The sequence below is a fragment of the Atractosteus spatula genome, chromosome 20 (genome assembly GCF_055471065.1).
Source record: "Atractosteus spatula isolate fAtrSpa1 chromosome 20, fAtrSpa1.hap1, whole genome shotgun sequence".
In the NCBI taxonomy this organism is placed as follows: Eukaryota; Metazoa; Chordata; class Actinopteri; order Semionotiformes; family Lepisosteidae; genus Atractosteus; species Atractosteus spatula.
Genome location: NC_142725.1, coordinates 6,085,142 through 6,205,831, shown reverse-complemented (window position 1 = coordinate 6,205,831; position 120,690 = coordinate 6,085,142). Strand labels below are relative to the sequence as shown.

Below are 120,690 nucleotides of genomic sequence, written 5' to 3'. Positions count from 1 at the left end.
ATATCATAAGAATATCATGACATACCATGGCAATGTTCCTGGGAATCATTACTATCCTACAGAAAATTTAGTTTAGTAAATGTCTGATACTGCTGTACACCATAATATTCCCAAGGGCAAGTGTTGTACATTACTGTTACCAATCCTATGTATGGTGCTACTGCATCTTGCTTGACTAAATAATAATCACATGTACACTGTACATGTATCAAAGGTGAAAGTAACCCTTACTTAGATTGAGTAGTCATTCATTGTTTACATTAGATAATACACATTTTTGGATATTTTCACTTTTCGACTACGTATAAAGACATACAAACATATTTTAATGTCAGATGTGGAATAAGAATCCCAAAAGCCATCAAACAATAAGAACAATACATTTCAACAGTAAGACAATATTGAATTTTTATCTTCCATAAAAATTCAGCACCCAATAGCAACTTTTAGCCAGCAGCCACATCACCCTGCAACTCACAACTGGCAGCCCACTGAAGCTCAGCAGGCATGAGCCTGGTAAGGACCTGAATGGGAGACCTCCAAGGAAAAACTAAGGTTGCTGCTGGAAGAGGTGTTAGTGGGGCCAGCAGGGGATGCTCACCCTGCGGTCTGTGTGGGTCCTAATGCCCCAGTATAGTGATGGGGACACTATACTATAAAAAGTTGCCGTCCTTTGAATGAGATGTAAAACTGAGGTGCTGACTCTCTTTGGTCATTAAAAAAGAGTAGGGGTGTTACCCTGGTGTCCTGGCCAAATATCCCATTGACCTTTACCCATCATGACCTCCTAATAATCCCCATCTATGAATTGGCTTCATCACTCTGTTCTCCTCCCCACTGATAGCTGATGTGTGGGGAGCATACTGGTGTACTATGGCTGCCATCGCATCATCCAGGTGGAGAGGAGTCCCCATTACCTGTAAAGTGCTTTGAGTGGAGTGTCCAGAAAAGCGCTATATAAGTGTAAGGAGTTATTATTATTAGGAATTATTCCATAACACTTTTTATTAAAGCACTTTTGCTTTTGAAAATTCTCATCTAATAACATATCATACTTTCATACTATTTAATATACCTGATAAATAATGCATCAGAATTAAAAAATGAAATTAACATAATATTTCCTAGGGGTCTTGAGTTCTCTTTTGGACTGGGGTGATATCTGTGGTTCTACAGTACGTTCTCATCGTGTTTACATTGGCTTCCTGCAGGTGCTCTGTTTTCCTTCCACAATTCCAAGACATACTTGTAGGTTAATTGGCGTGTGGAAACATTGGCCCTGTATGTTTGTGTCTGTGTGTGCTCTGTGATGTACTGGCGTCCCATCCAGGGCTTACCCTGCCTTGTGCAGGTTGTTTGCTGGGATAATATCTGCAACCCTGTATTTAATAAAAAGGTTAGTGTCACGCCCTCCACATCTAGAGAGCGCTTCTGCTCTGTCCTGTTCCTTGTTTCTCTGTGCTTTATTTGTTCTTCTGGTTTGTCTTGTTGTCTGCGGCTATATATTTCCGGGTCTCCCTTTCCTCCTCGCTCGGTATTGGGATTGGTTGTAGAGAGGCTTGCCTCACCAGGTCGCCCCACGTCCACTACCTGAGATCTTATGTCTCGTTCCGACTCCGCCCGATACCTTCAGCACGGAGCAAACCCCCTTATTTGCTCCATTCCTGTCTCTACACATAGGGTCCTCCCTTCTCGCCAGTCTCTCTCCACAGCTAGCCCCCGGCTTCCGTGACACTTAGAAAATGGATGGGCGGATAATTTATATTTAATTATTTGATTTGCATTATAAAACTTTAAGCAGTATTCCATCTTTTTCATAAACATTTTCTGCATCAGAGTCTTTAACTTAGTCACTTGCTATGGTTATTTTGGAAAAGTTCTGGTACGCTCGTTTGAACTATCTAACGTTTATGATCATTATAAAATGATATAAAGTTATAATGTTTTCCATGAACACTTGGTGTCATTATTGCTGTAATGGATAACGAAAAGCTTGTAGCTTCATTGAACCTTTTGTAGAAAATGTAAAAGTAACAGTAAAGTAGTAGTTTTTAATTTAGCTCATCCAATTAGAGTGACATACTGTACTGTAAGTCATTCTTTGAAAGTCAGTCAAATCACTTAAAACCTCTTTTTTGTTTTAAATAAGATATATTTTCTTATTGTTTCAAATAGTATATAAAGCCACTATGTACAATTCTAACAATAAATTGTCCGTTCTCTAATTACTATTAATTTATATTTCATTACGAATAATTCTGTGACTGCATTTAATTAAAAAATGAAAAATGTCAGTTAGTGTTACTGTACAGTATGATTAGTGCAGGAAATCACTAATGGGTTAATAAACATTTATTTTTTATGATTAAAATAGGATTTGTGCGAAAGCCACATTAAGATAGATTCACTGTGCCACCTGGCAATTCTTGAGAGTAGTGTAGCCCTGCATCAGATTATGCGGAAATCTAAAAAAATGTTGTTGAACAGTACTTTTCAGCATACCGCACCAGATGTTCTAGTGGGCCGCATAACACCTTGAGCACTCTGTACGGCTGCGTCTGTAATTTGTTTATTAGGGCTCCTTAAACATTTTGCTTAGTTATTAGTACATAGAAGGGAGGATTCTGAACATTGTCTTTTGTGGTTATTAAAATAGATATCTGGAAAAAACATACAGGCACAGCCATGTTTGATAATCAAGTCACATTATATGGACATACAGTACACAACACATATAGTGCTAATAGGAATTTTACATAGTTACACAATGTTTCCAAACTAAGACATTTTGTGACCTAATAGCCTGAAATCAAGACATATTTAATTAAAATGTATTTAATGTGCATTTACATATTGTAAGTTACAACCTCCAAATGCTCAAACATTTTAAAAAGTAATTATAATTGAAAATCTATAAAAAAAAATTATAAGTGCATACACCCCTTGGTAATACTATAACAGTTGTAAATTAGGAAGGAGTGAACTGTGTATTGTTGCTCATAGTGCACTTGTCTTCACCTCACTGCTTTCTTAAGAAATTATCTATATATGATTGATTTTGCTCATTTCTTCCTTCAAATAAAGCTTCAATCCACACTAGCATAACAATTGCCTCTGACACAACCCGCTTGATGTATCAGAATAAAAGTCTCAAGGGGAAAATTAACACAGAATGCAGTTGGTACATTGGCATACTGTATATTTGTGGTACTGTAGATGTAACATGCATTATTAGAATATTAGGAAACTTCTAAGTAGTAAATACCTGCCAGGTTTAGAAATAACGTTATGTTGTGTATAGAATTCTGTTTCGCAGACAGACAGAAAGTTGACCTCATCTTCAGAAAGAGACCATGTCTGACCAGGTTAAGACTTCAGGAGCAGCAGACAATATGTGTGAGTATGCAGAGAACTGACATTGTTTCACAGATAAACTGTATTTGCAAATCTACAGGAGCTGTCTGAAGGGATAAAATGGGCACTCAGGGCACCATCAACTCCCATGACAGTGAGCTCAAAGGCTGAGACTCCGATATCGATGACTCAGAAATTAATCTTGAATCTGATCTACACAAATTACTCTATAACATCAAAATTGAAGGTTTCAAAGTCCCAGAATTTTTTAACATGTCATGTAAAAAAAACACCTGAAAGAGCTCTACAGCCAGATACCATTTAGATTCTAAACAGTTCACTTAGAATAATAAATACTGTATGTAAAACAATTTCAAGTTTCTCACTGAATGTTTTGATTAATCATTTTCCCACTTTGGGCGGACACCAAATCCTAATAAACCATTACACTCTGTCCTTTTTTCTTATTGCTTTGTTTTCATTAGTCAGTTAGATTTTATATTAAATGTATTACTATTATATAATGGTCTTTTAAAGATTAGAATATTTGAAGTTGGTGAAATTGGTTATTTTGTTCACTATTTGATTATAAAAGTTTTGTTTTTTTTTGGAAAGGTATGGTGCTGTTTGCCATGGAAAGATCAGGGCGTATCAAGATTGGACTTCCCCCAAATAATTACAATGACAACTTCAGTGAGTATTCGAAGTATGTGGGAAATCTGCAAGGCATCTCTCACGTCGCCTTCAGCCCTCAAGGAACAATGTTTGCAGTCCGTGATGCACAGCTGTATTCTGGGTCTCCTCCAGCGAATCCAGATGAGAACTGGCTGAAGCAGAAAGCTCGGTGTGTAGGAAGGTCTGGGTGGGATCAAGTTCATTCCCTCTTTTTCCATCCAAACGGCACACTCTATGTTGTCATGAAGAGTGGTGAACTGTACAGGGGTCCCCCTCCTGAGAATGAGTACGTGTCCTGGATGTACAGGGTTGCTACGAAGATAGGAACTGGAGGATGGTGCTTCCCTTCTCTGTTCTTTGACCCTGCGGGTATCCTGCATACTGTGACCACAGAAGGGAAGCTGCTTAAAGGAAGCCCTCCGAATGATATGAACTACAACTGGTATAAAAACAGTGAAATTATTGGATCTGGAGGCTGGACAGAACTTACCCATTTCATGGCCTTCTCTCCTGATGGCAATCTGTGGTGTGTCTCCAAGAATGGAGGGAAGATCTACACTGCCCCACCACCCAGGTTTGCAAGTGATAACTGGATTGGAAGAGCACAGAATCTTGGATCTGGCTACAATCAATTCCCAATCCTCGCCCTCACGCAAGATAAAACCATAAGTCAAATTTTAAGTTTGGATTTCTCTGTTAAAGATGCAAAGATTCTTTCAAAAGAGCCTCTGACAGTTGGGCAACATGACTGTGACAACTCTACTGGCTCTGTTCCTTACACTGCAACTTTCCAGTAAGTGCTGCATTCTAAGTTGTATTTTCATTGTTCTGTATATCACAAAATACACAATGCTTACAAAAAATACACACAAAATACACTGCCAATAGATCTAAAACTTAAATTGTGGGACTGCTGGTAATCATTTGGCAAACTTAACACAAAGATGTTTAAGCGTAACAAAATTTGAATTTAATGATGTCTGAAAATTTATTTTGAGATATTATGAAATGAAAAATCTACCTTTAGATTCATTTCCACATATATGTTCAACTCTAACCTGTCAGTAAATCACTTGACTCTCAATTTGACTTTAAGAAATTTAAAAAATGTTATAGAAGTGTTATAGAAGAAGAATCACCACACTGCAACACAACTGGCAGCCCAGCAGGTGTGAGCCTGGCCAGTACCTGTATGGGAGACCTCCTGAGAAAGCTAAGGTTGCTGCTGGAAGAGGTGTTAGTGGGACCAGTGGGGGGTGCCCACCCTGCAGTCTGTGTGGGTCCTAATGCCCCAGTATAGTGACAGGGACACTATAATGTGAGATGGAAGAGACATAAAACCGATGCCCTGACTCTCTGTGGTCATTAAAAATAACAGGGTGTTTCTCAAAAAGTGTAGGGGTGTTACCCTGGTGTCCTGGACAAATTTCAGATTGGCATTTAACAATCATGGCCTCCCAGTAATCTCCATCTATGAACTGGCCTCATCTCTCTGTTCTCCTCCCCACTGAGAGCTGCTGTGTGATGAGTGTATTGGTACACTCTGGCAGAGCTACTCATTGGTGGTAGTGGAGGGGAGTCCTTGTTACTTGTAATCATCATCATCGTCATCATCAATGTACTGCAATATATTTGAAAAACTATCAACTTACCTTCCTGTCCATTCTATAAATGCTGAATTTAATGATGATGTCATGAGGGTATTTTCGGGCTTGAGGAGAATTAGAATGTGTGACAGGAAAGATGAAGGAACACCAGCAGAAGATAAAAAAATTACTAACATTGCAAAACAACAGACAGAAACTTGCAAAGCAACTACTTCTAAACTGTTGAATCCTGAGTTTGTCTCTAGCTCAGTCCTCCTTCGTGAGGATTTTGCATGTTCTTCTCATGGTGAATGGCTTTACTTAGATAAATACTTTATTGATCCCGTGAGGGAAATTGCAAATGCACCATCAGCTGTCTGTGACTGGGAGGTTCCACACCTGGAGAGTGTCAGCAGGTTTGGGTAGGCTTTAGTCAGCCACAATTTGAGCAAGTAGTAACAACATGAAAAAACCCTCTCTTGCCATCTTCACTATCTCTGAAGTTCATGAAATTCACCCGGCTGGTATGTCAGGCGAGTACTTGCACAAGTCCTCCTTCTCCCAGTGTGGTGCAGCCAGGTTGATACAGTCTGCATCTTCGAAACAAGAAGTTGTAAAATAGAATGTGATTTTTTTTTCAGGTTTTCTGAAACTGTTACCCTGGAAAGCTCTTTCACCCATTCTCATGGATTTACTGTGGAAGTTGGAGCATCAACAACTTTTCAAGCTGGAATCCCATTGTTGGCTGCGAATGAAACCACAGTCTCTATTAATGCCAGTACTACTCACAACTGGAGTTTTACAGAGACAGAAAGGAAAGAGGTACAGTATGTTGCCAGTACTGGATTAAGCTATTAAAGATTAATGGAGCTTTTAAGCCCCCTTGGGCTGTTACTCAAAGAAATTGAGCAAGACTTCACTTTTTTATGTATGTGGAATGGAAGTAGAAAACAGGGCACTTGACTAACATGGAAACTTTGATACTAGAACACTGTTGTTGTGCATATTTTAACTACAACTTAACTACATACCTTAAATTGCCTTGTTTTTTTTAATTAAGTTCAAGCACATCTGAAAAGGCTCCACAGATGAAACACTGTCTCTTTTCTTTCCCTTTCAGCATGGAATAAACCTTTACCTCTTCCTTTGTTTTTTTATTGCCATAACCAGTGAACTGCTTTAGCTTACTGGTTTTCAATGATGTATTTGCCACTGTTGTCTGAAAGCAGAGACCCCAGCCAATGGCTTTTGCTTCTTTCATTGCAGATTGTTAATACATCCAGCCTGAGTGCTACAGTGCCCCCTGGGGAGGCTGTGAGATTCAAGGCTGTAGTCCAGAAGGGGATCATTGATGTTCCTTACACAGCGAAGGTGCTCACTGTCTTCGGACACCAGGCCACTATCACTGGGACATGGACCGGAGCTTCAGTTTCGAAAGTGGCAATAAAGGAAGAGCCTATCGTTAACTAAAACAGTTTAGTAGTTACATGCAAGCAGATACTTTACCTTACAGAGCATTTATATAGGCAAATGCCAGTAATTTAACATTCAAAGCTATTTAGCTTTTGCTGTTATCTAGTAAAATGGGTATTTCCTTCAACAGCATAAGTATACTAATTTGCTTAATTTCTTCTGATCAAGGAATTTGTTTGAGTAAATTTATCTTTTAGACTACAATTTGATATGATAATTAGAACTAATTGTATGTCAAGCCATTTGTTTTGGATTGTTCAGAGCTATTGCATTTAATCATCTTCAGTATACAGTACTTGTTTTTTTTCCTTAATTTTTGTAATAACTAAAAAATGATTATTAAATAATTTCATTAAATTATTATAATATTAAACTTCATTTCAATAATCATTTTGGTGCCTGGAACATATTTAGTATTTCTGTAATACTAAATATTTTAAAATGATAAGTGCGTCAATAAAATATTTGAAGGGTGTATGTTTTCTGCTTGTCTCTCTTTTGTCTTGTTGACTACCAGTGTCCAATTGCGGTCCTGCAGAGCCTGAGTGCAGTTAGTTTTCTGGGTTACCTCTTTCTAAAGATTGGCGTTTAATAAACCAAGCCCTGGTTCTTGAAGGCTTAAACATGAATTCAACTTTTTTAAAGGAGTTTATGATGAAAGCTCAGCTATCTGTAATTTGTAATTAATCAGGACGTCACTTTCTCACTCAACCATCATAGATACTGTACATTATCTCCCTCTGTCCCTTACACTTGTCTTTCGCATCCCTCTTCCACCCCATCTCCACCTCTGCAGCTACCCCTTGGTCAGAGTTCTCTCTGCATGGCCTCCCAGAAGGACTCTAGCCTCCTTGTCCTATGTCAGGAGGTTATCCCTGAGCCAAGCGGGCTAAGTTAACTTAACTTTCATTACTCGACCTAATAGTTAAATCTCTGCCATGGGAGCCGTTTCTCCCGTGAAATGCGTAGTTATAGACTCTATGCGAGATGGTATCATCCGGAAGTGACTGGAGTAGGACATCAGGTAGGACACAGCAGGATTAGGGCGGGTGGAAACACAGGGGGTGGTGACGGCTGTGATCTGTTGCAGGGGGGGAGTGCAGGTGCACGAGTCCGAAAGGAAGTCCAATAGGGGAAATCAGGGCGCAGTCCAAGGTCCAGGTGCCGGGAGATCCATCCAAGACAGACACAGGGAACAGGGAACGAGGAATACGGATAGTTAAAACATTGACAGGACAAGGCGCTCCGAGCCCCGGGCTCAGAAGGTCAGGACACCGTGGTGAAGCCTGTGCTCTCGGGCCACTCCTGTGCCCATTGGCAGGTGGGGTCCTGGGTGTCCGTCTTCCAAAGCTGAGCCCAGAACTACAGAGATGCCGAGCTTAAATAGGGAAAAGGGGATAAGACACAGCTGGGACATATAAAACTGGCAACACAATGAAAAAGGTAGGAGCACTCTGTAGAGGAGGGATGATGGCCAACACAATCTCTTACAGATGCAGCCATTCAAAATGCGCGGTAAAAACCCGCGGTACAGTAACCTACCCACAAGCCACCGCAGGGCACCGGAGGGCACCGCGGTAAGTGATTGGCTGGCCAAAATGACCGACAGGGGCACTCGTGGTGCATTGGTTGGTAGTGCAAAGATTTAATCATTTAATGTCTTTACTGTGCACATTTTAATCCGCTTAGTTTTGAATATTTATATGGATTTTACCACTAAAGGGAAATTTTAGTAGCTGAGCATAAAAAGAAGAGGAGCATAACGCATCTGAAGGTCATAAACGATATTAATTTAGGAACATAAACATTACTGTATGTATGTAAACTGTACTGTGTATGGCTGGTCTTGGTAGTTTAAAGAAAAAATACACACCAGTCTTCCATTTCTCCCTAAACATTTTAAGCATGAAAGTTTTATGAAACGGTACCCAAATATGCGATTGCTGTATAGAATGAATTTTAATTTAAAAAAATTATTTAACACGAACATTAAGCTGTTTACATCTTCCGCCTGAGAACAGTCACCCGTTGCTACCCAATGCAGAAACACAGCCACTAACTAGCAAAGAGAGGACATTAGCTACCCAATATGATAAAGAAATAAATGATTATTTTGTTTATTTCTTTTGCACATTTATTTGAACATTTCCATCGATTGTACAAGCACTTGGAAACTGTCCAATCCCTAGTTCATCAGGCATTTTACCGGTCTGGCGCCGGTCTGTGTTTTCCAGGATATAATGCCAGCGAACTCTTGTTTTTATGTCCACTATAACAGACAATCTCCTTTGCTTTTAACCGAGCGTTTAATAATTTCCTAAAATGAAAATGATTTACTTTATTTCCCTCACGGGATCAATAAAAGTATCTATCATCTGTCTAAACTATGGGACAGAATTCTGGGGTCTCCCCATACCAGAGATTATGGTAGGGCTTCAGAATGGTGATTGGCTGACACCATCTGACACCCCTCTGATTGGAGAAAAAAGACGTGCCGGTTTGCTATACATACTGTACCAGGAAGAGGATTTCTTTCTATTCAAAACGTGTATTTTAAAAGTTTAAGAAGTAAAAACCTTACAGCGTACACAGATTTCTAAACTGATCAGGATCGTTATCTTTGTCTTATGCATAATAATGTTCACCGCTCTGTCCAGCAAATTAATAATAAACTTTATTTTATATAGCGTTTTAAACGAATAAGTAATTAGATTGCTCATAAACCTAATCACTTGCTTTTTCTTTTTATTTAGGCTCAGTTTTCAACTATAGATCGTATTATTAATAACCATAATGACAACCAACCAACAAAAACAACCATATAAACATAATACCAACCAAAAACATAGATAACAACCACAATACAAAATCAAATATATCAAACCATTTTACTCTCGCAAAGTCCTCCAATTATAATAATCCCGCCCCTTATGCAAAACCAAACCTTCCTCCCATCCCAGTTTATCCTGTTTATCATAAACAAAATCCACCTCAATTTTCAACATAAAGCATTACACAAAATCAATACCTCAACACTCCATACTCAACAACGATAATTCACAAACAGCCAGAACATGTAACTACACATTCCCAAACAGACCTAATTTCCATAGCCCCGCCCCTTATGCAAAACCAACATCCCTCCCCTGTTCTCTCTCTCCCCTGGCGGTTGTAATTGTTTTTATTTTCAAATAAATTTTAGCAAAGTCATGTATTTTAAAAATCTTAAGATTTTTATATTTATGTCTTTATTTAGTGGTTTCATTAGTGACAAAGGCTAAACTTTCTTGGAAAAATGTCTTTTATGTAAACCATGTTTGCTATTAATTCATTCCGGGCTAAAATATGTTCATTGTCTTCTAATGAAAGAAGGGTTCCTTTCGCCGTAGTCGGGTTGAAATTAGAAGCTTGCCACGCCCGGACTGTTACACCAACGCATTAGCATGTTAAAGCGATTTCATTGAGGAGCCTAGCCTTTAACTAGTAAGTACTGTACTTACTGGGTTTTTGAGGGGGGGGGGGGAGGTGTCTTTCGCTGGAAATCTCGCCTCCTACTTTGAAAATACCCGTGAAACCGGTTCAATTCGTCACAGCCAGCACTCCTGCAGAGAGGGGGGTTGTACTTGCAGTGTATACAGTATACGCGTTATGCTCTTCGTTAATGTCTAAGCCGGAACATATCATTATATCTCATTTTGTATTTCTTAAAAAAAAATCGTTTTCCCAGCCTAACAGTATTGTTTTTAACCTGTAAAGCGCTTTGAGGAGCCACCTTTAAAGGCGCCATATACAATAAAGTTCATTATTATTACTATTGTAAATTTGCTGGACAGAGAGGTGAACATTATTACACAGAAGACAAAGATAGCGATTTATGTTGCATTGTGTATCGTGCTGCTTTAATACAGTTTTTAATAATTAAAAGTCTAAACAGTATCAGCTTTATTTATGGGTTTTAAATAAAGGTGATTTAAACGCGATTTAAATCAATATAAATGTTTATATTGTAACGCATAGGTGACTATTCATTGTTATTAAAATGACTTAAATTCGATCATGTTGTGATATTTAGAAATATACTTTTTTTTCTAAAAAAAGTATATTGTAAATTGTAAATTTTATTGTTAAAAAGATCCATGAAAATGTCACTACTAAAGTTAGCTGGTACTGTTGGTATTGTAAGTGGCAAGTAGAGCTCATATTTTAGATTTTGTGTAGTTGCTAGCGTTGAACTGTGTGTTGGATGCACATGAATATATTCATTATATGCCAGCGCACCTCACCGTGCCAGGCCACCACTGCGTCACAACACACAGCTGCCAGTGCACCTCTACATACCCGACCACCACTGCATCACACAGCTGCCAGCGCACCTCACCGTGCCAGGCCACCACTGCGTCACATAGCTGCAAGCGCACCTCACCGTGCCAGGCCACCACTGCATCATACAGCTGCCAGGGCACCTCACCGTGTCAGGCCACCACTGCGTAACACCACATAGCTGCCAGCGCACCTCACCATGCCAGGCCATCACTGCGTCACACCACACAGCTGCCAGCGCATGTAACCATGCCAGGCCACCACAGCGTCACACCACACAGCTGCCAGCGCACCTCACCATACCAGGTCACCACTGCGTCACACCACACAGCTGCCAGCGCACCTCACCGTACCAGGCCACCACTGCATCACACCACACAGCTGCCAGCGCACTTCACCGTGCCAGGCCACCACTGCGTCACACCACACAGCTGCCAGCGCACCTCACCATACCAGGTCACCACTGCGTCACACCACACAGCTGCCAGCGCACCTCACCGTAGCAGGCCACCACTGCATCACACCACACAGCTGCCAGCGCACTTCACCGTGCCAGGCCACCACTGCGTCACACCACACAGCTGCCAGCGCACCTCACCGTACCAGGCCACCACTGCGTCACACCACACAGCTGCCAGTGCACTTCACCGTACCAGGCCACCACTGCGTCACACCACACAGCTGCCAGCGCACTTCACCGTGCCAGGCCACAACTGCGCCACACCACACAGCTGTCAGCGCACCTCACCGTGCCAGGCCACCACTGCATCACACAGCTGCCAGTGCACCTCACCGTGCCAGGCCACCACTGCGTCACACCACACAGCTGCCAGCGCACTTCACCGTGCCAGGCCACCACTGCGCCACACCACACAGCTGTCAGCGCACCTCACCATGCCAGGCCACCACTGCATCACACAGCTGCCAGTGCACCTCACCGTGCCAGGCCACCACTGCGTCACAACACACAGCTGCCAGTGTACCTCTACATACCCGACCACCACTGCATCACACAGCTGCCAGCGCACCTCACCGTGCCAGGCCACCACTGCGTCACATAGCTGCAAGCGCACCTCACCGTGCCAGGCCACCACTGCATCATACAGCTGCCAGGGCACCTCACCGTGTCAGGCCGCCACTGCGTCACACATATTTCAGTGCCATATATTTCATGGATATTATGGAATATAATGGATGGATATCTTAGTTATCTTTCTAGTTCACAGGTTTGCATGCATAATTTAATTTTGAAAGCCACTGAGACATCAGGTACTACTGTTGTATTTATGAAAAAGAAACAAAACAAAAAACATACTAACAACTGTGCCATCCTACTCCTTAGTTAATACATTTTATTATTCATAAACAGTTAACATTGTTAGCAAAATATTTTGAATTATATTTAACCCTATTTTTTCTTTAGTTTTGTATTTAACTTATTATATGATAGTCAGACTTAATGTATATTTGAACAATGAAAATATATTTTTACAAGATTTTACATTAAGCACTTAAAATTAATATGGTTAATAATAGTAAACTGTAACATGCTGTAACAAGATCGGTTAAACTGCGAAGAAAATGCTTTCAGAGAAAATGTTTCAGGTGTGAAGAACATAGATCTCCAATGCAATTTCAACCAAACCTGTTCCCACACACCCTGCCCTCACTACCATTAGAATATACACAAAGCACTCAAATCTTTCGAGCTAATGGTCAGGTGACCCGAGAGAGAGCGAGAGAAACACTAAGGGGTGCGGAACCAGGGAACTATTTACATGGAAAACGGGCGATCTCCCCAGACTGTCCGCCCGTTTCACTGTTACCTGGATACCTCTTTATTTAGAACTCACTAACACTGATTTTTAGTTTAGAAGGATTCAAGTAGGGTTTTAGATGAAAGGCAGCGACCTTAATCAAGCCCAAATCATAATTGAACCCATTCAGAGCCTAAATTACATTTTAGCGTTTCATTCTGAGCAGAAGACCCTCACACCTGAAGAAGGGGGAGGTGTTTTTCGCTGGAAATCTCGCCTGCTTCTACTTTACAACCGGAGTGCTGGCTGTGACGAATTAAACCGGTTTTACAAGTTTCAATCACAGACCATGTGACATGGGAGTCAGGAAACTAACACACAGCGCCACCAGATTTGATAACGCTATAAAAACGCTATAAATAATGTGACTTGGCACAGAACAAGTTTACAGCACAGTACAATAATAAATGCTGACCATGACTTTAGAAGCATAAATTGCCTTACACTCAATTTAAACACAAGCTGTCTTTAGCCCTCTAAGCTGGTTCATACAGAAATGTAGAGATCCAGGCTCAGAACACACAGCTTCATTAGCGAATACATATGCAGGACAACTAGAGAAGACGTTTTACAGAGGATGGATTTTTAGAAACATCCCATCAGTGACATCACTGAAGTCAACTCCTAGGTACTGTAACTGTCGTGTGGATAGTTTCACAAGAATCAGACAAAGGTTTAAGCATCGCTTGTTCTAGATAAAACTGCAAAAAAAAAACAACAACCCATAATGTACTTCTTTGCGGCTCTGTTTGCCCAAATCATATATTCACAACGTGAAATCTAGAAAATAATATTACGTAACCAAAATCCGCAATATGGAAACAGAACCTGTGTAATTGTTGATAGATGATGTACTCGTAACATTTTTTCAAGACGAACTACAACATTTAAAAAATGACTTGTATGTACTTGATATCTCTAATCAATCCACGGGTCCCAGCACGAAACGAAAACTAAAACGCATACCGTTTCGCGCTTCTTATTAGTTGCTCAAAAGTAATTTGACCGTATGAAATGCATAATATAAACCTAGAAACATATACGTGAGCAGTACTTAAGCACTGTAGTATCGGTGTTAAGACATACCTCTCAAATACTGTAAATCAAGTTAAAAATATCTCAAGATCGATTCTGGTCATAATGAAACCATGTTTCGTGTATGTTTTCTTTAAAGTACCGAGACCAGCCATATACTGTATGTTTATGTTCCAAAATTAATATCGTTTATGGCCTTCACACGCGTTGCAGTATGCCCCTATTCTTTTTATGCTCAGCTACTAAGGTTTCCCTTCAGTGGTAAAATTAGATATGAATATTCAATACTTAAACGGGCACAGTTAAGACATTAAATATACATATACATACTGTATACAGTACAGTTTGCATACGGTAATATGTTTATGTTCCTAAATCAATCTCTTTTATGAGCATGTGAAAGGCATGGTGAATCACTGTACTTTGCATGATTGGAAACAAATGCGTGATTGCGAAATGTTGTGGTGTTACTTTTACAAAGATGGTCAATGAAAAAAAGAATGTTGACCAGGGCAATACTTTGAGTTTACACTTACAGCTTGTCCAAGGTCATTCATTATTAATACTATTAGTAATATCTTCGTTAAAGACTTTGATGGCCACAGCTCAAACATGAGAGGTTGAGCTTTATTAGCTCCACCTTGCGGAAATTCCGGATACTATTATTTTGCTTGTCGTATTATAGGAGAATTTACGGTAACTCGCGGTATTTACCGGTAGCTTGCGGTAGACTGCGTACAGCGTACAGCAAAATAATGCGGTATCGCCCGCGCATTTTGAATGGCTGCATCTGTAGATATCAGGATGCTATGAAATGAATGGGAACCTCCCTTTTCTATAAAATCCATTCACTAACCAGTAGATTGTGTTTGTAACCCAGAGATTCTCTATATAGGAAATCCGAGTTTCCTAAAAACAGTAGAATGGCAAGTTCTCATAACAAAGTTCAAATACTGAACTTGAATCTGGTCGTAAAATCTGATTAGAACAAGGAGCTTTAGTCTTCTGTCTTCCTCTCTGTCTTCTCATTCTCTTCTCTCTGCTCCTACTTTCCTCTTCTCTCTGTACCTGACAGTTTTTCTTTTTCCTCTGTTCCTTCGATGATGTTTTGGTTTCCACATTATTAGAGACCACTAAAGAGCTTAGACCCTATCTTCTACAGGAAGATCTACTGTTTTATTGAACAAACGCAATACAGTATCGGCTACCTGGCCTTTTGGATTTCCGCTCTCTTTTCGGCTACAATGTCTGGACTACACTTCTGGCTTTGTGTTTCTCGCCATCTGCAAATTTTCTCACCGATCCAACTCTGCTCAGGATCCAATACTCTTGTCTAGCGGTTCTTCTCTAGAGAAGCCACAGCCTGCGAAATCGTACTCTGCTGCATAAGAAGGCTGGACTGCTGTGGGAGAATTCTCTACTGGCTGAGTTTTCAATGGCAGTGGCATCACTTTATGTAACAAGCTAAATGTTGCCTTAATTTTCCCCCCAGAAATATGGAATTATATTTTATATCTTTCCAAAAAGTATGAGAGGGGGTGTTGCCTGTGCCCTAGCTAAATTCCACTCTGGTTTGGTCCAAACGGGCTTACTTAAAAAAGGTTCCAACTTAAGAGCTTACCCTTTAAAGCGCTTTGAGTTCTTCTGGAATGAAAATCACTATACTGTATTTACGGCTGCAGCTCGTCTCAATCAAGCCCTCATTAACCAATTTCCCGTACACACCCCTTCCTTGACTATTTCAACCCTCAGTTCACCAAGTTACATTGTTTGGTATTAGGATCTTTTCCATCTCCTGAGCTCACCTCACCCTTTCCTCCTCAGTACCTTTTTCTACCTGGTCTGGACTCCCTCAATGTCGCCTCTTTGGTTTTGATTTTGGATTTCTCACTCTTGTCTCGCCCCTATCGGATTTGTTTGCCTCTCCTCTTGCCTACTACCTGGCCATGACCCTGCCTGGAACAGCCGACCACTCTCCCTTGTCGCCTGCCTTGGATACCTCAGCTACCTTGCCTGGAGACCGCACAGGGTTCGCAAATTACATCGTTCTTACAGAATACCGAACCCGCAACATGAATCCCGCGGATCAGGACGATCCTTTCTCCATTCTCTTACACTTTATAAATCTAATGAATTATTATTGTAATTGAGGGCATTAGTAGTTTAGGTCAGTAGAGACACTGGAGACAGCAGAATAGAGTTGATCAACTTTATCACAGTGCTGGGAGACCACCCTCTCCGCTGAGCCTTTGTGCTGCTCTTTAGTGTCATTCCAGCTTTGAAAATCATCAGCAGAACATTACACATACTTAATCTCCTACACAGCTTGGTCTTCCTCATCTTGTCAGCGGTGGAACCATCAGCCTTCCTTAGACAGGAAATTGATGGTTTACAGGCTGATCTGTTGGTGGGGAACTGTGTGATGGAGAGAGTTGGTAGTGGGTGTTTGATTGCTAAGCTAATAAGTAGACACATACTCCAACACTTATTTGAATTATTCCACCAGGTCATCCTGAGAGGTGTCTTTTCCTTTAAGTAAACATTCAGTTTCTGATGAACCCACAAAAATTGTAAGTGCTATTTTACGATGGTGTCAGATTGGGAGTTTCGCTCACCTTGTGTTCTGAAAAGCTGCTTTGAAACATTGTGTTGGAAGACAGCCACCAGCGCTCAAGCTTGACAGCTGTTGTCTCTCAAAGACAAGTACAGTACTTCCTGGAGAGAAGCACTGCTCCCCTGTGTTCCTGCCTCAGGTGCCATCACATACTGTAGGAGCGGCAATCTTAAAGGCCATCGGTTTCTCGGAACTGTGCTGCTGATTGATCTTCTGTCTTGTGCAGATTATTTTAAGCAAATCCCAGACCCTCAGGCAAAGTTGCTCAATCTGAAGTGTGATGATACAGTATGTCTGTTTTTTTATTCACCTGAACACCTTGTATGAAAAACAAAATTCTTTATGGCATTCATTTAATTTTATTTTACAAATGTATGAAATATATGTTTTTACCTGTATGTTTATATATGGAGAATGCAAATTGTTTTATTGAGAAATGTTTATTTCTTCATACTCTTATAGCTAGATAGGGGCATCACTTCATGTAACAAGCTCAATGTTGCCTTTATTTAAAAAAAGATAGATCATGCTTATTGAACTTGGTTTTTGACAACTGTCTCAAACGTCTGCTTTAAACTCCATTTCACTAGGAATAACAAGAACAACCACAAACTAAGCTTATTGAAGAGTTTTTTTGAGTGTTTAAGTTGAGTAAATTTGGTTTAACCTAATTGTCTGAGGGCAAACCTCCCCAACTCTAGGATGAAACTCGGACCCTCAAAAAGATCAAGCTCCAAACCACCATTGCAGAATTGAAAGGAAGCCAAGAGAAGGAGAGAGATGTGTTCTGTGTTTAATGGCTTAACCTGTGGTGCTTCTTCAGCAGTTAGACAAATAGCTGGATGAATGTGTGTTTAAGGGCATCTGTATTACTTTTTTATGTAAGAGAGGTAGGCGTCTGCCAACCAGCAGCAGAGTTGCTAAACGAGATAGTCAGGACTGCCTTGATGAACTGCTGAGGATGCAGCTCTATTTAGGAAAGAATGGCCAGAGAATTCTGCTGCTACAAATGGTGTCTTTGTTAGAGAGACAGAATCTTGAAATGTTGGAGATGATCCTTGAAAAATGTGCAGCTTGAGATAATAGAGTAGATGTGATGTAGGACATCTACACTAAAAGTAGCTAGAATACACCCCAAAGCTCTAGAATAGTATCTCCAAATATCAGCGAGTCACCTACCTGAACACATTCAAATCCACAGTCAAACCCTTCTTCTTTGGAAAGGTTATATACACAATTGATGTCAGTATCTGCTCCTTTCTTTATGCTGATATTGTTATCTTCTATATTTGTTTTTACTTTCTTTTACTTTACTTTGAGAAGATACTCAGATTGTCTCTGATGCTTTTACCTCCCCCCTTGTAAGCTTACGTCCTGCAATTGTTGTTTTATTTGGTTGAGCAGTTTGAAATGTTTTGGAGTTGTGTGGAGCTCTCTGTTGCAGTTTGTGGATATGTTTCCGTTAATGTGACTTTCTGTTTTTTCTGATTGCTTTCGGGGAGAGCGTGATGGGAAAAGAGGGACGATCAAGAAGAGAAAGAACGAGAACACGGCAGGTGTAAATGTTACTGTTCAGCAATAAACTGTTACAGGAATATCTGTCTCCATGCAGTTCCCATCCGTACAGGCAGATTGTTTAACCACCATCACACAAACCCTATAGTTACACACTCGTGATATCCCTCCATTATACCCAACAACCTAGTCTTCTTCAAACCAAGCCACTCTAGAGATCTTCATGGTCATTTTTAAATCATTTCATCTTCTGCTTTCCACTTTCTTCATATCTGTAGCTTCTGCGGTGAAGCCAACTCCTGCTCTGTGTACCCTTTTCCTACTCATTCTGAGTCTCGTCCATCCAAATGTCAGCTGGCTTATCTCTCCACTCTGATTGAGATTCCCAAACTGGCCTCTGAATTACTCCATCTCCCTGACTCCAGATCCACTCATTCTTTACTTTATGGCCTTTCAGCTGTAATATTTGCAATCTGTGACCTCCAACAACAAGACCATAGACGCCGTACCTAGTGTTGAAGTTGACAAGGTTTCATGGCATGCCTCTTTGATTCACTTCCTTTTCCCCTTGACTGTTACCAGCCCAATTGGGATTGCCATTCAAAAATATTCTGGAGAAAAGATCTTGATAATTGATATACTGGCCCTTCCCCCATATGTCCTCTGTACCAAGCATCAACAGCCTCATTGAGAAACCAAGTATTTTATCACAAAAATCCTGCTGTACTCAAATGAAGGGAAATGTTCAAAACTTATAAACTGATTATTATATAAATGAATCTTCAAAATTGAATATTATATAAATAGTATTATACAAAAAGTTAGAAAATAGATGTATGGATTATACACTTAACCCTTTAATTACAAAGGTACCCCTACCATTTTGAATTACAGTTCCTGATTGTGACAAAAGAAATAGTTCTAATATATTACACTCTGTATCATACATACGTTTCCTTGTGAACTCATTGACAAATGGAATTAATGGATATGTTTAAATTAAGGGAGGAATTTACTGTTTGCATTTGTCTTCAGATAATAAATTTGTCATTCATGTTGGGTATGATTTGGTTTAGTTTTTATTCAATATTTTATGTTACATATTAAAAACATTTTGAACACGTTTTTTTTATGAAGACACTGGACTGAAACTGCAGACACATAGGTCATTTTGCAATCTTTACTGCAGTTCAAGAAATACTTCTGGTTTAACAGTTTCGATATACTGTACTTACAGAACTCGTTCTGCCTGCAAATGTGTCTTTGATGTGTTTTCAAGAAAAAGATGATATCTGCATGTGAAAGGGGAGTGTTGAAGGATAATATCCAATCCAAAACGTTTTAAGGTGTTTTCAGTTTTATACTGTATGTATAAATACAAAGCTGAGGACAGGCATTTACAGTCAGCGAGGAAGCACTGAAGGAATCGTTACCTTGATACTCATACCTGCTGGACCAAGTGTGATTCAAAAGCTGCTTTCTTCAGAGTGTAACCAAGGTAAGTTTCATTTCATAGCTGATGTGTTACAGGTCATCATTACAGTGTTTTACAGTATTTTCTCCAATTTACAATCGCATAACCACCGTAAGTGTTGTGATTTGCCTTCAGAATGTTTTACTATACTATATCATAAGAATATCATGACATACCATGGCAATGTTCCTGGGAATCATTACTATCCTACAGAAAATTTACTTTAGTAAATGTCTGATACTGCTGTACACCATAATATTCCCAAGGGCAAGTGTTGTACATTACTGTTACCAATCCTATGTATGGTGCTACTGCATCTTGCTTGACTAAATAATAATCACATGTACTCTGTACATGTATCAAAGGTGAAAGTAATCCTTACTTAGATTGAGTAGTCATTCATTGTTTACATTAGATAATGCACATTTTTGGATATTTTCATTTTTCGACTACGTATAAAGACATACAAACATATTTTAATGTCAGATGTGGAATAAGAATTCCAAAAGCCATCAAACAATAAGAGCAATACATTTCCAAAGTAAGACAATATTGAATTTTTATCTTCCATAAAAATTCAGCACCCAATAGCAACTTTTAGCCAGCAGCCACATCACCCTGCAACTCACAACTGGCAGCCCACTGAAGCTCAGCAGGCGTGAGCCTGGTCAGGACCTGAATGGGAGACCTCCAAGGAAAAACTAAGGTTGCTGCAGGAAGAGGTGTTAGTGGGGCCAGCAGGGGATGCTCACCCTGCGGTCTGTGTGGGTCCTAATGCCCCAGTATAGTGATGGGGACACTATACTATAAAAAGTTGCCATCCTTCGAATGAGATGTAAAACTGAGGTGCTGACTCTCTTTGGTCATTAAAAAAGAGTAGGGGTGTTACCCTGGTGTCCTGGCCAAATTTCCCATTGACCTTTACCCATCATGACCTCCTAATAATCCCCATCTATGAATTGGCTTCATCACTCTGCTCTCCTCCCCACTGATAGCTGATGTGTGGGGAGCATACTGGTGTACTATGGCTGCCATCGCATCATCCAGGTGGAGAGGAGTCCCCATTACCTGTAAAGTGCTTTGAGTGGAGTGTCCAGAAAAGCGCTATATAAGTGTAAGGAGTTATTATTATTAGGAATTATTCCAGAACACTTTTTATTAAAGCACTTTTGCTTTTGAAAATTCTCATCTAATAACATATCATACTTTCATACTATTTAATATACCTGATAAATAATGCATCAGAATAAAAAAATGAAATTAACATAATATTTCCTAGGGGTCTTGAGTTCTCTTTTGGACTGGGGTGATATCTGTGGTTCTACAGTACGTTCTCACCGTGTTTACATTGGCTTCCTGCAGGTGCACTGTTTTCCTCCCACAATTCTAAGACATACTTGTAGGTTAATTGGCTTGTGGAAACATTGGCCCTGTATGTTTGTGTCTGTGTGTGCTCTGTGATGTACTGGCGTCCCATCCAGGGCTTACCCTGCCTTGTGCAGGTTGTTTGCTGGGATAATATCTGCAACCCTGTATTGAATAAAAAGGTTAGTGTCACGCCCTCCACATCTAGAGGGCGCTTCTGCTCTGTCCTGTTCCTTGTTTCTCTGTGCTTTATTTGTTCTTCTGGTTTGTCTTGTTGTTTGGGGCTATATATTTCCGGGTCTCCCTTTCCTCCTCGCTCGGTATGGGGATTGGTGGTAGAGAGGCTTGCCTCACCAGGTCGCCCCACGTCCACTACCTGAGATCTTATGTCTCGTTCCGACTCCGCCCGATACCTTGAGCCCGGAGCAAACCCCCTTATTTGCTCCTTTCCTGCCGCTACACATAGGGTCCTCCCTTCTTGCCGGTCTCTCTCCACAGCTAGCTGTGACAGTTGATAGAAAATGGATGGTTGGATAATATATATTTAATTATTTGATTTGCATTATAAAACTTTAAGCAGTATTCCATCTTTTTCATAAACATTTTCTGCATCAGAGTCTTTAACTTAGTCACTTGCTATGGTTATTTTGGAAAAGTTCTGGTACGCTCGTTTGAACTATCTAACGTTTATGATCATTATAAAATGATATAAAGTTATAATGTTTTCCATGAACACTTGGTGTCATTATTGCTGTAATGGATAACGAAAAGCTTGTAGCTTCATTGAACCTTTTGTAGAAAATGAAAAAAGTAACAGTAAAGTAGTAGTTTTTAATTTAGCTCATCCAATTAGAGTGACATACTGTACTGTAAGTCATTCTTTGAAAGTCAGTCAAATCACTTAAAACCTCTTTTTTGTTTAAAATAAGATATATTTTCTTATTGTTTCAAATAGTATATAAAGCCACTATGTACAATTCTAACAATAAATTGTCCGTTCTCTAATTACTATTAATTTATATTTCATTACGAATAATTCTTTTACTACATTTAATTAAAAAATGAAAAATGTCAGTTAGTGTTACTGTACAGTATGATTAGTGCAGGAAAGCACTAATGGGTTAATAAACATTTATTTTTTATGATTAAAATAGGATTTGTGCGAAAGCCACATTAAGATAGATTCACTGTGCCACCTGGCAATTTTAGAGAGTAATGTAGCCCTGCATCAGATTATGCGGAAATCTAAAAAAATGTTGTTGAACAGTACCTTTCAGCATACCACACCAGATGTTCTAGTAGGCTGCATAACACCTCGAGCACTCTGAACGGCTGCGTCTGTAATTTGTTTATTAGGGCTCCTTAAACGTTTTGCTTAGTTATTAGTACATAGAAGGGAGGATTCTGAACATTGTCTTTTGTGGTTATTAAAATAGATATCTGGAAAAAACATACAGGCACAGCCATGTTTGATAATCAAGTCACATTATATGGACATACAGTACACAACACATACAGTGCTAATAGGAATTTTAAATACAGTTACACAATGTTTCCAAACTAAGACATTTTGTGACCTAATAGCCTGAAATCAAGACACATTTAATTAAAAATGGATGTATTTAATGTGCATTTACATATTGTAAGTTACAACCTCCAAATGCTCAAACATTTTAAAAAGTAATTATAATTGAAAATCTATAAAAAAAAATTATAAGTGCATACACCCCTTGGTAATACTATAACAGTTGTAAATTAGGAAGGAGTGAACTGTGTATTGTTGCTCATAGTGTACTTGTCTTCACCTCACTGCTTTCTTAAGAACTTATCTATATATGATTGATTTTGCTCATTTCTTCCTACAAATAAAGCTTCAATACACACTAGCATAACAATTGCCTCTGACACAACCCGCTTGATGTATCAGAAAAAAAGTCTCAAGGGGAAAATTAACACAGAATGCAGTTGGTAGATTGGCATACTGTATATTTGTGGTACTGCAGATGTAACATGCATTATTAGAATATTAGGAAACTTCTAAGTAGTAAGTACCTGCCAGGTTTAGAAATATATAAAAAATAACGTTATGTTGTGTATGGAATTCTGTTTTGCAGACAGACAGAAAGTTGACCTCATCTTCAGAAAGAGACCATGTCTGACCAGGTTAAGACTTCAGGAGCAGCAGACAATATTTGTGAGTATGTAGAATACTGACTGTATAAATACAGATAAACTGTATTTGCAAATCTACAGGAGCTGTCTGAAGGGATAAAATGGGCACTCAGGGCACCATCAACTCCCATGACAGTGAGCTCAAAGGCTGAGACTCCGATATCAATGACTCAGAAATTAATCTTGAATCTGATCTACACAAATTACTCTATAACGTCAAAATTGAAGGTTTCAAAGTCCCAGAATTTTTTAACATGTCATGTAAAAGAAAACACCTGAAAGAGCTCTACAGCCAGATACCATTTAGATTCTAAACAGTTCACTTAGAATAATAAATACTGTATGTACAGATGCAGCCATTCAAAATGCGCGGGCGATACCGCATTATTTTCCGGTACGCTGTACGCAGTCTACCGCAAGCTACCGGTAAATACCGCGAGTTACCGGTAAATACCGCTAGCAAAATAATAGTATCCGGAATTTCCGCAAGGTGGAGCTAATAAAGCTCAACCTCTCATGTTTGAGCTGTAGCCATCAAAGTCTTTAACGAAGATATTAATAATAGTATTAATAATAAATGACCTTGGACAAGCTGTAAACTCAAAGTATTGCCCTGGTCCACATTCTTTTTTTCATTGACCGTCTTTGTAAAAGTAACGCCACAGCATTTCGCAATCACGCATTTTTTTCCAATCATGCAAAGTACAGTGATTCACCATGCCTTTCACATGCTCATAAAAGAGATTGATTTAGGGACATAAACATATTACCGTATGCAAACTGTACTGTATACAGTATGTATATGTATATTTAATGTCTTAACTGTGCCCGTTTAAGTATTGAATATTCATATCTAATTTTACCACTGAAGGGAAATCTTAGTAGCTGAGCATAAAAACAATAGGAGCATACTGCAACGCGTGTGAAGGCCATAAACGATATTAATTTTGGAACATAAACATACAGTATATGGCTGGTCTCGGTACTTTAAAGAAAACATACACGAAACATGGTTTCATTATGACCAGAATCTTGAGATATTTTTAACTTGATTTACAGTATTTGAGAGGTATGTCTTAACACCGATACTACAGTGCTTAAGTACTACTCACGTATATGTTTCTAGGTTTATATTATGCATTTCATACGGTCAAATTACTTTTGAGCAACTAATAAGAAGCGCGAAACGGTATGCGTTTTACTTTCGTTTCGTGCTGGGACCCGTGGATTGATTAGAGATATCAAGTACATACAAGTCATTTTTTAAATGTTGTAGTTCGTCTTGAAAAAATGTTACGAGTACATCATCTATCAACAATTACACAGGTTCTGTTTCCATATTGCGGATTTTGGTTACGTAATATTATTTTCTAGATTTCACGTTGTGAATATATGATTTGGGCAAACAGAGCCGCAAAGAAGTACATTATGGGTTGTTGTTTTTTTTTGCAGTTTTATCTAGAACAAGCGATGCTTAAACCTTTGTCTGATTCTTGTGAAACTATCCACACGACAGTTACAGTACCTAGGAGTTGACTTCAGTGATGTCACTGATGGGATGTTTCTAAAAATCCATCCTCTGTAAAACGTCTTCTCTAGTTGTCCTGCATATGTATTCGCTAATGAAGCTGTGTGTTCTGAGCCTGGATCTCTACATTTCTGTATGAACCACCTTAGAGGGCTAAAGACAGCTTGTGTTTAAATTGAGTGTAAGGCAATTTATGCTTCTAAAGTCATGGTCAGCATTTTTGTACTGTGCTGTAAACTTGTTCTGTGCCTAGTCACATTATTTTATAGCGTTTTCATAGCGTTATCAAATCTGGTGGCGCTGTGTTAGTTTCCTGACTCCCATGTCACATGGTCTGTGATTGTAACCTGTAATACCGGTTTAATTCGTCACAGCCAGCACTCCGGTTGTAAAGTAGAAGCAGGCGAGATTTCCAGCGAAAAACACCTCCCCCTTCTTCAGGTGTGAGGGTCTTCTGCTCAGAATGAAACGCTAAAATGTAATGTAGGCTCTGAATGGGTTCTGACTTGCTTTAACAAAATATGTTTACAAATCCTTTCACCTGGCATTTTCGTAGTTAGAAATTATGGAACGCTCTGTTAAAAGCAAGGGAGTTTTTATGTCCGTTGCAGTTCTTTTGCAACATGAATATAATTATATCGTTATTAATTTCTTGAGATACGCGATTCCATATTATATTCCCTTTTAATCAAATTCTAAAAGTATGCTTGTTGACTCCGGTATCGCGTTAGTTAAAGACTTCGATGCTTAAAATGTTTAGGAGAAATGGAATACTGGTGTGTATGTTTTCTTTAAAGTACCGAGACCAGCCATATACTGTATGTTTAAGTTCCAAAATTAATATCGTTTATGGACTTCACACGCGTTGCAGTATGCTCCTATTCTTTTTATGCTCAGGCACTAAGTAAAAGGAGATGCTTCATATTGCTTGACTAATTTTAAAAACTAAGTTAGAAATGCAGACGCTCCCTCGGTGCGCTGCTCTGGTGCGCCGGCTCTTACACAGTGCCTGTCTGCCGTAAGCGTTACAATATACATACCCAACACTGCTTGTACCCATCTGTCATGCAAATAAAACACCTTGAATTGAATTGAATTGAGGGGAGAGGGGGGAATACTAAAGGCAATACTGGCTCAATACCCTCGATGGGCTTTGACGTGCTAATGCGTTGGTTTAACAGTCCGGGTGTGGCAGGCTTCCAATGTCAACTCGACTCGATTGGAAGACAATGAACGTATTTTGTGATATTTAGAAATATAAATTTGTTTGGTGCGAGTGAGGTTTTATTTAATCTCTGACCAAGGGAAACGTTTCATTTTTTCAAAGAAATGTTTGTTAAAAAATAAAGTCATAGTTCTATGGGATTCAATCACAGACCATGTGACAAGGGAGTCAGGAAACTACTCTAACACACAGCGCCACCGGATTTAATAACGCAATAAAAACGCTATAAAATAATGTGACTAGGCACAGAAAAAGTTTACAGCACAGTACAATAATAAATGCTGACCATGACTTTAGAAGCATAAATTACCTTACACTCAATTTAAACACAAGCTGTCTTTCTGTATGAACCTCTAAGCTGGTTCATACAGAAAATGTAGAAATGCATTAGCCTGATTATGATTAAAAAACACATAATTAAACACGCGTTTGCGATTTAAATCAGAACACGATTTAAATCAATATAAATGTTTATATTGTAACGCATACTGTCCAGCCTCCATTTCTCTATAAAAATTTACTCTGTTGCACACACACACACAATAGAAGGAGGAACCGCTGTCAGAAGGGAAGATATGTTCAAAATATCGCAAATATCGTTCATGTTGCGATATTTTGAAATATAAAAGTCAATTTATTGTCCATAATATCGCTATTCTATTTTTTCGAAGAAATGTTTGTTAAAAGAAAAGTCCGGCACCAGCTGGATTCGATCACACAACCTCCCAGTTGCTAGTCACGCACCTAGACCAGTCTTTAGATACGCGATTCCATATTATATTCCCTTTTAATCAAATTCTAAAAGTATGCTTGTTGACTCCGGTATCATGTTAGTTAAAGACTTCAAAGCTTAAAATGTTTAGGGAGAAATGGAATACTGGTGTGTATTTTTTTCTTTAAAGTACCAAGACCAGCTACAGTATATACTGTATGTTTATGTTCCAAAATTAATATCGTTTATGGCCTTCACACGCGTTACAGTATGCTCCTATTCTTTTTATGCTCAGCTACTAAGATTTCCCTTCAGTGGTAAAATTCAATATCTACAACGGGCACAGCAAAGACGTTTTTACTGTAAGTCTTTCTACGACAGACCAACGGACCACGAGTGCCCCTGTCGGTCAACCAATCACGTACTGCGGTGCCACGCGTCATCTTGCGTCATACTGAGCGACGTCACCTGCGGTACGTGTCTGTGACGCGCACTTTGAATGGCTGCATCTGTAAAACAATTTCAAGATTCTCACTGAATGTTTTGATTAATCATTTTCCCACTTTGGGAGGACACCAAATCCTAATAAACCATTACACTCTGTCCTTTTTTCTTATTGCTTTGTTTTCATTAGTCAGTTAGATTTTATATTAAATGTCTTACTATTATATAATGGTCTTTTAAAGATTAGGATATTTGAAGTTGGTGAAATTGGTTATTTTGTTTACTATTTAATTATAAAAGTTTTTTTTTTGGAAAGGTATGGTGCTGTTTGCCATGGAAAGATCAGGGCGTATCAAGATTGGACTGCCCCCAAATAATTACAATGACAACTTCAGTGAGTATTCGAAGTATGTGGGAAATCTGCAAGGCATCTCTCACGTCGCCTTCAGCCCTCAAGGAACAATGTTTGCAGTCCGTGATGCACAGCTGTATTCTGGGTCTCCTCCAGCGAATCCAGAAGAGAACTGGCTGAAGCAGAAAGCTCGGTGTGTAGGAAGGTCTGGGTGGGATCAAGTTCATTCCCTCTTCTTCCATCCAAACGGCACACTCTATGTTGTCATGAAGAGTGGTGAACTGTACAGGGGTCCCCCTCCTGAGAATGAGTATGTGTCCTGGATGTACAGGGTTGCTACGAAGATAGGAACTGGAGGATGGTGCTTCCCTTCTCTGTTCTTTGACCCTGCGGGTATCCTGCATACTGTGACCACAGAAGGGAAGCTGCTTAAAGGAAGCCCTCCGAATGATATGAACTACAACTGGTATAAAAACAGTGAAATTATTGGATCTGGAGGCTGGACAGAACTTACCCATTTCATGGCCTTCTCTCCTGATGGCAATCTGTGGTGTGTCTCCAAGAATGGAGGGAAGATCTACACTGCCCCACCACCCAGGTTTGCAAGTGATAACTGGATTGGAAGAGCCCAGAATCTTGGATCTGGCTACAATCAATTCCCAATCCTCACCCTCACGCAAGATAAAACCATAAGTCAAATTTTAAGTTTGGATTTCTCTGTTAAAGATGCAAAGATTCTTTCAAAAGAGCCTCTGACAGTTGGGCAACATGACTGTGACAACTCTACTGGCTCTGTTCCTTACACTGCAACTTTCCAGTAAGTGCTGCATTCTAAGTTGTATTTTCATTGTTCTGTATATCACAAAATACACAATGCTTACAAAAAATACACACAAAATACACTGCCAATAGATCTAAAACTTAAATTGTGGGACTGCTGGTAATCATTTGGCAAACTTAACACAAAGATGTTTAAGCGTAACAAAATTTGAATTTAATGATGTCTGAAAATTTATTTTGAGATATTATGAAATGAAAAATCTACCTTTAGATTCATTTCCACATATATGTTCAACTCTAACCTGTCAGTAAATCACTTGACTCTCAATTTGACTTTAAGAAATTTAAAAAATGTTATAGAAGTGTTATAGAAGAAGAATCACCACACTGCAACACAACTGGCAGCCCAGCAGGTGTGAGCCTGGCCAGTACCTGTATGGGAGACCTCCTGAGAAAGCTAAGGTTGCTGCTGGAAGAGGTGTTAGTGGGACCAGTGGGGGGTGCCCACCCTGCAGTCTGCGTGGGTCCTAATGCCCCAGTATAGTGACAGGGACACTATAATGTGAGATGGAAGAGACATAAAACCGATGCCCTGACTCTCTGTGGTCATTAAAAATAACAGGGTGTTTCTCAAAAAGTGTAGGGGTGTTACCCTGGTGTCCTGGACAAATTTCAGATTGGCATTTAACAATCATGGCCTCCCAGTAATCTCCATCTATGAACTGGCCTCATCTCTCTGTTCTCCTCCCCACTGAGAGCTGCTGTGTGATGAGTGTATTGGTACACTCTGGCAGAGCTACTCATTGGTGGTAGTGGAGGGGAGTCCTTGTTACTTGTAATCATCATCATCGTCATCATCAATGTACTGCAATACATTTGAAAAACTATCAACTTACCTTCCTGTCCATTCTATAAATGCTGAATTTAATGATGATGTCATGAGGGTATTTTCGGGCTTGAGGAGAATTAGAATGTGTGACAGGAAAGATGAAGGAACACCAGCAGAAGATAAAAAAATTACTAACATTGCAAAACAACAGACAAAAACTTGCAAAGCAACTACTTCTAAACTGTTGAATCCTGAGTTTGTCTCTAGCTCAGTCCTCCTTCGTGAGGATTTTGCATGTTCTTCTCATGGTGAATGGCTTTACTTAGATACTTTATTGATCCCGTGAGGGAAATTGCAAATGCACCATCAGCTGTCTGTGACTGGGAGGTTCCACACCTGGAGAGTGTCAGCAGGTTTGGGTAGGCTTTAGTCAGCCACAATTTGAGCAAGTAGTAACAACATGAAAAAACCCTCTCTTGCCATCTTCACTATCTCTGAAGTTCAAGAAATTCACCCGGCTGGTATGTCAGGCGAGTACTTGCACAAGTCCTCCTTCTCCCTGTGTGGTGCAGCCAGGTTGATACAGTCTGCAGCTTTGAAACAAGGAGTTGTAAAATAGAATGTGATTTTTTTTTCAGGTTTTCTGAAACTATTACGTTGGAAAGCTCTTTCGCCCATTCTCATGAATTTACTGTGGCAGTTGGAGCATCAACAACTTTTAAAGCTGGAATCCCATTGTTGGCTGCGAATGAAACCACAGTTTCTATCAATGCCAGTACTACTCACAACTGGAGTTTTACAGAGACAGAAAGGAAAGAGGTACAGTATGTTCCCAGTACTAGAATAAGCTATTGAAGATGAATGGTGCCTTTAAGCCCCCTGGGCTGTTACTCAAAGAAATTGAGCAAGACATCGCTTTTTTCTATATGTGGAATGGAAGAAGAAAACAGGGCACTTGACTAACATGGAGACTTTGATACGAGAACACTGTTGTTATGCACATTTTAACTACAACCTAACTACACTCCTTAAATTGCCTTGTTTTTTTATTAAGTTCAAGCGCATCTAAAAAAGGCTCTACAGATGAAACACTGTCTCTTTTCTTTCCCTTTCAGCATGGAATAAACCTTTACCTCTTCCTTTGTTTTTTTATTGCCATAACCAGTGAACTGGTTTAGCTTACTGGTTTTCAATGATGTATTTGCCACTGTTTTCTGAAAGCAGAGACCCCAGCCAATGGCTTTTGCTTCTTTCATTGCAGGTTGTTAATACATCCAGCCTGAGTGCTACAGTGCCCCCTGGGGAGGCTGTGAGATTCAAGGCTGTAGTCCAGAAGGGGATCATTGATGTTCCTTACACAGCGAAGGTGCTCACTGTCTTCGGACACCAGGCCACTATCACTGGGACATGGACCGGAGCTTCAGTTTCGAAAGTGGCAATAAAGGAAGAGCCTATCGTTAACTAAAACAGTTTAGTAGTTACATGCATGCAGATACTTTACCTTACAGAGCATTTATATAGGCAAATGCCAGTAATTTAACATTCAAAGCTATTTAGCTTTTGCTGTTATCTAGTAAAATGAGTATTTCCTTCAACATCATAAGTATACTAATTTGCTTAATTTCTTCTGATCAAGGAATTTGTTTGAGTAAATTTATCTTTTAGTCTACAATTTGATATGATAATTAGAACTAATTTTATGTCAAGCTATTTGTTTTGGATTGTTCAGAGCTAATGCATTTAATCATCTTCAGTATACGGTACTTGGGTTTTTTCCTTAATTTTTGTAATAATTAAAAAATGATGATTAAATAATTTCATTAAATTATGATAATATTAAACTTCATTTCAATAATCATTTTGGTGCCTGGAACATATTTAGTATTTTTGTAATACTAAATATTTTTAAATGATAAGTGTGTCAATAAAATATTTGAAGGGTGTATGTTTTCTGCTTGTCTCTCTTTTGTCTTGTTGACTACCAGTGTCCAATTCCAGTCCTGCAGAGCCCGAGTGCAGTTAGTTTTCTGGGTTACCTCTTTCTAAAGTTTGGCATTTAATAAACCAAGCCCTGGTTCTTGAAGGCTAAAACGTGAATTCAACTTTTTTAAAGGAGTTTATGATGAAAGCTCAGCTGTCTGTAATTTGTAATTAATCAGGATGTCACTTTCTCACTCAACCATCATAGATACTGTACATTATCTCCCTCTGTCCCTTACATTTGTCTTTCGCATCCCTCTTCCACCCCATCTCCACCTCTGCAGCTACCCCTTGGTCAGTGTTCTCTCTGCATGGCCTCCCAGATGGACTCTAGCCTCCTCGTCCTATGTCAGGAGCCAAGTGGGCGAAGTTATCTTAACTTTCATTACTCGACTTAATAGTTAAATCTCTGTCACGGGAGCCGGTTCTACCGTGAAATACCGTGAAATGTAGTTAAAGACTCTATGCGAGTCGATATAATCCGGAAGTGACTGGAGTAGGACATCAGGTAGGGCACAGCAGGATCAGGGTGTGTGGAAACACAGGGGGTGGTGATGGCAGTGATCTGGTGCAGGGGGGGAGTGCAGGCTCATGAGTCCGAAAGGAAGTCCAGTAAGGGAAATCAGGGCGCAGTCCAAGGTCCAGGTGCAGGGAGATCCATCCAAGACAGACACAGGGAACAGGGAACGAGGAATACAAATAGTTAAAACATTGACAGGACAAGGCGCTCCGAGCCCCAGGCTCAGAAGGTCAGGACACCGTGGTGAAGCCTGTGCTCTCGGGCCACTCCTGTGCCCGGTGGTAGGCGGGCTTCCGGGCGTCCGTCTTCCAAAGCTGAGCCCAGAACTATGGAGACGCCGGGCTTAAGTAGGGAAAACAGGATAAGACACAGCTGGGACAAATAAAACTGGCAACACATTGAAAAACGTAGGAGCGCCCTCTAGACTAGGGATGATGGCCATCACAATCTCTTAGAAATCAGGATGCTATGAAATGAATGGGAACCTCCCTTCAGTGCTGCAAATGGGTGGCTTTCATGGTTCAAGGGTATGAATGTTTCCTTGTTGTATATATGGGTAACCTACTACCTATAATAGAAAGCTTTTCTGTGATGCAACCCATTGATCTTTCAATATTGAATGTATCCCTCTTCTTCCATTCAGGAAGCAGCCTCTAAGATGTGGTAAAAAGTGGTGAATTTTACAAAGGTCCCCCTCCTGAGATTTTTATGCATACAAGCATTGTATCTAATAAGTCACTTTACACTTATTATAATGCAGACCAAGATGGATGTGTAACATACATTTTGTAGTCAGATTCAAGTTTAAAAACTTGTTCCTGTAAAATGAGATGGCTTGAAGTTAGTTCAGTACATTTTCACCTTCCAAATCATATCAATTTTGATGCTTCCCTGACTCTTTGCTTTGCCATAGTATTTCATTACAAAGTCCCGGAGTGCATAAAACAGCTTGCAGTTTTGTATTTCAGTAGGATATGTAAGAAACAATGTTCATTATACCACCCCACAAATTGCACAATGTCCCATTCTTTTTATTTAGTTAATTTTTGTTGTGTTATTTCAACATTAGAAAAAGGAGTCTAGCCACTACCTGTAGTGGTTTTTAAAATAGACATTTGGCAAAATACATGCATCATTTTACATGGACATACACAACACATATTGTACACATCATTTGGAACTCCAGGTAATTGCTCGCTGTTGTACTGCCCAGTTTATAGAAACTCTATATGCTTATAGAAAGTCTAAACACCGTTTCCAACTTAACACATTTTGCGAAAGTCCAAACAAGACACATTCAATCAGAATGTATTTCACGTTCATTTATATATTGCAACACACAACCCCAAGTGAAAGGCAAACATTCTGAAAAGTCATTGCAAATGAAAATCTCGGAAAATGGGTTTTATAACTGTACACAGCCCTTAGTAATAGGACCTGTAAATTAGGAAGGAATTCACTGTGTACTGTTTCGGTACACTTGCTTGCACTCTAACTACCTTCACCTCACTGTTTTGTTTTAAGATCTTGTCTACATTACGTATGACTGACTCTGATCATTTTGTTCTGCAATTAAAGCCTCAACGCTTTTTTACCCCAGTGATTGCCCTGTGTTTGCTGCTTCCTGAACCCGCGCTAGTTTAACAGCTGCTTCTGACAAAATCCGTCTGTGTGATGTATCAGAATAACGGTGTCAAGGGGAAGATTAATCTGTACTTCAAACTTAGAAAAATGATCTATCTGTGGGTTATATATTTATTGGGTAATATTAAAAAAATATCATTACATACACACGTATTACAAAGCGCCCCTTTAATTTGTTAGCAATGTAATTCGGAACTTCTATTAAACATTTAGTATTTTGTAAATTTGGAAAAAACACATAATAAAGCTCTCTTTAACAATATATGCAGTACAGAATCACAAGCTCAAGGGCGCCACGGACCGCAATCCTGTGTCATAGTCACTGGCTCACCGGCTTTGTGGAGACCTGTGATGTGGAATGAGACTCTCAGTACACAGTCCACGCTCAGACTGATCCACACTTATATATTTATATACAGCTCACATTCGTAAATGGAGCATTTCAAACTGTGCCATGTAGCAACACTAAAGTCAAGAGGAGTTGATCTTCAGAATTGTACAGTAACTGTCTGGGTTTATCTAGAATTATTGTCCCGTGTCTAAAGAATCAAAACTTAGGCAAAACTTAGGCAAACTTAGGCAGAGGGAGTAACTCTTCTCTGTTTTCTCATGATATATTTTTGTCCATGGTTGAATTGCAGCCTGAACAGTGTTTTGGCTGCTTTCCGCTGTTTCACACACCCACTGTGCTGCCTGCTCACACTGTCCTGTGTCACAGTACAGCACATGTCTGACTCCTGCCTTATCTAGCACTGCTTTACCATCTCAAGCAGTAAAGTATTATAGGCTCATGTTAAAAGCAATAAATGGAGGGTATTAAATAGATGCATCTATTCCAAAAGCACCACCAAATGAATCTAGAATCAGCTTTGCATAAAGTGTCCCTTGTGATAAACAGTTCCATGGTTATATTTCAGGTCGGATACCAGGATTCCCCAAGGAGCAGCACTGTTAGGGTGTGGTGAGGCTAGATGGTATAAAGCACCAAATCTTAGCAAGAACCACTGTGATTTAACTTCCCACTGCAGTATCATCTGCAGAGGATTAAAACTCATTTACAGTGGAAAGAATCCCCCTGTTCACCACTACAGGGCCAAGACAGCCCTCTAAATTGTCCTCTCTTCCTAATTATCATGTGAGACTTTCAGCAGCACCAGAGTTTCTAATTAAGAAGCTTATATTACATTCTCACGCAACTTCAGAGCAGTTTTCACATCTCTGAAAACCTTTAGAGAAATGTCCTATAATTTTTCTTGAACCTCTCTCCACTCGCCCTAGTTTCCAGGAGTGAAGAACCCTAATTTGAGCGAATACATAGAGGCTCTCTTCCTCCTCTTGAGGTATCAAACCTCCAGCCTGGGAAAAGACAGTATTCAAAGTCTGAAATGCTCTAATTAAAAATGTCTGATGTACCAGTAACTTTGACACAGGACTGCAGGATCAGGGGAATACCACCATTGGGCCCGTGAAAGCACTTGTGTGTGTTCTTTATGTGCAAACTGTGACTATTGTGTCAAAAGGAGCTTTGCCTGTAGGTTTAATCAGAGTGTCTTAATTAAAAAAAATTGTATGAACTGTTGAATATACAGTATGATTCAAATTAAAGCATTGCTAACCAATTAAAGGATCACTGTGCAGTACATGGGTGAAATAATGAACATTTTTATACATCCTAATTTAATAAATTAATTTAATAAATTGCTTATATTCAATTTAATGAATCAAAAAAAATTACAACTGTTTTTTGGATTACATCCTTGAAATTGTTTTGGCTGCTTTCCCCTGTTTAATACACACTGTGCTGCCTGCTCACACTGTCCTATGTCACAGTACAGCACATGTCTGACTCCTGCCTTGTCTAGTTTACCATCTCCAGCAGTAACTTATTAGACTCCTGTTATGGTGGGGTGAGGTTGGTATAAAAGCAAAATTTCCAGCAAGAACCACTGTAATTTAACTTTTGACTGTAGTGTAATCTGCAAAGGATTCCAACTCTCATGGATTACTGTAATACAGCATGAAAATTAGTACCATTAGCCTAAAATTAGAAAGTGACGCATGAGGTTCTAAGACTATCTATTGGCTTGACAATAGGACCTCACAGGCTGTAACTCAACCACAGGCAAAGTACGACATGAGAGAACACAGAGGTCCCTCCAAACTGGCTTGTCTATGTTTTGAATTTTTAGAGACGGGTGAATAATTCTAGATAAACCCAAACAAACAGCCCCAGTTTTGAAGATTAACTCCCCTTGACTTTAATTATGTTGCTACATAGTACTGCACATCTGCTGACAGATGGGGGTACAATGTTAAAAAACATGGAATTCAATTCAATTCAGCTTTGTTTGTCATTATACTTACGTGGGTGCATAGTATAGTGAAAAGTGTTTCTCATTAGTCACTCAGGTGCAGTATATAAATAGAACAGAAGACAAGACAATAGACTGTAACACAATAACAGTGTAACTAAATGAAAGTGTAATCAAACTCTGCAAATAAGCAAACAGAGAAAGGAATACAACAGGACAAATACAGTGCAAAAGTAATTTGTGGAACAGTGCAAAAATAATATGGTGATTAATAAATATTACATCTAGTACAGTTTTAAGTACAATTTCGGCTTACATTCAGTTGTCGTGTATGTAGTGGTGTTGGAGTACAGTCATTGTGGGTACAGGAAGAAGTCAGGAGAGATCATAGTATGATGGGAGGGAGTGGGGGAGTCACCAGTTTGAAGGCTCTGGGGAAGAAGCTATTTTGGAGTCTAGTTGTGTGTGACTGGAGCGTCTGGATACTTCTTCCAGATGCAGTGCAGCTGCCATACCAGACTGTGATGCAGCTGGTCAGTATGCTCTCCACCGTACATCTGTAGAAGTTGGTGAGGATCTGTGGAGGCAGGTGTATTTTCTTCAGCCTTCTCAGGAAGTACAGCCGCTGTTGTGCCTTCTTGATGAGACTGGAGGTGTTAAGTGCCCATGTGAGGTCCCTAGAGATGTGAACACCTAGGAATTTGAAGTTATTCACCATCTCCACCGCAGACCCTTTGATGTAGATGGGGGAGTGGACTTTTCCTTGTCTCCTGAAGTGAAAGATCAGCTCTTTGGCTGTTGGATGTTGGATGTTGAGACATACTGTATGTGCTCAGCCCAGTGTTTTACTCCCTGTTCACCCACGACTGTACTGCCAAGTTCAGCACAAACACCATCATCAAGTATGCTGACGATACCACAGTCGTGGGCCTGATCACTGACAACCATGAGACTGCCTAGAGGGAGGAGATAAAACACCTTGCAGGCTGGTGCCAGACCAACAGCCTACAGTACTGTAGCTTTCAGGGGCACCGGTGTTAAGGGTGATCGTGTTGGAGGTGAGGTTGCCAATCCTGACAGTCTGGGGTCTGCTGGTGAGGAAGTCTAGGATCCTGCTACAGAGGGTAGTATCTAAACCTAGAGTCCTGAGTTTGGTAGAAAGTTTTATGGGTATGATGGTGTTAAATACTGAGCTAAAGTCAATGAACAGCATTCTTGTATAGGTGTTCCTTTTATCCAGGTGGGTTAGTGTTGTCACGCCCGACATCCCTCCCTAGAGGGCGCTCCACTGCTCTCATTATTGTTAGTGTCATTTAGCTCTCCAGATGTACCCTTTTAGTGTTATTATTTAAAGACCAGCTCCTCCAGTCCTCGGGGCTCATCATTCTGTCACGAACACGGACTGAAATCCGTGTCAGATCTTGTAGAAGACCCTATGCGATGCGGTAAGAGCTGGAGAGAACAGGAGGCGTGGTAAAAGGGAACACACAGGGGTTTAATAGTGCACAAAATAATAGTGACAATCCGTGAGACAGTGTACAGGGAAGACAAAACGGCATCCAAATCCAAACGGGTCCAAAGGCAGGTCAAAGCACAATCCGAGAGTCCATCAACAAGGAATCCATCCTGGGACGCGACAAAGTTAAAATCCCCGGGAGGGGGGAGCACACGGACAAACAAAACATGGAGGTCCAAGGGTGACGGGGCGAGATCCTCCAGACCCCGGGCTCAGGAAACGGGAGGTGTCGGGGATGAGGCCTATGCCCTCAGGAGACGGACGTAGGGTTTCCTGGTGCTAGGCGGGCCTCGCGACATCTTACCCTAATGATGAGCCCCGAGGACTGGAGGAGCTGGTCTTTAAATAATAACACTAAAAGGGTACACCTGGAGAGCTAAATGACACGAACAATAATGAGAGCAGTGGAGCGCCCTCTAGGGAGGGATGTCGGGCGTGACAAGTGTGGTGTGTAAAGCTATAGAGATTGCATCCTCCATGGAGCGGTTTGTGCGATATGCAAACTGGAGAGGATTAAGTGTTTTTGGAATGCTGGCTTTAATGTGTGGAATAAGCAGATTTTCAAAGCACTTCATTATGATGGGGGTGAGTGCAATAGGATGGTAATTGTTCAGGCATGTGGGTGCTGATTTTTTAAAATATGGATTCTCTGCTCTGAAAGAGCAGTTTCAGTTTTTACACAGCCAATTCTGAAACTGATGTTTCTCCAGGTCATTTCCAGCAGGAATCATGGCTTTAAGAAGTAAAAAGTTTCAAGAGGTTCCAGAAACATGGCCCTCCATGCAATAGTATAGTTTGGAATAAATCCAATGTAATAACCCCATTTCTGTTTTTGATTCATGGAGTTGTAAAGGAATTTAATAACAGGAATTTATCAGGTCCCATTGGAGGACAATATTTATACTCTACATTTATGGGAAGCTGCATCATGTGAATTGGCTGAGAAAGTGAAATCACAGCCAGAACAGCTAAAATGAGGATGTTTGGCCAAGAACCTCCTCATGCTTCAGTCGCCTCTTTGTGTCAGCAAAGCGAAGGGCATACAACCTTTCTCTGCAAGAGCAATCATTGTATAACTCAGGATCTGGACAAAACTGATCTACTGGAATGAAACCAGACCCTGGATTGACCAGCAATCTTCTAAAGAAGTGTTTCTCATGTCTGGCTTCTCAGAGATCTCCCTTAAACCTCTGGCGAAAACATTGCAGCATGCCATATTCAACTGGATTACTCTCCAAACGCTTATAGTGCAGTCCGTAAATACATTATTTGGACAGTGACAATTTTAGTTGTTTTGGCTCTGTACACCAGCACATTGGATTTGAAATGAAACAATGACAACGAGTTTAAAGTGCAGAATGTCAGCTTTAATTCGAGGGTATTTACATATGTATTGGGTGAACCATATAGGAATCACAGCTCTTTTATAAACATTTCCCCCCATTTCATGGGACCAAAAGTAATTGTAAATTGATGACTGCCTGAAATCTGTGACTCATACAGATCACCAGACGTTTGGCATCTTTCCTTGTGATGCTCTGCCAGGCCTGTAATTCTGCCATTTTCATTTCCTGATTGTTTGGGGGCTTTTTCCTTTCAGTCTTGTCTTCAGTAAGTGACATGCATCAATGGGATTCAGGCTGGATGATTGACTTGGCCAGTCAATAACATTCCACTTTTTGGCCCTGAGAAACTCCATGGTTGCTTTAGCAGTATGCTTGGGGTCATTGTCCTGCTGCAATGAGAGCCAGCAGCCATGTCACCCTGCAACTTACAATTGGCAACCCACTGAAGCTAAGCAGGTGTGATCCTGGTCAGTACTTGGATGGGAGACCTCCTGGGAAAAACTAAGGTTGCTGCTGGAAGAGGTGTTAGTGAGGCCAGCAAGCCAGCGGTCCATGTGGGTCCTAATGCCCCAGTATAGTGATGGGGACACTATGTTGTAAACAAGCGCCGTCTTTCTGATGAGATGTAAAACTGAGGACCTGACTCTCTGTGGTCATTAAAAATCCCAGGGTGTTTCTTGAAAAGAGAAGGGGTGTAACCCCGGTGTCCTGGCCAAATTTTCCATGCCTCCTAATAATCCTCCTCTATGAATTGGCTACATTACTTTGTTCTCACCCCCTGGAGAGATTGTCCTGCTGCAATGAGTTTTGAAACATTTGATTGGATCTGAGCAGATTAGCTGCTTCTGTACACTTCAGTATTCATCCTGCTGCTGCCATCTGCAGTCACATTAATAAAGACAAGTGAGCCAGTTCCACTGGCATCGAAATATGCCCAAGCTATGAAACTACCTTCACCATGTTCCACAGATAAGGTGGTATGCTTTGGATCATGAGCAGTTCCATTTTTTCTCCCCACTTTTTTCTTTCCATCACTCTGGTACAGGTTAATCTTTGTCTCATCTGTCCATAAAGCTTTGTCCCAGAACACTGGAGGCTTCTTATGTGCTTTTTAAGCAAACCATAACCTGGCCTTTCCTACCACCGGTTTGCATCATGTAGTGAACCCTCTGCCATTATGCTGGTGTATTCTTCTCTTTATGGTAGTCTTAGACACATCTACAGTATACCTTCATTCTGGAGTGTTGCCAACCTGTTCAACAGTCGAAAAGGGGCTTTTCTTCACAATTGAAAGTATTCTTCACTCATCCACTACTGTGGTCTTCCAGGTCATTTGCTATTGCTAAGATTATGAGTGCATTCTTGCTTCTATAAATGTACCAAACAGTTAATTGACCCACCTAATGTTTTGGCTATGTCTGATTTTACAGCCTCCTGATGGCCAACTTTAATGGCAAAAACACTTCTTCGGTCCTCGTGTTTAGAGAGGACAGCAACAGACTCCAGATGCAAATGCCACATCTAGAATCAACTCTAGACCTTTTGTTAGTTCTCTTGTGCATGAACTCATAATGCAACACACAGATGGCCAAGAAACAACTGGGCAGCCAATTGTCCAATTACTTTTGGTCCCCTAAAATGGGAGGACTATGTCTAAAAGGGCTGTGATTCCTATATGGTTCACCCAATAGGGATGTAAATACCCTCCAATTAAAGCTTACATTCTGCACGTTAACCCCAGTCATTTCAAATCCAATGTGCTGGTGTAGAGAGCCAAAACACAAATTGTGTCACTGTCCAAATATTTACGGACAGCATTGTATATGGTATTTGTATTCTTAGATCGCACAAAAGCAGATAATGACGAACAAATACAACTTCACAACTGCTAGTATTTGCCCATTAATTGAATAATATGCTTCATACAGGTCTTTGCCAGATCTATAGCTACTTTTTGAGGTCAAGGATTTCTTCCTTTATTCCCACTCTGGACACTGAAGCTCCAAGCCATCTTCCAGTAACAACCGTCTCATATCCAAAGATGGTGATCACCTTTGCTTTGTAAGGAACAATCTGAAGTGTGATGATACAGTATGTCTGTTTTTTTTTTCACCTGAGCACCTTGTATGAAAAACAAAATTCTTTATGGCATTCATTTAATTTTATTTTACAAATATATTAAATATGTTTTTACCTGTATGTTTATATATGGAAAACACAAACTGTTTTATTGAGAAATATTTATGTCTTCATAATCTAGATACAGTAGGGGCATCACTTTATGTAACAAGGTCAATGTTGCCTTAATTTCCCCCCCAAAAAATGGAATTATACTTGATATCTTTCCAAAAAGTATGAGAGGGGGGTGTTGCCTGTGCCCTAGCTAAACTCCACTCTGGTTTGGTCCAAACGGGACTACTTAAAAAAGGTTCCAACTTAAACGCTTACCCTTTAAAGCGCTTTGAGTTCTTCCAGAATGAAAAGCACTATATGTTATGGCTGCAGCTGGACTCATTATCCAACTTCCCTTACACACCCCTTCCTTCACTATTTCAACAATCAGTTCACCCAGTTACATTGCTTGGTATTAGGATCTCTTCCACCTCCTGAGCTCACCTCGCCCTTTCCTCCTCAGTACCTTTTTCTACTTGGTCTGGACTCCCTCAACATCGCTTCTTTGGTTTTGATTTTGGATTTCTCACTCTTGCCTCGCCCCTATCGGATTTGTTTGCCTCTCCTCTTGCCTCCTACCTGGACATGACCCTGCCTGGAATAGCCGACCACTCTCCCTCGTCGCCTATCTTGGATACCTCAGCTACCTTGCCTGGAGACCGCACAGGGTTCGTAAATTACATAGTTCTTACAGAATACCAAGCCTGGAACGTGAATCCCGCGGATCAGGACGATACTTTCTCCATTCTCTTACACTATATTAATGTAAGGAATTATTATTGTAATTGAGGGCATTAGTAGTTTAGGTCAGTAGAGACACTGGAGACAGCAGAATAGAGTTGCTCAGCTTTATCACAGTGCTGGGAGACCACCCTCTCCCTGTATGTTGTGTAAAGAGTGTTGTCAGCAAAACAGGGAATTACAGGTCTTTACAAGGAGACGCGCACAGGGGTGTGTGCAGTGTTATTCATTTAGTTAAGACTGGAAGGCTTTTTGCAAATTATACGCTGTTCTGCATAGTAAAATATAAAAAATTGGTTTATGTAAAAGAAATTCAGTGAGGTTCATGTGACTTGAAATGGTGTTCTTCAGTGAAAATAAACTATAAAAACAGGCTCCCTCCCCAAGCCCCGTCTTACTCCTCCATGACCTCTGTTTCTGTCCAGAACATTCCAAGTGCCATTGTTTAGCAACCAAGATAACTGTCACTTGGAGCCTCAGAATCCTTCATATTTGTTTTTCTATTGTTAAATATTTCATATTGATTTATTTATAAGATATTAAAAAATCAATCTGAAATTCTTCTTCATACCGTGTCCAGAATTAATTTAAGTACAGCAGCATCAGATGTGTAGAACATCTATTTCCCAACCTCTAGGGGTACACAGGAATGTGTATACTACCTGGGAAAATCCAAATGCCTTTATTATGAGAAAGAATAGACTGATAATCTAGTATACTGCATCACATTCATTGGTTGATCCATGCTTCATGATCCATGAAGGAGTGTGTAGGTTACTCATTTTTGCTGCCACCTGATCTCATCTGTCTTATGTAGTAATTTACCTTTTAAAGACCAATCCAGCCCCCTGGACAAAGTTACTCAATCTTAGTTACTCAGATAATTCAGGTTTTCTTCTGAGTACCTTGTTTAAAAAAGATTGCTTACCTAAAAAAATACAGTGCCTAACAAATGCAATCAGACCATTCTTGTTGTGTCCCATATTGCAAATTTAGAAAATCTGTGACTTAGACACATCTTTTTTTTAAACTTTAAAATTAATTCAAAAACTTGATGTCCAGACTGAAGACTTTAAAAATAAAAATTTGTTACAGTAAATGGGAGTTCATGTATAGCATACTGTATATTATGATTAAATGACGTCAAGAATTTATTATGAATTACTGACAGATGATTCTTATTGAACTTGGTTTTTGACAACTGTCTCAAACATCTGCTATACATCTGCTATAAACTCCATTTCACTTGGAATAATAATAATAATAACAATAATTGCTTACACTTATATAGCGCTTTTCTGGACACTCCACTCAAAGCACTTTACAGGTAATGGGGATCCACTCCACCACCACCAATGTGCAGCATCCACCTGGATGAATAACACAAACAACCACGAACGAAGCTTTTTGAAGAATAAACCTATAACTTGTTCATTTGCCGCCTACACATGCTGACGCAGCTACCCACCTGAATTATTATCTCCTAGATTTCTTTTTGCTTTCTTTTGCTTTTCTTGTAACGCACTTTGAGAAGATACTCAGACTGTCTCTGATGCTTTTACCTCCCCTCTTGTAAGCTTACGTCCTGCAATTGTTGTTTTATTTGGTTGAGCAGTTTGAAATGTTTTTGAGTTGTGTGGAGCTCTCTGTTGCAGTTTGTGGATATGTTTCCGTTAATGTGACTTTCTGTTTTTTCTGATTGCTTTCGGGGAGAGTGTGATGGGAAAAGAGGGACGATCAAGAAGAGAAAGAACGAGAACGCGGCAGGTGTAAATGTTATTGTTCAGCAATAAACCTTTACAGGAATATCTGTCTCCATGCAGTTCCCATCCGTACAGGCAGAGTGTTTAACCACCACCGCACAAACCCTACAGCTACACCCCCATGATATCCCTCCATTATACCCAAGCACCTAGTCTTCTTCAAACCAAGCCACTCTAGAGATCTTCATGGTCATTTTCAAATCATTTCATCTTCTGCTTTCCACTTCCTTCATATCTGTAGCTTCTGCGGTGAAGCCAACTCCTGCTGTGTACCCTTTTTTCTACTTATTCTGTGTCTCGTCCATCCAAGTGTCAGTTGGTTTATCTCTCCACTCTGATTGAGATTCCCAAACTAGCCTCTGAATTACTCAGAATTATTGTTTACTTTATGACCTTTCAGCTGTAATATTTGCAATCTGTGACCTCCAACAACAAGACCATAACGCTGTACCCAGTGCTGAAGTTGACAAGGTCACGGCATGCCTTTTTGATTCACTTCCTTTTCCCATTTACTGTTATCAGCCCCATTGGGAAAATATTCTGGAGAAAAGATATTGATAATTGATATACTGGCCCTTCCCCCATATGTCCTCTGTACCAAGTACCAACAGCCTCATTGGGAAACCAAGTACTGTATGTCATCACAAAAATCCTGCTGTACTCAAATGAAGGGAAATGTTTAAAACAAATAAACTGGTTATTATATAAATGAATCTTCTAAATTGAATATTATATAAATAGTATTATACAAAAAGTTAGAAAATAGATGTATGGATTATACACTTAACCCTTTAATTACAAAGGGACCCTACCAAACAGTTCCTGATTGTGACAAAAGAAATAGTTCTAATAAATTAGACTCTGTATCATACATATGTTTCCTTGTGAACTCATTGACAAATGGTATTAATTGATATGTTTAAATTAAGGGAGGAATTTACTGTTTGCATTTGTCTTAAGATAATAAATTTGTCATTCTTGTTGGGTATGATTTGGTTTAGTTTTTATTCAATATTTTATGTTACATATTAAAAACATTTTGAACATGTTGTTTCGCCACACTGTGTCTTTTATGAAGACACTGGACTGAAACTGCAGTCACATAAGTCATTTCGCAATCTTTACTGCAGTTCAAGAAATACTTCTGTTTCAATTTGGAAATCAAATTTTGGGGAAACAAATGAATTTCAGTTACATAAAAGCAGGAATATTAAAAAATGCAAACAGTTTCGATATACTGTACTTACAGAACTTGTTCTGCCTGCAAATGTGTCTTTAATGTGTTTTCAAGAAAAAAACTGATATCTGCATGTGAAAGGGGAGTGTTGAAGGATAATATCCAATCCAAAACGTTTTAAGGTGTTTTTAGTTTTATACTGTATGTATAAATACGAAGCTGAGGACAGGCATTTACAGTCAGAGAGGAATCACTGACGAAATCGTTACCTTGATACTCATACCTGCTGGACCAAGTGTGATTCAAAAGCTGCTTTCTTCAGAGTGTAACCAAGGTAAGTTTCATTTCATAGCTGATGTGTTACAGGTCATCATTAGAGTGTTTTACAGTATTTTCTCCAATTTACAATTGTATAACCACCGTAAGTGTTGTGATTTGCCTTCAGAATGTTTTACTATACTATATCATAAGAATATCAAGAAAATACCATGGCAATGTTTCTGGGAATCATTACTATCCCACAGTACATTTACTTTAGTAAATGTCTGATACTGCTGTACACCATAATATTCCCAAGGGCAAGCGTTGTACATTACTGTTACCAATCCTATGTATAGTCCTACTGCATCTTGCTAGACTAAATGATAATCACTTAACTGTACAGTACATGTATCTGTCCTGTTCCTTGTTTCTCTGTGCTTTACTTGTTCTTCTGGTTTGTCTTGTTGTCTGGGGCTATATAGTTCCGGGTCTCACTTTCCTCTCGCTCGGTATTGGGATTGGTTGTAGAGAGGCTCGCCTCACCAGGTCGCCCCACATCCGCTACCTGAGGTCTTATGTCTCGTTCCGACTTCGCCCGATACCTTGAGCCCGGAGCAAACCCCCTTATTTGCTCTGTTCCTGCCGCTACACATAGGGTCCTCCCTTCTTGCCGGTCTCTCTCCACAGCTATACCCCAGATTCCGTGACAGATAGAAAATGGATGGGCGGATAATATACTGTATATTTAATTATTTGATTTGCTTTATAAAACTTTAAGCAGTATTCCATCTTTTTCATAAACATTTTCTGCATCAGAGTCTTTAACTTAGTCACTTGCTATGGTTATTTTGGAAACGTTCTGGCATGCTCGTTTGAACTACCTAATGTTTATGATCATTATAAAATGATATAAAGCTATAATGTTTTCCATGAACACTTGGTGTCGTTATTGCTGTAATGGATAATGAAAAGCTTGTAGCTTCATTGAACCTTTTGTAGAAAATGGAAAAAGTAACACTAGTAGTTTTTAATTTAGCTCATCCAATTAGAGTGACATACTGTACTGTACTGTAAGTTATTCTTTGAAAGTCATTCAAATCACTTAAAACCTCTTTTTTGTTTTAAATAAGATATATTTTCTTATTGTTTCAAACAGTATATAAAGCCACTATGTACAATTCTAACAATAAATTGTCCGTTCTCTAATTACTATTAATTTATATTTCATTAAGAATAATTCTTTTACTGCATTTAATTAAAAAATGAAAAATGTCAGTTAGTGTTACTGTACAGTATGATTAGTGCAGGAAAGCACTAATGGGTTAATAAACATTTATTTGTTATGATTAAAATAGGATTTGTGCAAAAGCCACATTAAGATAGATTCACTGTGCCACCTGGCAATTCTAGAGAGTAATGTAGTCCTGCATCAGATTATGTGAAAATCTAAAAAATGTTGGATTCTGAAAATTGTCTTTTGTGGTTATTAAAATAGGTATCTGGAAAAAACATACAGGCACAGCCATGTTTGATAATCAAGTCACATTATATGGACATACAGTACACAACACATATAGTGCTAATAGGAATTTTACATAGTTACACAATGTTTCCAAACTAAGACATTTTGTGACCTAATAGCCTGAAATCAAGACACATTTAATTAAAATGTATTTAATGTAAGTTACAACCTCCAAGTGCAATGTAAATGCTCAAACAGAAAAGTAATTATAATTGAAAATCTAGAAAAAAAATTTTTATAAGTGCATACACCCCTTGGTAATACTATAGCAGTTGTAAATTAGGAAGGAGTGAACTGTGTATTGTTTATGTATAGTTTCTCACAGTGTACTTGTCTTCACCTCACTGCTGTCTTAAGAACTTATCTATATATGATTGATTTTGCTCATTTCTTCCTACAAATATAGCTTCAATCCACACTAGCATAACAATTAAAAATTAAGAAATTAATTATTAATTGCCTCTGACACAACCCGCTTGATGTATCAGAATAAAAGTCTCAAGGGGAAAATTAACACAGAATGCAGTTGGTAGTTTGGCATACTGTATATTTGTGGTACTGTAGATGTAACATGCATTATTAGAATATTAGGAAACTTCTAAGTAGTAAGTACCTACTTGTAAGTTATGTGAAAAATAATGTTATTTTGTGTATGGAATTCTGTTTTGCAGACAGACAGAAAGTTGACCTCATCTTCAGAAAGAGACCATGTCTGACCAGGTTAAGACTTCAGGAGCAGCAGACAATATGTGTGAGTATGAAGAGAACTGACATTGTTTCACAGATAAACTGTATATGCAAATCTACAGGAGCTGTCTGAAGGGATAAAATGGGCACTCAGGGCACCATCAACTCCCATGACAGTGAGCTCAAAGGCTGAGACTCCGATATCAATGACTCAGAAATTAATCTTGAATCTGATCTTCACGAATTACTCTATAATGTCAAGATTGAAGGTTTCAAAGTTCCAGAATTTTTTAACATGTCATGTAAAAGAAAACACCTGAAAGAGCTCTACAGCCAGATAACATTTAGATTCTAAACAGTTCACTTAGAATAATAAATACTGTATGTAAAACAATTTCAAGTTTCTCACTGAATGTTTTGATTAATTATTTTCCCACTTTAGGAGACAACCAAATCCTAATAAACCATTACACTCTGTCCTTTTTTCTTATTGCTTTGTTTTCATTAGTTAGATTTTATATTAAATGTATTACTATTATATAATGGTCTTTTAAAGATTAGGATATTTGAAGTTGGTGAAATTGGTTATTTTGTTCACTATTTGATTATAAAAGTTATTTTTTTATTGGGAAGGTATGGTGCTGTTTGCCATGGAAAGATCAGGGCGTATCAAGATTGGACTGCCCCCAAATAATTACAATGACAACTTCAGTGAGTATTCGAAATATGTGGGAAATCTGCAAGGCATCTCTCACGTCGCCTTCAGCCCTCAAGGAACAATGTTTGCAGTCCGTGATGCACAGCTGTATTCTGGGTCTCCTCCAGCGAATCCAGATGAGAACTGGCTGAAGCAGAAAGCTCGGTGTGTAGGAAGGTCTGGGTGGGATCAAGTTCATTCCCTCTTCTTCCATCCAAACGGCACACTCTATGTTGTCATGAAGAGTGGTGAACTGTACAGGGGTCCCCCTCCTGAGAATGAGTACGTGTCCTGGATGTACAGGGTTGCTACGAAGATAGGAACTGGAGGATGGTGCTTCCCTTCTCTGTTCTTTGACCCTGCGGGTATCCTGTATACTGTGACCACAGAAGGGAAGCTGCTTAAAGGAAGCCCTCCGAATGATATGAACTACAACTGGTATAAAAACAGTGAAATTATTGGATCTGGAGGCTGGACAGAACTTACCCATTTCATGGCCTTCTCTCCTGATGGCAATCTGTGGTGTGTCTCCAAGAATGGAGGGAAGATCTACACTGCCCCACCACCCAGGTTTGCAAGTGATAACTGGATTGGAAGAGCCCAGAATCTTGGATCTGGCTACAATCAATTCCCAATCCTCGCCCTCACGCAAGATAAAACCATAAGTCAAATTTTAAGTTTGGATTTTTCTGTTAAAGATGCAAAGATTCTTTCAAAAGAGCCTCTGACAGTTGGGCAACATGACTGTGACAACTCTACTGGCTCTGTTCCTTACACTGCAACTTTCCAGTAAGTGCTGCATTCTAAGTTGTATTTTCATTGTTCTGTATATCACAAAATACACAATGCTTACAAAAAATACACACAAAATACACTGCCAATAGATCTAAAACTTAAATTGTGGGACTGCTGGTAATCATTTGGCAAACTTAACACAAAGATGTTTAAGGGTAACAAAATTTGAATTTAATGATGTCTGAAAATTTATTTTGAGATATTATGAAATGAAAAATCTACCTTTAGATTCATTTCCACATATATGTTCAACTCTAACCTGTCAGTAAATCACTTGACTCTCAATTTGACTTTAAGAAATTTAAAAAATGTTATAGAAGTGTTATAGAAGAAGAATCACCACACTGCAACACAACTGGCAGCCCAGCAGGTGTGAGCCTGGCCAGTACCTGTATGGGAGACCTCCTGAGAAAGCTAAGGTTGCTGCTGGAAGAGGTGTTAGTGGGACCAGTGGGGGGTGCCCACCCTGCAGTCTGTGTGGGTCCTAATGCCCCAGTATAGTGACAGGGACACTATAATGTGAGATGGAAGAGACATAAAACCGATGCCCTGACTCTCTGTGGTCATTAAAAATAACAGGGTGTTTCTCAAAAAGTGTAGGGGTGTTACCCTGGTGTCCTGGACAAATTTCAGATTGGCATTTAACAATCATGGCCTCCCAGTAATCTCCATCTATGAACTGGCCTCATCTCTCTGTTCTCCTCCCCACTGAGAGCTGCTGTGTGATGAGTGTATTGGTACACTCTGGCAGAGCTACTCATTGGTGGTAGTGGAGGAGAGTCCTTGTTACTTGTAATCATCATCATCGTCATCATCAATGTACTGCAATACATTTGAAAAACTATCAACTTACCTTCCTGTCCATTCTATAAATGCTGAATTTAATGATGATGTCATGAGGGTATTTTCGGGCTTGAGGAGAATTAGAATGTGTGACAGGAAAGATGAAGGAACACCAGCAGAAGATACAAAAATTACTAACATTGCAAAACAACAGACAAAAACTTGCAAAGCAACTACTTCTAAACTGTTGAATCCTGAGTTTGTCTCTAGCTCAGTCCTCCTTCGTGAGGATTTTGCATGTTCTTCTCATGGTGAATGGCTTTACTTAGATACTTTATTGATCCCGTGAGGGAAATTGCAAATGCACCATCAGCTGTCTGTGACTGGGAGGTTCCACACCTGGAGAGTGTCAGCAGGTTTGGGTAGGCTTTAGTCAGCCACAATTTGAGCAAGTAGTAACAACATGAAAAAACCCTCTCTTGCCATCTTCACTATCTCTGAAGTTCAAGAAATTCACCCGGCTGGTATGTCAGGCGAGTACTTGCACAAGTCCTCCTTCTACCTGTGTGGTGCAGCCAGGTTGATACAGTCTGCAGCTTTGAAACAAGGAGTTGTAAAATAGAATGTGATTTTTTTTTCAGGTTTTCTGAAACTATTACGTTGGAAAGCTCTTTCGCCCATTCTCATGAATTTACTGTGGCAGTTGGAGCATCAACAACTTTTAAAGCTGGAATCCCATTGTTGGCTGCGAATGAAACCACAGTCTCTATTAATGCCAGTACTACTCACAACTGGAGTTTTACAGAGACAGAAAGGAAAGAGGTACAGTATGTTCCCAGTACTAGAATAAGCTATTGAAGATGAATGGTGCCTTTAAGCCCCCTGGGCTGTTACTCAAAGAAATTGAGCAAGACATAGCTTTTTTCTATATGTGGAATGGAAGAAGAAAACAGGGCACTTGACTAACATGGAGACTTTGATACGAGAACACTGTTGTTATGCACATTTTAACTACAACCTAACTACACTCCTTAAATTGCCTTGTTTTTTTTATTAAGTTCAAGCACATCTGAAAAAGGCTCTACAGATGAAACACTGTCTCTTTTCTTTCCCTTTCAGCATGGAATAAACCTTTACCTCTTCCTTTGTTTTTTTATTGCCATAACCAGTGAACTGCTTTAGCTTACTGGTTTTCAATGATGTATTTGCCACTGTTTTCTGAAAGCAGAGACCCCAGCCAATGGCTTTTGCTTCTTTCATTGCAGATTGTTAATACATCCAGCCTGAGTGCTACAGTGCCCCCTGGGGAGGCTGTGAGATTCAAGGCTGTAGTCCAGAAGGGGATCATTGATGTTCCTTACACAGCGAAGGTGCTCACTGTCTTCGGACACCAGACCACTATCACTGGGACATGGACCGGAGCTTCAGTTTCGAAAGTGGCAATAAAGGAAGAGCCTATCGTTAACTAAAACAGTTTAGTAGTTACATGCAAGCAGATACTTTACCTTACAGAGCATTTATATAGGCAAATGCCAGTAATTTAACATTCAAAGCTATTTAGCTTTTGCTGTTATCTAGTAAAATGGGTATTTCCTTCAACAGCATGAGTATACTAATTTGCTTAATTTCTCTCCGATCAAGGAATTTGTTTGAATAAATTTCTCTTTTAAACTACAATTTGATATGATAATTAGAACTAATTGTATGCCAAGCCATTTGTGTTGGATTGTTCAGAGCTATTGCATTTAATCATCTTCACTATACGGTACTTGGGTTTTTTCCTTAATTTTTGTAATAATTAAAAAATGATTATTAAATAATTTCATTAAATTATGATAATATTAAATTTAATTTCGATAATCATTTTGGTGCCTGTAACATATTTAGTATTTCTGTAATACTAAATATTTTTAAATGATAAGTGCGTCAATAAAATATTTGAAGGGTGTATGTTTTCTGCTTGTCTCTCTTTTGTCTTGTTGACTACCAGTGTCCAATTCCGGTCCTGCAGAGCCCGAGTGCAGTTAGTTTTCTGGGTTACCTCTTTCTAAAGATTGGCATTTAATAAACCAAGCCCTGGTTCTTGAAGGCTAAAAAGTGAATTCAACTTTTTTAAAGGAGTTTATGATGAAAGCTCAGCTGTCTGTAATTTGTAATTAATCAGGACGTCACTTTCTCACTCAACCATCATAGATACTGTAGATTATCTTCCTCTGTCCCTTACATTTGTCTTTCGCATCCCTCTTCCACCCCATCTCCACCTCTGCAGCTACCCCTTGGTCAGTGTTCTCTCTGCATGGCCTCCCAGAAGGACTCTAGCCTCCTCATCCTACGTCAGGAGGTTAACCCTGAGCCAAGCGGGCTAAGTTAACTTAACTTTCATTACTCGACCTATTTAGTTAAATCTCTGTCACGGGAGCCAGTTCTCCCGTGAAATGCGTAGTTAAAGACTCTATGCGAGATGGTATAATCCGGAAGTGACTGGAGTAGGACATCAGGTAGGACACAGCAGGATTAGGGCGGGTGGAAACACAGGGGGTGGTGACGGCAGTGATGTGGTGCAGGGGGTGAGTGAAGGCGCACGAGCAGTAAAGGAAGTCCAATAGGGAAAATCAGGGCACAGTCCAAGGTCCAGGTGCCGGGAGATCCATCCAAGACAAACACAGGGAACAGGGAACGAGGAATACAGATGGTTAAAACATTGACAGGACAAGGCGCTCCGAGCCTCAGGCTCAGAAGGTCAGGACACCGTGGTGAAGCCTGTGTTCTCGGGCCACTCCTGTGCCCAGTGGTAGGCGGGCTTCCGGGTGTCCGTCTTCCAAAGCTGAGCCCAGAACTACAGAGACGCCGGGCTTAAATAGGGAAAAGGGGATAAGACACAGCTGGGACAAATAAAACTGGCAACACAATGAAAAAGGTAGGAGCGCCCTCTAGAGGAGGGATGACGGCCATCACAATCTATTAGAAATCAGGATGCTATGAAATGAATGGGAACCTCCCTTTTCTATAACATCCATTCACTAACCAGTAGATTGTGTTTGTAACCCAGGGGTTCTCTATATAGGAAATCCGAGTTTCCTAAAAACAGTAGAATGGCAAGTTCTCTTAACAAAGTTCAAATACTGAACTTGAATCTGGTCGTAAAATCTGATTAGAACAAGGAGCTTTAGTCTTCTGTCTTCCTTTCTGTCTTCTCATTCTCTTCTCTTCTCTCTGCTCCTACTTTCCTCTTCTCTCTGTACCTGCCAGTTTTTCTTTTTCCTCTGTTCCTTCATTGAAATTATGGTTTCCATATGATTAGAAACCACTAAAGAACTTAGACCCTATCTTCTACAGGAATATCTACTGTTTAATTGAATGCAATGCCTCTGGGGTTTCCTTCTTTGGTACATTGGATCAGGGGCATGGAGAGGGCACAAACTATGCATGCCACTCCTCTAAGCCTGATACAGTGATATGCTTTCTCTCCATGAAAGAGAAGGCAAAACTTCATGCTTACTCAGAAGTGCTTCATTTTTAAACACATTGCGTGGTCGTGCACTATAATCTAGATATACTATCTCATGAGAGAGAGGGCAACTCCCCCTCAGTCCTTTGTGAACTGAGTTGCTTAAATTCCTCCCTGCTTTATTTCAGTGCTGCAAATGGGTGGCTTTCATGGTTCAAGGGTATGAATGTTTCCTGGTTGTACTGTATATATGGGTAACCAAGTGGTCTCATTTTATTGTGCCACAGCCTCTTTCTAACCAATCTAATGGTGATGGACCGGATTGTGAGAGGATGTCATTTTCCACTTCATAGCAGGCCCCACTAGAAAACTTGTTATAATGGATGTATAGCCATTTACTGTAGGTTGTCTGATCACTTCCTTAACTGTGATCTAAATAATAGAAAGCTTTTCTGTGATGCAACCCATTGATCTTTCAATATTGAATGTATTCATAGGCGTTTGGTTTGGTGTGGAGAGCTCAGGATTGGCCCAGTTAACTACAATGAAAGCTTCTATTATCATGCTAAACAAGTCCTATGCAGGGTCTCCTCCAGTGAATCTGGATGAAGACTGGCTGATGGCTAAAATGAAAAAAGTTGGCAAAGGAGAATGGGATGAGTTTCACTCCCTCTTCTTCCATCCAGGAGGCAGCCTCTAAGATGTGGTAAAAAGTGGTGAATTTTACAAAGGTCCCCCTCCTGAGATTTTTATGCATACAAGCATTGTATCTAATAAGTCACTTTACACTTATTATAATGTAGACCAAGATGGTTGTGTAACATACATTTTGTAGTCAAATTCAAGTTTCAAAAATTGTTCCTGTAAAATGAGATGGCTTGAAGTTAGTTCAGTACATTTTCACCTTCCAAATCATATCCATTTTGATGCTTCCCTCACTCTTTGCTTTGCCATAGTATTTCATTACAAAGTTAAAAACAGCTTGCAGTTTTGTATTTCAGTAGGTTATGTAAGAAAGAATGTTCATTATACCACCCCACAAATTGCACAATGTCCCATTCTTTTTATTTAGTTAAGTTTTGTTGTTATTCCAACATTAGAGAAAGGACTCTAGCCACTACCTGTAGTGGTTTTTAAAATAGACATTTGGCAAAATACATGCATCATTTTACATGGACATACTGTACACAACACATATTGTACACATCATTTCAAACTCCAGGTAATTGCTCGCTGTTGTACTGCCCAGTTTATAGAAACTCTATATGCTTATAGAAAGTCTAAACACCGTTTCCAACTTAACACATTTTGCGAAAGTCCAAACAAGACACATTCAATCAGAATGTATTTCACGTTCATTTATATATTGTAACACACAACCCCAAGTGAAAGGCAAACATTCTGAAAAGTCATTGCAAATGAAAATCTCGGAAAATGGGTTTTATAACTGTACACAGCCCTTAGTAATAGGACCTGTAAATTACGAAGGAATTCACTGTGTACTGTTTCGGTACACTTGCTTGCACTCTAACTACCTTCACCTCACTGTTTTGTTTTAAGATCTTGTCTACATTACGTATGACTGACTCTGATCATTTTGTTCTGCAATTAAAGCCTCAACGCTTTTTTACCCCAGTGATCGCCCTGCGTTTGCTGCTTCCTGAACCCGCGCTAGTTTAACAGCTGCTTCTGACAAAATCTGTCTGTGTGATGTATCAGAATAACGGTGTCAAGGGGAAGATTAATCTGTACTTCAAAGTATTACACAGCACCCCTTTAATTTGTTAGCAATGTAATTCGGGACTTCTATTAAACATTTAGTATTTTGTAAATTTGGAAAAAACACATAGTAAAGCTCTCTTTAACAATATATGCAGTACAGAATCACAAGCTCAAGGGTGCTACGGACCGCAATCCTGTGTCATAGTCACTGGCTCACCGGGTTTGTGGAGACTTGTGATGTGGAATGAGACTCTCAGTACACAGTCCACGCACAGACTGATCCACACGTATATATTTATATATAGCTCACATTCGTAAACTGAGCATTTCAAACTGTGCCATGTAGCAACACTAAAGTCAAGAGGAGTTGATCTTCAGATTTGTAACTGTCTGGGTTTATCTAGAATTGTTGTCCCGTGTCTAAAGAATCAAAACTTAGGCAAACTTAGGCAGAGGGAGTAACTCTTCTCTGTTTTCTCATGATATATTTTTGTCCATGGTTGAATTGCAGCCTGAACAGTGTTTTGGCTGCTTTCCGCTGTTTCACACCCACTGTGCTGCCTGCTCACACTGTCCTGTGTCACAGTACAGCACATGTCTGACTCCTGCCTTATCTAGCACTGCTTTACCATCTCCAGCAGTAAAGTATTATAGGCTCATGTTAAAAGCAATAAATGGAGGGTGTTAAATAGATGCATCTATTCCAAAAGCACCACCAAATGAATCTAGAATCAGCTTTGCATAAAGTGTCCCTTGTGATAAACAGTTCCATGGTTATATTTCAGGTCGGATACCAGGATTCCCCAAGGAGCAGCACTGTTAGGGTGTGGTGAGGCTAGATGGTATAAAGCACCAAATCTTAGCAAGAACCACTGTGATTTAACTTCCCACTGCAGTGTCATCTGCTCCCTGATCGCACGGTCCTGTGTCACAGTACAGCACATGTCTGACTCCTGCCTTATCTAGCACTGCTTTATCCTGTAAAGCGCTTTGAGAAGCCACCTTTAAAGACGCTATATAAAATAAAGTTTATTATTATTATTATTATTATTACCATCTCCAGCAGTAAAATATTATAGGCCCATGTTAAAAGCAATGAATGGAGGATGTTAAATAGATGCATCTATTACAAAAGCAACACCAAATGGATCTAGAATCAGCTTTGCATAAAGTGTCCCTTGTGATAAACAGTTCCATGGTTATATTTCAGGTCGGATACCAGGATTCCCCAAGGAGCAGCACTGTTAGGGTGTGGTGAGGCTAGATGGTATAAAGCACCAAATCTTAGCAAGAACCACTGTGATTTAACTTCCCACTGCAGTGTCATCTGCAGAGGATTAAAACTCATTTACAGTGGAAAGAATCCCCCTGTTCACCACTACAGGGCCAAAGCAGCCCTCTAAATTGTCCTCTCTTCCTAATTATCATGTGAGACTTTCAGCAGCACCAGAGTTTCTAATTAAGAAGCTTATATGACATTCTCACGCAACTTCAGAGCAGTTTTCACATCTCTGAAAACCTTTAGAGAAATGTCCTATAATTTTTCTTGAACCTCTCTCCACTCGCCCTAGTTTCCAGGAGTGAAGAACCCTAATTTGAGCGAATACATACAGGCTCTCTTCTTCCTCTTGAGGTATCAAACCTCCAGCCTGGGAAAAGACAGTATTCAAAGTCTGAAATGCTCTAATTAAAAATGTCTGATGTACCAGTAACTTTGACACAGGACTGCAGGATCAGGGGAATACCACCATTGGGCCCGTGAAAGCACTTGTGTGTGTTCTTTATGTGCAAACTGTGACTATTGTGTCAAAAGGAGCTTTGCCTGTAGGTTTAATCAGAGTGTCTTAATTAAAAAAAATTGTATGAACTGTTGAATATACAGTATGATTCAAATTAAAGCATTGCTAACCAATTAAAGGATCACTGTGCAGTACATGGGTGAAATAATGAACATTTTTATACATCCTAATTTAATAAATTAATTTAATAAATTGCTTATATTCAATTTAATGAATCAAAAAAAATTACAACTGTTTTTTGGATTACATCCTTGAAATTGTTTTGGCTGCTTTCCCCTGTTTAATACACACTGTGCTGCCTGCTCACACTGTCCTATGTCACAGTACAGCACATGTCTGACTCCTGCCTTGTCTAGTTTACCATCTCCAGCAGTAACTTATTAGACTCCTGTTATGGTGGGGTGAGGTTGGTATAAAAGCAAAATTTCCAGCAAGAACCACTGTAATTTAACTTTTGACTGTAGTGTAATCTGCAAAGGATTCCAACTCTCATGGATTACTGTAATACAGCATGAAAATTAGTACCATTAGCCTAAAATTAGAAAGTGACGCATGAGGTTCTAAGACTATCTATTGGCTTGACAATAGGACCTCACAGGCTGTAACTCAACCACAGGCAAAGTACGACATGAGAGAACACAGAGGTCCCTCCAAACTGGCTTGTCTATGTTTTGAATTTTTAGAGACGGGTGAATAATTCTAGATAAACCCAAACAAACAGCCCCAGTTTTGAAGATTAACTCCCCTTGACTTTAATTATGTTGCTACATAGTACTGCACATCTGCTGACAGATGGGGGTACAATGTTAAAAAACATGGAATTCAATTCAATTCAGCTTTGTTTGTCATTATACTTACGTGGGTGCATAGTATAGTGAAAAGTGTTTCTCATTAGTCACTCAGGTGCAGTATATAAATAGAACAGAAGACAAGACAATAGACTGTAACACAATAACAGTGTAACTAAATGAAAGTGTAATCAAACTCTGCAAATAAGCAAACAGAGAAAGGAATACAACAGGACAAATACAGTGCAAAAGTAATTTGTGGAACAGTGCAAAAATAATATGGTGATTAATAAATATTACATCTAGTACAGTTTTAAGTACAATTTCGGCTTACATTCAGTTGTCGTGTATGTAGTGGTGTTGGAGTACAGTCATTGTGGGTACAGGAAGAAGTCAGGAGAGATCATAGTATGATGGGAGGGAGTGGGGGAGTCACCAGTTTGAAGGCTCTGGGGAAGAAGCTATTTTGGAGTCTAGTTGTGTGTGACTGGAGCGTCTGGATACTTCTTCCAGATGCAGTGCAGCTGCCATACCAGACTGTGATGCAGCTGGTCAGTATGCTCTCCACCGTACATCTGTAGAAGTTGGTGAGGATCTGTGGAGGCAGGCGTATTTTCTTCAGCCTTCTCAGGAAGTACAGCCGCTGTTGTGCCTTCTTGATGAGACTGGAGGTGTTAAGTGCCCATGTGAGGTCCCTAGAGATGTGAACACCTAGGAATTTGAAGTTATTCACCATCTCCACCGCAGACCCTTTGATGTAGATGGGGGAGTGGACTTTTCCTTGTCTCCTGAAGTGAAAGATCAGCTCTTTGGCTGTTGGATGTTGGATGTTGAGACATACTGTATGTGCTCAGCCCAGTGTTTTACTCCCTGTTCACCCACGACTGTACTGCCAAGTTCAGCACAAACACCATCATCAAGTATGCTGACGATACCACAGTCGTGGGCCTGATCACTGACAACCATGAGACTGCCTAGAGGGAGGAGATAAAACACCTTGCAGGCTGGTGCCAGACCAACAGCCTACAGTACTGTAGCTTTCAGGGGCACCGGTGTTAAGGGTGATCGTGTTGGAGGTGAGGTTGCCAATCCTGACAGTCTGGGGTCTGCTGGTGAGGAAGTCTAGGATCCTGCTACAGAGGGTAGTATCTAAACCTAGAGTCCTGAGTTTGGTAGAAAGTTTTATGGGTATGATGGTGTTAAATACTGAGCTAAAGTCAATGAACAGCATTCTTGTATAGGTGTTCCTTTTATCCAGGTGGGTTAGTGTTGTCACGCCCGACATCCCTCCCTAGAGGGCGCTCCACTGCTCTCATTATTGTTAGTGTCATTTAGCTCTCCAGATGTACCCTTTTAGTGTTATTATTTAAAGACCAGCTCCTCCAGTCCTCGGGGCTCATCATTCTGTCACGAACACGGACTGAAATCCGTGTCAGATCTTGTAGAAGACCCTATGCGATGCGGTAAGAGCTGGAGAGAACAGGAGGCGTGGTAAAAGGGAACACACAGGGGTTTAATAGTGCACAAAATAATAGTGACAATCCGTGAGACAGTGTACAGGGAAGACAAAACGGCATCCAAATCCAAACGGGTCCAAAGGCAGGTCAAAGCACAATCCGAGAGTCCATCAACAAGGAATCCATCCTGGGACGCGACAAAGTTAAAATCCCCGGGAGGGGGGAGCACACGGACAAACAAAACATGGAGGTCCAAGGGTGACGGGGCGAGATCCTCCAGACCCCGGGCTCAGGAAACGGGAGGTGTCGGGGATGAGGCCTATGCCCTCAGGAGACGGACGTAGGGTTTCCTGGTGCTAGGCGGGCCTCGCGACATCTTACCCTAATGATGAGCCCCGAGGACTGGAGGAGCTGGTCTTTAAATAATAACACTAAAAGGGTACACCTGGAGAGCTAAATGACACGAACAATAATGAGAGCAGTGGAGCGCCCTCTAGGGAGGGATGTCGGGCGTGACAAGTGTGGTGTGTAAAGCTATAGAGATTGCATCCTCCATGGAGCGGTTTGTGCGATATGCAAACTGGAGAGGATTAAGTGTTTTTGGAATGCTGGCTTTAATGTGTGGAATAAGCAGATTTTCAAAGCACTTCATTATGATGGGGGTGAGTGCAATAGGATGGTAATTGTTCAGGCATGTGGGTGCTGATTTTTTAAAATATGGATTCTCTGCTCTGAAAGAGCAGTTTCAGTTTTTACACAGCCAATTCTGAAACTGATGTTTCTCCAGGTCATTTCCAGCAGGAATCATGGCTTTAAGAAGTAAAAAGTTTCAAGAGGTTCCAGAAACATGGCCCTCCATGCAATAGTATAGTTTGGAATAAATCCAATGTAATAACCCCATTTCTGTTTTTGATTCATGGAGTTGTAAAGGAATTTAATAACAGGAATTTATCAGGTCCCATTGGAGGACAATATTTATACTCTACATTTATGGGAAGCTGCATCATGTGAATTGGCTGAGAAAGTGAAATCACAGCCAGAACAGCTAAAATGAGGATGTTTGGCCAAGAACCTCCTCATGCTTCAGTCGCCTCTTTGTGTCAGCAAAGCGAAGGGCATACAACCTTTCTCTGCAAGAGCAATCATTGTATAACTCAGGATCTGGACAAAACTGATCTACTGGAATGAAACCAGACCCTGGATTGACCAGCAATCTTCTAAAGAAGTGTTTCTCATGTCTGGCTTCTCAGAGATCTCCCTTAAACCTCTGGCGAAAACATTGCAGCATGCCATATTCAACTGGATTACTCTCCAAACGCTTATAGTGCAGTCCGTAAATACATTATTTGGACAGTGACAATTTTAGTTGTTTTGGCTCTGTACACCAGCACATTGGATTTGAAATGAAACAATGACAACGAGTTTAAAGTGCAGAATGTCAGCTTTAATTCGAGGGTATTTACATATGTATTGGGTGAACCATATAGGAATCACAGCTCTTTTATAAACATTTCCCCCCATTTCATGGGACCAAAAGTAATTGTAAATTGATGACTGCCTGAAATCTGTGACTCATACAGATCACCAGACGTTTGGCATCTTTCCTTGTGATGCTCTGCCAGGCCTGTAATTCTGCCATTTTCATTTCCTGATTGTTTGGGGGCTTTTTCCTTTCAGTCTTGTCTTCAGTAAGTGACATGCATCAATGGGATTCAGGCTGGATGATTGACTTGGCCAGTCAATAACATTCCACTTTTTGGCCCTGAGAAACTCCATGGTTGCTTTAGCAGTATGCTTGGGGTCATTGTCCTGCTGCAATGAGAGCCAGCAGCCATGTCACCCTGCAACTTACAATTGGCAACCCACTGAAGCTAAGCAGGTGTGATCCTGGTCAGTACTTGGATGGGAGACCTCCTGGGAAAAACTAAGGTTGCTGCTGGAAGAGGTGTTAGTGAGGCCAGCAAGCCAGCGGTCCATGTGGGTCCTAATGCCCCAGTATAGTGATGGGGACACTATGTTGTAAACAAGCGCCGTCTTTCTGATGAGATGTAAAACTGAGGACCTGACTCTCTGTGGTCATTAAAAATCCCAGGGTGTTTCTTGAAAAGAGAAGGGGTGTAACCCCGGTGTCCTGGCCAAATTTTCCATGCCTCCTAATAATCCTCCTCTATGAATTGGCTACATTACTTTGTTCTCACCCCCTGGAGAGATTGTCCTGCTGCAATGAGTTTTGAAACATTTGATTGGATCTGAGCAGATTAGCTGCTTCTGTACACTTCAGTATTCATCCTGCTGCTGCCATCTGCAGTCACATTAATAAAGACAAGTGAGCCAGTTCCACTGGCATCGAAATATGCCCAAGCTATGAAACTACCTTCACCATGTTCCACAGATAAGGTGGTATGCTTTGGATCATGAGCAGTTCCATTTTTTCTCCCCACTTTTTTCTTTCCATCACTCTGGTACAGGTTAATCTTTGTCTCATCTGTCCATAAAGCTTTGTCCCAGAACACTGGAGGCTTCTTATGTGCTTTTTAAGCAAACCATAACCTGGCCTTTCCTACCACCGGTTTGCATCATGTAGTGAACCCTCTGCCATTATGCTGGTGTATTCTTCTCTTTATGGTAGTCTTAGACACATCTACAGTATACCTTCATTCTGGAGTGTTGCCAACCTGTTCAACAGTCGAAAAGGGGCTTTTCTTCACAATTGAAAGTATTCTTCACTCATCCACTACTGTGGTCTTCCAGGTCATTTGCTATTGCTAAGATTATGAGTGCATTCTTGCTTCTATAAATGTACCAAACAGTTAATTGACCCACCTAATGTTTTGGCTATGTCTGATTTTACAGCCTCCTGATGGCCAACTTTAATGGCAAAAACACTTCTTCGGTCCTCGTGTTTAGAGAGGACAGCAACAGACTCCAGATGCAAATGCCACATCTAGAATCAACTCTAGACCTTTTGTTAGTTCTCTTGTGCATGAACTCATAATGCAACACACAGATGGCCAAGAAACAACTGGGCAGCCAATTGTCCAATTACTTTTGGTCCCCTAAAATGGGAGGACTATGTCTAAAAGGGCTGTGATTCCTATATGGTTCACCCAATAGGGATGTAAATACCCTCCAATTAAAGCTTACATTCTGCACGTTAACCCCAGTCATTTCAAATCCAATGTGCTGGTGTAGAGAGCCAAAACACAAATTGTGTCACTGTCCAAATATTTACGGACAGCATTGTATATGGTATTTGTATTCTTAGATCGCACAAAAGCAGATAATGACGAACAAATACAACTTCACAACTGCTAGTATTTGCCCATTAATTGAATAATATGCTTCATACAGGTCTTTGCCAGATCTATAGCTACTTTTTGAGGTCAAGGATTTCTTCCTTTATTCCCACTCTGGACACTGAAGCTCCAAGCCATCTTCCAGTAACAACCGTCTCATATCCAAAGATGGTGATCACCTTTGCTTTGTAAGGAACAATCTGAAGTGTGATGATACAGTATGTCTGTTTTTTTTTTCACCTGAGCACCTTGTATGAAAAACAAAATTCTTTATGGCATTCATTTAATTTTATTTTACAAATATATTAAATATGTTTTTACCTGTATGTTTATATATGGAAAACACAAACTGTTTTATTGAGAAATATTTATGTCTTCATAATCTAGATACAGTAGGGGCATCACTTTATGTAACAAGGTCAATGTTGCCTTAATTTCCCCCCCAAAAAATGGAATTATACTTGATATCTTTCCAAAAAGTATGAGAGGGGGGTGTTGCCTGTGCCCTAGCTAAACTCCACTCTGGTTTGGTCCAAACGGGACTACTTAAAAAAGGTTCCAACTTAAACGCTTACCCTTTAAAGCGCTTTGAGTTCTTCCAGAATGAAAAGCACTATATGTTATGGCTGCAGCTGGACTCATTATCCAACTTCCCTTACACACCCCTTCCTTCACTATTTCAACAATCAGTTCACCCAGTTACATTGCTTGGTATTAGGATCTCTTCCACCTCCTGAGCTCACCTCGCCCTTTCCTCCTCAGTACCTTTTTCTACTTGGTCTGGACTCCCTCAACATCGCTTCTTTGGTTTTGATTTTGGATTTCTCACTCTTGCCTCGCCCCTATCGGATTTGTTTGCCTCTCCTCTTGCCTCCTACCTGGACATGACCCTGCCTGGAATAGCCGACCACTCTCCCTCGTCGCCTATCTTGGATACCTCAGCTACCTTGCCTGGAGACCGCACAGGGTTCGTAAATTACATAGTTCTTACAGAATACCAAGCCTGGAACGTGAATCCCGCGGATCAGGACGATACTTTCTCCATTCTCTTACACTATATTAATGTAAGGAATTATTATTGTAATTGAGGGCATTAGTAGTTTAGGTCAGTAGAGACACTGGAGACAGCAGAATAGAGTTGCTCAGCTTTATCACAGTGCTGGGAGACCACCCTCTCCCTGTATGTTGTGTAAAGAGTGTTGTCAGCAAAACAGGGAATTACAGGTCTTTACAAGGAGACGCGCACAGGGGTGTGTGCAGTGTTATTCATTTAGTTAAGACTGGAAGGCTTTTTGCAAATTATACGCTGTTCTGCATAGTAAAATATAAAAAATTGGTTTATGTAAAAGAAATTCAGTGAGGTTCATGTGACTTGAAATGGTGTTCTTCAGTGAAAATAAACTATAAAAACAGGCTCCCTCCCCAAGCCCCGTCTTACTCCTCCATGACCTCTGTTTCTGTCCAGAACATTCCAAGTGCCATTGTTTAGCAACCAAGATAACTGTCACTTGGAGCCTCAGAATCCTTCATATTTGTTTTTCTATTGTTAAATATTTCATATTGATTTATTTATAAGATATTAAAAAATCAATCTGAAATTCTTCTTCATACCGTGTCCAGAATTAATTTAAGTACAGCAGCATCAGATGTGTAGAACATCTATTTCCCAACCTCTAGGGGTACACAGGAATGTGTATACTACCTGGGAAAATCCAAATGCCTTTATTATGAGAAAGAATAGACTGATAATCTAGTATACTGCATCACATTCATTGGTTGATCCATGCTTCATGATCCATGAAGGAGTGTGTAGGTTACTCATTTTTGCTGCCACCTGATCTCATCTGTCTTATGTAGTAATTTACCTTTTAAAGACCAATCCAGCCCCCTGGACAAAGTTACTCAATCTTAGTTACTCAGATAATTCAGGTTTTCTTCTGAGTACCTTGTTTAAAAAAGATTGCTTACCTAAAAAAATACAGTGCCTAACAAATGCAATCAGACCATTCTTGTTGTGTCCCATATTGCAAATTTAGAAAATCTGTGACTTAGACACATCTTTTTTTTAAACTTTAAAATTAATTCAAAAACTTGATGTCCAGACTGAAGACTTTAAAAATAAAAATTTGTTACAGTAAATGGGAGTTCATGTATAGCATACTGTATATTATGATTAAATGACGTCAAGAATTTATTATGAATTACTGACAGATGATTCTTATTGAACTTGGTTTTTGACAACTGTCTCAAACATCTGCTATACATCTGCTATAAACTCCATTTCACTTGGAATAATAATAATAATAACAATAATTGCTTACACTTATATAGCGCTTTTCTGGACACTCCACTCAAAGCACTTTACAGGTAATGGGGATCCACTCCACCACCACCAATGTGCAGCATCCACCTGGATGAATAACACAAACAACCACGAACGAAGCTTTTTGAAGAATAAACCTATAACTTGTTCATTTGCCGCCTACACATGCTGACGCAGCTACCCACCTGAATTATTATCTCCTAGATTTCTTTTTGCTTTCTTTTGCTTTTCTTGTAACGCACTTTGAGAAGATACTCAGACTGTCTCTGATGCTTTTACCTCCCCTCTTGTAAGCTTACGTCCTGCAATTGTTGTTTTATTTGGTTGAGCAGTTTGAAATGTTTTTGAGTTGTGTGGAGCTCTCTGTTGCAGTTTGTGGATATGTTTCCGTTAATGTGACTTTCTGTTTTTTCTGATTGCTTTCGGGGAGAGTGTGATGGGAAAAGAGGGACGATCAAGAAGAGAAAGAACGAGAACGCGGCAGGTGTAAATGTTATTGTTCAGCAATAAACCTTTACAGGAATATCTGTCTCCATGCAGTTCCCATCCGTACAGGCAGAGTGTTTAACCACCACCGCACAAACCCTACAGCTACACCCCCATGATATCCCTCCATTATACCCAAGCACCTAGTCTTCTTCAAACCAAGCCACTCTAGAGATCTTCATGGTCATTTTCAAATCATTTCATCTTCTGCTTTCCACTTCCTTCATATCTGTAGCTTCTGCGGTGAAGCCAACTCCTGCTGTGTACCCTTTTTTCTACTTATTCTGTGTCTCGTCCATCCAAGTGTCAGTTGGTTTATCTCTCCACTCTGATTGAGATTCCCAAACTAGCCTCTGAATTACTCAGAATTATTGTTTACTTTATGACCTTTCAGCTGTAATATTTGCAATCTGTGACCTCCAACAACAAGACCATAACGCTGTACCCAGTGCTGAAGTTGACAAGGTCACGGCATGCCTTTTTGATTCACTTCCTTTTCCCATTTACTGTTATCAGCCCCATTGGGAAAATATTCTGGAGAAAAGATATTGATAATTGATATACTGGCCCTTCCCCCATATGTCCTCTGTACCAAGTACCAACAGCCTCATTGGGAAACCAAGTACTGTATGTCATCACAAAAATCCTGCTGTACTCAAATGAAGGGAAATGTTTAAAACAAATAAACTGGTTATTATATAAATGAATCTTCTAAATTGAATATTATATAAATAGTATTATACAAAAAGTTAGAAAATAGATGTATGGATTATACACTTAACCCTTTAATTACAAAGGGACCCTACCAAACAGTTCCTGATTGTGACAAAAGAAATAGTTCTAATAAATTAGACTCTGTATCATACATATGTTTCCTTGTGAACTCATTGACAAATGGTATTAATTGATATGTTTAAATTAAGGGAGGAATTTACTGTTTGCATTTGTCTTAAGATAATAAATTTGTCATTCTTGTTGGGTATGATTTGGTTTAGTTTTTATTCAATATTTTATGTTACATATTAAAAACATTTTGAACATGTTGTTTCGCCACACTGTGTCTTTTATGAAGACACTGGACTGAAACTGCAGTCACATAAGTCATTTCGCAATCTTTACTGCAGTTCAAGAAATACTTCTGTTTCAATTTGGAAATCAAATTTTGGGGAAACAAATGAATTTCAGTTACATAAAAGCAGGAATATTAAAAAATGCAAACAGTTTCGATATACTGTACTTACAGAACTTGTTCTGCCTGCAAATGTGTCTTTAATGTGTTTTCAAGAAAAAAACTGATATCTGCATGTGAAAGGGGAGTGTTGAAGGATAATATCCAATCCAAAACGTTTTAAGGTGTTTTTAGTTTTATACTGTATGTATAAATACGAAGCTGAGGACAGGCATTTACAGTCAGAGAGGAAGCACTGACGAAATCGTTACCTTGATACTCATACCTGCTGGACCAAGTGTGATTCAAAAGCTGCTTTCTTCAGAGTGTAACCAAGGTAAGTTTCATTTCATAGCTGATGTGTTACAGGTCATCATTAGAGTGTTTTACAGTATTTTCTCCAATTTACAATTGTATAACCACCGTAAGTGTTGTGATTTGCCTTCAGAATGTTTTACTATACTATATCATAAGAATATCAAGAAAATACCATGGCAATGTTTCTGGGAATCATTACTATCCCACAGTACATTTACTTTAGTAAATGTCTGATACTGCTGTACACCATAATATTCCCAAGGGCAAGCGTTGTACATTACTGTTACCAATCCTATGTATAGTCCTACTGCATCTTGCTAGACTAAATGATAATCACTTAACTGTACAGTACATGTATCTGTCCTGTTCCTTGTTTCTCTGTGCTTTACTTGTTCTTCTGGTTTGTCTTGTTGTCTGGGGCTATATAGTTCCGGGTCTCACTTTCCTCTCGCTCGGTATTGGGATTGGTTGTAGAGAGGCTCGCCTCACCAGGTCGCCCCACATCCGCTACCTGAGGTCTTATGTCTCGTTCCGACTTCGCCCGATACCTTGAGCCCGGAGCAAACCCCCTTATTTGCTCTGTTCCTGCCGCTACACATAGGGTCCTCCCTTCTTGCCGGTCTCTCTCCACAGCTATACCCCAGATTCCGTGACAGATAGAAAATGGATGGGCGGATAATATACTGTATATTTAATTATTTGATTTGCTTTATAAAACTTTAAGCAGTATTCCATCTTTTTCATAAACATTTTCTGCATCAGAGTCTTTAACTTAGTCACTTGCTATGGTTATTTTGGAAACGTTCTGGCATGCTCGTTTGAACTACCTAATGTTTATGATCATTATAAAATGATATAAAGCTATAATGTTTTCCATGAACACTTGGTGTCGTTATTGCTGTAATGGATAATGAAAAGCTTGTAGCTTCATTGAACCTTTTGTAGAAAATGGAAAAAGTAACACTAGTAGTTTTTAATTTAGCTCATCCAATTAGAGTGACATACTGTACTGTACTGTAAGTTATTCTTTGAAAGTCATTCAAATCACTTAAAACCTCTTTTTTGTTTTAAATAAGATATATTTTCTTATTGTTTCAAACAGTATATAAAGCCACTATGTACAATTCTAACAATAAATTGTCCGTTCTCTAATTACTATTAATTTATATTTCATTAAGAATAATTCTTTTACTGCATTTAATTAAAAAATGAAAAATGTCAGTTAGTGTTACTGTACAGTATGATTAGTGCAGGAAAGCACTAATGGGTTAATAAACATTTATTTGTTATGATTAAAATAGGATTTGTGCAAAAGCCACATTAAGATAGATTCACTGTGCCACCTGGCAATTCTAGAGAGTAATGTAGTCCTGCATCAGATTATGTGAAAATCTAAAAAATGTTGGATTCTGAAAATTGTCTTTTGTGGTTATTAAAATAGGTATCTGGAAAAAACATACAGGCACAGCCATGTTTGATAATCAAGTCACATTATATGGACATACAGTACACAACACATATAGTGCTAATAGGAATTTTACATAGTTACACAATGTTTCCAAACTAAGACATTTTGTGACCTAATAGCCTGAAATCAAGACACATTTAATTAAAATGTATTTAATGTAAGTTACAACCTCCAAGTGCAATGTAAATGCTCAAACAGAAAAGTAATTATAATTGAAAATCTAGAAAAAAATTTTTTATAAGTGCATACACCCCTTGGTAATACTATAGCAGTTGTAAATTAGGAAGGAGTGAACTGTGTATTGTTTATGTATAGTTTCTCACAGTGTACTTGTCTTCACCTCACTGCTGTCTTAAGAACTTATCTATATATGATTGATTTTGCTCATTTCTTCCTACAAATATAGCTTCAATCCACACTAGCATAACAATTAAAAATTAAGAAATTAATTATTAATTGCCTCTGACACAACCCGCTTGATGTATCAGAATAAAAGTCTCAAGGGGAAAATTAACACAGAATGCAGTTGGTAGTTTGGCATACTGTATATTTGTGGTACTGTAGATGTAACATGCATTATTAGAATATTAGGAAACTTCTAAGTAGTAAGTACCTACTTGTAAGTTATGTGAAAAATAATGTTATTTTGTGTATGGAATTCTGTTTTGCAGACAGACAGAAAGTTGACCTCATCTTCAGAAAGAGACCATGTCTGACCAGGTTAAGACTTCAGGAGCAGCAGACAATATGTGTGAGTATGAAGAGAACTGACATTGTTTCACAGATAAACTGTATATGCAAATCTACAGGAGCTGTCTGAAGGGATAAAATGGGCACTCAGGGCACCATCAACTCCCATGACAGTGAGCTCAAAGGCTGAGACTCCGATATCAATGACTCAGAAATTAATCTTGAATCTGATCTTCACGAATTACTCTATAATGTCAAGATTGAAGGTTTCAAAGTTCCAGAATTTTTTAACATGTCATGTAAAAGAAAACACCTGAAAGAGCTCTACAGCCAGATAACATTTAGATTCTAAACAGTTCACTTAGAATAATAAATACTGTATGTAAAACAATTTCAAGTTTCTCACTGAATGTTTTGATTAATTATTTTCCCACTTTAGGAGACAACCAAATCCTAATAAACCATTACACTCTGTCCTTTTTTCTTATTGCTTTGTTTTCATTAGTTAGATTTTATATTAAATGTATTACTATTATATAATGGTCTTTTAAAGATTAGGATATTTGAAGTTGGTGAAATTGGTTATTTTGTTCACTATTTGATTATAAAAGTTATTTTTTTATTGGGAAGGTATGGTGCTGTTTGCCATGGAAAGATCAGGGCGTATCAAGATTGGACTGCCCCCAAATAATTACAATGACAACTTCAGTGAGTATTCGAAATATGTGGGAAATCTGCAAGGCATCTCTCACGTCGCCTTCAGCCCTCAAGGAACAATGTTTGCAGTCCGTGATGCACAGCTGTATTCTGGGTCTCCTCCAGCGAATCCAGATGAGAACTGGCTGAAGCAGAAAGCTCGGTGTGTAGGAAGGTCTGGGTGGGATCAAGTTCATTCCCTCTTCTTCCATCCAAACGGCACACTCTATGTTGTCATGAAGAGTGGTGAACTGTACAGGGGTCCCCCTCCTGAGAATGAGTACGTGTCCTGGATGTACAGGGTTGCTACGAAGATAGGAACTGGAGGATGGTGCTTCCCTTCTCTGTTCTTTGACCCTGCGGGTATCCTGTATACTGTGACCACAGAAGGGAAGCTGCTTAAAGGAAGCCCTCCGAATGATATGAACTACAACTGGTATAAAAACAGTGAAATTATTGGATCTGGAGGCTGGACAGAACTTACCCATTTCATGGCCTTCTCTCCTGATGGCAATCTGTGGTGTGTCTCCAAGAATGGAGGGAAGATCTACACTGCCCCACCACCCAGGTTTGCAAGTGATAACTGGATTGGAAGAGCCCAGAATCTTGGATCTGGCTACAATCAATTCCCAATCCTCGCCCTCACGCAAGATAAAACCATAAGTCAAATTTTAAGTTTGGATTTCTCTGTTAAAGATGCAAAGATTCTTTCAAAAGAGCCTCTGACAGTTGGGCAACATGACTGTGACAACTCTACTGGCTCTGTTCCTTACACTGCAACTTTCGAGTAAGTGCTGCATTCTAAGTTGTATTTTCATTGTTCTGTATATCACAAAATACACAATGCTTACAAAAAATACACACAAAATACACTGCCAATAGATCTAAAACTTAAATTGTGGGACTGCTGGTAATCATTTGGCAAACTTAACACAAAGATGTTTAAGGGTAACAAAATTTGAATTTAATGATGTCTGAAAATTTATTTTGAGATATTATGAAATGAAAAATCTACCTTTAGATTCATTTCTACATATATGTTCAACTCTAACCTGTCAGTAAATCACTTGACTCTCAATTTGACTTTAAGAAATTTAAAAAATGTTATAGAAGTGTTATAGAAGAAGAATCACCACACTGCAACACAACTGGCAGCCCAGCAGGTGTGAGCCTGGCCAGTACCTGTATGGGAGACCTCCTGAGAAAGCTAAGGTTGCTGCTGGAAGAGGTGTTAGTGGGACCAGTGGGGGGTGCCCACCCTGCAGTCTGTGTGGGTCCTAATGCCCCAGTATAGTGACAGGGACACTATAATGTGAGATGGAAGAGACATAAAACCGATGCCCTGACTCTCTGTGGTCATTAAAAATAACAGGGTGTTTCTCAAAAAGTGTAGGGGTGTTACCCTGGTGTCCTGGACAAATTTCAGATTGGCATTTAACAATCATGGCCTCCCAGTAATCTCCATCTATGAACTGGCCTCATCTCTCTGTTCTCCTCCCCACTGAGAGCTGCTGTGTGATGAGTGTATTGGTACACTCTGGCAGAGCTACTCATTGGTGGTAGTGGAGGGGAGTCCTTGTTACTTGTAATCATCATCATCGTCATCATCAATGTACTGCAATACATTTGAAAAACTATCAACTTACCTTCCTGTCCATTCTATAAATGCTGAATTTAATGATGATGTCATGAGGGTATTTTCGGGCTTGAGGAGAATTAGAATGTGTGACAGGAAAGATGAAGGAACACCAGCAGAAGATACAAAAATTACTAACATTGCAAAACAACAGACAAAAACTTGCAAAGCAACTACTTCTAAACTGTTGAATCCTGAGTTTGTCTCTAGCTCAGTCCTCCTTCGTGAGGATTTTGCATGTTCTTCTCATGGTGAATGGCTTTACTTAGATACTTTATTGATCCCGTGAGGGAAATTGCAAATGCACCATCAGCTGTCTGTGACTGGGAGGTTCCACACCTGGAGAGTGTCAGCAGGTTTGGGTAGGCTTTAGTCAGCCACAATTTGAGCAAGTAGTAACAACATGAAAAAACCCTCTCTTGCCATCTTCACTATCTCTGAAGTTCAAGAAATTCACCCGGCTGGTATGTCAGGCGAGTACTTGCACAAGTCCTCCTTCTACCTGTGTGGTGCAGCCAGGTTGATACAGTCTGCAGCTTTGAAACAAGGAGTTGTAAAATAGAATGTGATTTTTTTTTCAGGTTTTCTGAAACTATTACGTTGGAAAGCTCTTTCGCCCATTCTCATGAATTTACTGTGGCAGTTGGAGCATCAACAACTTTTAAAGCTGGAATCCCATTGTTGGCTGCGAATGAAACCACAGTCTCTATTAATGCCAGTACTACTCACAACTGGAGTTTTACAGAGACAGAAAGGAAAGAGGTACAGTATGTTCCCAGTACTAGAATAAGCTATTGAAGATGAATGGTGCCTTTAAGCCCCCTGGGCTGTTACTCAAAGAAATTGAGCAAGACATAGCTTTTTTCTATATGTGGAATGGAAGAAGAAAACAGGGCACTTGACTAACATGGAGACTTTGATACGAGAACACTGTTGTTATGCACATTTTAACTACAACCTAACTACACTCCTTAAATTGCCTTGTTTTTTTTATTAAGTTCAAGCACATCTGAAAAAGGCTCTACAGATGAAACACTGTCTCTTTTCTTTCCCTTTCAGCATGGAATAAACCTTTACCTCTTCCTTTGTTTTTTTATTGCCATAACCAGTGAACTGCTTTAGCTTACTGGTTTTCAATGATGTATTTGCCACTGTTTTCTGAAAGCAGAGACCCCAGCCAATGGCTTTTGCTTCTTTCATTGCAGATTGTTAATACATCCAGCCTGAGTGCTACAGTGCCCCCTGGGGAGGCTGTGAGATTCAAGGCTGTAGTCCAGAAGGGGATCATTGATGTTCCTTACACAGCGAAGGTGCTCACTGTCTTCGGACACCAGACCACTATCACTGGGACATGGACCGGAGCTTCAGTTTCGAAAGTGGCAATAAAGGAAGAGCCTATCGTTAACTAAAACAGTTTAGTAGTTACATGCAAGCAGATACTTTACCTTACAGAGCATTTATATAGGCAAATGCCAGTAATTTAACATTCAAAGCTATTTAGCTTTTGCTGTTATCTAGTAAAATGGGTATTTCCTTCAACAGCATGAGTATACTAATTTGCTTAATTTCTCTCCGATCAAGGAATTTGTTTGAATAAATTTCTCTTTTAAACTACAATTTGATATGATAATTAGAACTAATTGTATGCCAAGCCATTTGTGTTGGATTGTTCAGAGCTATTGCATTTAATCATCTTCACTATACGGTACTTGGGTTTTTTCCTTAATTTTTGTAATAATTAAAAAATGATTATTAAATAATTTCATTAAATTATGATAATATTAAATTTAATTTCGATAATCATTTTGGTGCCTGTAACATATTTAGTATTTCTGTAATACTAAATATTTTTAAATGATAAGTGCGTCAATAAAATATTTGAAGGGTGTATGTTTTCTGCTTGTCTCTCTTTTGTCTTGTTGACTACCAGTGTCCAATTCCGGTCCTGCAGAGCCCGAGTGCAGTTAGTTTTCTGGGTTACCTCTTTCTAAAGATTGGCATTTAATAAACCAAGCCCTGGTTCTTGAAGGCTAAAAAGTGAATTCAACTTTTTTAAAGGAGTTTATGATGAAAGCTCAGCTGTCTGTAATTTGTAATTAATCAGGACGTCACTTTCTCACTCAACCATCATAGATACTGTAGATTATCTTCCTCTGTCCCTTACATTTGTCTTTCGCATCCCTCTTCCACCCCATCTCCACCTCTGCAGCTACCCCTTGGTCAGTGTTCTCTCTGCATGGCCTCCCAGAAGGACTCTAGCCTCCTCATCCTACGTCAGGAGGTTAACCCTGAGCCAAGCGGGCTAAGTTAACTTAACTTTCATTACTCGACCTATTTAGTTAAATCTCTGTCACGGGAGCCAGTTCTCCCGTGAAATGCGTAGTTAAAGACTCTATGCGAGATGGTATAATCCGGAAGTGACTGGAGTAGGACATCAGGTAGGACACAGCAGGATTAGGGCGGGTGGAAACACAGGGGGTGGTGACGGCAGTGATGTGGTGCAGGGGGTGAGTGAAGGCGCACGAGCAGTAAAGGAAGTCCAATAGGGAAAATCAGGGCACAGTCCAAGGTCCAGGTGCCGGGAGATCCATCCAAGACAAACACAGGGAACAGGGAACGAGGAATACAGATGGTTAAAACATTGACAGGACAAGGCGCTCCGAGCCTCAGGCTCAGAAGGTCAGGACACCGTGGTGAAGCCTGTGTTCTCGGGCCACTCCTGTGCCCAGTGGTAGGCGGGCTTCCGGGTGTCCGTCTTCCAAAGCTGAGCCCAGAACTACAGAGACGCCGGGCTTAAATAGGGAAAAGGGGATAAGACACAGCTGGGACAAATAAAACTGGCAACACAATGAAAAAGGTAGGAGCGCCCTCTAGAGGAGGGATGACGGCCATCACAATCTATTAGAAATCAGGATGCTATGAAATGAATGGGAACCTCCCTTTTCTATAACATCCATTCACTAACCAGTAGATTGTGTTTGTAACCCAGGGGTTCTCTATATAGGAAATCCGAGTTTCCTAAAAACAGTAGAATGGCAAGTTCTCTTAACAAAGTTCAAATACTGAACTTGAATCTGGTCGTAAAATCTGATTAGAACAAGGAGCTTTAGTCTTCTGTCTTCCTTTCTGTCTTCTCATTCTCTTCTCTTCTCTCTGCTCCTACTTTCCTCTTCTCTCTGTACCTGCCAGTTTTTCTTTTTCCTCTGTTCCTTCATTGAAATTATGGTTTCCATATGATTAGAAACCACTAAAGAACTTAGACCCTATCTTCTACAGGAATATCTACTGTTTAATTGAATGCAATGCCTCTGGGGTTTCCTTCTTTGGTACATTGGATCAGGGGCATGGAGAGGGCACAAACTATGCATGCCACTCCTCTAAGCCTGATACAGTGATATGCTTTCTCTCCATGAAAGAGAAGGCAAAACTTCATGCTTACTCAGAAGTGCTTCATTTTTAAACACATTGCGTGGTCGTGCACTATAATCTAGATATACTATCTCATGAGAGAGAGGGCAACTCCCCCTCAGTCCTTTGTGAACTGAGTTGCTTAAATTCCTCCCTGCTTTATTTCAGTGCTGCAAATGGGTGGCTTTCATGGTTCAAGGGTATGAATGTTTCCTGGTTGTACTGTATATATGGGTAACCAAGTGGTCTCATTTTATTGTGCCACAGCCTCTTTCTAACCAATCTAATGGTGATGGACCGGATTGTGAGAGGATGTCATTTTCCACTTCATAGCAGGCCCCACTAGAAAACTTGTTATAATGGATGTATAGCCATTTACTGTAGGTTGTCTGATCACTTCCTTAACTGTGATCTAAATAATAGAAAGCTTTTCTGTGATGCAACCCATTGATCTTTCAATATTGAATGTATTCATAGGCGTTTGGTTTGGTGTGGAGAGCTCAGGATTGGCCCAGTTAACTACAATGAAAGCTTCTATTATCATGCTAAACAAGTCCTATGCAGGGTCTCCTCCAGTGAATCTGGATGAAGACTGGCTGATGGCTAAAATGAAAAAAGTTGGCAAAGGAGAATGGGATGAGTTTCACTCCCTCTTCTTCCATCCAGGAGGCAGCCTCTAAGATGTGGTAAAAAGTGGTGAATTTTACAAAGGTCCCCCTCCTGAGATTTTTATGCATACAAGCATTGTATCTAATAAGTCACTTTACACTTATTATAATGTAGACCAAGATGGTTGTGTAACATACATTTTGTAGTCAAATTCAAGTTTCAAAAATTGTTCCTGTAAAATGAGATGGCTTGAAGTTAGTTCAGTACATTTTCACCTTCCAAATCATATCCATTTTGATGCTTCCCTCACTCTTTGCTTTGCCATAGTATTTCATTACAAAGTTAAAAACAGCTTGCAGTTTTGTATTTCAGTAGGTTATGTAAGAAAGAATGTTCATTATACCACCCCACAAATTGCACAATGTCCCATTCTTTTTATTTAGTTAAGTTTTGTTGTTATTCCAACATTAGAGAAAGGACTCTAGCCACTACCTGTAGTGGTTTTTAAAATAGACATTTGGCAAAATACATGCATCATTTTACATGGACATACTGTACACAACACATATTGTACACATCATTTCAAACTCCAGGTAATTGCTCGCTGTTGTACTGCCCAGTTTATAGAAACTCTATATGCTTATAGAAAGTCTAAACACCGTTTCCAACTTAACACATTTTGCGAAAGTCCAAACAAGACACATTCAATCAGAATGTATTTCACGTTCATTTATATATTGTAACACACAACCCCAAGTGAAAGGCAAACATTCTGAAAAGTCATTGCAAATGAAAATCTCGGAAAATGGGTTTTATAACTGTACACAGCCCTTAGTAATAGGACCTGTAAATTACGAAGGAATTCACTGTGTACTGTTTCGGTACACTTGCTTGCACTCTAACTACCTTCACCTCACTGTTTTGTTTTAAGATCTTGTCTACATTACGTATGACTGACTCTGATCATTTTGTTCTGCAATTAAAGCCTCAACGCTTTTTTACCCCAGTGATCGCCCTGCGTTTGCTGCTTCCTGAACCCGCGCTAGTTTAACAGCTGCTTCTGACAAAATCTGTCTGTGTGATGTATCAGAATAACGGTGTCAAGGGGAAGATTAATCTGTACTTCAAAGTATTACACAGCACCCCTTTAATTTGTTAGCAATGTAATTCGGGACTTCTATTAAACATTTAGTATTTTGTAAATTTGGAAAAAACACATAGTAAAGCTCTCTTTAACAATATATGCAGTACAGAATCACAAGCTCAAGGGTGCTACGGACCGCAATCCTGTGTCATAGTCACTGGCTCACCGGGTTTGTGGAGACTTGTGATGTGGAATGAGACTCTCAGTACACAGTCCACGCACAGACTGATCCACACGTATATATTTATATATAGCTCACATTCGTAAACTGAGCATTTCAAACTGTGCCATGTAGCAACACTAAAGTCAAGAGGAGTTGATCTTCAGATTTGTAACTGTCTGGGTTTATCTAGAATTGTTGTCCCGTGTCTAAAGAATCAAAACTTAGGCAAACTTAGGCAGAGGGAGTAACTCTTCTCTGTTTTCTCATGATATATTTTTGTCCATGGTTGAATTGCAGCCTGAACAGTGTTTTGGCTGCTTTCCGCTGTTTCACACCCACTGTGCTGCCTGCTCACACTGTCCTGTGTCACAGTACAGCACATGTCTGACTCCTGCCTTATCTAGCACTGCTTTACCATCTCCAGCAGTAAAGTATTATAGGCTCATGTTAAAAGCAATAAATGGAGGGTGTTAAATAGATGCATCTATTCCAAAAGCACCACCAAATGAATCTAGAATCAGCTTTGCATAAAGTGTCCCTTGTGATAAACAGTTCCATGGTTATATTTCAGGTCGGATACCAGGATTCCCCAAGGAGCAGCACTGTTAGGGTGTGGTGAGGCTAGATGGTATAAAGCACCAAATCTTAGCAAGAACCACTGTGATTTAACTTCCCACTGCAGTGTCATCTGCTCCCTGATCGCACGGTCCTGTGTCACAGTACAGCACATGTCTGACTCCTGCCTTATCTAGCACTGCTTTATCCTGTAAAGCGCTTTGAGAAGCCACCTTTAAAGACGCTATATAAAATAAAGTTTATTATTATTATTATTATTATTACCATCTCCAGCAGTAAAATATTATAGGCCCATGTTAAAAGCAATGAATGGAGGATGTTAAATAGATGCATCTATTACAAAAGCAACACCAAATGGATCTAGAATCAGCTTTGCATAAAGTGTCCCTTGTGATAAACAGTTCCATGGTTATATTTCAGGTCGGATACCAGGATTCCCCAAGGAGCAGCACTGTTAGGGTGTGGTGAGGCTAGATGGTATAAAGCACCAAATCTTAGCAAGAACCACTGTGATTTAACTTCCCACTGCAGTGTCATCTGCAGAGGATTAAAACTCATTTACAGTGGAAAGAATCCCCCTGTTCACCACTACAGGGCCAAAGCAGCCCTCTAAATTGTCCTCTCTTCCTAATTATCATGTGAGACTTTCAGCAGCACCAGAGTTTCTAATTAAGAAGCTTATATGACATTCTCACGCAACTTCAGAGCAGTTTTCACATCTCTGAAAACCTTTAGAGAAATGTCCTATAATTTTTCTTGAACCTCTCTCCACTCGCCCTAGTTTCCAGGAGTGAAGAACCCTAATTTGAGCGAATACATACAGGCTCTCTTCTTCCTCTTGAGGTATCAAACCTCCAGCCTGGGAAAAGACAGTATTCAAAGTCTGAAATGCTCTAATTAAAAATGTCTGATGTACCAGTAACTTTGACACAGGACTGCAGGATCAGGGGAATACCACCATTGGGCCCGTGAAAGCACTTGTGTGTGTTCTTTATGTGCAAACTGTGACTATTGTGTCAAAAGGAGCTTTGCCTGTAGGTTTAATCAGAGTGTCTTAATTAAAAAAAATTGTATGAACTGTTGAATATACAGTATGATTCAAATTAAAGCATTGCTAACCAATTAAAGGATCACTGTGCAGTACATGGGTGAAATAATGAACATTTTTATACATCCTAATTTAATAAATTAATTTAATAAATTGCTTATATTCAATTTAATGAATCAAAAAAAATTACAACTGTTTTTTGGATTACATCCTTGAAATTGTTTTGGCTGCTTTCCCCTGTTTAATACACACTGTGCTGCCTGCTCACACTGTCCTATGTCACAGTACAGCACATGTCTGACTCCTGCCTTGTCTAGTTTACCATCTCCAGCAGTAACTTATTAGACTCCTGTTATGGTGGGGTGAGGTTGGTATAAAAGCAAAATTTCCAGCAAGAACCACTGTAATTTAACTTTTGACTGTAGTGTAATCTGCAAAGGATTCCAACTCTCATGGATTACTGTAATACAGCATGAAAATTAGTACCATTAGCCTAAAATTAGAAAGTGACGCATGAGGTTCTAAGACTATCTATTGGCTTGACAATAGGACCTCACAGGCTGTAACTCAACCACAGGCAAAGTACGACATGAGAGAACACAGAGGTCCCTCCAAACTGGCTTGTCTATGTTTTGAATTTTTAGAGACGGGTGAATAATTCTAGATAAACCCAAACAAACAGCCCCAGTTTTGAAGATTAACTCCCCTTGACTTTAATTATGTTGCTACATAGTACTGCACATCTGCTGACAGATGGGGGTACAATGTTAAAAAACATGGAATTCAATTCAATTCAGCTTTGTTTGTCATTATACTTACGTGGGTGCATAGTATAGTGAAAAGTGTTTCTCATTAGTCACTCAGGTGCAGTATATAAATAGAACAGAAGACAAGACAATAGACTGTAACACAATAACAGTGTAACTAAATGAAAGTGTAATCAAACTCTGCAAATAAGCAAACAGAGAAAGGAATACAACAGGACAAATACAGTGCAAAAGTAATTTGTGGAACAGTGCAAAAATAATATGGTGATTAATAAATATTACATCTAGTACAGTTTTAAGTACAATTTCGGCTTACATTCAGTTGTCGTGTATGTAGTGGTGTTGGAGTACAGTCATTGTGGGTACAGGAAGAAGTCAGGAGAGATCATAGTATGATGGGAGGGAGTGGGGGAGTCACCAGTTTGAAGGCTCTGGGGAAGAAGCTATTTTGGAGTCTAGTTGTGTGTGACTGGAGCGTCTGGATACTTCTTCCAGATGCAGTGCAGCTGCCATACCAGACTGTGATGCAGCTGGTCAGTATGCTCTCCACCGTACATCTGTAGAAGTTGGTGAGGATCTGTGGAGGCAGGCGTATTTTCTTCAGCCTTCTCAGGAAGTACAGCCGCTGTTGTGCCTTCTTGATGAGACTGGAGGTGTTAAGTGCCCATGTGAGGTCCCTAGAGATGTGAACACCTAGGAATTTGAAGTTATTCACCATCTCCACCGCAGACCCTTTGATGTAGATGGGGGAGTGGACTTTTCCTTGTCTCCTGAAGTGAAAGATCAGCTCTTTGGCTGTTGGATGTTGGATGTTGAGACATACTGTATGTGCTCAGCCCAGTGTTTTACTCCCTGTTCACCCACGACTGTACTGCCAAGTTCAGCACAAACACCATCATCAAGTATGCTGACGATACCACAGTCGTGGGCCTGATCACTGACAACCATGAGACTGCCTAGAGGGAGGAGATAAAACACCTTGCAGGCTGGTGCCAGACCAACAGCCTACAGTACTGTAGCTTTCAGGGGCACCGGTGTTAAGGGTGATCGTGTTGGAGGTGAGGTTGCCAATCCTGACAGTCTGGGGTCTGCTGGTGAGGAAGTCTAGGATCCTGCTACAGAGGGTAGTATCTAAACCTAGAGTCCTGAGTTTGGTAGAAAGTTTTATGGGTATGATGGTGTTAAATACTGAGCTAAAGTCAATGAACAGCATTCTTGTATAGGTGTTCCTTTTATCCAGGTGGGTTAGTGTTGTCACGCCCGACATCCCTCCCTAGAGGGCGCTCCACTGCTCTCATTATTGTTAGTGTCATTTAGCTCTCCAGGTGTACCCTTTTAGTGTTATTATTTAAAGACCAGCTCCTCCAGTCCTCGGGGCTCATCATTCTGTCACGAACACGGACTGAAATCCGTGTCAGATCTTGTAGAAGACCCTATGCGATGCGGTAAGAGCTGGAGAGAACAGGAGGCGTGGTAAAAGGGAACACACAGGGGTTTAATAGTGCACAAAATAATAGTGACAATCCGTGAGACAGTGTACAGGGAAGACAAAACGGCATCCAAATCCAAACGGGTCCAAAGGCAGGTCAAAGCACAATCCGAGAGTCCATCAACAAGGAATCCATCCTGGGACGCGACAAAGTTAAAATCCCCGGGAGGGGGGAGCACACGGACAAACAAAACATGGAGGTCCAAGGGTGACGGGGCGAGATCCTCCAGACCCCGGGCTCAGGAAACGGGAGGTGTCGGGGATGAGGCCTATGCCCTCAGGAGACGGACGTAGGGTTTCCTGGTGCTAGGCGGGCCTCGCGACATCTTACCCTAATGATGAGCCCCGAGGACTGGAGGAGCTGGTCTTTAAATAATAACACTAAAAGGGTACACCTGGAGAGCTAAATGACACGAACAATAATGAGAGCAGTGGAGCGCCCTCTAGGGAGGGATGTCGGGCGTGACAAGTGTGGTGTGTAAAGCTATAGAGATTGCATCCTCCATGGAGCGGTTTGTGCGATATGCAAACTGGAGAGGATTAAGTGTTTTTGGAATGCTGGCTTTAATGTGTGGAATAAGCAGATTTTCAAAGCACTTCATTATGATGGGGGTGAGTGCAATAGGATGGTAATTGTTCAGGCATGTGGGTGCTGATTTTTTAAAATATGGATTCTCTGCTCTGAAAGAGCAGTTTCAGTTTTTACACAGCCAATTCTGAAACTGATGTTTCTCCAGGTCATTTCCAGCAGGAATCATGGCTTTAAGAAGTAAAAAGTTTCAAGAGGTTCCAGAAACATGGCCCTCCATGCAATAGTATAGTTTGGAATAAATCCAATGTAATAACCCCATTTCTGTTTTTGATTCATGGAGTTGTAAAGGAATTTAATAACAGGAATTTATCAGGTCCCATTGGAGGACAATATTTATACTCTACATTTATGGGAAGCTGCATCATGTGAATTGGCTGAGAAAGTGAAATCACAGCCAGAACAGCTAAAATGAGGATGTTTGGCCAAGAACCTCCTCATGCTTCAGTCGCCTCTTTGTGTCAGCAAAGCGAAGGGCATACAACCTTTCTCTGCAAGAGCAATCATTGTATAACTCAGGATCTGGACAAAACTGATCTACTGGAATGAAACCAGACCCTGGATTGACCAGCAATCTTCTAAAGAAGTGTTTCTCATGTCTGGCTTCTCAGAGATCTCCCTTAAACCTCTGGCGAAAACATTGCAGCATGCCATATTCAACTGGATTACTCTCCAAACGCTTATAGTGCAGTCCGTAAATACATTATTTGGACAGTGACAATTTTAGTTGTTTTGGCTCTGTACACCAGCACATTGGATTTGAAATGAAACAATGACAACGAGTTTAAAGTGCAGAATGTCAGCTTTAATTCGAGGGTATTTACATATGTATTGGGTGAACCATATAGGAATCACAGCTCTTTTATAAACATTTCCCCCCATTTCATGGGACCAAAAGTAATTGTAAATTGATGACTGCCTGAAATCTGTGACTCATACAGATCACCAGACGTTTGGCATCTTTCCTTGTGATGCTCTGCCAGGCCTGTAATTCCGCCATTTTCATTTCCTGATTGTTTGGGGGCTTTTTCCTTTCAGTCTTGTCTTCAGTAAGTGACATGCATCAATGGGATTCAGGCTGGATGATTGACTTGGCCAGTCAATAACATTCCACTTTTTGGCCCTGAGAAACTCCATGGTTGCTTTAGCAGTATGCTTGGGGTCATTGTCCTGCTGCAATGAGAGCCAGCAGCCATGTCACCCTGCAACTTACAATTGGCAACCCACTGAAGCTAAGCAGGTGTGATCCTGGTCAGTACTTGGATGGGAGACCTCCTGGGAAAAACTAAGGTTGCTGCTGGAAGAGGTGTTAGTGAGGCCAGCAAGCCAGCGGTCCATGTGGGTCCTAATGCCCCAGTATAGTGATGGGGACACTATGTTGTAAACAAGCGCCGTCTTTCTGATGAGATGTAAAACTGAGGACCTGACTCTCTGTGGTCATTAAAAATCCCAGGGTGTTTCTTGAAAAGAGAAGGGGTGTAACCCCGGTGTCCTGGCCAAATTTTCCATGCCTCCTAATAATCTTCCTCTATGAATTGGCTACATTACTTTGTTCTCACCCCCTGGAGAGATTGTCCTGCTGCAATGAGTTTTGAAACATTTGATTGGATCTGAGCAGATTAGCTGCTTCTGTACACTTCAGTATTCATCCTGCTGCTGCCATCTGCAGTCACATTAATAAAGACAAGTGAGCCAGTTCCACTGGCATCGAAATATGCCCAAGCTATGAAACTACCTTCACCATGTTCCACAGATAAGGTGGTATGCTTTGGATCATGAGCAGTTCCATTTTTTCTCCCCACTTTTTTCTTTCCATCACTCTGGTACAGGTTAATCTTTGTCTCATCTGTCCATAAAGCTTTGTCCCAGAACACTGGAGGCTTCTTATGTGCTTTTTAAGCAAACCATAACCTGGCCTTTCCTACCACCGGTTTGCATCATGTAGTGAACCCTCTGCCATTATGCTGGTGTATTCTTCTCTTTATGGTAGTCTTAGACACATCTACAGTATACCTTCATTCTGGAGTGTTGCCAACCTGTTCAACAGTCGAAAAGGGGCTTTTCTTCACAATTGAAAGTATTCTTCACTCATCCACTACTGTGGTCTTCCAGGTCATTTGCTATTGCTAAGATTATGAGTGCATTCTTGCTTCTATAAATGTACCAAACAGTTAATTGACCCACCTAATGTTTTGGCTATGTCTGATTTTACAGCCTCCTGATGGCCAACTTTAATGGCAAAAACACTTCTTCGGTCCTCGTGTTTAGAGAGGACAGCAACAGACTCCAGATGCAAATGCCACATCTAGAATCAACTCTAGACCTTTTGTTAGTTCTCTTGTGCATGAACTCATAATGCAACACACAGATGGCCAAGAAACAACTGGGCAGCCAATTGTCCAATTACTTTTGGTCCCCTAAAATGGGAGGACTATGTCTAAAAGGGCTGTGATTCCTATATGGTTCACCCAATAGGGATGTAAATACCCTCCAATTAAAGCTTACATTCTGCACGTTAACCCCAGTCATTTCAAATCCAATGTGCTGGTGTAGAGAGCCAAAACACAAATTGTGTCACTGTCCAAATATTTACGGACAGCATTGTATATGGTATTTGTATTCTTAGATCGCACAAAAGCAGATAATGACGAACAAATACAACTTCACAACTGCTAGTATTTGCCCATTAATTGAATAATATGCTTCATACAGGTCTTTGCCAGATCTATAGCTACTTTTTGAGGTCAAGGATTTCTTCCTTTATTCCCACTCTGGACACTGAAGCTCCAAGCCATCTTCCAGTAACAACCGTCTCATATCCAAAGATGGTGATCACCTTTGCTTTGTAAGGAACAATCTGAAGTGTGATGATACAGTATGTCTGGTTTTTTTTTCACCTGAGCACCTTGTATGAAAAACAAAATTCTTTATGGCATTCATTTAATTTTATTTTACAAATATATTAAATATGTTTTTACCTGTATGTTTATATATGGAAAACACAAACTGTTTTATTGAGAAATATTTATGTCTTCATAATCTAGATACAGTAGGGGCATCACTTTATGTAACAAGGTCAATGTTGCCTTAATTTCCCCCCAAAAAAATGGAATTATACTTGATATCTTTCCAAAAAGTATGAGAGGGGGGTGTTGCCTGTGCCCTAGCTAAACTCCACTCTGGTTTGGTCCAAACGGGACTACTTAAAAAAGGTTCCAACTTAAACGCTTACCCTTTAAAGCGCTTTGAGTTCTTCCAGAATGAAAAGCACTATATGTTATGGCTGCAGCTGGACTCATTATCCAACTTCCCTTACACACCCCTTCCTTCACTATTTCAACAATCAGTTCACCCAGTTACATTGCTTGGTATTAGGATCTCTTCCACCTCCTGAGCTCACCTCGCCCTTTCCTCCTCAGTACCTTTTTCTACTTGGTCTGGACTCCCTCAACATCGCTTCTTTGGTTTTGATTTTGGATTTCTCACTCTTGCCTCGCCCCTATCGGATTTGTTTGCCTCTCCTCTTGCCTCCTACCTGGACATGACCCTGCCTGGAATAGCCGACCACTCTCCCTCGTCGCCTATCTTGGATACCTCAGCTACCTTGCCTGGAGACCGCACAGGGTTCGTAAATTACATAGTTCTTACAGAATACCAAGCCTGGAACGTGAATCCCGCGGATCAGGACGATACTTTCTCCATTCTCTTACACTATATTAATGTAAGGAATTATTATTGTAATTGAGGGCATTAGTAGTTTAGGTCAGTAGAGACACTGGAGACAGCAGAATAGAGTTGCTCAGCTTTATCACAGTGCTGGGAGACCACCCTCTCCCTGTATGTTGTGTAAAGAGTGTTGTCAGCAAAACAGGGAATTACAGGTCTTTACAAGGAGACGCGCACAGGGGTGTGTGCAGTGTTATTCATTTAGTTAAGACTGGAAGGCTTTTTGCAAATTATACGCTGTTCTGCATAGTAAAATATAAAAAATTGGTTTATGTAAAAGAAATTCAGTGAGGTTCATGTGACTTGAAATGGTGTTCTTCAGTGAAAATAAACTATAAAAACAGGCTCCCTCCCCAAGCCCCGTCTTACTCCTCCATGACCTCTGTTTCTGTTCAGAACATTCCAAGTGCCATTGTTTAGCAACCAAGATAACTGTCACTTGGAGCCTCAGAATCCTTCATATTTGTTTTTCTATTGTTAAATATTTCATATTGATTTATTTATAAGATATTAAAAAATCAATCTGAAATTCTTCTTCATACCGTGTCCAGAATTAATTTAAGTACAGCAGCATCAGATGTGTAGAACATCTATTTCCCAACCTCTAGGGGTACACAGGAATGTGTATACTACCTGGGAAAATCCAAATGCCTTTATTATGAGAAAGAATAGACTGATAATCTAGTATACTGCATCACATTCATTGGTTGATCCATGCTTCATGATCCATGAAGGAGTGTGTAGGTTACTCATTTTTGCTGCCACCTGATCTCATCTGTCTTATGTAGTAATTTACCTTTTAAAGACCAATCCAGCCCCCTGGACAAAGTTACTCAATCTTAGTTACTCAGATAATTCAGGTTTTCTTCTGAGTACCTTGTTTAAAAAAGATTGCTTACCTAAAAAAATACAGTGCCTAACAAATGCAATCAGACCATTCTTGTTGTGTCCCATATTGCAAATTTAGAAAATCTGTGACTTAGACACATCTTTTTTTTAAACTTTAAAATTAATTCAAAAACTTGATGTCCAGACTGAAGACTTTAAAAATAAAAATTTGTTACAGTAAATGGGAGTTCATGTATAGCATACTGTATATTATGATTAAATGACGTCAAGAATTTATTATGAATTACTGACAGATGATTCTTATTGAACTTGGTTTTTGACAACTGTCTCAAACATCTGCTATACATCTGCTATAAACTCCATTTCACTTGGAATAATAATAATAATAACAATAATTGCTTACACTTATATAGCGCTTTTCTGGACACTCCACTCAAAGCACTTTACAGGTAATGGGGATCCACTCCACCACCACCAATGTGCAGCATCCACCTGGATGAATAACACAAACAACCACGAACGAAGCTTTTTGAAGAATAAACCTATAACTTGTTCATTTGCCGCCTACACATGCTGACGCAGCTACCCACCTGAATTATTATCTCCTAGATTTCTTTTTGCTTTCTTTTGCTTTTCTTGTAACGCACTTTGAGAAGATACTCAGACTGTCTCTGATGCTTTTACCTCCCCTCTTGTAAGCTTACGTCCTGCAATTGTTGTTTTATTTGGTTGAGCAGTTTGAAATGTTTTTGAGTTGTGTGGAGCTCTCTGTTGCAGTTTGTGGATATGTTTCCGTTAATGTGACTTTCTGTTTTTTCTGATTGCTTTCGGGGAGAGTGTGATGGGAAAAGAGGGACGATCAAGAAGAGAAAGAACGAGAACGCGGCAGGTGTAAATGTTATTGTTCAGCAATAAACCTTTACAGGAATATCTGTCTCCATGCAGTTCCCATCCGTACAGGCAGAGTGTTTAACCACCACCGCACAAACCCTACAGCTACACCCCCATGATATCCCTCCATTATACCCAAGCACCTAGTCTTCTTCAAACCAAGCCACTCTAGAGATCTTCATGGTCATTTTCAAATCATTTCATCTTCTGCTTTCCACTTCCTTCATATCTGTAGCTTCTGCGGTGAAGCCAACTCCTGCTGTGTACCCTTTTTTCTACTTATTCTGTGTCTCGTCCATCCAAGTGTCAGTTGGTTTATCTCTCCACTCTGATTGAGATTCCCAAACTAGCCTCTGAATTACTCAGAATTATTGTTTACTTTATGACCTTTCAGCTGTAATATTTGCAATCTGTGACCTCCAACAACAAGACCATAACGCTGTACCCAGTGCTGAAGTTGACAAGGTCACGGCATGCCTTTTTGATTCACTTCCTTTTCCCATTTACTGTTATCAGCCCCATTGGGAAAATATTCTGGAGAAAAGATATTGATAATTGATATACTGGCCCTTCCCCCATATGTCCTCTGTACCAAGTACCAACAGCCTCATTGGGAAACCAAGTACTGTATGTCATCACAAAAATCCTGCTGTACTCAAATGAAGGGAAATGTTTAAAACAAATAAACTGGTTATTATATAAATGAATCTTCTAAATTGAATATTATATAAATAGTATTATACAAAAAGTTAGAAAATAGATGTATGGATTATACACTTAACCCTTTAATTACAAAGGGACCCTACCAAACAGTTCCTGATTGTGACAAAAGAAATAGTTCTAATAAATTAGACTCTGTATCATACATATGTTTCCTTGTGAACTCATTGACAAATGGTATTAATTGATATGTTTAAATTAAGGGAGGAATTTACTGTTTGCATTTGTCTTAAGATAATAAATTTGTCATTCTTGTTGGGTATGATTTGGTTTAGTTTTTATTCAATATTTTATGTTACATATTAAAAACATTTTGAACATGTTGTTTCGCCACACTGTGTCTTTTATGAAGACACTGGACTGAAACTGCAGTCACATAAGTCATTTCGCAATCTTTACTGCAGTTCAAGAAATACTTCTGTTTCAATTTGGAAATCAAATTTTGGGGAAACAAATGAATTTCAGTTACATAAAAGCAGGAATATTAAAAAATGCAAACAGTTTCGATATACTGTACTTACAGAACTTGTTCTGCCTGCAAATGTGTCTTTAATGTGTTTTCAAGAAAAAAACTGATATCTGCATGTGAAAGGGGAGTGTTGAAGGATAATATCCAATCCAAAACGTTTTAAGGTGTTTTTAGTTTTATACTGTATGTATAAATACGAAGCTGAGGACAGGCATTTACAGTCAGAGAGGAAGCACTGACGAAATCGTTACCTTGATACTCATACCTGCTGGACCAAGTGTGATTCAAAAGCTGCTTTCTTCAGAGTGTAACCAAGGTAAGTTTCATTTCATAGCTGATGTGTTACAGGTCATCATTAGAGTGTTTTACAGTATTTTCTCCAATTTACAATTGTATAACCACCGTAAGTGTTGTGATTTGCCTTCAGAATGTTTTACTATACTATATCATAAGAATATCAAGAAAATACCATGGCAATGTTTCTGGGAATCATTACTATCCCACAGTACATTTACTTTAGTAAATGTCTGATACTGCTGTACACCATAATATTCCCAAGGGCAAGCGTTGTACATTACTGTTACCAATCCTATGTATAGTCCTACTGCATCTTGCTAGACTAAATGATAATCACTTAACTGTACAGTACATGTATCTGTCCTGTTCCTTGTTTCTCTGTGCTTTACTTGTTCTTCTGGTTTGTCTTGTTGTCTGGGGCTATATAGTTCCGGGTCTCACTTTCCTCTCGCTCGGTATTGGGATTGGTTGTAGAGAGGCTCGCCTCACCAGGTCGCCCCACATCCGCTACCTGAGGTCTTATGTCTCGTTCCGACTTCGCCCGATACCTTGAGCCCGGAGCAAACCCCCTTATTTGCTCTGTTCCTGCCGCTACACATAGGGTCCTCCCTTCTTGCCGGTCTCTCTCCACAGCTATACCCCAGATTCCGTGACAGTTAGAAAATGGATGGGCGGATAATATACTGTATATTTAATTATTTGATTTGCTTTATAAAACTTTAAGCAGTATTCCATCTTTTTCATAAACATTTTCTGCATCAGAGTCTTTAACTTAGTCACTTGCTATGGTTATTTTGGAAACGTTCTGGCATGCTCGTTTGAACTACCTAATGTTTATGATCATTATAAAATGATATAAAGCTATAATGTTTTCCATGAACACTTGGTGTCGTTATTGCTGTAATGGATAATGAAAAGCTTGTAGCTTCATTGAACCTTTTGTAGAAAATGGAAAAAGTAACACTAGTAGTTTTTAATTTAGCTCATCCAATTAGAGTGACATACTGTACTGTACTGTAAGTTATTCTTTGAAAGTCATTCAAATCACTTAAAACCTCTTTTTTGTTTTAAATAAGATATATTTTCTTATTGTTTCAAACAGTATATAAAGCCACTATGTACAATTCTAACAATAAATTGTCCGTTCTCTAATTACTATTAATTTATATTTCATTAAGAATAATTCTTTTACTGCATTTAATTAAAAAATGAAAAATGTCAGTTAGTGTTACTGTACAGTATGATTAGTGCAGGAAAGCACTAATGGGTTAATAAACATTTATTTGTTATGATTAAAATAGGATTTGTGCAAAAGCCACATTAAGATAGATTCACTGTGCCACCTGGCAATTCTAGAGAGTAATGTAGTCCTGCATCAGATTATGTGAAAATCTAAAAAATGTTGGATTCTGAAAATTGTCTTTTGTGGTTATTAAAATAGGTATCTGGAAAAAACATACAGGCACAGCCATGTTTGATAATCAAGTCACATTATATGGACATACAGTACACAACACATATAGTGCTAATAGGAATTTTACATAGTTACACAATGTTTCCAAACTAAGACATTTTGTGACCTAATAGCCTGAAATCAAGACACATTTAATTAAAATGTATTTAATGTAAGTTACAACCTCCAAGTGCAATGTAAATGCTCAAACAGAAAAGTAATTATAATTGAAAATCTAGAAAAAAATTTTTTATAAGTGCATACACCCCTTGGTAATACTATAGCAGTTGTAAATTAGGAAGGAGTGAACTGTGTATTGTTTATGTATAGTTTCTCACAGTGTACTTGTCTTCACCTCACTGCTGTCTTAAGAACTTATCTATATATGATTGATTTTGCTCATTTCTTCCTACAAATATAGCTTCAATCCACACTAGCATAACAATTAAAAATTAAGAAATTAATTATTAATTGCCTCTGACACAACCCGCTTGATGTATCAGAATAAAAGTCTCAAGGGGAAAATTAACACAGAATGCAGTTGGTAGTTTGGCATACTGTATATTTGTGGTACTGTAGATGTAACATGCATTATTAGAATATTAGGAAACTTCTAAGTAGTAAGTACCTACTTGTAAGTTATGTGAAAAATAATGTTATTTTGTGTATGGAATTCTGTTTTGCAGACAGACAGAAAGTTGACCTCATCTTCAGAAAGAGACCATGTCTGACCAGGTTAAGACTTCAGGAGCAGCAGACAATATGTGTGAGTATGAAGAGAACTGACATTGTTTCACAGATAAACTGTATATGCAAATCTACAGGAGCTGTCTGAAGGGATAAAATGGGCACTCAGGGCACCATCAACTCCCATGACAGTGAGCTCAAAGGCTGAGACTCCGATATCAATGACTCAGAAATTAATCTTGAATCTGATCTTCACGAATTACTCTATAATGTCAAGATTGAAGGTTTCAAAGTTCCAGAATTTTTTAACATGTCATGTAAAAGAAAACACCTGAAAGAGCTCTACAGCCAGATAACATTTAGATTCTAAACAGTTCACTTAGAATAATAAATACTGTATGTAAAACAATTTCAAGTTTCTCACTGAATGTTTTGATTAATTATTTTCCCACTTTAGGAGACAACCAAATCCTAATAAACCATTACACTCTGTCCTTTTTTCTTATTGCTTTGTTTTCATTAGTTAGATTTTATATTAAATGTATTACTATTATATAATGGTCTTTTAAAGATTAGGATATTTGAAGTTGGTGAAATTGGTTATTTTGTTCACTATTTGATTATAAAAGTTATTTTTTTATTGGGAAGGTATGGTGCTGTTTGCCATGGAAAGATCAGGGCGTATCAAGATTGGACTGCCCCCAAATAATTACAATGACAACTTCAGTGAGTATTCGAAATATGTGGGAAATCTGCAAGGCATCTCTCACGTCGCCTTCAGCCCTCAAGGAACAATGTTTGCAGTCCGTGATGCACAGCTGTATTCTGGGTCTCCTCCAGCGAATCCAGATGAGAACTGGCTGAAGCAGAAAGCTCGGTGTGTAGGAAGGTCTGGGTGGGATCAAGTTCATTCCCTCTTCTTCCATCCAAACGGCACACTCTATGTTGTCATGAAGAGTGGTGAACTGTACAGGGGTCCCCCTCCTGAGAATGAGTACGTGTCCTGGATGTACAGGGTTGCTACGAAGATAGGAACTGGAGGATGGTGCTTCCCTTCTCTGTTCTTTGACCCTGCGGGTATCCTGTATACTGTGACCACAGAAGGGAAGCTGCTTAAAGGAAGCCCTCCGAATGATATGAACTACAACTGGTATAAAAACAGTGAAATTATTGGATCTGGAGGCTGGACAGAACTTACCCATTTCATGGCCTTCTCTCCTGATGGCAATCTGTGGTGTGTCTCCAAGAATGGAGGGAAGATCTACACTGCCCCACCACCCAGGTTTGCAAGTGATAACTGGATTGGAAGAGCCCAGAATCTTGGATCTGGCTACAATCAATTCCCAATCCTCGCCCTCACGCAAGATAAAACCATAAGTCAAATTTTAAGTTTGGATTTCTCTGTTAAAGATGCAAAGATTCTTTCAAAAGAGCCTCTGACAGTTGGGCAACATGACTGTGACAACTCTACTGGCTCTGTTCCTTACACTGCAACTTTCCAGTAAGTGCTGCATTCTAAGTTGTATTTTCATTGTTCTGTATATCACAAAATACACAATGCTTACAAAAAATACACACAAAATACACTGCCAATAGATCTAAAACTTAAATTGTGGGACTGCTGGTAATCATTTGGCAAACTTAACACAAAGATGTTTAAGGGTAACAAAATTTGAATTTAATGATGTCTGAAAATTTATTTTGAGATATTATGAAATGAAAAATCTACCTTTAGATTCATTTCTACATATATGTTCAACTCTAACCTGTCAGTAAATCACTTGACTCTCAATTTGACTTTAAGAAATTTAAAAAATGTTATAGAAGTGGGTATGAAGAATCACCACACTGCAACACAACTGGCAGCCCAGCAGGTGTGAGCCTGGCCAGTACCTGTATGGGAGACCTCCTGAGAAAGCTAAGGTTGCTGCTGGAAGAGGTGTTAGTGGGACCAGTGGGGGGTGCCCACCCTGCAGTCTGTGTGGGTCCTAATGCCCCAGTATAGTGACAGGGACACTATAATGTGAGATGGAAGAGACATAAAACCGATGCCCTGACTCTCTGTGGTCATTAAAAATAACAGGGTGTTTCTCAAAAAGTGTAGGGGTGTTACCCTGGTGTCCTGGACAAATTTCAGATTGGCATTTAACAATCATGGCCTCCCAGTAATCTCCATCTATGAACTGGCCTCATCTCTCTGTTCTCCTCCCCACTGAGAGCTGCTGTGTGATGAGTGTATTGGTACACTCTGGCAGAGCTACTCATTGGTGGTAGTGGAGGGGAGTCCTTGTTACTTGTAATCATCATCATCGTCATCATCAATGTACTGCAATACATTTGAAAAACTATCAACTTACCTTCCTGTCCATTCTATAAATGCTGAATTTAATGATGATGTCATGAGGGTATTTTCGGGCTTGAGGAGAATTAGAATGTGTGACAGGAAAGATGAAGGAACACCAGCAGAAGATACAAAAATTACTAACATTGCAAAACAACAGACAAAAACTTGCAAAGCAACTACTTCTAAATTGTTGAATCCTGAGTTTGTCTCTAGCTCAGTCCTCCTTCGTGAGGATTTTGCATGTTCTTCTCATGGTGAATGGCTTTACTTAGATAAATACTTTATTGATCCCGTGAGGGAAATTGCAAATGCACCATCAGCTGTCTGTGACTGGGAGGTTCCACACCTGGAGAGTGTCAGCAGGTTTGGGTAAGCTTTAGTCAGCCACAATTTGAGCAAGTAGTAACAACATGAAAAAACCCTCTCTTGCCATCTTCACTATCTCTGAAGTTCAAGAAATTCACCCGGCTGGTATGTCAGGCGAGTACTTGCACAAGTCCTCCTTCTCCCTGTGTGGTGCAGCCAGGTTGATACAGTCTGCAGCTTTGAAACAAGGAGTTGTAAAATAGAATGTGATTTTTTTTTCAGGTTTTCTGAAACTATTACGTTGGAAAGCTCTTTCGCCCATTCTCATGAATTTACTGTGGCAGTTGGAGCATCAACAACTTTTAAAGCTGGAATCCCATTGTTGGCTGCGAATGAAACCACAGTTTCTATCAATGCCAGTACTACTCACAACTGGAGTTTTACAGAGACAGAAAGGAAAGAGGTACAGTATGTTCCCAGTACTAGAATAAGCTATTGAAGATGAATGGTGCCTTTAAGCCCCCTGGGCTGTTACTCAAAGAAATTGAGCAAGACATCGCTTTTTTCTATATGTGGAATGGAAGAAGAAAACAGGGCACTTGACTAACATGGAGACTTTGATACGAGAACACTGTTGTTATGCACATTTTAACTACAACCTAACTACACTCCTTAAATTGCCTTGTTTTTTTATTAAGTTCAAGCGCATCTAAAAAAGGCTCTACAGATGAAACACTGTCTCTTTTCTTTCCCTTTCAGCATGGAATAAACCTTTACCTCTTCCTTTGTTTTTTTATTGCCATAACCAGTGAACTGGTTTAGCTTACTGGTTTTCAATGATGTATTTGCCACTGTTTTCTGAAAGCAGAGACCCCAGCCAATGGCTTTTGCTTCTTTCATTGCAGATTGTTAATACATCCAGCCTGAGTGCTACAGTGCCCCCTGGGGAGGCTGTGAGATTCAAGGCTGTAGTCCAGAAGGGGATCATTGATGTTCCTTACACAGCGAAGGTGCTCACTGTCTTCGGACACCAGGCCACTATCACTGGGACATGGACCGGAGCTTCAGTTTCGAAAGTGGCAATAAAGGAAGAGCCTATCGTTAACTAAAACAGTTTAGTAGTTACATGCATGCAGATACTTTACCTTACAGAGCATTTATATAGGCAAATGCCAGTAATTTAACATTCAAAGCTATTTAGCTTTTGCTGTTATCTAGTAAAATGAGTATTTCCTTCAACATCATAAGTATACTAATTTGCTTAATTTCTTCTGATCAAGGAATTTGTTTGAGTAAATTTATCTTTTAGTCTACAATTTGATATGATAATTAGAACTAATTTTATGTCAAGCTATTTGTTTTGGATTGTTCAGAGCTAATGCATTTAATCATCTTCAGTATACGGTACTTGGGTTTTTTCCTTAATTTTTGTAATAATTAAAAAATGATGATTAAATAATTTCATTAAATTATGATAATATTAAACTTCATTTCAATAATCATTTTGGTGCCTGGAACATATTTAGTATTTTTGTAATACTAAATATTTTTAAATGATAAGTGTGTCAATAAAATATTTGAAGGGTGTATGTTTTCTGCTTGTCTCTCTTTTGTCTTGTTGACTACCAGTGTCCAATTCCAGTCCTGCAGAGCCCGAGTGCAGTTAGTTTTCTGGGTTACCTCTTTCTAAAGTTTGGCATTTAATAAACCAAGCCCTGGTTCTTGAAGGCTAAAACGTGAATTCAACTTTTTTAAAGGAGTTTATGATGAAAGCTCAGCTGTCTGTAATTTGTAATTAATCAGGATGTCACTTTCTCACTCAACCATCATAGATACTGTACATTATCTCCCTCTGTCCCTTACATTTGTCTTTTACATCCTTCTTCCACCCCATCTCCACCTCTGCAGCTACCCCTTGGTCAGAGTTCTCTCTGCATGGCCTCCCAGAAGGACTCTAGCCTCCTTGTCCTATGTCAGGAGGTTATCCCTGAGCCAAGTGGGCTAAGTTAACTTAACTTTCATTACTCTACCTAATAGTTAAATCTCTGTCACGGGAGCCGGTTCTCCCGTGAAATGCATAGTTAAAGACTCTATGCGAGACGGTATAATCCGGAAGTAACTGGAGTAGGACATCAGGTAGGACACAGCAGGATCAGGGCGGGTGGAAACATAGGGGGTGGTGACGGCAGTTATCTGGTGCAGGGGGGGAGTGCAGTGTCCGAAAGGAAGTCCAGTAGGGGAAATCAGGGTGCAGTCCAAGGTCCAGGTGCCGGGAGATCCATCCAAGACAGACACAGGGAACAGGGAACGAGGAATACAGATTGTTAAAACATTGACAGGACAAGGCGCTCCGAGCCCCAGGCTCAGAAGGTCAGGACACCGTGGTGAAGCCTGTGCTCTCGGGCCACTCCTGTGCCCATTGGCAGGCGGGGTCCTGGGTGTCCGTCTTCCAAAGCTGAGCCCAGAACTATGGAGATGCCGGGCTTAAGTAGGGAAAAGCGGATAAGACACAGCTGGGACAAATAAAACTGGCAACACATTGAAAAAGGTAGTAGCGCCCTCTAGAGGAGGGATGATGGCCATCACAATCTCTTAGAAATCAGGATGCTATGAAATGAATGGGAACCTCCCTTTTCTATAAAATCCATTCACTAACCAGTAGATTGTGTTTGTAACCCAGGGGTTCTCTATATAGGAAATCCGAGTTTCCTAAAAACAGTAGAATGGCAAGTTCTCTTAACAAAGTTCAAATACTGAACTTGAATCTGGTCGTAAAATCTGATTAGAACAAGGAGCTTTAGTCTTCTGTCTTCCTTTCTGTCTTCTCATTCTCTTCTCTTCTCTCTGCTCCTACTTTTCTGTTCTCTCTGTACCTGCCAGTTTTTCTTTTTCCTCTGTTCCTTCAATTAATTTATGGTTTCCACATTATTAGAAACCACTGAAGAACTTAGACCCTATCCTCTACAGGAAGATCTACTGCTTTATTGAACAAATGCAATGCCTCTGGGGTTTCCTTCTTTGGTACATTGGATCAGGGGCATGGAGAGGGCACAAACTATGCATGCCACTCCTCTAAGCCTGATACAGTGATATGCTTTCTCTCCATGAAAGAGAAGGCAAAACTTCATGCTTACTCAGAAGTGCTTCATTTTTAAACACATTGCGTGGTCGTGCACTATAATCTAGATATACTATCTCATGAGAGAGAGGGCAACTCCCTCTCAGTCCTTTGTGAACTGAGTTGCTTAAATTCCTCCCTGATTTATTTCAGTGCTGCAAATGGGTGGCTTTCATGGTTCAAGGGTATGAATGTTTCCTGGTTGTATATATGGGTAACCTACTACCTATAATAGAAAGCTTTTCTGTGATGCAACCCATTGATTTTTCAATATTGAATGTATCCCTCTTCTTCCATCCAGGAGGCAGCCTCTAAGATGTGGTAAAAAGTTGTGAATTTTACAAGGGTCCCCCTCTGCTCTGTAACATATATTTTGTATTCAAATTAAAGTTTCAAAAATTGTTCCTGTAAAATGAGATGGCTTGAAGTTAGTTCAGTACATTTTCACTTTCCAAATCATATCCATTTTGATGCTTCCCTGACTCCTTGCTTTGCCATAGTATTTCATTACAAAATTAATGACCCAGAGTGCATAAAACAGCTTGCAGTTTTGTGTTTCACTAGGGTATGCAAGAAACAATGTTCATTATACCACCCCACAAATTGCACAGTGTCCCTTTAATTAGTTAAAAACGTAATTCGGACACGTCTGTAAAACAGCTTGCACAATTAGTATATTAACGCCCCTTGAGTCTTTTTGTTTAGTAATGATTTGTTGTGTTATTACAACATATTGTAAGAGATAGGACACTAGGCACTACCTTTAGTGGTTTTTTAAAATAGAAAGTTGGCAAAACACAAGCAGGCAAAGGCATATTTGATAATTAGGTCATTTTACATGGACATACACAACACATGCTGTACACATCATTTCAAACTGCAGGTAATTGCTCGCTGTTGTACTGCCCAGTTTATAGAAACTCTATATGCTTATAGAAAGTCAAAACACCGTTTCCAACTTAACACATTTTGCGAAATTGCAAACAAGACACATTCAATCAGAATGTATTTCACGTTCATTTATATACTGTAACACACAACCCCAAGTGAAAGGCAAACATTCTGAAAAGTCATTACAAATGAAAATCTCGGAAAATGGGTTTTATAACTGTACACAGCCCTTAGTAATAGGACCTGTAAATTAAGAAGGAATTCACTGTGTACTGTTTCGGTACACTTGCTTGCACTCTATCTTCACCTCACTGCTGTGTTTTAAGATCTTATCTACGTAAAGTATGACTGATTCTGATCATTTTGTTCTGCAATTAAAGCCTCAACACTTTTTTTACCCCAGTGATCGCCCTGCGTTTGCTGCTTCCTGAACCTGCGCTAGTTTAACAGCTGCTTCTGACAAAATGTGATGTGAAGATTAATCTGTACTTCGAATTTAGAAAAATGATCTGTATCTGTGGGTTATATATTTATTGGGTTATATTAAAAAAATATCATTACATACACACGTATTACACAGCGTGCCTTTAATTTGTCAGCAATGTAATTCGGGAGTTCTATTAAACATTTTGTATTTTTGTATATTTGAAACAAACACAGTAAAGCTCTGTTTGACAATATATGCAGTACAGAATCACAAGCTCAAGGGCGCTATTGACCTGATTCTACAATCTTTGTCATAGTCGCTGGCTCACCGGGTTTGTGTAGACTTGTGATGTGGAATGAGACTCTCTGTACACAGTCCACGCTCAGACTGATCCACACGTATATATTTATATACAGCTCACATTCGTAAACGGAGCATTTCAAACTGCGGGTATTTTCTCGTTGTTGTACTGCACTACAGTGCGATGTTGGCTGTCCTTATCTTGTGCGCCATCTCTTGCATCTGATTCAATATTGAAAACCCGTGACACTTTGCTTTATTTAGGGTATAATGATCGTCTGTCTGGCGTCATTGGTCTGTGTTACACACACGAGGCGGAGCTCAGGGTTTAAAAGAGGGGGCAGCTATACAAGCTGCCTGGTTGGTTGTTTTAGGGTTGGGGAGTTGAGGTTGAAAGGCGGCAGATACAGGTCCACCGTGAGTCCTGTATGTTGTTTTAAGAAGCGTTTTAATATTTATTTTTAGCTTTGTTGAACGAAAGAGTTGTGTATTGTTTTGGTGTGCACCCGTCCCTGGATTTATAAGCATAAACTTTCCGAGTTTTAGCTATAGCTAAGCATGTGTTTTAACGCGTTTTTCGCGTTTCCGAAAAATTCCCAAAAAGGGAATCTTTCATAGTCTAACGGAAAGTGCTATCCTGACCTCTCAAGCAGTTCATCAGTGCGTCTGTGTTTTTATTACTTTAATACTGTAGGGGCAAATAGAATGTCTACTATATCCTAAGGAAGTACACTCCCAATGATGGGTTTTTTTTTCTCGGAGTTCTGGAGAGGGCTTTCAGTTGCCCGAGGTTAAGAAAAGTGTGAAGGTCAGAGTAACGTGAATTGTCACCTTCAGAACAGCGTGAGGGACTAGTGTACTTCCCTGCTCTTCGCTTTTTTTAAGATCTGTTCATTTTTTATTAAATTTGTCACAATTATGCCCCCTACTGTTTTTCACGGTGTTCTGCTATTCTCGCTCAAGGAATAGTTGCTGCTGATTTTTGATTGACTCAAAGATAATTGGCTGGGAAGATGTATTTTTATATTGTTAAAGTGCCCATTTTAATATGGGCATCCCTATGAGAAAAGGGATCACTCTTAAAATAACTACTTTGGCTGTGGAACTGTTTTGCAGGTGCATAGAACACTTACCTCCTCTTCAGCAAGAAACATCTTAACCTCAACTGTCTGACCAGGTTAAGACTTCAGCAGCAGACAATATGAGTGAGTATGTGGAGCTATGGTGCTGTTTAGGTACCAGAACCATCTTGATCTTCCAGATTGGGTTGCCAGTTTGACAGCTGCTCAGTGGTCATCTTGAACCTGGACTTGGTGTTGCAGTAATGCTTGAAAGCTCACAGGGTTTGCCTTCTCTTTCAGTCTTGAAAAGTGCTTCATTTGTAACTAGAGGATACTGTATCTACATTGCTCCTGACTAACCAATGCCATCTCATTAATGAGACAGGGGGTCCATTCCTTTATGGCCTGAGGTGCTTTGGTGGTGCAAATGGGTGGCTTTCATGGCTCAAGGGTGTGAGTGTTTCCTGGATGTGTGTATGGGTAACCTAGTGGTGTTGGGCTGGATTGTGAAAGGATGGGTTTTCCCCTCCATAGTAGGCTGCACTAGAAACCTTGATTGTATTGTGCATGAAAAGCAGTTGAGGCTGTGAGAATCAGCTGAGACCTACTGTAAATGTTGTGATGGATCTCTTTCCATATTTGTGTTCATAGGCGTGTTGCTGTTTGGTGTGGAGAGCTCAGGATTTGCCCAGATAGGATTACCCCCAGTTGACTACAATGAAAGCTTTTTTTATCATGCGAAGCATGTTGGAAACCTGAAAGACTTCTCTCACATCCTGTTCACTCCGACTGGGATAATGTTTGCAGTCCGTAATGCAGACATATATGCAGGGTCTCCTCCAGTGAATCCGGACGGAGACTGGCTGACTACAGCCAAGAAAGTTGGCAAAGGAGAATGGGATCAGTTTCACTCCCTCTTCTTCCATCCAGAAGGCAGCCTCTATGCTGTGACAAAAAGTGGGGAATTCTACAAGGGTCCCCCTCCTGAGAATGAGTATGTGTCCTGGAGGCACAGGGTTGCTACAAAGATAGGAACTGGAGGATGGCTTCTCCCTTTTCTGTTCTTTGACCCTGAGGGTATCCTGTATGCTGTGACATTTAAAGGGAAGCTGGTTAAAGGAAAACCTCCAAGTCACATGAATCAAGACTGGATCAGTAGTGCTGAAACTGTTGGAACTGGAGGCTGGGCAGAACTTGCCTATTTCATGGCCTTCTCTCCTGATGGCAATCTGTGGTGTGTCGCCAAGCGTAAAGGAAGGATCTACTCTGCTCCACCGCCAAAGTTTGCCACCGACAACTGGCTTGAAAGAGCCCGGAACCTTGGCATTGGCTACAATCGCTACCAGATACTTGCCTTCACGCAAGATAAAACCATTAGCAAAATCTTAAGCTTGGATTTTGAAGTCAACATTGCAAAGATCCTTTCCAATGTCCCTCTGACCGTCGGGCAACATGACTGTGACAACACTGCAGGCACTGTTCCCTACACTGCCACTTTCCAGTAAGTTGATCATTCTTGATGCTTTTTATGGTGCAAGCTGGCCTTCCCACACAGGGAGACCCTAAAAGCCAGCATTTAGAGGTGTCTGAAACTGTATTCCAAGGTCTTGTAGAACAACCAAAGCTCTTCCTTCAAATTTGTGGAACCATGTTGGTCCCTGTAAATGTGTGGAGATGTGAGGCAATTGCACTCTGCTCCAGCATCCAGGATTCAGTTCTGCCTCAGTCCAGTTCTGAGCTCTTGGTGTTCTGAAAACCTTCCTGTACATCCACATACTTGACTTCATTTGACGTCGTTCAAATGAAGACCTTAACTTCCTGCATCTTCTAAAATTGCAGTTGAACAACTCAAGAGCTGACGGCAACAGCTTATCTTTTAGGTTCTTGATTTAGAAACCAATTCCAAGAACACGCCTGCACAGATGTGCTGGTTCTGGGCAATATTATCTACTCATTTCCTTTGTGACTTCTGAAATATTGGCTATCAGGTGTGGAAAGGGCTCTTGAGCCCAAACTCAAATTTCTGGATCACTCTGTAGTCCACAACCTACTATACAATATTTCTTCTTTACAGCTTGACAGAATGGTAAATAATGCATTTCATGTTCAACTGGTTAGGTTTTCAGAGTCTCTTACCTTGGAAAGCTCCTTTTCCCATGAGCATGGATTTACTGTGGCAATTGGGGCATCGACAACCTTCAAGGCTGGAATCCCAGTGATTGCGGCGAATGAAACTACGGTCACCTTGGATGTCAGTACAAGTCACACCTGGAGCTTTACAGAGACCGAAAGGAAAGAGGTGGGTTTTCAGTGCTGAATATTCCTAAATGGAAATGCTCATTAGCTCAACGTGCTCAATTAAGGCAAGATGGTTGCAGTGAGGTGTACAGAACATGTAGTTCTATATTCAGAGAATATAGACTTCTATTTTGCATTCCCTTCAAGCTATTCATCTAGCAGCATCCAAATAGACTGGGGGACTCTTGGGTGACCTCACTGAATACTTAACACTTTAGTTTACACCTTCCTTTTCTTGACATGACAACTGAAATAGAAGAGATTGAGAATTAAGCTAATTTATGGTTTTGCTTGAGTGCCCACTATCCAACTTCAAAATGAACATCCAAGAGCATTTTCTGAGTAGTTACAAAAGGCTGGTAGAATACAATCGGCCCCTGGTAATTTCTCTTCTAGACGCTTAAAGAGGAACTGTAACCATTTCTTAAGACTTTGCCTCTGTCACTATTGGTCTTCCTGAAGCATGTGAACAGTGGAGTAAAATATTCAGTTACTTTGGTTCTGTGTTTTCTACATATTCCCTCTTCTCTCTAAGGTATTTCCTCTGCTTTTTGTAGTACTGGAAAATGCCTTTTCCCTTGTGATCCTTTTCAGTGGTGATCGCTAACCTGGCCAGGAAAACTACAGTATATCTATTGTACCACAGGTTTTGCACTTCCTACTTGGGGTGGGGAAGGTGTCTGAAATACTCTTAAAAATGTTGACTCTGTAATTTGAGTCAAATCCTTAAAGAAAATCCCTTTATAAGCAGGGACTAGTTCCTGCTCATTAACATAAACTGGTGGGAATCAAGAATGGTTGGATTATTATTCACAACACCCTGTTTTGCCTGCAGTTCTTCTAATTGGAGCTCAAACTTCATGCCTGGGTAGCTTGCTCCAGAATCTGCTTGGTAACTTCCCAAACTCCCATGTACATGGATAATAGGGGCGGAGGGGAAGAATAGCCCCGTAGTCGTAGAAATCAAATATTCTTCCCTTACAATTAAATCTATCCCCTCCCCCCCCCCAGGCTTCTTTCTAATTGTACTTCCAAAAGTGAACATGCCAGGTGTTGAATTGCTGTTTTGTTTCTGAAGGTTGTTGAGAGCTCTACCTTGAGCAGCACTGTGCCCCCTGGGAAGGCAGTGAGGTTCAAGGCTGTTGTCCAGAAGGGAACCCTGGATGTTCCTTACAAAGCAAAGGTGACCACCATCTTTGGATATGAAACCACTATTACTGGAAGATGGATTGGAGCTTCAGTGTCCAGAGTGAGAATAAAGGAAGAAAGCCTTGACCTCAAAAAGTAGCCATAGATCTTGCAAAGAGCTGTATGAAGCGTATTCTTCAATAAATAGGCAAATACTAGCAGTTGTGAAATTGTATTTGTTCTTCATAATCTGCTTTTGTGCCATCTAAGAATATAAATACCATATGCAGTGCTGTCCATAAGTATTTGGACAGTGACAATTTTTGGTTTGGCTCTGTACACCAGCACATTGGATTTGAAACAATGACTATGAGGCTAAAATGCAGAATGTAAGCTTTAATTTGAAGGTATTCAAATCCCTCTTGGGTGAACCATATACTGTAGGAATCGCAGCCTGCTTTAATGGCATTTACACTTCTTTGGTCCTCATGTTTAGAGAGGACGACAACAAACGCCCGGTGCAAATGCCACATCTAAAATAGACTCTAGACCTTTTGTTGGCTCTCTGCACATGAGTTGGCTCACTGTAGAACTCATGATGCAACATGCAGATGGCCAAGAAACAACTGGGCAGCCAATTGTCCATTTACTTTTGGTCCCATGAAATGGGAGGACTATGTATAAAAAGGAGCTGTGATTCCTATATGGGTCACCCAATATATATGTAAATACCCTCAAATCTAAAGCTGACATTGTGCACTTTAATCTCATTGTTTTATTTCAAATCCAATGTGCTAGAGTATGGAGCCAAAACAACAAAAATTGTCACTGTCCAAATACTTACTGTAGAAACCAAGAAATTCGAGCCTGAAGTGTTTTTGTCCAGCCAAGCTTTATTGTATGCATACAATGAACCACAATAAGCACAGAACGGTTATAGTACCTATTGTAGCTCAAAGTGGATATGGTCCTCCAGAACTTATATATACACATTTCCCCCCCCCCCCCCCCCCCTCTTGTCTTTGATGTAACCAAAGGAAATGGAAACCATTCTTTATCGGGAGTTTAGTGTAAACATTTACCATTTGGGTAAACAAAACAGAAAATGCATGCCCCAGACAGAATCGGGCCTTACAGCACCTAGAGAATGCCTGCCCGGGACAGAATCAGGCCTCACAGCACTTACCCACAACTGCACTGGTGCCTCCCTCGGGCCAGGGAATTTCTGCTTGCTCGGCAAACTTATACTTAGGCTGTACTTGCTGGACAAGGGAGCCTCCCCACCACAGCACAAGAGAGTAGGGACTTTTGGAAAGAGGAGTCCTTACCTCTGATTTTGCGCACAGAATGCCGTCTCGGGTGCTGGGTGGGAAAGTCTCGTGTCGTTGGAGTACCCTGCTCGTAGCGCCAAATTCTAGAAACCAAGAAATTTGAGCCTGAAGTGTTCGTTCGTCCAGCCAAGCTTTATTGTATGCATACAGGGAACCACAATAAGCACCATAACAGTTATAGTACCTATCCTAGCTCAAAGTGGATATGGTCCTACAAAACTTATATATACACGTTTCCCCCCCATCCTGTGTTTTCTATAACCGAAGGAAATAGAAACCTTCCTTTGTCATCAGGAGTTTAGTGTAAACATTTATCATTATGGTAAACATTCACCATTTGGGGGTAAGTACAGGGGGAGGAAAAGCCTTTGTGATCAAGCAGGCGTGATGATTACAGTTCAGCATGTAAAAGCTATTAGCAGGCTCCATCAATCCCCCCTTAGAAAATAGGAACATAGCTTCCATTTTTCAACAAAAATCTCTAGAGTTAGAGTCTGCTAACTTTACTTCATACTTGTGTACTATCCTAACATTTGTATTGATGGTGATGCGGTGACATATAGCAGTGATTGTACTCTTAATACATGTGACTATAACAATTATACACACAAACAACACTACTCCTAAAAACAAAAAATAAAAATAGTCTTTCTGTTGTGGATTCCACCGGAGGTTGGATACGTCGACAGAAGGAGGCATGAATCCAGTGGTCCTTCCTCTGGACTTTCACAGTGTGTCATCAGCAGCATTTGGTACGGCCCCTCCCACTCAGCCTGAAGCGTCTGGGATGGTATCTTTTTAATCCACACCCAGCTCTCCCGGCTATAGGTCGTGGCCTCCAGGAATGGTCTTTCCCCAGGCCGCCTTTACTTGGTGGGTGGTGAGGCCATTCTTTTTCCACTCTATACTCTTTCCAGGATAGTTCATCATCTCTTCACATCCACAATAGACCATACAGAAGTCACTATTACTGATAAGACTTCCTCCATGTCTTTCTCATGTCGTTTCTAAAAGTAAATTAAAGCCTCACTGCTGTTTTAAGATCTTCTCTAAGTACAGTATGACTGATTCTGATCATTTCGTTCTGCAATTAAAGCCTCAACATTTTTTTACCCCAATGATCGCCCTGTGTTTGTTGCTTCCTGAACCCGCGCTAGTTTAACAGCTGCTTCTGACAAAATCCATCTGTGTGGCGTATCAGAATAACGGTGTCAAGGGGAAGACTAATCTGTACTTCAAACTTAGAAAAATGATCTATGTGTGGGTTATATATTAGGTTATATTACAAAAATGATCATTACATCACCACACGTATTACACAGCGTCCCTTTGTCAGCAATTTAATTCGGGAGCTTTATTACACATTTTGTATTTTGTATATTTGGAACAAACACAGAGTAAAGCTCTGTTTGACAATATATATCCTGTGCGCCATCTCCTGTTTCTGATTCAATATTGAAACCCCGTGACAGTCTGCTTGCTTCAGAGTAGAGTGGTCGTCTTTCTGACGTCATTGGCCTGTTTTCTACGCAAAGGGGCGGAGCTCAGGGTTTAAAAGAGGAGGCAGCTGTACAAGCTGCGTGGTTGGTTGTTTTGGGGTTGGAGAGGTGAGGTTGAGGTTTTAGTATTTTTAAGCTTTTTTTTTTTTGAACAAAAGAGCTGTTTCATGTTTTTGTGTGCACCCGTCCCTGGCTTTATAAGCACAAGCTTTCTGCGGTTTAGCTATAGCTATGCATGTGTTTTCACCTGTTTTTCGCATTTCCGAACATTTCGCAAAAAGGATGGTGCGTCTTTCATAGTCTAACGAAAAGCGCTATCCTGACCACTCAAGCAGTTCATCAATGCGTCTGCGTTTTTTAATGCTTTTCCAGACTGTGGGGCAAATACAATGGCTACTGTATCCTAAGCAGGTGCACTTCCAATGATGAAGGTTTTTTACTCTGAGTTCTGAAGAGGGCTTTCGATTAACCTCGGCCAAATTGTCACCATCAGAAAAGCGTGAGGAACTGTTTTGGAACTATGGAACTGTTTTGCAGGTGCATAGAACCCTTACCTCCTCTTTGGCAAGAAATGACAACCTCAACCATGTCTGACCAAGTTAAGACTTCAACAGCAGACGATATGAGTGAGTATGTGGAGCTATGGTGCTGTTTAGGTACCAGAAGCATCTTGATCTTCCAAATTGGGTTGCCACTTGGACAGCTGCTCAGTGGTCATCTTGAACCTGGGCTTGCTGTTGCAGTAATGCTTGAAAGCACACAGGTTTTGCCTTCTCTTCCTGTCCTGAAAGGTGCCTCATTTGTAAGTAGATGATAGTGTATCTACATTGCTCCTGACTAACCAATGCCATCTCATTAATGAGAGAGGGGGTCCATTACTCATGTGGCCGGAGATGCTTTGGTGGTTTAAATGGGCTTTCATGGCTCAAGGGTGTGAGTATTTCCTGGATGTGTGTTTGGGTAACCTAGTGGTCTCCTTCAATTGTGCAGTAATCTATTGGTGCTGAACTGGATTGTGAAAGGGTGAGTTTTCCCCTCCATAGCAGGCTGCACTAGAAACCTTGATTGTATTATAATGCATGCAAAGCAGTACAGGTTGAGAATCATCAGAGATCTAAATAGAAAATGTTGTGATACATCCCATGGATCTCTTTCAATAATTGTGTTCATAGGTGTGTTGCTGCTTGTTGTGGAGAGCTCAGGATTTGCCCAGATAGGATTACCCCCAGTTGACTACAATGAAAGCTTTTATCATCATGCGAAACCTGTTGCAAATCTGAAAGGCTTCTCTCACATCCTGTTTAGTCAGACTGGGATAATGTTTGCAGTCCGTAATGCAGACATCTGTACAGGATCTCCTCCAGTGAATCCGAATGAAGACTGGCTGATGACTACAGCCAAGAAAGTTGGCAAAGGAGAATGGGATCAGTTTCACTATATAACAATTATACACACAAACAACACTACTCCTAAAAACAAAAAATAAAAATAGTCTTTATGTTGTGGATTCCACCAGAGGTTGGACACGTCGACAGAAGGAGGCATGAATCCAGTGGTCCTTCCTCTGGACTTTCACAGTGTGTCATCAGCAGCATTTGGTACGGCCCCTCCCACTCAGCCTGAAGCGTCTGGGATGGTATCTTTTTAATCCACACCCGGCTCTCTCGGCTATAGGTCGTGGCCTCCAGGAATGGTCTTTCCCCAGGCCGCCTTTACTTGGTGGGTGGTGAGGCCATTGGCCTGTGTAAGCAAATGACAATACTGCAACACAGAATTAGTTAATTGTCTCAGATCGTTATGGTGGGCAACAAAAGTGTCAGTGAGATGCATTGGCCTCCTTGTGACAACTCCAAAAGGATTTAGTCCTGTGGTCCGGTTGGTCCTAGCTCTCAAACTACACAGCTCCATCCAGGAGACCCCTCCCACATAATACTTGGTGAGTCTCTTCTTGAGGGTTCGATTAACCCTCTCCACTTTCCCTGAAGACTGAGGATGATGGGGGCACTGTAGATCCCACCTCACTCCCGGTGAGGCGATCACAGCCTGACACCTTTCTAGTGAAGTGTGTCCCTTGATTAGAATCCTAGCGGCAGGGCAGTCCCCACCCATTGGGAAAACCGGCACACCTTTTGACTCACACCCGGGTCTCCAATTTCAGGCAACAAAAGACATTAGGCAGTGAGGGCATGCAGGGGATTTGGTCTGCTGGCAGCGCCACACCTCATCATGCAGCTCCACATTTTTTTCCACCAACAGTGGTCTCAGACCTGCATTCCCAGGGCTGCTTGCCCAGTAGCCGCATCTGCATAGTCGTTCCCTTGAGTTACTGGAGATATTTCTTATTATATAATTTACACTTTATCACAACTACTTTATACGGCAGCTGTAAAGTTTCTAACAGTTCAGAGATCAATCCAGTATTCTTAACTGGAGTCCCTGCTTTGGTGAGGAAATCTCTATTCCTCCACAGCCATCCAAAATCGTGGCACACCCCAAATACATATACAGTATACAGTAGGTTTAAATTGTTACTGTTTTTCCTTTAGCATATTTACAATACAAGGTTCAATCATTGCTCTCAAGTCGGCTTGCTGTGCTGAGGCAGTGGGGGGGCGTCTTTCCAGCTGTTAACACATCAAATTATGTCGTAACAGCTCAGCCTGCTCTCCATTCTTCCCTCATGCACCAGAGAGGACCCATCAGTAAACAGTATTAAATCTTCACAGTCCCCCACCCTTTGACTACAGCATCTAATGGTCCCAAATAGTATCTCACGGATGGTGCCTACCTCCATGTTCCTGTGTCAGCACAGCTGCCCAGAACCCACTTTCCACAGTTACATACAAAAGACTGGTAAATCCATCTGAGGAAACCCCAGTCTCAGCACCTGTAAAAGAGCTTTTTTCAACTCATTAAAGGTGGCTTCTGCTCTGGAACCAAGGCAGTCTTGTCCTTGGGCTACACTCGCCCCTTAAGCAGATCTGTTTGTGCTCACTCTGAAAAAGAGTCCACCCAGGCCCTGTTAAAATGACACAATTCTAGACACACTTGGGCCTTATCATATCTAGCTTTATGTACTTTTTTAACTCGAAACACTAAAACCTGAAGCAGCTCAGACTTGTGGGTTTCCTCATCAGGGGAAGCAATCAGATCTTGTACTCAGTAAGTTCAACTCACTGCCCCCTACTCCTGTGGCCTCCTGCCGTCTACCCACATACTCTATACCACACCGTTGAGCAGTAGTGTATCCCATAACAGAGAAACAGACATCCCATTAGTAGTACATTTTAGTTTTAACTCATTTTGCTTAATGGACTAGGACAGACTTAGGGAGGCTACAAGGGAACACTCTAGGTAAACAGATCTCTCAAAGGACTGTTTATCTTCCCCAGACAAACTTCTTAGTGGGGAGATATATTTTTTTCCCTGTTCTTCCCTGTCAGATGAACCCCAGGACAAGTCCCTGCTTTTCTTCATCCTGGATGTGCTTTCTGCAGTTTCTCTTAAAATGACCTGTATTCTTTTACAATAATTGTGAACCAGAGATCTCCCCCGGTCTTATTTAGTTTCTGAGATTCATCCAATTTCTGTGGAATACACCCCATGTGAACTGCTCCCACCTTAGTGTACACATATCTCTCCATCTGTCGGCAGAGTTTAACCAGTTCTGCAAATTTCACAGTGGTGTTATCCACCAGACATGTTTCTGAATCTAAAGCATGTTAACAATGTCTGGTTTCAAGCCATTAAATAAATTTGCTTAATTACCAATGAGGAATTACCCCCTTAAACTTAAATCTAAGCAATATAAAGCACAAATGCTCACCACTGCAGGTCTGTACTCTCCCCATATATTTCAACTTTGTTTCAATTAATTTTATACAAATAACATGTTTAGATAACTCATTTAGGTCCACCTGTACTGTGCTGGTATTTGTACTTATATGTTTTAGATGCTCTTATATTTTCTAGTCACTTAAGTTGCTTTTTCATTTCCTTTAGTCAAGTCTCTTTAGTTAAGTCTCTAGCCAGTCCGGCTGGCTAGACACACTCGCACCGTCAGTTACTATACCAAACTTCACAGTTACACACTGAGGTCTTTCACACACACACGTTGTATATGAATATGCCGGCATACAAGTTAATAAGACACACATACACATTAAGGATATGTTTTTTCATATTACATCCTTAAGGTCTTAGATTAGGTTTTATACTTTGTGAACATTTTAGTTATAATTTAATTATAACGCGTTATATTTTGTTTTGCCTTTACATGTATCTCTTTTAACAGCATAACTTTTCATAAACACATCATCACTTATTCCAATATAGGTCTGTTTATCCTGACACCTATGGTCAGGCACTTTCTGACAGTCCTGCTCAGACCAAACCATTTGATCATCCATATTTCTTTTTCAGCTTCTCCTCACACACACTGAGTACTTTTCACCCAGTATTCAAACACCTTTCCACAAGCTGCAACATCCCACACACCCTCTGGCAGACCTAACCTTTTCCTCAATTTTTCTTCAGTTTCCTTCAACCTTTTTTTCTTACTCACATAATCTGATAGCTGTACTATCATCTCATCACACCACTTTTTATCAATTCTGAAAACAACAATGGAACAACAATGAAACACTAAAACACAGAAGTGCACCTGGGCTTCCCAACAAATAACAGGACACTCGCCGGGAGAGAACCCGGAACTTGCAGCACCAAACTGAAAATGCCTGCCCGGGACAGCATCGGGCCTTACAGCACCTAGATAGAGAATGCCTGGCCGGGACAGAATCGGGCCTTACAGCACCTAGATAGAGAATGCCTGCCCGGGACAGAATCGGGCCTTACAGCACCTAGATAGAGAGTGCCTGCACGGGACAGAATCGGGCCTTACAACACCAAACAGAGAATGCCTACCCGGGACAGAATCGGGCCTTACAGCACCTAGATAGAGAATGCCTACCCGGGACAGAATCGGGCCTTACAGCACCTAGATAGAGAGTGCCTGCCCGGGACAGAATCGGGCCTTACAACACCAAACAGAGAATGCCTGCCCGGGATAGAATCAGGCCTTATAGCACTTACCCACAACTGCACCGGTGCCTCCCTCGGGCCAGGGAATTTCTGCTTTCTCTGCAAACTTACACTTAGGCTATACTCGCTGGACAAGGGAGCCTCCCCTCCACAGCACAAGAGAGTCGGGACTTTTGGAAAGAGGAGTCCTTACCTCTGATTTTGCGCACAGAATGCCGTCTCGGGTGCTGGGTGGGAAAGTCTCGTGTTGTTGGAGTACCCTGCTCGCAGTGCCAAATTGTAGCCAAGAAATTCGAGCCTGAAGTGTTCGTTCGCCCAGCCAAGCTTTATTGTATGCATACAAGGAACCACAATAAGCACCATAACAGTTATAGTACCTATCGTAGCTCAAAGCGGATATGGTCCTACAGAACTTATACTGTATATACACGTTTCCCCGCCCTCCTGTCTTTGATGTAACCGAAGGAAATAGAAACCTTCCTTTGTCATCAGGAGTTTAGTGTAAACATTTACCATTTAGGTAAACATTCACCATTTGGGGGTAAGTACAGGGGGAGGAAAAGCCTTTGTGATCAAGCAGGCGTGATGATTACAGTTCAGCATGTAAAAGCCATTAGCAGGCTCCATCATTACGTACTGCACTGTAAGTGTTTGGAGAGTAATCCAGTTGAATATGGTATGCTACAATGTTTTCTCCAGAGGTTTAAGGAAGAGCTCTGAGAAACCAGACATGAGAAATACTTCTTTAGAAGATTGCTGGATCTTCTCATCCGGTCAATCCAGGGTCTGGTCCAGATCTTGAGTTATACAATGATTGCTCTTGCAGAGAAAGGTTATATGCCATTCACTTTGCTGACACAAGGAGAGGACTGAAGCATGAGGAGGTCGTGAGCCAAACATCCTCATTTTAGCTGTTCTGGCTGTGATTGCACTTTGTCAGCCAATTCACATGATGCAGCTTCCCATCATTTTACAGTATTGTAACGCTTACGGCCGACAGGTACTGTGTAAGAGCCGGCGTACCAGAGCAGGTGACGTCACCGCCCTTCCCTGTGATAGCAGGACTACAGCTACTGGGCTGTAGAGAGATCTCTCTTTAGCTCACGGGGCTAGGTCGCTGCAGAGAGACGCGAAAGTCCCGGGTTCGAGCCCCGGACGGTGTGGGGCCGACCTGATGCGGCAAAGGGCGCCCGCCGGAGCCCCCGTTGCGTTACAGTATTAATATTGTCCTCAAATGGGACCTGATAAATTCCTGTTATTAAATTTCTTTACAACTCTGTGACTGAAGAACAGAAATGAGGTTATGACTGTACATTGGATTTATTCCAAACTATACTATTGTGTGGAGGGCCACGTTTTTGGAACTTTTTGCTTCCTAAAGCTATGATTCCTGCCCGAAATGACCAGGAGAACCCTCAGTTTCAGGATTTGAGTGCTGGAAGGCTGTGAAGGATGTGTAACATTGTCCCCACATCTGTCAGCAGATGTGCAGTACAATGTAGCAATCTTGTTAAAGTCAAGGGGAGTTAATCTTCAGAACTGGGGCTGTTTGTCTGGGTTTATCTAGAATTATTGCCCCGTCCCTAAAGTTTCAAAACTTTGACAATCCAGTGTTCTGTGTTTGTTGTGGAGGGAGCAGCTCTGACCTCTGTGTGTTCGCTCATGATGTCATGCTTTGTCCATGGTTGAGTTTCAGCCTGTGAGGTCCTATTGTCAAGCCAATAGATAGTCTTAGAACCTCATGCATCACTTTCTTATTTTATGCTAATGGTACTAACTCTCATACTGTATTACCTTGCAAGTTGCAGGATCTAGTATCTGAATTAATAAGTTACTGCTGGAGATGGTAAAGCAATGGTAGAAAGGCAGGAGTCAGACATGTGCTGTACTGTGACAGGACAGTGTGAGCAGGCAGCACAGTGTGTGTTAAACAGGGGAAAGCTGTGAAAACACTTTCCAGGATGTAATCCAAAAAACAGTTGTACAACTGTTTAATTCATTAGCTAATTTTTTGTTTTTAATTAAGGATGTGGAAAAAGTGTTCCTTATTTCACCCATGTATGATACAGTTGTTCTTTAGTTGGTTAGCAATGCTTTAATTTGAATCATACTGTATATAAACCATTTTCTTCAATTTTTTTTAAATTAAGACACTCTGAAGAAACTTACAGGCAAAGATGACACTGCAGTGAGAAGTTAAATCACAGTGGTTCTTGCTGGGAATTTGTGCTTTTATACCATCTAGCCTTACCCCACCCTTTCAGTGCTGCTGCTTGGGGAATCCTGGTATCCACCCTCAAATATAACCTTGCAACCGTTTATCAGAAGGGACACTATGTAAAGTGGATTCTAGATTCAGTTCGTGGTGCTTTTGGAAAAGATGCATCTATTTAACATCCTCCATTTATTGCTTTTAACACAAACCTATAATATTTCACAAGTAATAGGTTTATTCCATGCTGAATAAAAGGAAAACATTTCGGTCATGGAGCCTTCAATCAAGTGAGCCACACCTGTGTTGCTCACAGCTGAAGAAGGCTCCCGGGTGAAACGTCATTTTCTTTACCCAGCATGGAATAAACCTATTACTTGTTCCTTTGCAGCCTACACCTGCTGACGCAGCTACCCAACTGAACTATACTTTACTGCTGGAGATGGTAAAGCAGTGCTAGATAAGGCAGGAGACAGACATGTGCTGTACTGTGAAAAGGGACAGTGTGATCAGGGAGCACAGTGGGTGTGTGAAAAAGGGAAAAGCAGCCAAAATGCTGTTCAGGCTGCAATTCAACCATGGACAAAACCTATCATGAGAAAGCAGAGGAGAGAGCTGCTCCCTCCACAGCAAGCAGAACACTGGCTTGTTTAAGTTTTTACTCTTTAGACACGGGACAATAATTGTCAACAAACCCAGACAGTTCCAAGTCTGAAGATCAAATCCTCTTGACTTCAGTGTTGCTACATAGCACTGCACAACTCCATGAATAAAGAAACCTAGTAACAGCAACTCATTGGGTCTCATGTGAGGCCAGTATAAATATTGTAGAGGTTCAAATGGCAAGCTGCAACATGCACATTGGCCGAGAGTGAAATCACAGCCAGGACAGCTGAGATGAGGATGTTTGGCTTAAGACATCCTCATGCTCCAATCCTCTTTGTGGCAGAAGAATGAAGGGTTTGTATGCCATTCTCTGCAAGAGCAATTGTACAGTTGAAGATCTAGGTTAAGTGGAATGGAAGCAGACTCTGGAGAAGTCGGGACTTTATGCAGTAAATGTACACATAAAATGGCTCAAGGAACAGCAAGGTAAAGTGAAACTGCAAACATACCTTGCATAATGCAGGACTACACCCACAACACAAAATACCAGTCCGAACACCCTGAAATATTGGTTTGCACATAAGCCCATTAGTGTTCCCCCACCAAGTTATGAAAATGATAGGAACGTATTCATTCCAAGTCCCTGAAAAACAAAAATACTGAATTCCACAACTGCCAGTATTTGCCCATTGTAGCATACCATATTCAACTGGATTACTCTCCAAGCATTTATTGTTAAACACACAACCCCAGATAATGAAAAGCATACAACTTCACAACTGCTAGTATTTGCCCATTTATTGAATAATATGCTTCATACAGATCTATGGCTAGTTTTTGAGGTCAAGGATTTCTTCCTTATCCCCACTCTGGACACTGAAGCTCCAAGCCATTTTGTCACAGTCATGTTGCCCGACAGTCAGAGGGACATTGGAAAGGATCTTGGCAATGTTGACTTCAAAATCCAAGCTTAAGACTTAGCTAATGGTTTTCTTGCATGAAGGCGAGTATCTGGTATATATTGTACCCAATGCCAAGGTTCTGGGCTCTATCAAGCCAGTTGTCAGTGGCAAACGTTGGTGGAGGAGCAGAGTAGATCTTCCCTTTATCCTTGGAGACACACCACAGATTGCCATTGGGAGAGAAGGCCATGAAATGGGTAAGTTCTGCCCAGCCTCCAGTTCCAACAGTTTCAGCACTACTGATCCAGTCTTGATTCATGTGACTTGGAGGTTTTCCTTTAACCAGCTTCCCTTCTGATGTCACAGCATACAGGATACCCTCAGGGTCAAAGAACAGTGAAGGGAAAAGCCATCCTCCAGTTCCTATCTTCGTAGCAACCCTGTACCTCCAGGACACACACTCATTCTCAGGAGGGGGACCCTTGTAGAATTCCCCATGTTTTGTCACAGCATAGAGGCTGCCTTCTGGATGGAAGAAGAGGGAGTGAAACTGATCCCATTCTCCTTTGCCAACTTTCTTGGCTGTAGTCGTCAGCCAGTCTTCATTAGGATTCACTGGAGGAGACCCTGCATAGATGTCTGCATTATGGACGGCAAACATTGTCCCAGTTGGACTGAACAGGATGTGAGAGAAGCCTTTCAGATTTCCAACACGTTTCGCATTGTCATAATAACTTTCATTGTAGTCAACTGGGGGTCGTCCCATCTGGGCAGATCCCGAGCTCTCCACACCAAGCAGCAACACACCTATGAACACAAATATTGAAAGAGATCCATCACAACATTTTCTATTGAGATCTCCGATGATTCTCACAACCTCTACTGCTTTGCATGCATTATAATACAATCAAGGTTTCTAGTGCGGCCTGCTATGGAGGGGAAAGCCATCCTCTCACAATCCAGTCCACCACCAATAGGTTACTGCACAATAAAAGGAGACCACTAGGTTACTCATACACACACCCAGGAAACACTCACACTCTTGAGCCATGAAAACCACCCATTCACACCACCAAAGCACCTCAGGTCACAAAAGCTACACTCTCTCACTCATTAATGAGATGCATTGCTTAGTCATGAGCAATGTAGATTAAACTGCTTCTAGTTACAAATGAAGCACCTTTCAGGACAGGAAGAGAAGGCAAACCCTGTGTGCTTTCTTGGGAAGCATCACTGCATCAAAAAAACCAAGCTAAAGACTGGGCATGGGGCTGCCTCTTGAAGAATGTCATCCATGGTTGGTGCCCTCCCCATGCCCCTGATCCAGTGCACCAAAGAAGGAAACCCCAGAGGCATTGCATTTATTCAAGAATCCAATTCATCTTCCAGCTCTTCTCCCTCCAACTATACAGAGGCTGTTGTGACAGGAGTGGCCTTGCAGCTGAACTCTGAACAGTTCATTTGTGACTGCATATTTAGAGCTATTAACCATAACGAAGTTCAACTGTAGACCTTCACTTCTCATTTCTTAAGCCTTAATAGACAAGGGATAGTTATTTCTGGACCAACAATTACAAACAGGGCCAGTCCCTCCCACTATCACTCTGAAGGTAGCTAGATTTCCACCCCATTGAGGAAGGGCACGTTAACCCAAACACTGAGCAGCACAGACAGGCATCATGAGCTCTCAGGATCAGGAGTACAGTGGTACCAGTGATACAAGTAACCACCGACTTCCTTCTTCAAGTTCTACAAGATTGAGCAACAGTGGTGTGCCAGCGTGAACCAACTAGTGCAACATTAGGGGGAAAGAGGAGAAAGTGAACAAGTGGTGCTCATGCTCCTTTTTCTAGGGGCAGCACATGAATTGGTTAATAAGCATGTCAAGTCTAGTGACAGCTAAGATAGTAATTAACCTTCAATGGCTAAAGCTTACTTCAAACAAGGGTTACAGGATTCAGATCACAAGTGCTGCCATTACCACATGTTCTCTAACCCAGCTCTTAAGGGGTTAAATCAGGAACCAGCTGGCTTACAAGCTTCTCCCACTTGTTCAGGTGCTGCTCCTTTCAAGAGACCTTGATGGGACACCCCTGCTTTCAAGCATTACTGCAACAGCAAGTCCAGGTTCAAGATGACCACTGAGCAGCTGTCAAGGTGGCAACCAAATCTGGAAGATCAAGATGTTTCTGGCACCCAAACAGCATCACAGCTCCATATACTCACTCATTGTCTGCTGCTGAAGTCTTAACCTGACTGGTCAGACAGTTGAGGTTAAGATGTTTCTTGCTGAAGAGGAGGTACTGTAAGTGTTCTATGCACCTGCAAAACAGTTCCACAGCCAAAGTAGTTATTTTAAGAGTGATCCCTTTTCTCATAGGGATGCCCATATTAAAACTTGGTACTTAACCACAATATAAAAAACCATCTTCCAAGCCAATTATCTTTGAATCAAACAATTTTAAAAAACGGCAGCAACTCTTCCTTCAGCAAGCATAGCTCACAGAACATTATGAAAAACATTAGGAGGCATATGTCACAAAACTAAAAAAAAAGGAACAGATCTTGAAACAGTGAAGACAAGTACACCAGTCCCTCACACTGTTGACCTTCACTTTTCGATTGCCCGAGGTTAAGAAAGCCCTCTTCAGAACTCCGAGTAAAAACCATCATTGGAAGTGCACTTGCTTAGGATATTAGCCATTCTATTTGACCCCACAGTATGAGAGTTTTTAAAACACAGACGCACTGATGAACTGCTTGAGAGGTCAGGATAGCACTTTCCGTTAGACTACGAAAGATGCACCATCCTTTTTGCGAATTCTTCTGAAACCCGAAAAACAGGTGAAAACACATGCATAGCCATAGCTAAACCCCAGAAAGCTTGTGCTTATAAATCCAGGGACGGGTGCACACAAAAACATGAAACAGCTCTTTCGTTCAAAAAAAAAAAGCTCACCTCTCCAACCCGAAAACAACCAACCACACAGCTTGTACAGCTGCCCCCTCTTTTAAACCCCGAGCTCCGCCCCTTGCTTGGAAAACAGACCAATGACGCCAGAAAGACGATCACTCTACCCTGAATCAAGCAGATTGTCACGGGGTTTCAATATTGAATCAGAAACAGCAGATTTTGCACAGGATAAGGACAACCAACATCGCACTGTAGTGCAGTACAACAACGAGAAAATACCCGCCGTTTGAAATGCTCCGTTTACGAATGTGAGCTGTATATAAATATATACGTGTGGATCAGTCTGAGCGTGGACTGTGTACTGAGAGTCTCATTCCACATCACAGGTCTCCACAAAGCCGGTGATTGCAGAATCAGGTCAATAGCGCCCTTGAGCTTGTGATTCTGTACTGCATATATTCTTCAAAGATAGCTTTCCTATGTGTTCCAAATTTACAAAATACTAAATGTTTAATAGAAGTCCCGAATTATATTGCTAACAAATATAAGGGACGCTGTGTAATACGTGTGTTGATGTAATGATCATTTTTTTAATATTACCCAATAAATATATAACCCAAAGATAGATCATTTTTCTAAGTTTGAAGTTCAGATTAGTCTTCCTCTTGACACCGTTATTCTGATACATCACACAGACGGATTTTGTCAGAAGCAGCTGTTAAACTAGCGCGGGTTCAGGAAGCAGCAAACACAGGGCGATCACTGGGGTAAAAAAAAGTGTGTTTTAGGCTTTTTGTTTTGCTTTTCTAAACGACATTGTAGTTTCATTCTCCGCGATCACTGGGATTCCAGCCTTAAAGGTTGTTGATGCCTCATCTGCCACAGTAAATTCATGCTCATAGGAAAAGGAGCTTTCCAGAGTAAGGGGCTCTGAAAACCTAACCAATTGAAAATACTATCGTTTCTTTTACTGTACTATCAAATCAAGACTTACATCTTGTAAAAAAAATCCATATTAAACAGACTCATCCAAACTCATCCACATCCATTGGTTATATGAAGCATTTGGGCTTAATAAGTGAACAAACTGTGGAAACGTCACACTTTTGAAAGTAACAGGAAACCCTTGTCAGAGGTCTTAATTTTAGATTTGTACATTAAAACACCTTCGACATCAAATTAAGTCTCCATCATTGAGTTTAAAGCATGTGGATGAACAGAAAAGGACTGAGAACACGCCAACAGCTCAGTCCAGAACTGTCTCCTGGTTGCTGTAGCGGCGAAAAAACATGGAGGCTAATCTTCATGGATGCTCTACCTTGAACATCCTCGTGCCCCCTGGGAAGACTGTGAGGTTTAAGGCTGTTGTTCAGAAAGAAACTCTGGATGTTCCTTATACAGCGAAGGTGACCACTGTCTTTGGATATGAAACCACTATTACTGGAAGATGGCTTGGAGCTTCAGTGTCCAGAGTGGGAATAAAGGAAGAAATCCTTGACCTCAAAAAGGAGCCATAGATCTGACTAAGACCTGTATGAAGTGCTCTGGGCATTACTATACCAGACACCTGTTCATTTGCAGAGTTAACAAAAGCTACTGACCGAAAACGCAGGCTTTGCACACAAGAGGGAGACGGCATAGAAGGGTTGGATTTGGAAAGTTTTTATTCAAAAACTCTTGAATATTCAAATATTCATATTCAAAAACATATAGTCAAAAGATACACTCACTTGTGAAGATGTAAAGAGCTTTCAGCTGAATGAATGCTATTTTCAGTGGTAGGTAATATGTTGGTGGATTAAGGAACATGAGAAGACTTTCGTCACCTTTCCTGGCCAGAGCAATCCATTGGGATTGGTCTTATTGAACACTACAAAACTATGAGCTTTTGTTTCAGAAACCTGAGCAACATGTACTTGGAGAAACACCAAATTAAAGAGAAGCACTTATTTAAAAGTTTGCTTCATCTTCATATCTGCTCATTGCAAGATCTTGGAAGGGGGCCCCTCTGGATCATGGCTGACACACATTATTACCATCAGCTCCCGCCCCAACGTATTTTACTATTTAGAATTGGTTAGGTTTTCAGAGCCCCTTATTCTGGAAAGCTCCTTTTCCCATGAGCACAAATTTACTGTGGCAGCTGAGGCATCGACAACCTTCAAGGCTGGAATCCCAGTGATTGCGGCGAATGAAACTACGGTCACCCCTGATGTCAGTACAACTTATACCTGGAGCTTTACACAGACTGAAAGGAAGCAGGTAGGTTATCAGTACTAGATATACCTCAGCACCAGAAATGCTTATTAAATCTCCAGTCAGTAAATGTGTGTGTGTGTGTGGGGGGGGAACTTCTATTCTTTTTCCACTCTATACTCTTTCCAGGATAGTTCATCATCTCTTCACATCCACAATAGACCATACAGAAGTCACTCTTACTGATAATACTTCCTCCACGTCTTTCTCATGTCGTTTCTAAAAGCAAATTTAATCCTCACTGCTGTGTTTTAAGATCTTATCGAAGTACAGTATGACTGATTCTGATCAATTTGTTCTGCAATTAAAGCCTCAACAATTTTTTACCCCAATGATCGCCCTGTGTTTGTTGCTTCCTGAACCCGCGCTAGTTTAACAGCTGCTTCTGACAAAATCCATCTGTGTGATGTATCAGAACAACGGTCTCAAGGGGAAGACTAATCTGTACTTCAAACTTAGAAAAATGATCTATCTGTGGGTTATCTGTGGGTTATATATTAGGTTATATCACAAAAATGATCATTACATCACCACATGTATTACACAGCGTCCCTTTGTCAGCAATTTAACTCGGGAGTTTTATTACACATTTTGTATTTTGCATATTTGGAAGAAACACAGAGCAAAGCTCTGTTTGACAATATATGCAGTACAGAATCACAAGCTCAAGGGCGCTATTGACCTGATTCTGCAATCCTGTGTCATAGTCGCTGGCTCACTGGCTTTGTGGAGACCTGTTGTTTTGGAGGTTGGAGGTTGGAGTACTGTATGTTGTTTAAGGAGCGTTTTAGTATTTTTTTAGGTTTGTTAAACGAAAGAGCTGTGTATTGTTTTTGTGTGCACCCGTCCCTGGATTTATAAGCATAAGCTTTCCGAGTTTTAGCTATAGCTATGCCTGTGTTTTCACTGCTGCCGATTTTTTTTAAAGTGATGTTTGACTCAAAGGTATTTGGCTTGGTGCTTCACCACTAATGTAAAAAAATACATCTTATAAGTTTTAATATAGGCATCCCTATGAGAAAAGGGATCACTCTTAAAATAACTACTTTGGCTGTGGAACTGTTTTGCAGGTGCATAGAACACTTACAGTACCTCCTCTTCAGCAAGAAACATCTTAACCTCAACTGTCTGACCAGGTTAAGACTTCAGCAGCAGACAATATGAGTGAGTATATGGAGTTGTGATGCTGTTTAGGTACCAGAAGCATCTTGGTCTTCCAGATTGGGTTGCCACTTTGACCAGTGGTAATCTTGAACCTGGACTTGGTGTTGCAGTAATGCTTGAAAGCAGGGGTGTCCCATCAAGGTCTCTTGAAAGGAGCAGCACCTGAACAAGTGGGAGAAGCTTGTAAGCCAGCTGGTTCCTTATTTAATCCCTTAAGAGCTGGGTTAGAGAACACGTGGTAGTGCCGGCCCTTGTGATCTGAATTCTGGAAGATCGATTGGATTCTTGAATAAATGCAATGCCTCTGGGGTTTCCTTCTTTGGTGCACTGGATCAGGGGCATGGGGAGGGCACCAACCATTGATGCCACTCCTCAAGAGGCAGCCCCATGCCCAGTCTTTAGCTTGAGTTTTTTTGAAGCAGTGATGCTTCCCAAGAAAGCACACAGGGTTTGCCTTCTCTTCCTGTCCTGAAAGGTGCTTCATTTGTAACTAGAAGCAGTTTAATCTACATTGCTCATGACTAAGCAATGCATCTCATTAATGAGAGAGGGGTCCATTCCTTTTGTGACCTGAGGTGCTTTGGTGGTGCAAATGGGTGGCTTTCATGGCTCAAGAGTATGTTTTTCCTGGTTGTGTGTATGGGTAACCTAGTGGTCTCCTTTTATTGTGCAGTAACCTATTGGTGGTGGACTGGATTGTGAGAGGATGGCTTTCCCCTCCATAGCAGGCCTAAGCAGCAGTAATATTTTGCATGGTAGTGTATTACTGGAAGATAAGGTAATATCTTGGGTATAGATACCTAATAGATAGCTAATAGAAACCTTGATTGTATTATAATGCATGCAAAGCAGTAGAGGTTGTGAGAATCATCCGAGATCTAAATAGAAAATGTTGTGATGCATCCCATGGATCTCTTTCAATATTTGTGTTCATAGGTGTGTTGCTGCTTGGTGTGGAGAGCTCAGGATTTGCCCAGATGGGATTACTCCCAGTTGACTACAATGAAAGCTTTTATCATCATGCGAAACCTGTTGGATATCTGAAAGGCTTCTCTCACATCCTGTTCAGTCCAACTGGGATAATGTTTGCAGTCCGTAATGCAGACATCTATACAGGATCTCCTCCAGTGAATCCGAATGAAGACTGGCTGATGACTACAGCCAAGAAAGCTGGCAAAGGAGAATGGGATCAGTTTCACTCCCTCTTCTTCCATCCAGAAGGCAGCCTCTATGCTGTGACAAAAAGTGGGGAATTCTACAAGGGTCCCCCTCCTGAGAATGAGTGTGTGTCCTGGAGGTACAGGGTTGCTACGAAGATAGGAACTGGAGGATGGCTTTTCCCTTCTCTGTTCTTTGACCCTGAGGGTATCCTGTATGCTGTGACATCAGAAGGGAAGCTGGTTAAAGGAAAACCTCCAAGTCACATGAATCAAGACTGGATCAGTAGTGCTGAAACTGTTGGAACTGGAGGCTGGGCAGAACTTACCCATTTCATGGCCTTCTCTCCCAATGGCAATCTGTGGTGTG

General features: G+C 40.4%; 7 protein-coding genes across 8 annotated transcripts in view; all 7 read left to right on the top strand.

Annotated features, from left to right (window-relative positions):
- The first annotated feature begins 3,971 nt into the window (after window positions 1–3,971).
- Window positions 3,972–7,101, top strand: LOC148817427 (uncharacterized). The gene is made up of 3 exons (XM_088938302.1): window positions 3,972–4,822; window positions 6,257–6,437; window positions 6,882–7,101. The coding sequence occupies exons 1-3, from the start codon at window positions 3,972–3,974 to the stop codon at window positions 7,083–7,085; spliced, it is 1,236 nt and encodes a 411-aa protein (XP_088794428.1). The 3' UTR covers window positions 7,086–7,101.
- A 12,683-nt stretch (window positions 7,102–19,784) lies between these two features.
- On the top strand, window positions 19,785–31,212 carry LOC148817426 (uncharacterized). Of its 2 annotated transcripts, XM_088938093.1 has the most exons (5): window positions 19,785–19,887; window positions 23,343–23,422; window positions 27,626–28,478; window positions 29,909–30,089; window positions 30,532–31,212. In XM_088938093.1, exons 2-5 carry the CDS (start codon window positions 23,380–23,382, stop codon window positions 30,733–30,735), a joined length of 1,281 nt encoding a protein of 426 aa, XP_088794219.1. In that variant the 5' UTR covers window positions 19,785–19,887; window positions 23,343–23,379; the 3' UTR covers window positions 30,736–31,212. The 2 variants fall into 2 exon arrangements, with proteins under 2 accessions (XP_088794219.1, XP_088794220.1); XM_088938094.1 differs by lacking the exons at window positions 19,785–19,887; window positions 23,343–23,422 and adding an exon at window positions 27,253–27,338.
- Window positions 31,213–44,698: 13,486 nt separating this feature from the next.
- LOC148817425 (uncharacterized) lies at window positions 44,699–50,671 on the top strand. Its single transcript, XM_088938297.1, has 5 exons — window positions 44,699–44,775; window positions 46,896–46,975; window positions 47,545–48,397; window positions 49,828–50,008; window positions 50,452–50,671. Exons 2-5 carry the CDS (start codon window positions 46,933–46,935, stop codon window positions 50,653–50,655), a joined length of 1,281 nt encoding a protein of 426 aa, XP_088794423.1. The 5' UTR covers window positions 44,699–44,775; window positions 46,896–46,932; the 3' UTR covers window positions 50,656–50,671.
- A 15,242-nt stretch (window positions 50,672–65,913) lies between these two features.
- LOC148817424 (uncharacterized) lies at window positions 65,914–71,906 on the top strand. The gene is made up of 5 exons (XM_088938288.1): window positions 65,914–66,010; window positions 68,131–68,210; window positions 68,780–69,632; window positions 71,063–71,243; window positions 71,687–71,906. The coding sequence occupies exons 2-5, from the start codon at window positions 68,168–68,170 to the stop codon at window positions 71,888–71,890; spliced, it is 1,281 nt and encodes a 426-aa protein (XP_088794414.1). The 5' UTR covers window positions 65,914–66,010; window positions 68,131–68,167; the 3' UTR covers window positions 71,891–71,906.
- A 15,240-nt stretch (window positions 71,907–87,146) lies between these two features.
- Window positions 87,147–93,603, top strand: LOC148817423 (uncharacterized). Its single transcript, XM_088938089.1, has 5 exons — window positions 87,147–87,245; window positions 89,366–89,445; window positions 90,015–90,867; window positions 92,299–92,479; window positions 92,922–93,603. Exons 2-5 carry the CDS (start codon window positions 89,403–89,405, stop codon window positions 93,123–93,125), a joined length of 1,281 nt encoding a protein of 426 aa, XP_088794215.1. The 5' UTR covers window positions 87,147–87,245; window positions 89,366–89,402; the 3' UTR covers window positions 93,126–93,603.
- A 4,320-nt stretch (window positions 93,604–97,923) lies between these two features.
- Window positions 97,924–101,399, top strand: LOC148817422 (uncharacterized). The gene is made up of 4 exons (XM_088938090.1): window positions 97,924–97,957; window positions 98,465–99,314; window positions 99,932–100,112; window positions 101,190–101,399. The coding sequence occupies exons 1-4, from the start codon at window positions 97,954–97,956 to the stop codon at window positions 101,397–101,399; spliced, it is 1,245 nt and encodes a 414-aa protein (XP_088794216.1). The 5' UTR covers window positions 97,924–97,953.
- A 17,730-nt stretch (window positions 101,400–119,129) lies between these two features.
- The window catches only part of LOC148817421 (uncharacterized), a 4,305-nt gene continuing 2,744 nt past the window's right edge, over window positions 119,130–120,690 (top strand). Inside the window, exons 1-2 of the mRNA XM_088938379.1 lie at window positions 119,130–119,163; window positions 120,100–120,690. The exon at window positions 120,100–120,690 is cut by the window's right edge and continues 262 nt beyond it. Coding sequence (XP_088794505.1) covers window positions 119,160–119,163; window positions 120,100–120,690 — 595 coding nt within the window. The 5' untranslated portion in view covers window positions 119,130–119,159. The remainder of the gene's footprint in view (window positions 119,164–120,099) is intronic.

Coding starts and splice junctions, on each gene's coding strand:
- LOC148817427 (XM_088938302.1), top strand. CDS start 3,972: ATGGTGCTGTTTGCCATGGAAAGATCAGGGCGTATCAAGATTGGACTT. Junction 4,823..6,256: donor CCTTACACTGCAACTTTCCA/GTAAGTGCTGCA, acceptor TTTTTTTTTCAG/GTTTTCTGAAACTGTTACCC. Junction 6,438..6,881: donor CAGAGACAGAAAGGAAAGAG/GTACAGTATGTT, acceptor CTTTCATTGCAG/ATTGTTAATACATCCAGCCT.
- LOC148817426 (XM_088938093.1), top strand. CDS start 23,380: ATGTCTGACCAGGTTAAGACTTCAGGAGCAGCAGACAATATTT. Junction 23,423..27,625: donor AGGAGCAGCAGACAATATTT/GTGAGTATGTAG, acceptor TTTTTTGGAAAG/GTATGGTGCTGTTTGCCATG. Junction 28,479..29,908: donor CCTTACACTGCAACTTTCCA/GTAAGTGCTGCA, acceptor TTTTTTTTTCAG/GTTTTCTGAAACTATTACGT.
- LOC148817425 (XM_088938297.1), top strand. CDS start 46,933: ATGTCTGACCAGGTTAAGACTTCAGGAGCAGCAGACAATATGT. Junction 46,976..47,544: donor AGGAGCAGCAGACAATATGT/GTGAGTATGAAG, acceptor TTTATTGGGAAG/GTATGGTGCTGTTTGCCATG. Junction 50,009..50,451: donor CAGAGACAGAAAGGAAAGAG/GTACAGTATGTT, acceptor CTTTCATTGCAG/ATTGTTAATACATCCAGCCT.
- LOC148817424 (XM_088938288.1), top strand. CDS start 68,168: ATGTCTGACCAGGTTAAGACTTCAGGAGCAGCAGACAATATGT. Junction 69,633..71,062: donor CCTTACACTGCAACTTTCGA/GTAAGTGCTGCA, acceptor TTTTTTTTTCAG/GTTTTCTGAAACTATTACGT. Junction 71,244..71,686: donor CAGAGACAGAAAGGAAAGAG/GTACAGTATGTT, acceptor CTTTCATTGCAG/ATTGTTAATACATCCAGCCT.
- LOC148817423 (XM_088938089.1), top strand. CDS start 89,403: ATGTCTGACCAGGTTAAGACTTCAGGAGCAGCAGACAATATGT. Junction 90,868..92,298: donor CCTTACACTGCAACTTTCCA/GTAAGTGCTGCA, acceptor TTTTTTTTTCAG/GTTTTCTGAAACTATTACGT. Junction 92,480..92,921: donor CAGAGACAGAAAGGAAAGAG/GTACAGTATGTT, acceptor CTTTCATTGCAG/ATTGTTAATACATCCAGCCT.
- LOC148817422 (XM_088938090.1), top strand. Junction 99,315..99,931: donor CCCTACACTGCCACTTTCCA/GTAAGTTGATCA, acceptor TCAACTGGTTAG/GTTTTCAGAGTCTCTTACCT. Junction 100,113..101,189: donor CAGAGACCGAAAGGAAAGAG/GTGGGTTTTCAG, acceptor TTGTTTCTGAAG/GTTGTTGAGAGCTCTACCTT.